Source organism: Coregonus clupeaformis, unplaced genomic scaffold, assembly GCF_020615455.1.
Source record: "Coregonus clupeaformis isolate EN_2021a unplaced genomic scaffold, ASM2061545v1 scaf0674, whole genome shotgun sequence".
Lineage (NCBI taxonomy): Eukaryota > Metazoa > Chordata > Actinopteri > Salmoniformes > Salmonidae > Coregonus > Coregonus clupeaformis.
In genome coordinates this window covers 93,158-237,336 of record NW_025534129.1, presented here as the reverse complement: position 1 = coordinate 237,336, position 144,179 = coordinate 93,158, and the positions used below count along the sequence as shown (strand labels likewise).

At 44.3% G+C, this 144,179-nt stretch overlaps 2 protein-coding genes across 3 annotated transcripts; both read left to right on the top strand.

Annotated features, from left to right (window-relative positions):
* Positions 1-35,758: 35,758 nt before the first annotated feature.
* On the top strand, positions 35,759-99,201 carry LOC121559827 (protein FAM189A1). 2 transcript variants are annotated; one of them, XM_045216311.1, is made up of 11 exons: positions 35,759-35,820; positions 75,863-75,973; positions 81,476-81,607; positions 86,492-86,599; positions 88,402-88,562; positions 93,003-93,150; positions 96,561-96,639; positions 96,812-97,168; positions 97,753-97,824; positions 98,066-98,385; positions 98,536-99,201. In XM_045216311.1, exons 2-11 carry the CDS (start codon positions 75,875-75,877, stop codon positions 98,749-98,751), a joined length of 1,692 nt encoding a protein of 563 aa, XP_045072246.1. In that variant the 5' UTR covers positions 35,759-35,820; positions 75,863-75,874; the 3' UTR covers positions 98,752-99,201. The 2 variants fall into 2 exon arrangements, with proteins under 2 accessions (XP_045072246.1, XP_045072245.1); XM_045216310.1 differs by having other exon boundaries at positions 96,812-97,504.
* Positions 99,202-109,075: 9,874 nt separating this feature from the next.
* On the top strand, positions 109,076-126,597 carry LOC121582901 (protein GOLM2). The gene is given in 10 exon segments (XM_045216309.1): positions 109,076-110,536; positions 120,567-120,621; positions 120,949-121,051; positions 121,231-121,321; positions 121,558-121,608; positions 121,610-121,667; positions 121,905-121,985; positions 122,107-122,415; positions 123,028-123,174; positions 125,020-126,597. Coding segments are annotated over 10 exon segments (1,299 nt in total). The 5' UTR covers positions 109,076-110,209; the 3' UTR covers positions 125,097-126,597.
* Positions 126,598-144,179: the final 17,582 nt, after the last annotated feature.

Genomic DNA, 144,179 nt, shown 5'->3' with positions numbered 1-144,179 from the left:
TATCTTAATTTAAATTTATGGGCGGAGCACCCCAAGTATACGCTTCCTGGATCTATGTATCCCTTTCTGCTTATAGCCATTTAGAATCAGTGCAATTTAGGAAACCAAATGAGTTACCGATTCAGCTGGAGAGTCAAATGAGGAAAGAGAGAAATGGTTCCATTGATGGCTCTGTGCCCTGAAGACAAATTCTACCGGTCAAGGGGTCAAGGGGGTCAAACTCCTTACAGCACTTAAGAGGTCACCGTGACAAAGGGACAATAATGGGCCTGTCACACAACATACACTCCCATAGTATCCCTCAGTCTACTGACACACTCAAGTAAGTGTATAGCCCCCTTCACATTACACCCAACAACATATGTGTATATCCTCATCTGTGACTGTGAGAATCACAATGTCATCATTAGATGTTAACAAGAGCATAAGTTGACAAGGTTAAGCCTACATCCATTTTCTTGATCAATCTAGAGGGTTTAACAGGAATGTGAGCAGAGCTCTACCATTAGTCTTTGGGCTGTAGTGGTAGTTTTCCTTGTGTTGTCAGTAGCAGTAGCAGGGAGGAGTGAGCAGAACTGATTGATTTGACAGTCCATAACAGATGACCATTAGAGGGGCTGGCTGACAGTTTAATGAGAGAGAAGCTTCCAGCAACAGGCAGCTTATTGCTTCTATAGGATGAAAGGTCAGGACAGATTGTTCTCTGTCCGTATGTCCGTCTGCACGTTGAAGTTTCCTTCAAGAACAAAAGCTATTTTCTGTCCTCTTCCCTTTAAGTTATTATTCTCCGGTATATAGGTAGCCTACTCCCCATAATGACATCCTGGATATTAGCGTCAGTTGTCAGATTGTGTGTTTCATTACAGAGTTGTGTGACACTGTTATTATTCAGATTGGCTTGGTGTTTAAGTAGCTTTTATTGAGGTTGGCCTTTTAAGTTCCATGTAGATTTCAAGCTTTACCGTACTTCAAAGATGTGTTATACTGTAACAAATATCATTCATATTCTATGTTCTCGCAATACTTCTATGTTCTCGCAATACTCCTGAAATTGTAGTATTAAGTACTAAGCAAAAACTAGAAGAAAAAACAAACATATTTTATTTTTGTCCTACTCAAGATATGTCTGGTGAAATCATTTTTAGCTCAGAAGTGGATTAAAGGCCTTTAAGGGTAATTTCCTTAAATCTGCAGAGTTTAAGTATGTTTGTAGCTTTGAAATGCACTTTATGCCCATGAGTCAGGAGCCATTACTGTCAATACAACCCAGAGTCCTGATTATATGGTCTTTACTGTGGGAGGGACAGAAAGAGAGGAAGACAGAGAGAGGTAACTAGAGAAAGAGGGAGAGAGAGGAGAGAGACAGAAAGAGAGGGAGAGAGTGAAGGAGAGAGAGAGAGAGATGCTGCTGCACTGCGGAGGGAGGCACTGACTGCACTGGGTTGGCAGAGACATTGTCTGGCTGGTCACTGCTGACTGGACTGCAGGGTATTGGCTGGTTCATGTTGGGTCCCTGGCCTTGGCCACGAGGTCTGGTTTCAATCAGTCTGCCAGGTAGCGGAGAAAGGGGAGGGGAGGGCATTTCTTTTATCATACATTTTTAAAATAATATTTTATTAATAATATTTTTTCATTTTTTCCCTCCACTCCAGATTCAGACTTATATATAGGAACAACAACTTACAGACGAACACAAATAACGACTACATCTCCTCTGCCCAGACCTGCATGTTCACACCTCCATCCCTAGTGCCTGCATTATTGTTTACCACATGGCCTTACATTTTACTAATTTGTTTTTCTTGGTCGCCCATGTTATTTCAATACTTCAATAATAAATCATTAGATTTTCCATTGTGTTAATGATGGCAGATTGATTAATTTTGAGTATACGTTTTTTTAAGATGAGTGATGAGAAGAGAATCATTCAGCCCATTGGGTATCTCACTACACCCCCATATGCCATGTCTTGAAATATGCAGACAGACGGATTGAAAGTAAGTTTACATTCTAATACTTATGACAGCAAACTTTCTTGCTCCGCCCATAACTTTTGGACTTTATAGCATTCCCAGAAGGCATGAATTATTGAGTCATTATTAGTTTTACACTTAAGACATGATTCTGCCATTGTGCTGTAGAATTTGTGAATTTTGTCTCTTTTGTATAATAAATTCTATACATTAGTTTATACTGGATTAAGCGTACATTTTCGTTAACTGTAATTTTGTTAGTTATACTCCAACTTTCCCTCCATCTTGTGCCAACATCAGTTCTTTTTAAGTCTTGGTTCCAATAGTTTCTATTTTTTTCTAAGAGGTTGTCAGTTGGATATGGTCTCTGCAAGGTTTTGTATATCTTCCCAATCATATGAACATCCTTTTCTGACTCAAATAAAGTTCCCTCAAGGTCCAAAAGATTTCAAATCGAAATTTTATGATATGTAACTTTTAAGTTGCATGTATTTGACACTATCTACATTGGTCAGTCCAAAATTACTTTTTAATACTGTCATGGAAATAACTGTATTTGCTGTTACCAAGTCATTTACGGTTTCTCTGCCTTTAGTTTTCCATGTGGACCAATTTATTGGTGAGTTCCGAAAAGCTATCCAAGGATTGTTCCATAAGGTTGGGTTTTTAGGGAGTGATATTGGTTCTTGTAGAATATGTTTCATTTTCCTCCATATTGTTATAGTGTTCTTAACTATGAAGTTGTTAATGTTCTTAGCTTTATCCTTTGAAAATAGACACGTAAAAATATTCTGGAGATGAGCATGCGCATCTTCAATATGTACCAATTGTTCCTCTTTAGTGCATTTAACTATATGTCTCAAGTAAAAGCCTTGGGTGGCGAGTTGATACAGTTCCAAGTCTGGAAGGTTAAAACCACCCTCAGATTTAGGAAGATGTAAAACTTTATTTTTTATTCTATGAGATTTATTTGCCCATACTGTATAAAGTCGATTATGACCGAGTATACTTTTTTAAAGAATGTCTTCGGTGGTGTAATTGGTATAGAGAGAGAAGGAGGAGAGAAGATCACAGGGCTTTGTGGGCAGGCAGGCGGTATAGAAATGGTTCTGGCATTAATGCAACAAGTCACAGTCCATCCCTGTTTGCTCCTCTGGTTGGCAGGCTGTCCCACAGCCCTCAGATCCTCTCCACATGGTGTGAATGACTTTTATATTTCACCCCAGTCCAGGCTGTTTCACTTGGCTGAAGTTCAGCTCCGTTATGTCTCTCTCCCGGAGACCATGCTGCAGTATAATCCAGACTCTGTTTGATACAGTGTTTGTGTGTGTGTGCGTGTGCGTGTGTATGTGTCTTGGCTTCTGGGTCTTGTGGTCTCCCAGAACATATTCTCACTGATGTCCTCCCTCTCCCTGACCAACACCCTGACAACATCAAACATCTAACCCACTGCTCAGAGAACAAGCTTATTCAATTATAGTTTCCATGTCTTTCCTGATGGGATGGCTGCTATTACTGGCTAAGTTGATTTTCTCCTTCATTCTAGGCTTCCCCTTTTGATATTTGAGATGGTTTGGTTTTCTAGGATGCTGCATTAGAAATATTATGCCTTCAAGGTGACTTGTTTAATTTCAGAATGAATCATGTATTGAATGATATATGGGCTTTTTTCACTCACCTCTGCTTTGTTATGCTTCAGGGGCGTTCTATTACACTATTCACTCCTATTGTCACGATCGTTACATGAAGTGGACCAAGGCGCACCGTGGTAAGCGTACATACTTTATTAAATTAACGTACTAAACACACGATCAAAACAAAACAATAAACGATACGTGAAGTCCTAGGTTAAATACACAAACCTTCCGGAACAAGATCCCACAAAACAAAAGTGCCAACAGGCTGCCTAAGTATGGTTCCCAATCAGAGACAACAAGCAACAGCTGCCTCTGATTGGGAACCACCCTGGCCAACATAGAAATATGTGAACTAGAACACCCATTGACAACTAAACATAACAAGTCCACACCCTGGCTCAACATTTAAGAGTCCCCAGAGCCAGGGCGTGACACCTATGAATGGTAGAATTGATCATAAGTGTTCTTCAAAGGGTCTGATCAATAATCACACAATTCGTTTAGTCTGAGAACACAGCAAATATTGGAGCCACGGAGGCCTCTGCATAAAAAACAGTAGTCAGCATGATGGTAACAAAAAACAAGTCTGTGTGTGTTTTGCAGATGTCATATATCTTGAAGTTCTCTTTAAAGAGGACCTTTTAAGAGCTTAGAGATTGTCAATGCTTCCTTAGTATCCAGATTCCTGGGCTGCTCAATCTGTCATAACAGGGCTCCCTCCCTCACAACAATAAAATGAATGTTGCCATTAAGGAGCACAGCCATGTGTGAATGTTTCAGTGCATCCCACATTAATAGCTTGTCAAATGTGTTTTTCTTCTTATAGGAGGCATTTAAAATGAGCTGCCAGGCAGATACTGTATGTTGTTGGGCTTGGTTTGTGGAATATGGAGGCACAATATGGTTGGCACTGTGGGGATTACTTTTCATTCCAAAAGACCAGTGAGATGTATCATGTCACAATATGAACAATAATTGTTTGTTCACCAAAGGTTTTTCCTCCTCCAGCTGAGATGTACTGACTGCATTATACTGTCATCATCCACGAAGGCATTCAGTACGTCAAACTATGTTCCTAGAAGAAAGTGATCCCACAGTAAAAATAGAAACACCATTGTTGAGCCACTTCATTGTTTGGCTTGATTGACTGCCTGTCAAGGCAGTTACTGTAGCAACCATATACTATACTGTGCATTCTCCTAGTACAGTCACACAGCAGCCTCTACTTCCTTATACCCTCTCAACTCTATTGTCACTCACACTGTACGTGTCCTCTTGGCTTCCTGCTGATGTTCATTTGAAGATGGAAAGTGTTGAAATCCCTGAATAACATGGCTTTCTGTGGCTGAGGAGGGGAGGGGAGAGGAGAGAACAAAGCCCTGGGGGGAAGGAAGGCTACCGCTGCTGCTGCCATTTCCTAAACTAGCTGGGGAGCGATGCTGAGTGAAAGAGATTGCAGGGAGGAGAAGTGTGAGATAGAGAGGAGGGGAAGAGCTGTGCCACACAGGGAGCAGGTGAAGCAGACAGGGAGGTGCACTAGATGAAGTCAATTACACACACACAGCTGCTTCCTACTATACTGGTAATGAGTTTCTCCTTTCCACACGCCACCACTACTCTCTTATTAGCTGGGATGTGGCGACCAAAACGTTGTTAGGACAAAAGGTTTTTCTTTGGCCCTGTTGCAATCTGTCGACAGCAAGCGTTTTATTGAATTTTTATTCGACCCCCCCAACCCACCCTCACATTTCAGTGAGATTAAGTTTCATTATGACAGCTGGGAGACATTCCTGAGAAGTAGAGGAAAGAAAGTACAGGCATGTGTTTGAGACTTGATTGTGGGTAAATGGAGGGAAAAGCTAATATGACGCATTGTTCTCTCTCTCTCTCTCTCTCTCTCTCTCTCTCTCTCTCTCTCTCTCTCTCTCTCTCTCTCTCTCTCTCTCTCTCTCTCTCTCTCTCTGTGTCCTTGTCATAGCTAATTCACAAATGTTGTAGGGGAGTAGGGCGGCCATGATGGTTGTCTCGAGCAAGGTTGTGCTGATGATCAAATATACAGTGGTATTTCTTTTGAGTTGAAACACAGCATCAAAACACATCAAAGGGGACCTTGAAGCGTATTTTGATGGAACGAAAGACGGACGGATGGATGGATGGACAGACAGCCAGCCAGACCTGGGGATGAGCAGGGAGGGCTGTGTTTGAAGGGGTCACCTAAAGCAATTTACACAACCAGTCAAAGGTTTGGACACACCTACTCATTCAAGGGTTTTTCTTTATTTTTACTATTTTCTACATTGTAGAATAATAGTGAAGACATCTAAACTATGAAATAACACATATGGAATCATGTACAGTCGTGGTCAAAAGTTTTGAGAATGACACAAGTATTGGTCTTCACAAAGTTTGCTGCTTCAGTGTTTTTAGATATTTTTGTCAGATGTTACTATGGTATACTGAAGTATAATTACAAGCATTCCATAAGTGTCAAAGGCTTTTATTGACAATTACATTAAGTTTATGCAAAGAGTCAATATTTGCAGTGTTGACCCTTCTTTTTCAAGACCTCTGCAATCCGCCCTGGCATGCTGTCAATTAACTTCTGGGCCACATCCTGACTAATGGCAGCCCATTCTTGCATAATCAATGCTTGGAGTTTGTCAGAATATGTGGGGTTTTGTTTGTCCACCCGCCTCTTGAGAATTGACCACAAGTTCTCAATGGGATTAAGGTATGGGGAGTTTCCTAGCCATGGACCCAACATTTCGATGTTTTGTTCCCCGAGCCACTTAGTTATCACTTTTGCCTTATGGCAAGGTGCTCCATCATGCTGGAAAAGGCATTGTTCATCACCAAACTGTTCTTGGTTGGTTGGGAGAAGTTTCTCTCGGATGTGTTGGTACCATTCTTTATTCATGGCTGTGTTCTTAGGCAGAATTGTGAGTGAGCCCACTTCCTTGGCTGAGAAGCAACCCCACATATGAATGGTCTCAGGATGCTTTACTGTTGGCATGACACAGGACTGATGGTAGCGCTCACCTTGTCTTCTCCAGACAAGCTTTTTTCTGGATGTCCCAAACAATCGGAAAGGGGATTCATCAGAGAAAATGACTTTACCCCAGTCCTCAGCAGTCCAATCCCTGTACCTTTTGCAGAATATCAGTCTGTCCTTGATGTTTTTCCTGGAGAGAAGTGGCTTCTTTGCTGCCCTTCTTGACACCAGGCCATCCTCCAAAAGTCTTTGTCTCACTGTGCGTGCAGATGCACTCACACCTGCCTGCTGCCATTCCTGAGCAATCTCTGCACTGGTGGTGCAGCGCTTGCTGGACTTTCTTGGGCGCCCTGAAGCCTTCTTCACAACAATTGAACCTCTCTCCTTGAAGTTCTTGATGATCCGATAAATGGTTGATTTAGGTGCAATCTTACTAGCAGCAATATCCTTGCCTGTGAAGCCCTTTTTGTGCAAAGCAATGATGACGGCACGTGTTTCCTTGGAGGTAACCATGGTTAACAGAGGAAGAACAATGATTTCAAGTACCACCCTCCTTTTAAAGCGTCTGTTGTTCTAACTCAATCAGCATGACAGAGTGATCTCCAGCCTTGTCCTCGTCAACACTCTCACCTGTGTTAACGAGAGAATCACTGACATGATGTCAGCTGGTCCTTTTGTGGCAGGGCTAAAATGCAGTGGAAATTTTGGGGGGGATTAAGTTAATTTTCATGGCAAATAGGGACTTTGCAATTAATTGCAATTCATCTGATCACTCTTCATAACATTCTGGAGTATATGCAAATTGCCATCATAAAAACTGAGGCAGCAGACTTTGTGAAAATTAATATTTGTGTCATTCTCAAAACTTTTGACCACGACTGTAGTAACCAAAAAAGTGTTAAACAAATCAAAATATATTTTATATTTGCGATTCTTCAAATAGCCACCTTGATGACAGCTTTGCAAACTCTTGGCATTCTCTCAACCAGCTTCATGAGGTAGTCACCTGGAATGCATTTCAATTAACAGGTGTGCCTTCTTAAAAGTTAATTTGTGGAATTTCTTTCCTTCTTAATGTGTTTGAGCCAATCAGTTGTGTTGTGACAAGGTAGGGGGGGGGGGGGTATACAGAAGATAACCCTATTTGGTAAAATACCAAGTCCATATTATGGCAAGAACAGCTCAAATAAAGAAAGACAAACGACAGTCCATCATTACTTTAAGACATGAAGGTCAGTCAATACAGAAAATGTAAAGAACTTTGAAAGTTTCTTCAAGTGCAGTCGCAAAACCATCAAGCGCTATGATTAAACTGGCTCTCATGAGGACCGCCACAGGAATGGAAGACCCAGAGTTACCTCTGCTGCAGAGGATACGTTCATTAGAGTTACCAGCCTCAGAAATTGCAGCCCAAATAAATGCTTCACAGAGGTCAAGTCTGTAGTAACTTGACAAGGAATGCCTACACGCATTTCAATATTACTTTCCTTTACTTTCAACCTAAGAAATAAAAGGTGTACAGCCATGTACAAACGGTACAAATACAGCAAAACGATACAGCCCACTCAACCTGTGGTAGAGTCGCATTGAACGGATCTGACTCTGGGTGATGACATCATCAAAGGGGAAAGGTCACGGTCAATGCCAATAATAACCATGCACACATGAATAGTAATCATACTATACTGCAGGTAAGTACAACACATATTCAATGTAATTATTTATATACTGTCCACACTATAACAAAGTCACAGACACATCTCAATATCAACTGTTCAGAGGGGACTGTGTGAATCAGGCCTTCATGCTCGAATTGCTGCAAAGAAACCACTACTAAAGGACACCAATAAGAAGAAGAGACCTGCTTGGGCCAAGAAACACGAGCAATGGACATTAGACCGGTGGAAATGTGTTATTTTGGTCTGGAGTCCAAATTGGAGATTTCTGGTTCCAACCGCCTTGTCTTTGTGAGACGCGGTGTGGGTGAACGGATGATCTCTGCATGTGTGGTTCCCACCGTAAAGCATGGAGGAGGAGGTGTTATGGTGTGGGGGTGCTTTGCTGGTGACACTGTCTGTGATATATTTAGAATTCAAGGCACACTTAATCAGCATGGCTACCACAGCATTCTGCAGTGATACACCATCCCATCTGGTTTGGCCTTAGTGGGAGTATCATTTGTTTTTCAACAGGACAATGACACAACACACCTCCAGGCTGTGTAAGGGCTATTTTACCAAGAAGGAGAGTGATGGAGTGCTGCATCAGATGACCTGGCCTCCACAATCCCCCGACCTCAACCCAATTGAGATGGTTTGGGAGGATTCGGACGGCAGAGTGAAGGAAAAGCAGCCAACAAGTGCTCAGCATATGTGGGAACTCCTTCAAGACTTTTGGAAAAGCTTTCCAGGTGAAGCTGGTTGAGAGAATGCCAAGAGTGTGCAAAGCTGTCATAAAGGCAAAGTGGGTCTATTTGAAGAATCTGAAATATAAAATATATTTTGATTTGTTTAACACTTTTTTGGTTACTACATGATTCCATATGTGTTATTTCATAGTTTTGATGTCTTCACTATTATTCTACAATGTAGAAAATAGTAAAAATAAAGAAAAACCCTTGAATGAGTAGGTATGTCCAAACTTTTGACTGGTACTGTACGTCTACGGCTGGAGATGCAGAGATCTTATTTGTTGTGTGCTGCGAAGAGGAATTTCAAAACCTGGGAGCAAAAAATCTATGACAATATGGCATCTTGCCTTTGATGAGGTATTGTTGTGAGTATCTCATTCGTGTGCGTATTTCCGCTGTGTTTGAATTCAAACAGAGGCAGCTCTTGATATGGAGACTCATACGGTTCTCTATTTTCTGACATTTCTCGCTCTCTCCTGCCTCATTGTCTCTCTTTCTGCCCCTCCCTCCCTCCCTCTCTCCTGTGGATGCCTGTCTAGAATGATGGAATGAGCTGCTTCTGAACGGGCCCGTGGGGTGTGGCTTTTAGAAAGGCCAACCCCAGTGGGGCCAGAGACTGTGACCCACAGAGAAGTGACAGCAAGAGACAGACAGACAGACAGACAGACAGACACACACACAGGATTACAGACAGACAGCCCTGCTGAAGACCAGCGTAAAGCTTCCTCTTCCTTTGCCCCCCCCACTGCCGCCCCACTGACTTTGGCTACTGTATAGTAGGCCTACACACACTGCTGTAACACTTTGACCAGGTAACAGGCACTTTTACACATCAACCAGGTAAACATGATATTTATTGGTGGCGTATTTGATCTAAAAGGATCGTTTGAGAAGAGATAAGAGGTGATCTGTGATTTATATTACACCTGGTGTGATGTGATGTATGATTATGATTATGCTAGCATGTGGATCTCAGGTGGAGGAGAAGATAGAGTGGAGGTGATTGAGGGATAGTAGGGCCTCGCAGCTTGTCTCTGGGCCTGGCCCTGTGTTCTCCGCTGACAGAGAAGGATGGCTCCACACCTCCTGCCTCTCTCTCTCTGCCTGCAGGGATCAAGATCAGGGGGACACAGGCCTGCACACGCTGCATTTGTCACGGGTGAGTGTCAGCGTTTGGCCCTGCCCCCCTCACACGCCCACTGTGCTGCCATGGCCACCTCTCCGTAGGGCGGTGAGGAGGGTGGTGGAGGAGGCTTCTCTAGGGGAGTCCCTCAGGGCAGCAGACTGATTAATCTGTCACAATGGGGAAGGATGCTTCATATCACCCTCTCTCTCTCCCTCTCTCTGTCTCTCTCTCTCTCTCTCTCTCTCTCTCTCTCTCTCTCTCTATGTCTCTCTCTTTATCTCTCCCTCTCTCTCTCTTGCCCCCCCCCCCCTCTCTCTCTCTCCCTGCACTGTGGTGTATGTGCCCTCTCTTTGTTACAATGTGTTATTAAGCTATAGCTCTTGTTGTGTTCTTCAGAAAAAGAGGTAGAAGTACTTAGTGTTGAATTGTTTTGAGATCTTATCTTTGTGTTCCAAAAGAGTATGTTCCAAAAATTTTGACTTTAAAGATGGAACCAACCTATGGTTGAGGACAGGAAAACCAGGGACACAGTCAGGCATTAGCAGACCAATGGTAGAGACTGTTATTAGAGAGAGGAGGGATATGGTTTATTTTGGGCTGCAGGCATGGTGACTCATTGAGAGTGACACAACACAAGTATGTGTGAACTGTGTGAAGAGACGTGTTGACAGGGCTGTCATCATTAGCACCCTCTCACAATGTTTGCAGGGAATATGAAATCTTTACACCCACTGATGCTGCTGTCTCAGTAGCCAGCTGATATTTTAATCTAGAACAATGGTGGAAGCTATTGTGGACTCTATAGTGCCATCAGTGGACATTATTTGACCCCAGCCTGATAGATCACTCAACCTTTGTAACACCTTTATAGCAGTCAAATCAACTTTATTATGTGGTTGTATTGTAAAAACCCAAACATCATCACTGACTGTTTCACGGCTTTGTCAAGAATGGTTAACTCCTGTGCTGCTGGTAGCGTTCCTTAATGGCAAGGAGAATCTTAGGAAATAATTGTCAAATTATGACAGGAAAAGGGAGGCCACATCAGGGAGAACTGGATAAGAAATGGTTGATCACCCAACCAACTTCCTGCTCTTGCTTTGTAACTTTGCTGTTAGAACAGTAAAATATCACCTCTTGCCATTTTCACAAGGCTTTACTCTCTCTTTAAGAATCAAAGTCCAGTTGTAGGCTGTTCCCCAGCGCTGTGTGCAGACATATCATATACAAAACCCTGTGAAATTAGAGTTCGCCAAACTTGGCCCAGTCAAGTTGAAGAAGTCAAGGTTACCGAATGGAACCTGGAATTGTTACTGTATATGCAAGAAAAACTTTTTTTCCCCCAGACACTCAAACTACTTGGATATCTAGTACGTTTAATATTGGAAAACTAGCACTAGGATTATCTCAATCACCTAAGTAGTCACCTAAGTAAAAACTTGAAATTGCACAATGTGTCTCGACTGCAGTGCAAAAGATACATCAGATATTTGACCACTAAGTTGAGTTTTTATTGGATTTAAAGGGATAATCCATTTATCGTTTGACAATATGGAATGAATGTGTTGCCCAATGTCTGGTATGACCTCTGTGGATAATGTGATTGTGTATATTTGTGTGTGTGTGCATGCGTGTGTGTGTATGCTAGTAAGTGTGTGTCCTGTCTATGCACTTGTGTTTCTACAATATTGTATCTTGTCCCACGCCACTTCATACTATCCTAGTGAAGATGATATATTTGCTTTTTAAAGCTAAAGCAAGTTTGCAATATTTTGGTTACTGCTCAAACAGTGATTCATTGCAATAGATTAGTTCTGCTAGTGTTTGGATCAATAGATAAAATTACACAAGCTTCCCAAAAGGCCAATAGTATTCTCTTTTTTAATGGAAATGCGTAGGAACACCGATACTGTTTTCTCAAAAGCTGATGCACATTGATTTGTGGGGGCACTTTTATAAATTGAGCTCAGCACTGAGATCAGTATGTGTGTGTGTGTGTGTGTGTGTGTGTCTCAGTCTAACTCACTGAGCTGATAGAGATGGGTGGTAGGGGGAGGGGGTTTAGGCTTTGCACATGTCTGTTTATCACCTCACACCCAGCCATGTTTTCTCAAGATTATCATCCTGTCTCATAGTATCATTGTGTGGTTGCATGGGCTTCTCTTAAAGCATCTGGCTCATGTCAGTGGACTGCAGCTCAGCTCAGTTCGGCTCAACTCACCTTCTTAAATGGATCCTGGGCTGATGTCCTAGAGTTGTTCTGCCTTTGTGTGTACTGGCGTGTGTGTGTGTGTGAATGAGTGTGATGTCAGAGTGAACCATGAATGTTATTCCAGCAATAGCATTGCATGGTATCCAAGTTGTGTTTTTCACAAGACTTTAAAGGTTCATAAACACTATTTCAGCTGACACTGTTTCAGCTGACAGACACTATGTCTGTCAGTAACCTAGTTATTCTGTTTGTCTCGGAATATACAGTACTTAGCAGGAGGTGGCTGTTAAATGGGTTGTCAGTCAAAGATGTATTTTTATTTATGAATTCAGAAAATAATGATATTATTTGCACAGTGTATAATGTAGGCTAAGAGCTTGGAGAAATAAAACGAATAATAGAAAAGGACCTGAGAATCCTCATTTCTCCCCACAATATAATAGTGTTTGGTCACAAGACCCTCAATATTTGTTGGAAAGGAGCATCAAGATCATCATGCACTTTCACCACCCTGTGAAGTTCATCATAACTAATTTAATCTGTAGCCTAATAAACCGCATGTTTTCCCGAGTTGTAGTGGGAGGACCACACACCATGTCATTGCGTGACTCCAAGTTTTCTTCAATAAGATCGTTGTTATATCAATATTTGCTTATAAAGGCATTTCCACCGCCATTTCTCACATAATTAATTTTACCGACACGAAAAGATCCCACCATGTTGAATTAACAAATAATCTGTCTGCATTTCTAAAATTGTACCGAAACGTCCTGTTTCCATCACAGCTGTTGTGATTTATTTTTATACAGTATGACTTTACTCACATAACAACTGTGGATGGAAACTTGGCTATTGATACACAAAGATTGTGAACCAGTATTTAGCCAGTCAGACCACTATGGGCTCAATAGCAGTGAAAGCTAATGCTTTTTAAATGTTTTTTGGCAAGAGTTTATTGGTGGGACTTCAGTCATTATTGATTCTCATTACTTTAATTAATTACAATAAAATAGTTTTTAAGTAGTATGGCTAATAATGACTAGATAGTTGTTTGTTAAGATGTGAGTGACAATATGAGTGCCCTTGTATCTGTCCACACTACTGTGATGTTCTCTGAGTGAGAGAATCAGTGAAATGACTCGATGGAGACCTACTGTATTAATAGTGAAAAAATGTAATAAACCAATGGGAAAATGACAAATCACATCTTGCGTACCCTGTTGCCTGGTTGACATAGGTAGAGCATACACACACACAGGGACACACAGGGATACACACACTAACACACACACAGAGACACACAGGGATACACACACACACAGGGACACACAGGGATACACACACTAACGCACACACAGGGACACACAGGGATACACACACTAACACACACACAGGGACACACAGACTAACACACACACAGGGACACACAGGGATACACACACTAACACACACACAGGGACACACAGGGATACACACACTAACACACACACAGGGACACACAGGGATACACACACTAACACACACACAGAGACACACAGGGATACACACACACACAGGGACACACAGGGATACACACACTAACGCACACACAGGGACACACAGGGATACACACACTAACACACACACAGGGATACACACACTAACGCACACACAGGGACACACAGGGATACACACACTAACACACACACAGGGACACACAGACTAACACACACACAGGGACACACAGGGATACACACACTAACGCACACACAGGGACACACAGGGACACACAGGGACACACAGGGATACACACACTAACGGACACACACACAGGGACACACACACTAACGCACACACAGGGACACACAGGGATACACACACTAACGCACACACAGGGACACACAGGGACACACACACTAACACACACACAGGGACACACAGGGACACACAGGGACACACAGGGACACACACACTAACACACACACAGAGACACACAGGGATACACACACACACAGGGACACACAGGGATACACACACTAACACACACACAGAGACACACAGGGATACACACACACACAGGGACACACAGGGATACACACACTAACGCACACACAGGGACACACAGGGACACACACACTAACACACACACAGGGACACACAGGGACACACAGGGACACACAGGGACACACACACTAACACACACACAGAGACACACAGGGATACACACACACACAGGGACACACAGGGATACACACACTAACACACACACAGAGACACACAGGGATACACACACACACAGGGACACACAGGGATACACACACTAACGCACACACAGGGACACACAGGGATACACACACTAACACACACACAGGGACACACAGGGACACACAGGGATACACACACTAACGGACACACACACAGGGACACACACACTAACACACACACAGGGACACACAGGGACACACACTCATACAATGACTTTAGTTTGTTTGTTAAGATTTGTGTGCGGCAAGGAATGTGCTTATAACTTTAAGATTATGAAAAATATCTCCTTAGTTTAGCCCAGCCCACCCTTTAGGCTTTAATTGGCGATTCTGTTAGCTGGTTCTGTGAAAGGCTTTGCTTGTGGATAGTGATACACACTCAGGAAGGACAGAATCCCTGCTGTCTGTCTTTAACACAGCAGCCCTGCTTTTAGGAACACTACCTATAATTATAAAAAACTGTAATTAGTGTGGCTGTGAGAGCCCTTGCCGCAGCTACATTAGTGGCCTCTTCTGCGCTAGGTCACGTTGCTCTTTAGTGTTCTGTCTGGAGCGTGGTCAGTAATGAAATGATACCTATGTTGACAAGGATGCACACCACAGGCCGAAAGGGGTCATTAGTGAGTTTATAATCATTTTAAAGGATGTTAAATAAGGCCACTGTTAATGACAGCGCTGATGGGTCCTTTCCTGTTATTCTCTTCAGTTGACACAGTGAAAAACCAAGAGAATCGTATTTTTCAGTTTCTCCTGTCTCAATATATGTCCCTTGTTGTGCGGCCTGAGGCTCAGAGAGATAGTAGTTTGAGACCTCAGAGAGATAGTAGCTAGTTAAGACAGAGGCTCAGGGTGTGAGGCGAGGTGTTGTTGTGTTCTGTTCAGCAGAGTGTTTACCGGACACTTCAGGTGATCCAAATGAGATTACATTACTGTCAGATTACATTTTCATTGGTTAAACAGTGTAAAGCGATAGCAGCAGCAGCCTTAGTGAAATAACTAGAGACATCATATGTGACTTGGGATTTCCCAAGTTAAAAGAAAACCCTAAAACCAAAACCAAAATCTTTCTGAAATTCCCACACACCAAGCAAAACCACAGAGGCAAAAATTTGACCAAAACAATATTTTAAGTGTAGGTTTGCTTCTCTGCCACTATTGAAATTGGACAGCAATGGAAATATAAAGTTTAAAGAAATTCCCTGCAGTATCAGTGGTTTATGATTTCAGAGCTCTCCTCTATTTGGAACCATGTGAATTAATCACGAAAATAATCAATGATTTTCTTTCATCTTCAAATGTCAATGGTTGCATTTGATCACAACAGGCATGGTATTTTTAGTTTGTTACAGATCATAAGCTAGTTTGTTTCTAACACGTTTACATGATATGTAAATTATGGTTAGGTTTCCCACTACGGTTTGGAAGATTTCGATAACCTTATAGTTGGCCTGCCCTGTGGCAACAAACATGTGTACAGTGTACAGTATAGCAGTTTTAAGCCCTCTAATCTGCATACATTGACCATTTATTTACATTCACAGCGGAGTGTGTGTGTTAGTCACATGATCAGTCTTGCATATGATATTGAATGTTAATACCGTCCTGAGGCACCTTCTGCTGCTCCACTGGTAACAACTCTGTGTGCTCCATGCCATTATAGAAACTACAACTACATAGGTGCAAACAGGGCCATTATAAAGATGATGTATGTATGCACTCAGGTTGCAAGACCTTATAAGGAACCAGTCAATTTGTCCCTTTATGGAAATAGCTTTTTAAGTGGCGCGTAATCTTAACTTTAGTTGAATTTACTGATAGCATTATGTGATAGTTATGCTATTTAGTAGCTTCCTAATTCAAATCTAGTATATTTTCTTTCTATCAGCACATGTACTCTCACACACAAACATGTTGACATTTTTCATAAACACAGTAGACTATAAAAGGTATGCAGGTTGTAAATGGGGCTGGGAGAACTCTGTTCCACCTCGTAAACTTGATCCTGTACCCACAGCAGTAGCATTATACTACTTGGCTCTCGGGTAAAGCTGCAATTTTAGTGAAAACACCAGGGAAACTGCTCTGTTCAAATTGCTGCTCAACTTTCTGCAACAATGAGAGGCTCTTAAAACCAACTCCCTAGGAGAGGCTCACCGCAACAGTGTTTTACAGAACGCCTACAGTAATAGATCTGCATGGGTACCTATCTCAGACCTGTGTCCTCTCCTCAAAGCGCATCTAGCACTGCTTCCTGTTGTGTCTTATTCTGTACCACAGTTCACTTCTGGTAACCATTCTGTATCTCTGTCTGACTATACTACCCCATCCAGAGCGCAAACAGCCCAATTGTTGGATTCTGTAAACAAATGAAATCAGTTTCTCCTCCACTGCTTTTCCCTCTCCTGCGCTTCAGGCAGTTCTGTGTACCTGCTCTGCTGTGCATGCTGAGCTTCTGTGGCAGGCGGTACAGGTAGTGGCCTAGGGTCCACAGTGTGTGTGAGGACATGAAGGAGTGAGGGAGAGGTAGAGGAGAAGAGGGGAACAGAACAGAACAACAGCAGGCTTGACTGTGTCCTGTGGGTGAAGGAGCGAGGCAGGGAGAGGTAGAGGAGAGGAAAGGAGAGGAGATGAAAGGAGAGGAGAGGAACAGAACAACAGCAGGCCTGGCTGTGTCCTGTGGGTGCTGCCGCTTGTCGCTTCCCCTCTAATCTCCTCTTCACAGGGCCTGTCCCATCCCCTCAGCTCCTGCCCCCTGTGGAGGGTGATGTGTAAGTGAGAACATTACCCCACTCACTGACGGATCAGCCACTGGGCCTGTGTGTGTTTGTGTGTGTCTACAGAGGAACACAGCAGCTCTGTATGTCTCTTGTGTTATGTGGTTAGGTCTACCATGAGGCCTTGATTGGGCTCTGCGACTCACAGCATAACTCAGTGACTGACTGGCTTTCATCTCCGCGCCTCTGGATGCCAGCTGTGATGGTAGTCATTATTTAGATGTGTTAGATGTGTTCACTCTGTGATGAGAAAGACTGTCCCGCCCTTACAGAGTCAGAAATAAACAGCAGAAAAAGATATGTCCCCTTTTTACTGCAATCCATTATGGTAGCATACTGTATACTATAACGTAATAATCATGGACAGCTCATTGTTGCGTTGATTCCGCAGGTTAGTAATTCAGATGGATCAATCCAAACTTTGTGAGAGCGGATGGATGCAGTCATTAAATCATGGTAGGTGATGATGGCTTGGCTTGGCTGTTCACAGCTAATTGCATCTTGAAGCCATCAGTCAGCCACTTCCCTGGGTCCTATTATTTTTAGATGTTTGTTTAATGAATTACAAAATGTGTGTGTGTTCGTGCTGAGGAAAAACAGTGTGGTATCGCGTCGTGCTTGGTTGCAAACACTGTAATGAAGGATCAATAGAGATAGTGTTTCATCAGTGGAAGAGAAGATATATTATTTAGGGATTGATTCCTGGTGTTTTGGTCCAACTTGGCTAACCCATCATTTTAATCACACACTGCCTGTCCTCCACATCCACTTTGGGTGTTGAAGGGCGTGTTGTACTATATAGGCCCTGGGATGAGAGAGAGAAAGAGTGGCACTCCCCACTCCAACAATACGTCAATGCAGTTTCCTTAAAGCGTATATACATACATCAATCACAACACTTTCTACAGCACAGAGACTGTGTGAGATGGCCAAAATGTAAAGGAAGTAGACACATGGAGTCAGTAGTATCCATTTTACAGTGTGGCTCTGCCTGGGAGCTGCATTAACCTGTCAGAATGAAAGCCTGATTCAGCTCTTTTAAGATTAAGATCACTTTATTGGTCAATTACAAACAAGGTCCAACCGAAATTTGACTTGCCAGCTCACTTCCCGCCAGATTTTTCCCGTTGGACCCAGGATGCTGGCTCACCGCTCTAACCACTAGGCTACCTGCCGCCCGGTTGTCGTCTGCTCTACAGGCTGCTCCTGAGTCCTATATACTCTTCTGGAAACTTTAGCCAGTCCTTCAGAACTATGGTGTTCTGTGCATCGTTTAGTCTTGAAAGACACAGTGATTGAAAATGATTCAAACTCCTCCTCAGAGCATTTAAAATGAGGGTTAGGCCGGTCAGCACACACACACAACCACAAACAAGCACACACACACTCACACACACGTTTACACCTAAGTATAAGTGAGAAAAAGTAGGTGTCTCCCCTGGTGTGGAGTTAGTTACATCATATGCTGTCAGAGCAGTTACACTGATCACAAGACTATATAGCAGGGGTATTCAACTCTTACCATATGAGGTCCGGAGCCTGCTGGTTTTCTGTTCTACCTAACCATAATTGCACACACCTGGTGTCCCAGGTCTAAATCAGTCCCTGATTAGAGGAGAACAATGAAAAAAAGCAGTGGAACTGGCCACAACTTTAAAAGAGTATAGGAATGTAATTATATATTGAACCAAAATATAAACGCAACATGCAACAATTTCAAAATGTTTACTGAGTTATAGTTCATATAAGGATATCAGTCAATTGAAATAAATTAATTAGGCCCGAATCTATGGATTTCACATGACTGTGCAGGGGCGCAGCCATCGGTGGTCCTGGGAGGGCATAGGCCCACCCACTTGGGAGCCCACCCACGGGGCAGCCAGGCCCAGCCAATCAGAATGAGTTTTTCCTCACAAAAGCGCTTTATTACAGACAGAAATACTCCTCAGCCCTCCCCCCAACACTTGAGACATCTGTGGCATTGTGTTGTGTGACAAAACTGCACATTTTAGAGTCACCTTTTATTGTCCCCAGCACAAGGTGCACCTGTGTAATGATCGTGCTGTTTAATCATCTTCTTGATATGCCACACCTGTCAGGTGGATGGATTATCATGGCAAAGGAGAAATGCTCACTAACAGGGAAGTAAACAAATTTGTGCACAAAATTTGAGAAAAATAAGGTTTTTGTGCATATGGAAAATATTTTATTTCAGCTCATGAAACATGGGACCAACACTTTACATGTTGCGTTTATATTTTTCTTCAGTATAGTTAATCCTCACCATTTACTAACTATACATTCATACACTCTCTCTGTGATCTTGTTTATGGCGAATCAGTTGATTGGTCCATAGCTGTTTGTTTGTTCTTCCTCCATATGTTTTGTTTAATAGGACATTGACTTCTAGTCTGTTACACAAAGTATTCTGTTGTATGCAGAGTTTTAAAGCACAGAGGCTGTTGGATAATTGAATGGAAAACAGTAGTGGCATGTTTTGACGAATTCCACATATCCTCCCCCACATCAAAGCAAGGCCCTGTTCAAATGAGCCATCTCTCAGGCCCAGCTTTAGTTCTGTGGCTGACATGACAGGCTGCTCTAATGGTGCTGGCCACGGAGTAGTTTTGATCTTGGGAAAGAAGAGACAGAGAGATCATGGGAGTAATTGCGAGTGCCAGTGGCCAGCCCCTATCTAATCCAATCTGCCTTTCTCCTGGCCTGCAATTATCAAGGAGGACAGACTAGAGCAGTGCTCCCTGTGCTGTTTGTCTGTTGCCTGTGCTGTCTGTTGCCTGTGCTGTCTGTGCTGTCTGTAGGCCAGGCCAGCGACATCAGCAGTAATCTCATGCAGCAGGTCAGTGACATGCATGGAAAGGGCTGACAAAAGCAGACTCATTTTCTTATTTTATCACCAATCGCTTCTCTGTTGGAGTTGATTCAGCAGGGATACATCTGGTATTGGGAATTGGTGGATGGAGAGAATGATTTGATATGTGAGTAAACGACAGAGAGAGAGAGGAAGAAGAGGGATAAGACGAATAAAGGATGAGTGGGGTAGAGAGAGTGAGATGCCCAGCCCCCAGGCATTGCCTGACAACCTACTGTTGTCCCCCTGTTTCCATGGCAATGATGACAAGGTTTCCTAAAGTGGATGGATATGGGAAGGGGCTGGGGAAGGGGAGAAATGGAGGGAGAGAGAGAGAGAGAGAGAGAGAGAGAGAGAGAGAGAGAGAGAGAGAGAGAGAGAGAGAGAGAGAGAGAGAGAGAGAGAGAGAGAGAGAGAGAGAGAGAGAGAGAGAGAGAGAGAGAGAGAGAGAGAGAGAGAGAGAGAGAGAGAGAGAGAGAGAGAGAGAGAGAGAGAGAGAGAGAGAGAGAGAGAGAGAGAGAGAGAGAGAGAGAGAGAGAGAGAGAGAGAGAGAGAGAGAGAGAAAATCAGATCTCTTCAGGGAACCTCAGGGAATGTAACACATTAATTACAATGGCAGTTGTCTGTGATAGAAAATAAATAAAATGTGAATGCTTGTAGTAGAAGGATTGGAAGAGAGGTAAACCAAGCTCTGCCAAGCTATCTTTTAGAGCACCATTTTCAATAGCTTTTCTTTTGTCTTGGACAGTCCCATTCCCCATCACATAGACATGCGGTCTCAATAAAGAGTAGTGGCCTCCCTGGACAAAGGGTTGAGAGAGCTGTTCAGGGCTGTAGTTTACATGGATAGTAGCACTAATGTTCTTGTCGTATTCTCAAGATGCACTACAGAAGGATGGAGGACAGCGAGAGGGGTTGGAGCGAGAACACACACCTCTCACCCCCATTCATAAAACATCAGCAGAGAAGGACTTCTGAAGGTCAGAACAGAACTGCTCATGCTATCATCAGACTAAAGGTTTGCTATGATGGTAGAATTCACCTTCAATGTGCTTTATTAACGTTAACCTCTTCAATCTCATGGTGATGTCATGCTCCATTTTACAGCCTCATTACTCTCCTCTCAGATCCTGACTCTTGTGTGTGTGAATATTTGAGATTTTATGGCCAACATAATGCCCTGAGAAACGGTTAAAAGTGTATCCGGAATTTAGGGTTTCAAGATGTTTGCTCAAAATTGTGTCATCTGAGTTCATCTCTGAATTGGGATTAAAGTGCTCATTCTGGTTGACTAGATAGGGGCGTAAACTCTCCACATTCATGAGATCAAAGCAACTCCAGCCTCCACCCTGGCTGTGGGTTCTCCACTGATCACACAGAGAGGCAGTAGACGTCAAGAGTGTCACCCCTTTTAAAGCAGGGCTCCCTTAGACATCCATTTAATTACTAGATTGCTCCATTTAATTAAGGTGGGGCGGTGAGTTTCTCCTGACACATCCAATTCAGCCCTGGATATACATAGGCTCAGCAGATACTCTGTACAGGATTTACACACACACACACAAACGCACACACACACACACACACACAAACGCACACGCACACACACACACACACACACACACACACACACACACACAAACACACACACACAAACATGCACGCACGCACACTTACATACACATACACTGAATGACAGTTTGGCAAGGAAGGGAATGTTTTTAGTAAGCTTTTTCCTGGCCAAAGATAAATGAGGGGAGAGTGTGGATGAAATGTTATAGTAGGAGAGGCAGTAAGAGATGCACAAGTTCTTCAATGTCTGTGTGTGGCCAGCAAACTGAATGTTAGATGGAAACTGAATGTTAGATGGAAAGAATATCAGTTTGTGTTGAATATATGCTGAGTTTGTATGATGGTAGATTATGAAAATACAGTATCTGCTGCAGGGCTCTGTTCCTGGAGAGCTACCGTCCTGTAGGTTTTCGCTTCAACCCCAATCTAGCGCACCTGATTCTAATAATTAGCTGGTTGATAAGATGAATCAGGTCAGTTACAACTGGGCTTGGATTGAAAACCTACAGGAGGATAGCTTCCCAGGAACAGGCTTGGAGAGCCCTGATCTACCTTGTATAACCAGGGTTTTGCCTTGTAGGTTAAAGGAGAAACACTTAGCCAGGAAGCCCCAACCACTAGAGCTCAGTAGCTAAACATCATGACTATTGAATATGACAGTCTCAGGAGGAGGTAGGAAGTAGAGGTAGTGGAGAACATCATACTGTTATAAGATCTGATAGCCCAGGGTAGTCCTACTGCCACCTCTTCACCATGCTGGCATGGCCTCCTCCTTTTCAAGCAGCAGGTTTCTATTGGACAGGAGCCCACACTCCTGTCATCCAGTCCACTGCTCTTGACCACCTGCTGACCACCATGCTGCCCAGGGCTGGACCAGTGACCTTGACTTACCATGTGACCCAGAAGGCAGTAAGAGTAGTGTCAACAATCAGAGTGAGCAGCACTTTACCTGATGACATTATCAGCAGAAAAACATGATTTCACAGATGACAAAGACAATAACACAGAGTGCAATCTGTCTTGATGGAACAGAACATCATAACACAGGGGTCAGAGGTCAGGGAGCATCATGACACCAACCTCCGCTCGCTCCAGATGGACAGCTCAACCACAGGTGATGTGAGACTCTCAGTAAGCTTCACACTGAGAGGAGAGCATTCACATGCACCTCACTTTCTCCCTGCGACATGTCATGTCACAAAGCAGTGCCAGAATCACCCTATCACACTCAAATAGGTGTGGAAGCAATATAAGAGGCAATTGCTTCATTACATCCTGAATGTGATAGTTGTGTATGGAATCTGTAACAGGGCTGTGATGTTTGTGTGAGTGTGTATGTGTGTTTGTGTGCGTGTCTCTCTCTCTCTGTGATGAGTTTGGGTGCTTGCATCACATTGGATGTGAGTGAGATTCCGTGCACCCCACAGCTTTGAGGTTGATGGAAAATCATTATGGATCTTGGCAAGTGGACAGCGGGTGGTTGCCTAGGAAACCTGGGTGTCTGTCGGTGGCTCCCTTCTTCCCATTCGTCTTGGTGGCCTGATGTATGTGAAATGCCCAGATTTTAAGACCTTCACTCAGAGTAATGTGTACTTTGATGGGCAGCAGGGAGTATTGCATTAATTAATGAGATTAAATCAGTAGAATCCATGATGCACGTTGCTCTGTGTGATGTTTACCAGCACTGTAGAGGCTTTATTGTAGAAAACAACCACCTTCCACTGGTAGCCAGGGTGCCATTATCATGCAGGTGATTGCAGATGACATGATTTATCATTGTCGTATGCCTTGTTTTAGTGGGATTGGCTGAGCCCCGTTCACAGTGAGTGGCCGCAATGCTAAATGGGGGCAGGGTATTATGTGAGTCACAGAGAGGGTGGAGGGACAGTCAGGGGGGGTTGATAAGGTCCACTCTTATGTTGTTTTGCTGTAAACCATAACCACAGCCCACACAGCATTCCAACAGCCCTCTCCATCCCTACCCCTGCCGTCCCCATCCACAGTTCCACCATTACAGCCTCATCACCACCATCCACCTCCCACAGTCAGCTCAGGGTCAGTTATCATAACAGTGCTAATGGGAACGCCTGGGAGAATGCATCATTAGTAGTAGTGGGCTCTGGGCTGGAGGATGAGAATAGAGCTTTCACTGCTGTGGGGTCAGCTCTTTAAGAGGATCCAGAGTTCTGTCCTGCAATGTAACGGATATACGGAGGGTAGGGGTGTGTAGTAGGTATATAGGAGTGTGTAGGTGTATAGGAGTGTGTAGGGGTGTGTAGGAGAGGGGTAAACCAAGCTCTGCCAAGCTATCTTTTAGAGCAGTGGTTTCAAAACTGTGGGTCGGTCTGGGGGGCGAGGGGTCCCACCCCCCAAAACATAAAATATAAATAAATATACACTATATATACAAAAGTATGTGGACACCACTTCAAATTAGTGGATTTGGCTATTTCAGCCACACCCATTGTTGACAGGTGTATAAAATCAAGCACACCGCCATGCAATCTCCATAGACAAACATTGGCTGTAGAATGGTCTTACTGAAGAGCTCAGTGACTATCAACGTGGCACCGTAATAGGATGCCACCTATCCAACAAGTCAGTTCGTCAAATTTCTGCCCTGCTAGAGCTGCCCCGATCAACTGTAAGTGCTGTTATTGTGAAGTGGAAACGTCTAGGAACAACAGCGGCTCAGCCGCGGAGTGGTAGGCCACACAAGCTCACAGAACGGGACCGCCGAGTGCTGAAGTGTGTAAAAATCATCTGTCCTCTGTTGCAACATTCACTACCGAGTTCCAAACTGCAACATCAGCACAAGAACTGTTCGTCGGGAGCTTCATGAAATGGGTTTCCATGGCCGAGCAGCCGCACACAAGCCTAAGATCACCATGCGCAATGCCAAGCGTCGGCTGGAGTGGTGTAAAGCTCGCCACCATTGGACTCTGGAGCAGTGGAAACGCGTTCTCTGGAGTGATGAATCACGCTTCACCATCTGGCAGTCCGACGGACGAATCTGGGTTTGGTGGATGCCAGGAAAACGCTACCTACCTGAATGCATAGTGCCAACTGTAAAGTTTGGTGGAGGAGGAATAATGGTCTGTGGCTTTTTTTCATGGTTTGGGCTAGGCGCCTTAGTTCCAGTGAAGGGAAATCTTAACGCTACAGCATACATTGACATTCTAGACGATTCTGTGCTTCCAAATTTGTGGCAACAGTTTGGGGAAGGCCCTTTCCAGTTTCAGCATGACAATGCCCCCGTGCACAAAGTGAGGTCCATACAGAAATGGTTTGTCGAGATCGGTGTGGAAGAACTTGACTGGCCTGCACAGAGCCCTGACCTCAACCCCATCGAACACCTTTGGGATGAATTGGAACGCCAACTGCGAGCCAGGCCTAATCGCCCAACATCAGTGCCCGACCTCACTAATGCTCTTGTGGCTGTATGGAAGCAAGTCCCTGCAGCAATGTTCCAGCATCTAGTGTAAAGTCTTCCCAGAAGAGTGGAGGCTGTTATAGCAGCAAAGGGGGGACCAACTCCATATTAATGGCAATTATTTTTTAGATAGCTTTTTTAGCCCATAGATTTTGTTGTAATGTTTGAGTCACTCAAATATCACATGGCAAAATGTATAGAATTCCAAGGAAATTAGCTTTAATATGTCACATGCGCCGAATACAACAGGTGTAGACCTTGTCACGCCCCGGTGCGAGAAACAGTCACTAATAATTGTCAGAACCCAGAAGATGAGGCAGACACAGCTGTACTAGAGATGGTGGTTTAATTAAAGAACAAAATCTTCAGGCAAAGAAACTAAATCCACAATGTCCAAAAATAAAGCCAAGAGGCACAAAGAGGAAAACCTCCAAAAAACTAAAGAAACTCCACAAAGTGGTAAAAAACAGCAGGGAAAAACAAACCTCAAAAGACTACTCAAACAAAACACAAGAACTAAACCAGAGAACCTCTGGAAAATCCCACCAGAGAAATATCTATATAAAACAAGGCTTGGGCTGGGGCTGGGTGCTAACTTACAAACACTGAGCAAGGAACTGAGGAACACACAGGGTATAAATACTAACAAGGGAATGACCTACAGGTGCAAACAATAATTAGAGCAAGAAAAACAAAAAGGTACAAAAAAGGTGCAATGGGGACATCTAGTGACCAAAACCCGAACAGTCATGGCCAAAACCTGACAGAATCCCCCTCCTAGGAACGGCTCCTGACGTTCCTACCAGCCTTCTCAGGGTGGAGGGCCCTGAACTGACGAATGAGGTCAGGGTCCAGTATGTCCTTGGCAGGAACCCAGGAGCGCTCCTCGGGACCGTAGCCTTCCCAGTCCACCAGATACTGCCAGGACCGCTGCACCCGGCGGGAATCCAGTATCCGGTGGACGGTATAGCCGACTGGCCACCGATGACACGGGGCGGAGGGGGAGGTCTGCCTGCCGGGATAAGGGGAGAAAAAACAACAGGTTTTAATAAAGAAATGTGAAATGTAGGATTGATCTTAAGTGATCTGGGTAAGTGCAGGCGAAAAGTAACGGGATTGACTCTCCTGGCAATCTTAAAGGGACCGATGAACCTCTGGGACAGCTTGCGAGACTCCACCCGTAGTGGTAGGTTCTTAGTTGAGAGCCATACTCTCTGGCCGGGGTACAGGGTAGGACCGGGACGGCGACCTCTGTTGGCTTGTCGTTGGTACTGCTGAGAGGAACGCAGAAGATTAAGACGTGCCTTCTTCCACGTAGCCGACAGCGTCTGATGAACCTCGAGGCTGAAGGCACTCTGACTTCTGCCTCCTGGTCCGGGAACAATAGAGGCGCATAGCCAAACTGACACTCATGCGGGGACATACCAGTGGAGGAGGAGCACAAGGTGTTGTGCGCGTACTCGGCCCAAACAATGAAGGATGACCAAGTGGACGGGTTGTTGGAAACCATGCATCTGAGGGTGGTTTCCAGCTCCTGATTCATCCTCTCAGTTTGGCCATTGGACTCGGATGGTACCCTGAAGATAAACTGGCCGTGGCCCCTATGAGTTGGCAGAAGGCCTTCCAAAACCTTGAGGCGAACTGGGGGACCTCTGTCGGAAACCATATCTTGCGGAATCCCAAAGACTCGGAACACATGGTTAATCACCAACTCAGCTGTTTCCTTGGCAGAAGGTAATTTGGTCAAAGGAACAAACCTGGCCGCCTTAGAAAACCTGTCGATGATGACTAGGATCGTAGTATTACCATGGGACGGAGGAAGGCCAGTAATAAAGTCCAACGAGATATGGGACCAGGGTCGGTGGGGAATAGATAGAGGGTGAAGGAGTCCTTGAGGGCGGAGGTGAGAAGATTTGCCCTGGCAGCACACGGAACAGGCCTTGATGAAAGTGGCAACGTCTTCTTTTATGGTGGGCCACCAGAACTTACGCTGGATGAACTCCAAGGTGCGGCCTACGCCCGGGTGACAGGTGAGGCGAGAGGAGTGCCCCCACCGAAGGACTTGGGACCTTGCTGCCTTGGGAACAAACAACCGATTAGCAGGACCTCCTCCAGGGCCCGGTTCGATGGCTTGAGCTTGTTTCACGGTATCCTCCACTTGCCACGAGATCGGAGCCACGATCTTAGCGGCCGGAAGGACAGTCATGTCAGTATCTTCTCGAATGGCAGGAGAGTAGATTCGCGACAAGGCGTCCGGTTTGAGATTCTTCGACCCGGGTCTATAGGTGAGGATAAACTGAAATCGGCTGAAGAAAAGAGACCATCGAGCTTGTCTGGCGTTCAACCGCTTCGCCTGCTGGATATACTCCAGATTCTTGTGGTCCGTAAGCACTTGAAACGGTTGAGAAGCCCCCTCGAGCCAGTGTCTCCATTCCTTCAATGCCATCTTAACCGCTAGGAGTTCACGATCCCCCACATCGTAATTCCTCTCGGCCGGGTAAGCCGGTGAGAGAAGAAGGCGCAAGGATGAAGCTTCTTGTCTTCACCCCTCTGAGACAGGACAGCTCCAACCCCAACCTCTGATGCGTCTACCTCCACCACAAAAGGTTCATCCGCCGTTGGTAGTGTCAGGATGGGAGCAGAGAGGATGCGCTGCTTGAGTCCTTGGAAGGCCGTCTCAGCTTCTCTACCCCACAGAAACCTTGTGTTGCCACCCTTGGTTACCGCCGAGAGAGGGGCTGCCACCGAGCTGAAGTTCTTGATGAACTTGCGGTAAAATTGGTGAAGCCCAGGAAACGCTGAACTTCCTTAACGGACTTGGGGGTGGGCCAATCCGCTACCGCCTCTACCTTCTTGGGGTCCATCTGGACTTGTCCGGGTTCCACTATAAATCCCAGGAATTGTACTCGAGAGGAATGGAATTCACACTTCTCCGGCTTAACGTACAAATGGCTGTCTAGGAGGCGTTTGAGCACTTGTCTGACATGCTTAGTGTGTTCTTGAAGGGAGCTCGAAAAGATGAGGATGTCATCCAAGTAAACAAACACAAAGATGTTAAGCATATCCCTAAGCACATCGTTTATGAGCGCTTGGAACACAGCCGGAGCGTTGGTCAGGCCGAAGGGCATCACCGAGTATTCGTAGTGACCAGTAGGCGTGTTGAAAGCGGTCTTCCACTCGTCCCCGGGTTTGATCCGCACAAGATGGTATGCGTTCCGCAGGTCAAGCTTAGTGAAGACAACTGCTTCCTGGAGCAGCTCAAAGGCTGTGGCCATAAGGGGTAGCGGGTAGCGGTTACGGACGGTTATGGCATTGAGTCCCCGGTAGTCGATGCAAGGTCGTAATCCACCGTCTTTCTTGGCCACAAAGAAAACCCTGCTCCCGCCGGCGAGGTAGATGGACGCATGAGGCCTGCTGTCAGAGCGTCCTTGATGTAGGTATCCATAGCAGCTTGTTCGGGAGGAGAAAGGGAAAAGATCCGACCCCTGGGAGGGCAGGTCCCCGGCAACAGGTCGATGGTGCAATTGTAAGGTCTATGGGGTGGTAGTTTGGTGGCCCTCTGTTTGCTAAATACCAGTTTGAGGTCATGGTAACACTCGGGAACTCGGGACAAGTCGATGGATTCTAGAGACTCAGAAGGAGAACTCTGGGAACTCGGGAAGATACAAGTGGCTTGGCACGTAGGACCCCACTGCTTGATAGTGCCCACAGACCAGTCGATGTGAGGGTTATGGCTGTGAAGCCAGGGATAACCAAGGACGAGAGGAAACTCGGAACAGGAGATCAGATGAAAGTTCATCACTTCCTGGTGTTGGGAAACTGAAAGTCGTAAGGGGGTAGTGGCACGAGTGACAAGTCCAGATCCCAAAGGACTTCTATCCAACGTAGTAACCCTTATGGGGTCACTTAGAGGTTCAGAAGGAACGCCATTCTCCTTCGCCCAGATCCCATCCATGAAGTTACCTGCGGCTCCAGAGTCTACCAAGGCTTGAAGAGAAAACTCGTGGTCGTCCCAGGAAAGGGTAACTGGAATGAGCAGGCGGGAGTTGGATGGATGGGAGGAGGTTATGTTTCCCGTTACAGTCCTCCCAGGCCTGCACGGGAGAGTGCGTTTCCCTGGAGCCCGGGACACGTGGAGCGGAAATGGCCCGGTTTGCCGCAATATAGACAGCATCGCTCCCTCATCCGGCGGTCTCTCTCAGCCTGGGAGATGCGTCCAACCTGCATGGGTTCTGGTGGAGCCAGCGAGGATAAAGGTGGAGACTCGGAGCTGGAACCGATAGGAGCTAGGGTGAGCGGTCTATGGTTTTGTTCTCTCTCTCTCAGACGCTGGTCTATGCGTGAAGCCAACTTGATAAGGGACTCGAGGTTGTCCGGTGGTTCCCGAGTGGCCAGTTCATCTTGGATGGTGTCAGAAAGACCCTTCAAAAACACACTGTGAGCGCCTCGTCGTTCCAGCCACTTGCTGCTGCCACAGTGCGGAACTGGATGGCATAGTCCGTCACGCTGCGCCCGACCTTGGCGGAGAGTCAGGAGCTGTTTGGCTGAGTCAGGGCCGTTGGTAGGACCTTGAAACACTCGCTTGAATTCTTCAGCAAAGGTAGAGTAGCTGGCACAGCAGGGACTTTGGGCATCCCACACAGCAGTAGCCCAGGCTAGGGCCTTTTCCGACAGCAGGGTGATGATATATGCTATCTTGGACCGGTCGGTGGGAAACGACGATGGTTGCAGCTCAAAGGAGAGAGAACATTGGGTGAAAAACCCCTTACAAACACTCGGATCCCCTGAGAACCGTTGGGGAGGCGGCAGACGAGGTTCAGCCAGGGGATTAACTGCCAGGGGCCCTTGAATCGGATGAACTGGAGCAGAAGCGGTTGCCGGGGAAAGTCGATCCGAAATCTGCTTTATGGAAGTCAGCATCTCTGACAGAAGGCCTCTTGCTGAACCAGAGCAGCTTCGTGGCGTTGGACAGTCCCCTCATGGTGGGACAGCATGGAAAAAAGATCCTGGGTACTGGCTGCCTCTGGGTTCATAATAATGGCTCAGTGTTTCTGTCACGCCCCGGTGCGAGAAACAGTCACTAATAATTGTCAGAACCCAGAAGATGAGGCAGACACAGCTGTACTAGAGATGGTGGTTTAATTAAAGAACAAAATCTTCAGGCAAAGAAACTAAATCCACAATGTCCAAAAATAAAGCCAAGAGGCACAAAGAGGAAAACCTCCAAAAAACTAAAGAAACTCCACAAAGTGGTAAAAAACAGCAGGGAAAAACAAACCTCAAAAGACTACTCAAACAAAACACAAGAACTAAACCAGAGAACCTCTGGAAAATCCCACCAGAGAAATATCTATATAAAACAAGGCTTGGGCTGGGGCTGGGTGCTAACTTACAAACACTGAGCAAGGAACTGAGGAACACACAGGGTATAAATACTAACAAGGGAATGACCTACAGGTGCAAACAATAATTAGAGCAAGAAAAACAAAAGGTACAAAAAAGGTGCAATGGGGACATCTAGTGACCAAAACCCGAACAGTCATGGCCAAAACCTGACAGACCTTACTGTGAAATGCTTACTTACAAGCCCTTAACCAACAATGCAGTTTTAAGAAAAATAAGAGTTAAGAAAATAAAGTAAAAAATAAAAGAGCAACAATAAAATAACAATAACGAGGCTATATACAGGGGGTACCGGTACAGAGTCAATGTGGTTAGTCGAGGTAATTGGGGGGGGGTTCAATGCAAATATTCCAGGTAGCCATTTCATTAGCTGTTCAGCAGTCTTAGGGCTTGGGGGTAGAAGCTGTTAAGATACCTTTTGGACCTAGACTTGGCGCTCCAGGACCGCTTGCCGTGCGGTAGCAGAGAGAACAGTCTATGACTAGGGTGGCTGGAGTCTTTGGCAATTTTTAGGGCCTTCCTCTGACACCGCCTGGTATAGAGGTCCTGGATGGCAGGAAGCTTGGCCCCAGTGATGTACTGGGCCGTACGCACTACCCTCTGTAGCGCCTTGCGGTCGGAGGCCGAGCAATTGCCATACCAGGCGGTGATGCAACCAGTCAGGATGCTCTCGATGGTGCAGCTGTAGAACTTTTTGAGGATCTGAGGACCCATGCCAAATCTTTTCACTCTCCTGAGGGGGCATAAGCGTTGCCGTTCCCTCTTCACGACTGTCTTGGTGTGTTTGGACCATGATAGTTTGTTGGTGATGTGGACACCAAGGAACTTGAAGCTCTCAACATGCTCTACTACAGCCCTCTCGATGAGAATGGGGGAGTGCTCGGCCCTCCTTTTCCTGTAGTCCACAATCTACTTGTGTCTTGGACAGTCCCATTCCCCATCACATAGACATGCAGTCTCAATAAAGAGTAGTGGCCTCCCTGGACAAAGGGTTGAGAGAGCTGTTCAGGGCTGTAGTTTACATGGATAGTAGCACTAATGTTCTTGTCGTATTCTCAAGACGCACTAGAGAAGGATGGAGGACAGCGAGAGGGGTTGGAGCGAGAACACACACCTCTCACCCCCATTCATAAAACATCAGCAGAGAAGGACTTCTGAAGGTCAGAACAGAACTGCTCATGCTATCATCAGACTAAAGGTTTGCTGTGATGGTAGAATTCACCTTCAATGTGCTTATTAACGGTAACCTCTTCAATCTCATGGTGATGTCATGCTCCATTTTACAGCCTCATTACTCTCCTCTCAGATCCTGACTCTTGTGTGTGTGAATATTTGAGATGGATACCATTTTTTATGGCCAACATGATGCCCTGAGAAATGATTAAAAGTGTACCGAATTTAGGGTTTCAAGATGTTTGCTCAAAATTGTGTCATCTGAGCTCATCTCTGAATTGGGATTAAAGTGCTCATTCTGGTTGACTAGATAGGGGCGTAAACTCTCCACATTCATGAGATCAAAGCAACTCCAGCCTCCACCCTGGCTGTGGGTTCTCCACAGCCAGGTATAGGAGTGTGTAGGAGTAGGGGTGTGTAGGAGTGTGTATGGGTGTGTAAGTGTGTAGGAGTGTGTACAGGCTGCAGTGTGCATAAACGCTCCGGACTGGAATGTGGCCTGGGGGGCAGCCAGACAGGAGAGGGGGCTTTGGGGTCAATGACATTCCGATCAAGGGATTTAGGAGGGCTTATTCGTTTTTGTCTTCCAAAAAGCATAGTTTTACTTTTCTGTTCAGTTGTTGGACTGCAAAAAATACATTGTTGAGATATGATTGATCACGATGTGTCCTGTTCAGGATGTCAGGGTTATTATGCTGCCTGTCTGTCTGTCTGTGTGTGTGTGTGTGTGTGTGTGTGTGTGTGCGTGTGTGCGCGTGTGTGTGGCTGTCAGAGTGTAGTGCATTCTTTCATGTCTCTGTGTGACACAACCTGTGATGAGTTGCTTTGAAAGCTTAGACCCCTCTTTCATCCCATTTCAGTAGCCAATTTTTTGTGTATGCGTATGTGTGTGTTCTACATGACAGAGTTGTTTGCTCAGTTGATGGTCATGAGTGTGGCCAGTGTGTCTGTTGGTGCTATGTGTAAATGCTGTGATTTGTTTTATGTGGGTAAGGGGGTTGTCGTGTATCTCTGGATGGTAAGCTATACACTGTAGGGACTATGTAGTGAAGCCAGATGTGGGAGAGAGCAAAGAGAGAGGGTATTCTTCCCTGATGATAGGCAGCACTAAACAACAGGAGTCTGATTGGAGTCTGATTGGAAGCCATCTCAATCCAGAAACCTTTAATGGTAGGATGCAGGAAACGATGGCCCTGATATTGTGTAGCTAATGAGAGCAGATTTGGGTATTTCATGGATAATTTACTCCTTTTAGAGAATACGTTGGTTTGTATTGATAACAATCAGTTGAGAATGAAATTGATTGATTAGCTAATGTGTGTGTCCCATTTTGAACACAAAGCCCACAGTGTGTGTAAATTGCAGCAGGGCAGAAGTGAAAGAAGGGGAGCTTTTCCAAACTGGTGAGTTGAGCTGAATAGGTGGCCAGGCCTCAGTGACTAAAGTGGTAAAGTGTCGTGTCTTAATCCTTGTCCCAGTGCAGCAGAGAGAGAAATCCCTGCATGATTGACACAAAGCTATCACAGGCAGCCCTCTCCATATCACCTCTCAGACAGCCACAACTCTGCTCCAGCCAGCCTCAGCCCAGGGTTTAGCAGCTTCACTAGTCCCTAAAGCCTGCCTGACTCCTTCCCCCTGTCTCCTTCTCCAGGGGACCAGAGTTGTTTCACTCTCAGACATCCAACTTCCTGAAGTTTCCCCTTATGACCAGCTGTCAGTGGAGACAAGGCTGAGTGGATTCCCTGCTCTACCGTTGATATCACACCAGTTAACAGTGTTAGCTAATGAATGTTCCCTTCGTCCCCTGGAGGAGGGCTGGTGCAGGGCTTAACGCAGCCAGCCTGTCCTTCCTCTCCTCCACCATCTGAGATGTAAGAATGAAACAGGGAGATAAGAGGGGGGAGGAGTCCCCTGGGTGCCATGACAACTAAGGAATGAAAAGTGAAACTTAACTGTGTTGCCGTGGTAATAGCTATCCATTCATGTGCTCCCAGGTTCTTTATGTGGTATCAGAGGTTGACAGGGGCTGTTTGGAGATCAGGTGTGTGAGACGGTTACAGTGTGGCTCTGGACCAGAGGTGTCTGTGTTAAAGACAGGAGCAGAGGAGAGGAGCTGATCTATGTGTGTCTGCTGTCTGGCACAGACCTGGGCTGCTTTTACTGCTGAACAGATTTATTACCAGACTGCATTTACAGGGATACAGCCGTTATCTATCTCTATATCTCTATCTCTATCTCTATCTCTCTCTCTCTCTCTCTCTCTCTCTCTCTCTCTCTCTCTCTCTCTCTCTCTCTCTCTCTCTCTCTCTCTCTCTCTCTCTCTCTCTTCCTCTCTCTTCCTCTGTTGCAACAGAATGTGTGATCTATAATTCATAAGAGCAAATAGATAGTGAAGCGTTCACGTCTTGCTAGAAATCTGCCTTTGAAATGATCATCTCTCTCCCAGCTTCCCAAACATATTTATGTCACTTGCAGGACGTTTAATGATGCCATCAAATTATAATTTCAGAATTAAAATGACTGAGTATGTAAAATCATCTTGCCTTCGACCAAAACTCTTACTGTGTAGGCATTAACATGCATAATTATGTAGACCGTAGGCATGTAACAGTGATAAGATGTGTACATTTTGGCAGACAATAGGTATTGTCTCATGCACGCTATATATCATTTATAACTCTTATGTTCATTTCGGGTGTTCTACTTTTTCCTCATTGCTAATCTGCAGTCAGGGAGTCACTCAGCACATTTTGATTAGACAAGATAAATAATCCTCCTGATCTAAAGCAGTAATGATCTGCTAATCTCACTGATCTTCAGCCCTCATCTAAAATGGGTAAAATATGAAAAATTGTGTGCAAATTTAACATCTCCCAAATGCTCTTATTGTACATCCATTGGGGCTCTGTAAGATAGTAGGCTAGATCCCAGGCAGTTTTGTCAACGGGCGCAATGCCTCAGTAGTCAGACGGACTCAGGTGCAAAATTGTGGTATTTATGTAAAGGTGCAGAAGGTGAGCTGGAACTAAGAAATATGGACAATGGCCATTACATAATACATGTCACAAATACTAGGACAGAATATCACATAAACATTTAAAGAATAACGATATTAGGAAAATACCCCTCAACATAGAAAACTCAAATTATTGAATATGCAGATGTGACCCGGACTCACTCTCCAAAGCAGTTCAGGTCAGCGATACAAAGTAACTTTAAACTCTAATAATAAACAATGTACAATGTTTTACTCGCGTGGGATTTTTATGTAACAACTGCAATGCATGTTAGAAAGATTTTAGCAAGAGGAATATGCCTGAAAAAGTTAGCAACAAACAAACATTAGCATTTGCAATCTGTGTTTGGCGCGAAATGAGGGGACAGCATTAGAGTGGGTGCTCTCCAGTGCGCATCATCACTCACCATCTGGTTCAGTGTGTTTTCAGTATTTTTTCTCTTTTTGAGTATCAGCCAAAGACTTAAACAAGGAAAGACGGCTACAACAATAGAGGGTATTGGTTTGCTCTTGGTAGTTAAAGGCTGCCTGTAGGTCTGATATCTTTCCAGCTGAACTCAGGGATTCAGAGAGAGGCTAGCGTGTAAGAGAGTGCGGATGGAGAGGGGGGGAGAGAGAGACAGAGAGAGAAGCTGGGTAGGTGGGGGAGTGTTTTTGGTTAATGGTGGGTGAAGGAGGGTGAAGGAGAGAGAATGTAGAGCAACATTAGCTGGAGGCTAATAGAACACCAGATATGAAGTAAATAAAAACAAGGAGATATGATCACAATCCAAGATCACACCACAGTGGACCATATGGAAAAGCCTAGGACCCATGTCTGTCTTTCCCCTTCTCTCACATGCCGGGACAGTTCATGACCATGTTGGTTATCCTAACTGTTGTACCGTGTTCTCTTCCTGTCCACTGACTAATGGTGTTGTTCTCTTTCAGGTGCTGCTGTCTGGACTGATAGGAGTGGTGTCATGGAAGAGGCCTCTCTCTCTGGTGGTGAGTGATAGTCTAACTCTAACTTCCTGATCTGACCTTCTCAGGGGGGATATTTGCCTCTCTCCAAGCCCTCTCCAGGGCAACGGGTTTTGGCACCCAGGGTAACAGCACGCGATGGTGTTGTCTATGTGATCCTCTACTGTGAGAAGGCCTGGATTTCTGCTAGCTGGGATAAAAGACGGTTAAAACAGATCACAGCTCCAATGCCTTTGAGGAAGGATACTCTCAACTCAACCACTGACCTGGAAATGGTCAGACTACACTAAACTAGGGACAGTTTGACGTTTCTATAGCTTGTAGTTCTGTAATAGGGACAATCTTTCCACTGTGTCGTCAGTACAGTCGCCCACAGTGTCAGGAATCAAAATGGGCTGAAATGCTTCAGCAGCAAAGAAATGACAGATCATCTTTACAATGAGTTTTTCTTCCTCGTAAGTAGTTGTTTTTCTTTGTTTGTAAAGGGTTGTATCATAAACACTACACTGTCTTCAGGAACAGCTATGTTGTAGGTGTTTATAGTATGCAATGATCAAAGGGCCAGTGTCACTCCTACTCAGTCCTCACTATCATCACCATTCTCCTCAGGACATCAGAGAGAAGAGAAACTCTCCCTCTCACTGTCATGCTCCTCATGTGGATCATTCTCTAATTTGACATTTTTGCCATGTTAGACACCATCATCATATAATGTTTTCTCAGAGTTGCTCAGCTGTGGAATGGATTTCTCTTTCCAGAAGGCTTATGACAGAAATCCCTATCAGAGTCTCTGAGATGAGCCTGAGAGGGGGATCTGCAGTGTTCTGTAATTAGTGTTAGTGGTGTGGTGCCTGCAGTGTGCTGTAATTAGTGTTAGTGGTGTGTGGTGCCTGCAGTGTGCTGTAATTAGTGCTAGTGGTGTGTGGTGCCTGCAGTGTGCTGTAATTAGTGTTAGTGGTGTGTGGTGCCTGCAGTGTGCTGTAATTAGTGTTAGTGGTGTGGTGCCTGCAGTGTGCTGTAATTAGTGTTAGTGGTGTGGTGCCTGCAGTGTGCTGTAATTAGTGTTAGTGGTGTGGTGTCTGCAGTGTGCTGTAATTAGTGTTAGTGGTGTGTGGTGCCTCGTGTGTGCTGTAATTAGTGTTAGTGGTGTGTGGTGCCTGCAGTGTGCTGTAATTAGTGTTAGTGGTGTGTGGTGCCTGCAGTGTGCTGTAATTAGTGTTAGTGGTGTGGTGCCTGCAGTGTGCTGTAATTAGTGTTAGTGGTGTGGTGCCTGCAGTGTGCTGTAATTAGTGTTAGTGGTGTGTGGTGCCTGCAGTGTGCTGTAATTAGTGTTAGTGGTGTGGTGCCTGCTGTGTGCTGTAATTAGTGTTAGTGAGGTGTGGTGCCTGCAGTGTGCTGTAATTAGTGTTAGTGGTGTGTGGTGCCTGCAGTGTGCTGTAATTAGTGTTAGTGGTGTGTGGTGCCTGCAGTGTGCTGTAATTAGTGTGTGTGGTGCCTGCAGTGTGCTGTAATTAGTGTTAGTGGTGTGTGGTGCCTGCAGTGTGCTGTAATTAGTGTTAGTGGTGTGGTGCCTGCAGTGTGCTGTAATTAGTGTTAGTGGTGTGTGGTGCCTGCAGTGTGCTGTAATTAGTGTTAGTGGTGTGGTGCCTGCTGTGTGCTGTAATTAGTGTTAGTGGTGTGTGGTGCCTGCAGTGTGCTGTAATTAGTGTTAGTGGTGTGTGGTGCCTGCAGTGTGCTGTAATTAGTGTTAGTGGTGTGTGGTGCCTGCAGTGTGCTGTAATTAGTGTTAGTGGTGTGTGGTGCCTGCAGTGTGCTGTAATTAGTGTGTGTGGTGCCTGCAGTGTGCTGTAATTAGTGTTAGTGGTGTGTGGTGCCTGCAGTGTGCTGTAATTAGGGTTAGTGGTGTGGTGCCTGCTGTGTGCTGTAATTAGTGTTAGTGGTGTGTGGTGCCTGCAGTGTGCTGTAATTAGTGTTAGTGGTGTGTGGTGCCTGCAGTGTGCTGTAATTAGTGTTAGTGGTGTGTGGTGTCTGCAGTGTGCTGTAATTAGTGTTAGTGGTGTGTGGTGCCTGCGGTGTGCTGTAATTAGTGTTAGTGGTGTGTGGTGCCTGCAGTGTGCTGTAATTAGTGTTAGTGGTGTGTGGTGCCTGCAGTGTGCTGTAATTAGTGTTAGTGGTGTGGTGCCTGCAGTGTGCTGTAATTAGTGTTAGTGGTGTGGTGCCTGCAGTGTGCTGTAATTAGTGTTAGTGGTGTGTGGTGCCTGCAGTGTGCTGTAATTAGTGTTAGTGGTGTGGTGCCTGCTGTGTGCTGTAATTAGTGTTAGTGAGGTGTGGTGCCTGCAGTGTGCTGTAATTAGTGTTAGTGGTGTGTGGTGCCTGCAGTGTGCTGTAATTAGTGTTAGTGGTGTGTGGTGCCTGCAGTGTGCTGTAATTAGTGTGTGTGGTGCCTGCAGTGTGCTGTAATTAGTGTTAGTGGTGTGTGGTGCCTGCAGTGTGCTGTAATTAGTGTTAGTGGTGTGGTGCCTGCAGTGTGCTGTAATTAGTGTTAGTGGTGTGGTGCCTGCAGTGTGCTGTAATTAGTGTTAGTGGTGTGTGGTGCCTGCAGTGTGCTGTAATTAGTGTTAGTGGTGTGGTGCCTGCTGTGTGCTGTAATTAGTGTTAGTGGTGTGTGGTGCCTGCAGTGTGCTGTAATTAGTGTTAGTGGTGTGTGGTGCCTGCAGTGTGCTGTAATTAGTGTTAGTGGTGTGTGGTGCCTGCAGTGTGCTGTAATTAGTGTGTGTGGTGCCTGCAGTGTGCTGTAATTAGTGTTAGTGGTGTGTGGTGCCTGCAGTGTGCTGTAATTAGGGTTAGTGGTGTGGTGCCTGCTGTGTGCTGTAATTAGTGTTAGTGGTGTGTGGTGCCTGCAGTGTGCTGTAATTAGTGTTAGTGGTGTGTGGTGCCTGCAGTGTGCTGTAATTAGTGTTAGTGGTGTGTGGTGTCTGCAGTGTGCTGTAATTAGTGTTAGTGGTGTGTGGTGCCTGCAGTGTGCTGTAGTTAGTGTGTGTGGTGCCTGCAGTGTGCTGTAATTAGTGTTAGTGGTGTGGTGCCTGCAGTGTGCTGTAATTAGTGTTAGTGGTGTGGTGCCTGCAGTGTGCTGTAATTAGTGTTAGTGGTGTGGTGTCTGCAGTGTGCTGTAATTAGTGTTAGTGGTGTGTGGTGTCTGCAGTGTACTGTAATTAGTGTTAGTGGTGTGGTGTCTGCAGTGTGCTGTAATTAGTGTTAGTGGTGTGTGGATGTAGCTCAGTTGGTAGAGCATGGCGTTTGCAACGCCAAGGTTGTGGGTTCGCATCCCATGGGGGGCCAGTATGAAAAAATAAAAATAATAATGTATGCACTCACTAACTGTAAGTAGCTCTGGATAAGAGCGTCTGCTAAATGACTAAAATGTAAAAAAATTGTGTCTGCAGTGTGCTGTAATTAGTGTTAGTGGTGTGTGGTGCCTGCAGTGTGCTGTAATTAGTGGTGTGATGTCTGCAGTGTGCTGTAATTAGTGTTAGTGGTGTGTGGTGCCTGCAGTGTGCTGTAATTAGTGTTAGTAGTGTGGTGCCTGCAGTGTGCTGTAATTAGTGTTAGTGGTGTGTGGTGTCTGCAGTGTGCTGTAATTAGTGTTAGTGGTGTGTGGTGCCTGCAGTGTGCTGTAATTAGTGTTAGTGGTGTGGTGCCTGCAGTGTGCTGTAATTAGTGTTAGTTGTGTCTGCAGTGTGCTGTAATTAGTGTGTGTGGTGCCTGCAGTGTGCTGTAATTAGTGTTAGTGGTGTGGTGCCTGCAGTGTGCTGTAATTAGTGTTAGTGGTGTGGTGCCTGCAGTGTGCTGTAATTAGTGTTAGTTGTCTGGTGCCTGCTGTGTGCTGTAATTAGTGTTAGTGGTGTGGTGCCTGCAGTGTGCTGTAATTAGTGTTAGTGGTGTGGTGCCTGCAGTGTGCTGTAATTAGTGTTAGTGGTGTGGTGCCTGCAGTGTGCTGTAATTAGTGTTAGTGGTGTGTGGTGTCTGCAGTGTGCTGTAATTAGTGTTAGTTGTGTGGTGCCTGCAGTGTGCTGTAATTAGTGTTAGTGGTGTGGTGCCTGCAGTGTGCTGTAATTAGTGTTAGTGGTGTGGTGCCTGCAGTGTGCTGTAATTAGTGTTAGTGGTGTGGTGCCTGCAGTGTGCTGTAATTAGTGTTAGTGGTGTGGTGCCTGCAGTGTGCTGTAATTAGTGTTAGTTGTGTGGTGCCTGCAGTGTGCTGTAATTAGTGGTGTGGTGCCTGCAGTGTGCTGTAATTAGTGTTAGTGGTGTGGTGCCTGCAGTGTGCTGTAATTAGTGTTAGTGGTGTGGTGCCTGCAGTGTGCTGTAATTAGTGTTAGTGGTGTGGTGCCTGCAGTGTGCTGTAATTAGTGTTAGTGGTGTGGTGTCTGCAGTGTGCTGTAATTAGTGTTAGTGGTGTGTGGTGCCTGCAGTGTGCTGTAATTAGTGTTAGTGGTGTGTGGTGCCTGCAGTGTGCTGTAATTAGTGTTAGTGGTGTGATGTCTGCAGTGTGCTGTAATTAGTGTTAGTGGTGTGGTGTCTGCAGTGTGCTGTAATTAGTGTTAATGGTGTGGTGTCTGCAGTGTGCTGTAATTAGTGTTAGTGGTGTGTGGTGCCTGCAGTGTGCTGTAATTAGTGTTAGTGGTGTGTGGTGCCTGCAGTGTGCTGTAATTAGTGTTAGTGGTGTGGTGCCTGCAGTGTGCTGTAATTAGTGTTAGTGGTGTGTGGTGCCTGCAGTGTGCTGTAATTAGTGTTAGTGGTGTGTGGTGCCTGCAGTGTGCTGTAATTAGTGTTAGTGGTGTGATGTCTGCAGTGTGCTGTAATTAGTGTTAGTGGTGTGGTGTCTGCAGTGTGCTGTAATTAGTGTTAATGGTGTGGTGTCTGCAGTGTGCTGTAATTAGTGTTAGTGGTGTGTGGTGCCTGCAGTGTGCTGTAATTAGTGTTAGTGGTGTGTAGTGCCTGCAGTGTGCTGTAATTAGTGTTAGTGGTGTGATGTCTGCAGTGTGCTGTAATTAGTGTTAGTGGTGTGGTGTCTGCAGTGTGCTGTAATTAGTGTTAATGGTGTGGTGTCTGCAGTGTGCTGTAATTAGTGTTAGTGGTGTGGTGCCTGCAGTGTGCTGTAATTAGTGTTAGTGGTGTGTGGTGCCTGCAGTGTGCTGTAATTAGTGTTAGTGGTGTGTGGTGTCTGCTGTGTGCTGCAATTAGTGTTAGTGGTGTGGTGCCTGCAGTGTGCTGTAATTAGTGTTAGTGGTGTGGTGCCTGCAGTGTGCTGTAATTAGTGATAGTGGTGTGGTGTCTGCTGTGTGCTGTAATTAGTGTGTGTGGTGCCTGCAGTGTGCTGTAATTAGTGATAGTGGTGTGGTGTCTGCTGTGTGCTGTAATTAGTGTGTGTGGTGCCTGCAGTGTGCTGTAATTAGTGTTAGTGGTGTGGTGCCTGCAGTGTGCTGTAATTAGTGATAGTGGTGTGGTGTCTGCTGTGTGCTGTAATTAGTGTGTGTGGTGCCTGCAGTGTGCTGTAATTAGTGATAGTGGTGTGGTGTCTGCTGTGTGCTGTAATTAGTGTGTGTGGTGCCTACAGTGTGCTGTAATTAGTGTTAGTGGTGTGGTGCCTGCAGTGTGCTGTAATTAGTGTTAGTGGTGTGGTGTCTGAAGTGTGCTGTAATTAGTGTTAGTGGTGTGTGGTGTCTGCTGTGTGCTGCAATTAGTGTTAGTGGTGTGGTGCCTGCACTGTGCTCTAATTAGTGTTAGTGGTGTGGTGCCTGCAGTGTGCTGTAATTAGTGATAGTGGTGTGGTGCCTGCAGTGTGCTGTAATTAGTGTTAGTGGTGTGTGGTGCCTGCAGTGTGCTGTAATTAGTGTTAGTGGTGTGGTGCCTGCAGTGTGCTCTAATTAGTGTTAGTGGTGTGGTGCCTGCAGTGTGCTGTAATTAGTGATAGTGGTGTGGTGTCTGCTGTGTGCTGTAATTAGTGTTAGTGGTGTGGTGCCTGCAGTGTGCTGTAATTAGTGATAGTGGTGTGGTGTCTGCTGTGTGCTGTAATTAGTGTGTGTGGTGCCTGCAGTGTGCTGTAATTAGTGTTAGTGGTGTGGTGCCTGCAGTGTGCTGTAATTAGTGTTAGTGGTGTGGTGTCTGAAGTGTGCTGTAATTAGTGTTAGTGGTGTGTGGTGTCTGCTGTGTGCTGCAATTAGTGTTAGTGGTGTGGTGCCTGCAGTGTGCTCTAATTAGTGTTAGTGGTGTGGTGCCTGCAGTGTGCTGTAATTAGTGATAGTGGTGTGGTGTCTGCTGTGTGCTGTAATTAGTGTTAGTGGTGTGGTGCCTGCAGTGTGCTGTAATTAGTGTTAGTGGTGTGTGATGCCTGCAGTGTGCTGTAATTAGTGTTAGTGGTGTGTGGTGTCTGCAGTGTGCTGTAATTAGTGTTAGTGGTGTGGTGCCTGCGGTGTGCTGTAATTAGTGCCTGCAGTGTGCTGTAATTAGTGTTAGTGGTGTGTGGTGTCTGCAGTGTGCTGTAATTAGTGTTAGTTGTGTGTGGTGCCTGCAGTGTGCTGTAATTAGTGTTAGTGGTGTGGTGTCTGCAGTGTGCTGTAATTAGTGTTAGTGGTGTGGTGCCTGCAGTGTGCTGTAGTTAGTGTTAGTGGTGTGGTGTCTGCAGTGTGCTGTAATTAGTGTTAGTGGTGTGTGGAGGAGGATAGGAAGGATTTAGACTTGGGGTGTCTGATACAGGACAGTTCAATCGAGGCTTAACTGAATGAACAACAGAGGCAGAATGCAATAAGGAATATTATTAAATAGTTTAGGGTATGGCCTCGTCTCCGAGGATGCTGATGACAAGGAAAGAAGAAAGCCTGTACAGAATACAAATATGACAAAACATGCATCCTTTTTTGCACTAAAGTAATACATGTGGCAAAGAAATGAACTTTTTGTCCTGAATACAAAGCATAATGTTTGGGGCAAATCCAACACAACACATCACTGAGTACTACTCTTAATATTTTCAAGCATGGTGGTGGCTGCGTCATGTTATGGGTATGCTTGTCATCGGCAAGGACCAGGGAGTTTTTTTAGGATAAAAATAAATGGAATAGAGCTAAGCACAGGCAAAATGCTAGAGGAAAACTTGGTTCAGTCTGCTTTCCAACTGACACTGGGAGACAAATTCACCTTTCAGCAGGACAATTACCTAAAACGAAAGGCCAAATATACACTGGAGTTGATTACCAAGATGACATTGAATGTTCCTGAGTGGCTTAGTTACAGTTTTGACTTAAATCGACTTGAAAGTCTATGGCAAGACTTGAAAATGGTTGTCTAGAAATGATTGTACAATCCAAGTGTACAAAGCGCTTAGAGACTTATCCAGAAAGACTCACAGCTGTAATCGCTGCCAAAAAGGTGATTCTAACATGTATTGACTCAGGGAATTGAATAATTATCTAATCAAGATATATTAGTGTTTTATTTTTCCATAAGAAATGTTAGAATTTTTCTTCCACTTTGACATTACAGAGACATTTGTTTAGAGCGTTGATTTTTTTTACACCTCTCTCACAATGTTAACATTAATGTGATACTTGTCTATGGAACAGCAAACAGGAATGAGGCTATAGCTGTATTAGTCTGTAACAGGAGAGAGGCCTGAAGCTAGTGTTGGAGTCAGTCAGTGTGTGATGGTACTGTAGGGAAGGCTGGAGGTAGTGTTAGATAAGGTCTTGCCCACTGCCCAGTGGCCTGTCACAGAGGGGCAGGGGAGACAGAGGGAGGAGACAAGGATGCCTCACCCAGTAATGACCCATGACAGGGGATCAGCCAGGCCTCATGAGTTGCACACAGAGCCTGTGTTCTCTATGCTCCGCTAGCCTGGTCTGTCTAGAGAGGCCGGTGCTGTGCTGCTGTCCTCTGAATAGTAACTCACCACCTCTCCACTCTGCAGTACCTAGGTACGAGTACAGACTGTACAGCTCTGTTCCACTCACACACAGGCTCCATATTGATGATCCGCTGATTGATTGGGCTGCTTTAATATGATCACGGGATACGTGGAAGTATTCGTCAGTAGTAAGCTGTTATAGGTAGATGGCGGTAGATGAATGATGAGGACTGTCCATCACTCCTTCTCCCTTCCATGGGGGCAGGTGGGGTGGGGGGCTGCAGGTGCCTGTGGGCTGGGAGGGCTGGGGTTGTGGTGGACCAGGAGAGTGGTTTAATCAGAGTCCCGTGGGGCGTGGGAAGGAAGGTGGGGCGGCTATATTAATGCACTCTGGGAATGGAACAGACATCTCAACAGCAGCCCCACTCTACCCGCTGTTCAATCATCTTCCCCTTCATCTCTCTCCCTCTGTCCACCCAAAGATTGGGTGGGGGAGGGATGGATGGGCCCACCACCACTGGGTAACAGGAAAGGTTTCTGTGAATGATGTGACCAGCAGAACTGTCACATGGTTTAATAAAAAAACTATTTGAGATCTATTTGACACTTTTTTGTCCTGCTTCTTCTGGCTATAAATGAATAGGGAGAGATTAAATGAACACACCTGAATTATATACATCTGAGTCTAAAGAGTCTTAAATACCTTTTAAGAAAGATATAGCTTTTTCTCTCTGGGTGCTGGTCTATGACTATAACACTAGCATGGTCTTTATACTCTGTCCAGTAGCAGTTCTAGCTGTTGCCATACCCCAGCCTCATCTCTCCATCTCTCTAGTAGAAAGTGGCATGTGACTATTATGCCAACTTGGACACTCTCTCTCTCAGCCCTGGCATCTCTGTGCTATCTGTGGGTGGTCTGGCTACTGTACCAAATAGCCATATGGAGGTATAAGACTTCAACATAAATAATTCAACAATGAAAAGGGAATATTTGTTTGTATTGCTGTATAAGTAATAATAAATAGCTGCTGTGTATGGCTCTCTCTGGGTGTGTGAGTGGAATAGGAGCAGCCGAGGCCCACTTAAAATGCTGGGCTGTAAACGTGATTAAATTCAACCAAACTGTGCTTATAAAATATTTAGCTAGCAGTTGGACCAATACTTTTAATTGATCTAAAAAGATGCTCTGCATTGGAAGCAGTGAGGAGCTCACTGAGGTTGAGAGCATGTAGAGATGCTTGTAGGCTACTCACTGACTGCAATCAATGGACAGGTTTCTATCTGTGAGAATATTTTATAGCAACTGTTCAATGCCATTTCTTCATTCACTTCTTGTTTCTTGAGTCATTTCTTCAGTCTGTTCCCATTACTATATGTTAGGTTAGCTCAGCGTTTCCCAAACTCGGTCCTCGGGACCCCAAGGGGTGCACGTTTTGGGTTTTGCCCTAACACTACACAGCTGATTCAAATAATAAACTAATCATCAAGCTTTGAATCAGTTGTGTAATGTTAGGGCAAAACCCAAAACGTGCACCCCTTGGGGTCCCGAGGACCGAGTTTGGGAAACCCTGGGTTAGCTCCTCTTATCAATACTGATACTGATGTGAATCTGACATGTTTTGACTGTTGCTGTGGAGAGCTGCAGACAGTGTTTTTCTCTGTTGACTGTGATGGATTATAATGTTAGTCTCCAGTGGAAGATAGCAGCTCATAGTTGATTTATCAGCACAAACTCGATGTCTCAAGTGGCTGTTGCTTTTGCAAAGGACTGTAAATGAAGAAGTCCTTTCAAACTAGCTTTGCATCAATTGCAGAACTCCACACATTTATTCAGGATATGAGACGAGTACATTCTTTATTAAATTGCCTGGATGCTTACTGTATGTTGGTTTATTTAATTATTTAACTTGTTAATGATAAATCTGTGTGTCTCCTATGTTCGTCCAGTCCTCAAAACTCACTAGGCCTACACTTGTATTGACACTTTAATGTATAGAGGCATTGAGTGGGATGGCTACAATACCCATAATTATTATCAATGATAGCCTGCTACAGATGTATACTCTTAGAAAAAAAAGGTGCTATCTAGAACCTAAAAGCGTTCTTCGGCTGAAGAAGAACCCTTTTTAGTTCCAGGTAGAACCCTTTTGGGTTCCATGTAGGACCCTTTCTATAGAGGGTTCTACATGGAACCCAAAAGGATTCTAAGTGGAACCAAAAAGGGTTCTTCCTGGAACCAAACAGGTTTCTCCTATGGGGACAGCCGAAGAACCCTTTAGGAATCCTTTTTTCTAAGAGTGTAGGATCTTAATTTGATCACCCTGTTGCAGGAGAACTTTCCTGTAGGAAATGTAAAACTTGTAGTGTATTTGAGGTTTAAAAAGGCTTCTGGAGTTTGTAATTTCCACTTTTGAGATTTTAGACTTGATTTTCCCTTACGAAAAACGTATCAACCCGCAAAAAAAATCCATTAATTATAATCCACATAATAATTCACATTTCCTGTTGCTGTAGGATTATTTTCCTGCTGAAGCAAACTGGCTCAAATTAAGATCCTACATCTGTAGGGTGTATATGGAGAAGACCTAAAGAAAACATAGGAGCCCTGGCCTGAAATTACAGAATGGCCTTTTTCCATCTGTCGTCTCTACTGTTGCATTCATTAACCTTTCAGGAGACAGAGAGAGCAGAGCAGAGCAGAGCTCCATGCGTGTCTCATCTGTGATCGGAGGGGATTCTCCTTGCTCCACTGCTCTGCTCTGCTCTCTCAGGGGTTGGAGAGTCATGTCCCATCAGGATATTAACACACCCACCACTCATCTCCCCACAGCCACCTTTACCTTCACCTCCACCCCAATATCCCATTCACCTCACTGGTGCCAGAGCCACATCTATAGCTACAACCTTTGGTTATGGATACACACATCTGGTTTTCACTCCTGCACAAATAGAGGATGGCGTCCTTATGGTCCGATAACTCCCGTCTCACCCTATGGAAATCACTGATTTCATTTATCATTTCAAAATATTTAAAGGCATTTTTTGACTTTTGGCCAAGGCTGTCTCAGGACCTGGATGAATCTTTAATGGTGTTGAGAGTGTACAGACAGAGGAGTTAACAGTAGTGTGTAGTAGTACAACCACTGTGTGTTAGGCAGCGTGTGGAGAGAGCCATCCCAGGAGTGGTGTCTCTGTACTGCATGGTGCAGCTCACTCACACAGTTCCAGGGCCTGGATATACTCTACTCTGTTCTGCTGGACTGGGCTCCATCTCTGCATCCCTGTCTCTCTGACTCACTCTCAGCCTGTCGAATATGAGGAGGCAGTCAGTCAGTATATACCACTGGCTCTCTCTCTGGTCTGTCTGTGGGTCTGCCTGGGGTTTTCCCTGGGCTGTTTACTCAATGGAAAGTCAAGTTTAATGTCTCTTTCACTGACATGAATACAGAGGGAGAATGTTTAAAAGTGACATCTGAATACACCAGCGGCAACCACTTCACAATCGCCCCCAGTCGCCAAGGCAACCCAGAGGCATGAAGTCGAGAGTGTTCACAATGCAGATTCTCGATCCAGACGGCCATTCCGATATCTCTCGCAAGCTCTTAACTGGTCAAATCAAGTAGTCTACTTGGTGAAACAACTACATTATTGAAGTATAGTGCTGTTTATGCAAACAGTCAAATCCAGTCTTGGTACGACACTAACAGTATTGACTCCTCCAGTCCTAGCCCTACCCTTGTTGACTGGAGGCTTAGAGAGGAGCACAGTGTATGTGGTGTGATTTATAGAGGTGCTGTCTGTAGAGACCCCTAATAGAGGCTGGGTGGGTATAAATCTCTGAGCCCCAGCTAAGGGCATAGCAGGCCTGCCTTCTCCTGTTTATTGCTGTATGCTGATGTCCCCTTATCAAACCCTGACAGAGCTGGCTGTATGATCATGGGAGGAGCAGCTGGCCCTTTTAACTGGCACCCCCCTTCCCCACCCTGCCCCTAAAATCCTGCACCACACAGCATGCATCACACCCCAGGGCTTTCTATTACTGATCACATCATCTAATAACCATAGCAACAGGACGGCAGCAAAATGGAAGTCATTTATAAGACGTGCTACAGTATGTAGCAGCCCACTGACCCTCCCTATTCATACATACTGGTAAGACCAGTGATGGAAAGAAGATATAGGGGTGTTTCTGATGAAGGCTTGAATACCACATCTAAAAGATGTCAATATGATTTTTTACAAAAAATAAAATAAAACATGGCCCCCAAATAAGTCATGCTGGAAATAAGGTGCTGCTTTTCTGTGTTTTATTTGACTTTGGAGTGTATGTTCCTTGTTGACCAGATTTGGGATATTTAATTACTTGACTTGATTTCAGGTGACTAATTCCCATCATTATACTAAAGAGTCAGTGAGTGTGCCCTGGCACTGTTCCCACTGAGCCACAGAGTTGAGGAGGCCAAGGCCCTGGCTGCAAGGACCCACATTAATCTACTAATTATGGTTAAAATTAGCCAATTAGAGGCTTGAGCTTTCAGCTCTGTCACCAGCCACCATCACCACCACCACCACTCTCAAAACCATCCTCACAGGATGAAATCATGAAATAATCTAGTTCAAACGGGATGAAAAATCGTATCAGGAAGATGTTAGTCTTAAACATTCCGCCAGTGTGAACACTGTGGTTTTGATCTGGAATTTTCCCCAGTGGATTGTTTATAGTAGGCTACTCTAATGTGGCTGTGTTGTGCAGGGTGGGGTGGTGACACTAGGCTCCAGGCTAAAGGGGGGCTATACAGTTACAGCACTATACCCCTCCACAGGGACGGCTTGTTCAATAGGGCGATATGGGCGACGCACTGCCAAACGGGAAAAGGAAGGGATTTTTTTTCTAATCAATTATTAAAAAAAAAAAAAAAAAAAAAATTATAATTTTTTTTTATAAATTTATAAAAAATTATATCACGGCAACAGCAGTTATCAGTGTTCACGTCTGATCTGCCAGCCACTAAATGTCAAATCAGGCTAAAGTAGTGCTTCAAATGGCCCCGCCCGTTTTTTGGGCGATTTCAGTCAGGTTGAAAATCGCCCAGAAGTCTCTCATAGCCTGTCATGTAAAATCTATTTTTTTCACATTTCAAAGCTTTCAATACATTCTCTATGGGTGTCTGTGTGCATGCACTTACGCGCTTTCGTCATACGTGACGTAACGTTGAACGTAACTAAGACAATGGCGGCTATCAGCGTCTATGTTGCGACCTGCAGTGTGGCGTTATTTTATGTTTTTAATTTGTAGACTTAGTTTACAAACATTCTGCAAACATTCTGCTTTGGACTGATCTTCGGTTTTGGACTGATCTTGTTGATCGTGTACATACCCGCTACGAACGGACTAAATAATGAAAACGCTGCTGGCAGAGAGGTGGAGCCGGCCACCTTCACCCTGGTCAGAGCGGACCGCGATCCTGGTAAGAGAGCGACTGTACCCCGACATTGAACTGCTTTCTGTGTCATTGAACCTTACTATTGTTGATAAAACAAGTTTACTGGAGAACGGAGAAAAAGTAGAGACTTTTGGACAAGGTGGATAATTGTATAATATAAGGCAGTTTATTCAGAGGTAAAGATATCTGCAATCGCGTTCACGGACCCGTTCGTCAAACTCTTAGGGAGCTATAAATCAAGCCCCATTACTTACCATATCAGATAAGAGAAATTGCTGCAGCTACATATATTTTACATCCTGGCCCTACATAGTTCACTATTTGCATCACTTACCAAAATATTACATGTGGTCATATATGCTTGGAAAGTGGAGATGCCATAGAACGTCAAAAAAGTAAACATTGCTGGAGACACATTGCGTTTGCTAGCGAAGAGATTTGTTGTGGCAAATGAACTTGGGCTGGGAATTGCCAGGAACCTCACGATAAGATATATGCATCAGCATTGCGAGTCTCATGATTCTATACGTATTGCGATTCGATACTGTGATTTTATTGCGCACCATATGTCTGTTGCAGAGGGATCAGAAAGCCATGAGAACGAGTTTTGATCAGTCATGGAAATAAAAGTGCTGAAAACAAATTGGCTCCCAATGTGAAAAGATTGAGAACAAGCTATGAAGGAACAATAATGGTGTTTTGGTGCAGGTACAGCCAACTAGCGCTAAAATATTGCGATATTGTCAATACAGTATATCGTAAAGTATCACTATGTAACTCGATTTCTTTCACCCCAATCCCTCAAATTAACGGTAAATAACTGAATTGTTTGCCCCACATTTAGCTAAGATGATTAGCTAGCCAGCTAAAATGTTTTATTTAGTTAGCAGTCGCATCTACAATAGTTTACTGTCAATAACATGTCTCCAAAAATGACGTGGTGTCTCCAATTGTGTTGACATTTTACAATTGCAATGCGCATCCATGAGTATCCACTTTCTGTAGCTCAGCTGGTAGAGCATGGTGCTTGTAACGCCAAGGTAGTGGGTTCGATCCCCGGGACCACCCATACACAAAAATGTATGCACGCATGACTGTAAGTCGCTTTGGATAAAAGCGTCTGCTAAATGGCATATTATTATTATTATTATTATCTGAAGAGAGCCCCGAAACATTGTGTGCAGACATTTTATGCAATAAATGAAGTAGGTTCAATCTAGTAGTTCTGATCTTCTGATTGGTCCTGATGAGTTGGGCGAGGTCCCCTCCAGGCTACTGTCACTGTTGCATTGGCTCTGAGTCGGGTTCTCTGTCTTCAAATGTTCAGCCTAAGAGAGGGGATTTTTGTGTGTGTGTGTGTGTGTGTTTAACAGTGATGATGTGTGTGTGTGTGTGTGTTTAACAGTGATGATGTGTGTGTGTGTGTGTGTTTGTGTGTGTGTGTGTCCTCAGAGCAAGAACTCGTGAGTTGGAAGAACTGAGAGGCCTATGGCGTGGGTGTTGTCCTTGGCCACCTGCTGACAAGGCTGACAAGATAGGACCCTTTTGTCCATTGTTATTGGATAGGAACATAACTTATAACCAGCTCCTGACCTAAATAGATCTTAGCACAACATTTTACTCAACATATCATATTCCATATTCACTATAACAAATATATTTACTACGACATTAGCAAGAACCGCCACATCCTCAGCCGGCTAATCCAGTGTGTGAAGTTTTGCGGAGTGTTTGAGTTAGCTTTGCGAGGCAAAGATGAAACTGAGGGCTCCACCAACCCTGGTAAGCCAACACTTTTGAGATCAGTCAATAAATGCTTCTGGTATTGACTTATATGCTGCCCCTGTCTTCATGTTGTTGCTGGACATATCTTTTTTTAAATGTGTGTAGGTCACCTAAATCATCAGAAAAATTGCCCCTCCTGAGAATTTTTTCAGGAGCCGCCACTGCCCCTCCATGTGGCTTATCATGAACAGTAAGGAGGCATCACAGTGGGGTGGCCTTGTTTTCCTGTCTGTCTGCAGTCTGTCTTTCTGGACGGATGTTTTCAGGCTACACCACGTTATCCCTAGTGGGCCACTGCCAGTCAGTTGGAATATTTTGAAGAAGTTCTCAAACCGAGACACAGCACTGATTCATCACAAATCATTTTGATTAACACCAATACACAGGTCAACACAACTGGTGGATCAAACACTTCCAATCTCAGTATTAGTGACATCAGTGTACTTCTCCATCCTTATTCCATGAAGTGAGTACAGTACCATTTTCAGTTTGAAACGGTGCGACAGGCGTGGGTGTCCAGTAATCTGCTCCACCCGTGTGTATGAAGCAGAAAGCCAGTGCTTTGATTTGTCTTCAGTGAAGTGTGCTTGGATGGATGCATGCAGGATGCGTGTCGTCAGGAACAAAGTCTTTATCTTAGTGAGAACTGACTTCTAACACTAACAAACAGCAACTCCCTGAGATAATCATTTACATTTTAGTCATTTAGCAGATGCTCTTATCCAGAGCGACTTACAGTTAGTGAATGCATACGTATTTTTTTTTTTTTCATACTGGCCCCCCGTGGGAAACGAACCCACATCCCTACCGGCCAAACCCTCCCCTACCTTGGACGACGCTGGACCAGTTGTGCGCCGCCCATGGGTCTCCCGGTTGCGGCCGGCTGCGACAGAGCCTGGACTCGAACCAGGATCTCTATTGGCACAGCTAGCACTGCGATGCAGTGCCTTAGACCACTGCGCCACTCGGGAGTCACCCAGACACCCACACACTGAACCACTGCCATCTGGGAGCCCAGCACTGCTCTCAGTTAGAGTTCTCATTACATACACACAGCACATGCACACGCACACACGCACACACACACACACACACTGATATGGATACACACCCCTTTATCATGCGCCTGCTGTAGTCCTCATCAAATAATAATTATGTAAATTTGACAAACAGTCTGCCAGATTGCCAGTTTATTGTTATATTTATTTATTATGAGTAAATAAATCTTTCCTATGCATGTTTACAGCAGATCAGTTCCAGCCTTAGTGATCAGTCAGTCTGGTGTTATTGTGTTGTGGTTGAGAGAAGGCTTAGCTCCTCCTGTGTTACTCCCAGTGAGAGCTCAGATGATAGCCAGCCAGGGAGAGAGTGCAGATAAATACAATGAGGGGAAATCTGCTGACAGATCTGTCCCTCTGGTGGGTTTTGAGGGAGCCCGTGTTGAGGGCCAGGATATTACCCACAAAAATAAAGGACCGGCGGCAGGATCCCACCATTCACACCACTGAATACAGATTCATCAGTGGATTCTGGTTCTGCAGCCAGGAGTTGTATTATTCACCCATCACCTGGCTTCCTGGACAGAAGTGTCCCATCATCATTCAGCCCTGCAGACCTCCTCAACTCTCCTGTCTTTCTGCCTGCTGCTGTGTCACCTGTCATAGCCCTGGCAGCGTGATGACAGGATGTTAGCTTCTTACTCTGCAGCAGACATGGTTTTCCTCTGAGTAACCTAGGCCTTAAGGCATCCGCATACTTGGTTTGATTTGCTCGTCATAATATATGCATAAACTGTTTCGACTGGGAAGCATACGGTAAGCTTTACACACACACACACACACACACACACACACACACACACACACACACACACACACACACACACACCATTAGACCCCCCACTGTAGTCCGGCTCTTACCAAACAGTGTTATGTGTTGACATCCATGTCCTGTCACTGAACCATCCATCGTGTAGAAAACCTACCAAAGAAAATGACTCCCATTTAAACAGCAAAGCTTCTTCAGGAGTAAATAAAGTTTTGGTCAATACATTGACACAGTAGCCCAAACCAAGGAGATTGTTGTGGGAAAAGAAAACACATTTACTTGCATTTCTACCCTCAACATTTTCAATTCCTTATCAAGTTTAAAGCCATGTGGGAATGTTCCCTCTTTAGCCAATCTCTGTGTGTAAAGAACCGATTTCTTCAGAAATTCTCCTTTAGTAAATATTGTATCGCAACTATGTAAAATTCATCATCAAAGAATACAATGAAAATGTGATGGAATAGGAGTCTTCTCACCCACACAGTACAGGAGGGATAGACGACTATATTCTCAGCAGCACTCTCATCTTTTAAGCACCCATACAATTCATTGGAGAGTGGAATGAAACTCCAGGGTCTATGGATCCTCAACTCTTTCTACTTGAAACACTGTCCGTCAATTAGCAGGAGAGCCCTACAGTACAGTACCATACATGTTGAACTGTCTGCTTCACATTGGATGGAGGAGGCATTGGATTAACTATAGTCCTAAATCCTTGCTCTGTGATAATGATGCATTGCTGTTTGGTGTGGAGTCACCTGCTCTCTCTCTTTTTCCTTCCTTCCTTCCTTCCTTCCTTCCTTCCTTCCTTCCTTCCTTCCTTCCTTCCTTCCTTCCTTCCTTCCTTCCTTCCTTCCTTCCTTCCTTCCTTCCTTCCTTCCTTCCTTCCTTCCTTCCTTCCCTCTCTCCCTCCCTCTCTCTCTCTCTCTCTCTCTCTCTCTCTCTCTCTCTCTCTCTCTCTCTCTCTCTCTCTCTCTCTCTCTCTCTCTCTCTCTCTCTCTCTCTCTCTCTCTCTCTCTCTCTCTCTCTCTCTCTCTCTCTCTCATTCTCTCTCTCTCTTTATGTGTCTGTTCTCGCTATCTGTATGTGTGTGTGCATGTGAGCGTGTCTGTGTGTGCATGCATGCTTCTGTGTGTGGGTGTGTCTGGATGGAGGTGCTGAGCCCCGGAGCTGGGAGGTCTAACAGGACAGGACCTGATGGTGATCTGACTAATCTAGTCTGGATGCTACTGATTAGAGGGGCTATAGCTGAGGCTAGCTGAGGGAAGAGGTGGGAAGGGGAGGCTGACAGCTCTGATTGCTGCCCAGCCGTTTAAGGCATCTAATCACCGCCACGGCAAGACAGTTCACAGTCGACAGCCAAGTGGTCACTCAGAAGGCAGCGCAGCACGTCGTTCTTGATTAGCCTCCATTTTGTTTTGTGAAGGGCAGGCAAATTCAGGAAGCTGCGGAAGTGATTCACGCTGGAGTCAATCTCTAGATCGCCCTTGTAATTTAGCAAAATGTTCTACACAGCTGTCTTTGAAATCCTCACGAATAAAGAGGAAAAACACATTTCACTCTCAGGACACACTGTTATCTTGCTAGGGACTGAAATTGCGTTTGGGTAGAATGATTTCACTGCTTTCCTTTTTAGTAGGGTTTAAAAAAGGATAACTTAAAGCTTGTGTAGGTGGGACATATGGATGCTCATGAATTCAAACCACTTATAATGGAGTTGTACATTTCACTAGCATGGCATGTCAGTTATTATTATTGACTATGGCTGATATATGATTGAATTGAATATCTTGATATTTAACATTGACGATATATTGTGATGTACAAGACTATACTCTATTTGAACTTTACAAATCAAAACTGTGCAGTTTTATCAATTAGGCTGCAACAATATGTTGAAAATGAAGTCTAAATGAATGAATTAAGACTATTTTTTTTGCCACATAAAGATTATTTAATAAGAATGTGACTATAATATCGTAAATAAGCACAGTCTGGAATGATCTAGTCATTAACGGCTCAAAATGATTCGATCGGATATGGCGATATTTGGAGTAACATATCGTAGAAGAGGTCTCCCCAATTTTGCCCAACCCTATTATCGACAACAAAACATCCTCCCACTTACTGTTCATATTTGTGCCATTTCAAGATAAAGTCCTGATCTTCACCAAACCGTGGGACAGTTTTTGTCAACAACATAATTGTGTGTTTTGGGAAAAGAGAGGTATTTCATGCGGAGTTCACAAGCGCATGTTGTTTAGTTGAATGAACAAACCATGCTAGCAGGGTGCAGTCAGGGAGTTCGCTAGGCTACAGATGTAGGATCTTAATTTGATCACCCTGTTGCAGGAGACATTATTTTAGGTTTAAAAAGGCTTCTGAAGTTTGTAATTTCCACTTTGAAATTACAGACTTGATTTTCCCTTACGAAAAATATATCAACCCCTACAAATATGTCCATTAATTATATTCCACATAATAATTCAAATTTCCTGTTGCTGCAGGATTCTTTTCCTGCTGCAGCAAACTGGCTCAAATTAAGATCCTGCGTCTGTAGCTGCAATAGTGGTTAGCACAGATCCAACATTTCACACATGACTGGACTGAGGCTGTAGGTTGTTTACTGTCACTGGCTGGACAAGTAGGGATGAATAAACAGTGTATCAGCCTGCCGATAAGGGAGTTTTCGAATTAATTAATTTACTTCAGTAGCCAACTTTTGCTTGACTCCCAGACCCAGACTCTTCTCTGTTATGGCAGAGCTGAGATGACAATGTTGTGAGGAGTTAGCTGCCCAGGGAATCTACTTTCCCTATTATTGGTTATAGAGGACTGGAGGTTTGGGAGTGGACTCAGTGGAGTCTTAACTAAAGAAAGTCCTGTATTGATTAGACTGGCACCAAATTATGTGCATCGATTACTGTAGGGAGGGAGCCCCAGTTTCAGCCTCTCACCCAGATGTTTAGTACATCTCCTCCAATAAAAAGTAATGAAAGCTGGCTTGTCTCTGGAGATGGGCTTAGGAGCAGACAGACGTGGGTACAGTGGCTGCTGCTGGTGGAATCCATCACGCCAATCACATGATGAACCATCCTGGCTTTCACTTGGTACTGTAATATGGATATGAATTACATTTACATTTACATCATTTAGCAGACGCTCTTATCCAGAGCGACTTACAAATTGGTCCATTCAACTTATGATAGCCAGTGGGACAACCATTTTTATTTTTTATTTTTTTGGGGGTGGGGGCAGAAGGATTATTCCTTAAAGAGGTAGGGTTTCAAGTGTCTCCGGAAGGTGGTCAGTGACTCCGCTGTTCTGGCGTCGTGGGGGAGCTTGTTCCACCATTGGGGTGCCAGAGCAGCGAATAGCTTTGACTGGGCTGAGCGGGAACTGTGCTTCCGTAGAGGTAGAGGAGCTAGCAGGCCAGAGGTGGATGAACGTGGTGCCCTCGTTTGAGTGTAGGGTCTGATCAGAGCCTGAAGGTAAGGAGGTGCCGTTCCCCTCACAGCTCCGTAGGCAAGCACCATGGTCTTGTAGTAGATGCGAGCCTCAACTGGAAGCCAGTGGAGTGTGCGGAGGAGCGGGGTGACATGAGAGAACTTGGGAAGGTTGAACACCAGACAGCTGCAGCGTTCTGGATAAGTTGTAGGGGTTTAATGGCACAAGCAGGGAGCCCAGCCAACAGCGAGTTACAGTAATCCAGAAGGGAGATGACAAGTGCCTGGATTAGGACCTGTGCCGCTTTCTGTGTAAGATAGGGTTGTACTCTGCGAATGTTGTAGAGCATGAACCTGCAGGATCGGGTCACTGCTTTGATGTTAGCGGAGAACGACAGGGTGTTGTCCAGGGTCACACCAAGGTTCTTTGCACTCTGGGAGGAGGACACAATGAAGTTGTCAACCGTGATGGCAAGATCATGGAGCGGGCAGTCCTTCCCGGGAGGAAGAGCAGCTCCGTCTTGCCGAGGTTCAGCTTGAGGTGGTGATCCAACATCCACACTGATATGTCTGCCAGACATGCAGAGATGCGATTCGCCACCTGGTTATCAGAAGGGGGAAAGGAGAAAATTAATTGAGTGTCGTCTGCGTAGCAATGATAGGAGAGACCATGTGAGGATATGACAGAGCCAAGTGACCTTGGTGTATAGAGAGAATAGGAGAGGGCCTAGAACTGAGCCCTGGGGGACACCAGTGGTGAGAGCACGTGGTGCGGAGACAGATTCTCGCCACGCCACCTGGTAGGAGCGACCTGTTAGGTAGGACGCATTCAATGCCCTCAGGATGATCGGGCCCATGCTTGTTGTCTTGAATGTGTTATCAATAGACCTTACAATGCTATTGAGCAGTAAGAGAGTACAATACAACACACCCCATGAGGACGGGATACTACTAGCTGGGAGCACCCAAAGCAATCAGGTTTTGCTGTTGCCCTTTTTCTCTTGGGCCTGCTACTGTACAAATGCAGTCAAATTAATGCCATGCTCACTTTGACCTTTCTCAACATTCATTCTGGCTGTGAATTATTGTTAGGGCCAGGAGATTTTCCTGACCATGTGACCTGACCAGGACTAGGGCCTAGAGTTTTTCCTGATCAAGTCACATAGTCCGGAAAAAACTCCTAGTCCCTCTTATTTAATGGGTCTGATTTCACATAATTCTTTGCCTTACCATCCATCCCTATTACCGTTGCTAAGCTGCGTAAAACGGATCACTATTTAGTTTAGCGAGTTGGTTGTCAGCTGAACTCTACAGTAGATACCCTCAGCTCCATGCCCAAAATATTGCTTTCTCACTAGTATCCCGTGTCAGAGGAGTGAACTGAGGCCTGTGCATAAATTACCCAGACCTAAACATTTACCTTCATGTCAAAGGCTCTGTGTACACTGGTTGGAAACAGAGAAGCCCTTCACTTATACATGCTATAATCTGCCTCCGTGGCTCAGCTATGTGGCTCGCTTTGTAGGTATTTATTTTATCCCCAGATCATTTTAAATAAACCAAGGTGCCTTTAAAGGGTATCATTACAGAACATCCATTTAACTTTCACTAATGGCTGATCCAGTGGTTCCATATGAAACCTCCATGTGAAACCTCTGCGGAGAAACATTTGATTGGCAGATGGCAACTCTCTGGAACACGTGGAGGGGTTCTTTCTTTGTGTTAGAAAGCCCTTAGGGTTCCCATGTAAATGTGTTTATTAAAACAAGACTTATTTATAGACAACTGGTTGGATCAACTTGACAGCTACTTGACAACAACTTGTGGCAGTTTGATTCTTGATGGCTATGTGAGTGAACTGGTTGTGGTGGGTGGGTATATCGCCGTATTCTGGTCTTTTAAACACTTTTAGTTTAGTAGGAAATGGTAAATCTATCATGTGGGACATTTAGAAGATGAATAGTTTCCCAAGAGCAGCTATTTCTGGCTGTGTGAGGCATTTGTATTCTGTCAACTTGGCAGAAGATATATATCATACTTCTTTCACACACTCTCACACACTCTCTTCTGTTTACCCACAGAGGCTCTTTCTGCTGATCTTCATTGTCCATATAATGAGAGAGCTTGCCTATTTACCACCAGGGTACACATTTGCATTCTCCCACGTTGTGCATTAGTACAGTCAGTTCTATTCATTGAAGCTAACAAAGTCAATTGGACAAGCCTAGAGGAGCAGTGCATTTCAAGGGAATCATTGAGTGTATTAGAATGGTGTTAATGATGCTGCTGCTGTCTGTCATTTCCAGTAATTAGGGCACTGTGGGCTCTCTGGGTTTTATATAGCCCTGCCCGCCTGGCTGGCTGTCAGGAAAAAGGCACACACACAAACATACACACACCTCTCTCTCTGCATCCTCCTCAGAGTACTGTTATTTTTTGCCTTGACCCAGATGTGTAGACTTTAGCAGGAGATGTAGCTGTGCGTCATGGAGATGGGCCCCAGAGGACTGCCTGTCAGGATCTGCTAAAGGAACAGAGAGAGAGGTGGTCTGTCCTGATCAATAGAGCATCAGGTTGAAGGCACAAGGCTAAGGGCAATGATGAATTGCTTTACAGAGAGAAGAAGTGGAGAAGATGTATCAAAATGTAGCCATGGGAGAGAACTCCTTCCTAATATTGAGTTGCACCCCCTTTTGCCCTCAGAACAGACTCAATTCGTCGGGGCATGGACTCTACGAGGTGTCCAAAGCGTTCCACAGGGATGCTGGACCTTGTTGACTCCAATGCTCCCCACAGTTGTGTCAAGTTGGCTGAATGTCCTTTGGGTAGTGGACCATTCTTGGTACACAGGGGAAACTGTTGAGTGTGAAAAACCCAGCAGCGTTGCAGTTCTTGACACACTCAAACCAGTGCACCTGGCACCTACTACCATACCAGTTCAAAGACACTTAAATATTCTGTCTTGCCCATTCACCCTCTGAATGGCACACATACACAATCCATGTCTCAAAATCCTTCTTTAACCTGTTTCCTCCCCTTCATCTACACTGATTGAAGTGGATTTAACAAGTGACATCAATAAGGGATCATAGCTTTCACCTGGTCAGTCTATGTTATGGAAAGAACAGGTGTTCCTAATGTTTTGTACACTCAGTGTATACTCCCATTTGGGTCTCTTTCCTCTTTTTGTCTCGGAAATCTCAGTTAATGTAATGGATCATTTTTCCTATCTATTATATCTACTTCATCTTGATTATGTTCTGAAGTATTCTACTGGCGGTTGGTGTTAAATGTGGAATAGAGGTCCATAGAGAAGCGGCTTATGTAGAATCTGATATGTAACACTATTCTGTGTGACCAGCCTGAGCCAATGACACGCTCCGTACCTCAGTTGTGTGTTAACGCACCATAGCCTCAGATGTCAGTTCACTCTCACTCAAAAACCACAAAGCTTCCCAGATCCTTAAAAACCTCCCATTCAGAGTCAATGGGCTCAGGACAGGCTCTGATTCCATTGTGATAAGCATGTCCCCACAGATGCGTCATGGGCCAGGCAGAATATTGATGTCCCCCCCAGTGAAGCAGCAGGTTACCAGAGACAGGAGAGATGGGGGGAAGGAAGGTGGGAGGCAGTAGAAGTGAGTAATTAGTTTGTGGCTGTGTGATCATTGGCCTGGAACTGACACTGTGGAACTCTTCACCTCTCCCTGACCCCCACAGAGAGCATGCAGCTGCAGACTGAGCCCACAGGAAGTGACATCATATCACTGCCCGAGCAGCCTGCCTGGCTCTCTCAGCCCAGCCCTAGCCCACTGGGCCTGTAGCCCATCAAACTCCCCCGCGGTATAACTGCCATTTCCAATGTTTGGGGAGAATAAACCATAAAAGCCAGTAGCGGCTGATGTAAGTGGTGTTGTCGTTGTGTCAGTGTTGGTGGACATGATGCTTTATAAGCTCGGGCTGTACCCAGTCTGCTTTGATGAGGCCAACAGATGAGACCAAGTGCCTATTAGTTCAGATAGAGTGTGTGTGTGTGTGTGTGTGCTCATTCGTGCCTGTCTGTATCTGTGTCTGTGTGTGTGTGATCTGCTTCCTCCCAACAGTTCATCTGCAGCCTCGTAGCAGAGGGGAGAAGTCAAAATCCCTTACAGTTTGCCTACACTGAATAAATTAAGGTTCTTAAATGGTTCTTCCTCAGCTCTTAAGATTCCTTGGTGAACTCTTGCCCGATAAAGAAAATGTGAGTTAAGTGGAGGGTTATTTACGGTTCTTCAGAATTCTAAAAGGTTCTTGAAATGTATGGAAGCCTGCAGATGTGTCCCTTTCATAGCGCACAGAAAATTGGCCAGTGTTATCTAGTGTTGATTTTTCAGTGTAACATTTCTAGTGTTGATTCAGGAGTTAAATTAACACTTGAAAATAGTTAAATTAACACTCATTGGTGTAAAATAATCCCAGTTTTGGTGTTACCAGAGATTAATCAAAACCACGCCCATCATTATCATATTTCCCAGCATTCTCTATTGCAGGTAGATTTTTAGAATGGTTTGTTTCAATATCTATGTTTTTGCATGTACATTGATTAATGAATCTTATGCTACTCAAATTATTGCATCCACTTATTGCATCCATTACTGAAATGGTTGTTCCAGGGTCTAAACATTTCTGGGGGGGGTTCTACCTTGATTTTTGAATGGTTCTTCAAGGAAACATCGCATTTAAGGTTCTTCAGAGAACCTAAAATGGTTCCCCTATGGCAGGGGTGTCAAACACATTCCAAGGAGGGCCTAGTGTCTGCTGGTTCTGGGTTTTTCCTTTCAATGATGACCTAGACAACCAGGTGAGAGGAGTTCCTTACTAATTAGTGACCTTAATTCATCAATCAAGTACAATGGAGGAGCGAAAACCCGCAGACACTCGACCCTGGAATGAGTTTGACACGTACCCTATGGCATCGCTCTGAATAACCTTTATTTTGAAGAGTGTACCACCTCCAGCAAGGCTACATTATCAGTCACTGCTTGGAGTAGGTGACACCAGGGGAACAGGCTCTTGCTCTTCAGACTCTGACAAGCAGCTTTGCACACAGATTCCATCTCTGTTAGTTTTCTGAGTCAGAGTCCCAGGCAGGAGAGTGGGGTAACTCAGCTGAGACAATTGAAAGGACTGCAGTTTCTGTTTCGCCTGCCTGCTATCCCTGGCCCTCAACCAAACTGCCATCACAGGGCCTCCCCCTCTCTCTCTCTCTCTGTCTGTCCCCCCTCCCTCTCTCTCTCTCTCTCTCTCACCCTTGACTGGATATTACTAATGAACTGTTCTCCCAGTAGAATATGCTACAGCTGACCTCCAAAAACAAAGGCCTGTGTAAACAACGTGGATCTTGCTGTTGTTGCAGAGAGAGAGAGAGAGAGAGAGAGAGAGAGAGAGAGAGAGAGAGAGAGAGAGAGAGAGAGAGAGAGAGAGAGAGAGAGAGAGAGAGAGAGAGAGAGAGAGAGAGAGAGAGAGAGAGAGAGAGAGATACTTGGTAATTGACCAGAGAAATGTAGACGAGGAGGCAGGATGGGAATAAGAACTAAGCTTTACAGCTGAGTGAGTTTAGGAGAGATTATCCTGTTGCTTCTCTCAGACAGACTCAATGACATCTCTCCCACACTCTATCGCTCTCTCAATTCAATTCAAAGGGCTTTATTGGCAGGGAAAACATGTTTACATTGCCAAAGCAAGTGGAGTAGATAATAAACAATCAGAAAACCCTCTCTCTCTCCTCCCAGTCACTCAAACACCTCGCCCTCCTCCAATGTCTCTCTATCTCTTTCTTTTTTTCTTTCACATACACACGGTGCATCAGAAACACAGGGACGAGAGAGAGAACAAAAGATGAGGGCACATGGTGCAGGATAATGTATGGAGCTGTTTCTCCAGCTCTCTCTCTCTCTCTCTCTCTCTCTCTCTCTCTCTCTCTCTCTCTCTCTCTCTCTCTCTCTCTCTCTCTCTCTCTCTCTCTCTCTCTCTCTCTCTCTCTCTGAGATAGATAAGGCTGATGAATGATGTCCTCCCCTAGAGCCCTCCAGAGCAGGATATGTGGATCCATATTAATTAGAAAATGAATTAGACTCCTTATCTGATGGTTTATTGGCGAGACTGTGATGATCCGTGCTGCCATAGCAATTCTCAGCGACCGTCATAGAATATTACCCTGCTATTGTTACCCGCCAGTGTTTTTGTGATGGTGCTCTCCAAAGAGGGAAACTGATCTGTTCCCTGACATCGTCTGACTGTGCCCTTCAGACTGAAGCAGAGATGTCTCTGACTGGAGGAGATGGTATGAACACCAACACGACTAGTAACACTAATAGGCCTCTCGCTGTCTTTCTCTGTACTGATGCAGCAGTTGGAAATAGTCAACCCTTTTTACTGGTGCATTGCGATTACACCCTATGTCTTACAAGGACATGACTTCTGGCTCTCCTCTTGAGTTTCTTGCAGTCTCTCTCTCTCATGCTCTCTCTCCCCCGCTCTCTCTCTTTCCCCTGTCACCAGAGGTTTGTACCTGCAGGGAGACGGAGCCATTACAGCCCAAACTCATTACGTCCTCCTCAGCGGGGGCCTGGGCTGGGCCTCCTTGTTTTAGCTGGTAGAGGTCAGGAACTGATTAAATGTTGAAAAGTGGAGGCTAATCACATGGAGACCCCCCCTGGGCTGTATTGTGGCCCTCATTCCACTTCAATCAATGAATCTTTAGGGTGGCTCGGACGATGTGCTCCTCCTATGGACCAGTTACCCTGGGCAGTCAACATAGCACACTACTCTACTACCCTGTCTCCACTGCTGTATGTCTGTCTGTGGCCTCATCACCTCGGCTGCTCCTCTCTGGCCCTACCTTCATTATCTCTCTAATGCTTCTCAGTTAGCTCTGTTCCATTCTATTCTATTCTATGATTCATTGGACATTTGGGGATATGGATTGATAGAAGAAGTGTTGATTAATGCCGCAATTGACCTCAATTCTGCTGTGACCTCTGGTTCACCCCTGCATACTGTGTGGTAGCAGGGAACAGTATTACTGTTAGATAGATACTGTGGGAGGGGAACATATGAGAGGGGTGAAATGTGCAGCCTTGTCTGGTGCCATTATAGCTCAGTGACGTCTGATCCTATAGAGGGTGTTTTGCTGATGTATTTCTCCACATACTGTCCTCCCTGAGGCATCTTATCAGCCCTAGCTGATATGCAGACTGGCAGACGGGTCACTCTGAATTCACGCTGCCTACATGATGGACGCGGTCGCCGTTTCACAACAGAGAAAGTGTTTTCACTCCCAGTCGACTCTGATACATCTCAGTTACTGGGACCCTCATCAGGATCCACAGCCTCTCCAGGTAATGAAGGAATGTGTAAGTGATCTCATATTCACATGGTTTAAACATTTGCCCCTGAGGGATGAGGGTCTGTGGAATCCATTATGCCTAGTTCAGATTGACTCCCAGTCAGTCAGTTCTCCCTGCTTAGCCTCCCTGCCTGCCTGTTGAGGGTTTGTAACAACACCTCCAGGGTTTGTTTGGATGAGATGGACTGACTACGCCTGAACCCACGGCAGGCTCTGATCATATTCATGGTGATGGAGTACAAACATGCGCTGTGGTGCACGGCCACCCGGGGTAACTCAATACGGCCGTGAGCATGCATATCTTACAGCCAGGGGAGGGCTAGGAGGTGGGGGGCTGGGAGGGGAGGCAGGACGGAAAGGGTTACTCCCTCCCTGTTCTGCCCTGTGATATTGTAACCAGCTGCCGTCGCCCTGGGCTTCCTGCTAACCGGTCTGCAATAAATCCACCCTTAACCCTCAGACTCTACTATTTATCAAGTCAACAAGGGTGATAGTGCAGAAACGGTGGAAAGAAAATATGAAAAATACACTATGTTTTCTTTGCCTGATTAAAGACTCTATAGTGCATGCTGCGAATGTTGCTTTTCTTACCCTCTGTGGTTATTGTAATACAAACCCACTATACTCTATTATGTTCCAAGTTGTTCTCTAAACAGACAATCGTAAAAATAACAAAATAAAGTGTGTGAAGTTAGTTATCTACAGAGCGAGTTGGGAAATCAATGTGTGTCTGGCTGAGAGGTGAAAGCACTGCTGGATAGAGTTTAGCAGCCCTGCAGAGACACACAGAATGGATGTGTTGGCAGCAAACACAATCACAAGGCTTGTTAGAGAAAGAGGAAAAACACAACAACATTTCTCCAATCTCTCTCTCAGCTGAGATAATTGAAAATAAATGATGTCTTGTCGCAGCGGTGCTGCAGACTAAATACTAATTTGTGCTGCAGAGCAGAGGACTCAGAGAGCTGTGCTCCTATTCCTCCACCTCGGTCTAACAGGGCTCCGTTCGGCTCCGACAAAACTCCCCAGCACCCCCACCTCATCTCTCCAGTCCCCAGGCTCCCCAGTCCCCAGGCTCCCCAGTCCCCAGGCTCTCCAGTCCCCAGGCTCCCCAGTCCCCAGGCATCCCACCCTAACAGGCCCTGGCACAGGCATATGTCAACAGGTTGTTATTCTAGAGGTTAACCCCCAGTTAGAGGCCATTGTTTTTACAATGTGTGCCCTTTCTGGTTTATTTACCTTCCCATAAACCCCCCCCCCCCCCTCAGGTCAAGGGTCAGGGGGAAGGACATCCCAGGCCATCTGTACGACCGTCTGTAGGGGAGCAGGGCTCTGTTTAGACTGGGCCTCTCTGCCTGTCCCACAGCCTGGCTCTACGCTCATACACACAGAGGAACACAAGCAGCTGTCTTTGGGTAGACTAGAGTATGCTCACTACATCTACTACACATGCATATTTCTCATTTTCCAAGATGGCATCTTTCAAGGGTAATGTTCTGCATTATATAGCTGGTAGCAGCAGTGCCCCTGTGCGTGTATGGCAATCTAGCAACATAGCTAGTTGTTGTGACAAAGCTACTTTTTGTTGTTGCGTCAACACTAGTTTTTGGGGACTTCATAGGATCTGTCTGTCTGCCATTGTGGTTAATGAGCCTGTCGGTCTGCAGTGCAGTGGGGACAGGGACAGACGGGCCTGGTGGGCTGCAGTGTAACTGGGGTCAGAGACAGACGTGTCACCCATGGAATGCTAATGCTCCATCAACACTGCAATTATCATGTTACATTTGACTGAGCTGGACACTGCTATAGGGTGAGGGGGGCTGCATGGGGCCGCATGGCTTTCAACACCATTCAGGGGATGACAACAACAGCAATCTAGACCAAAGAGCCCCAATACGACTCATTATTCTGCAAATAAACAGATTATAAACCAGAATTATGGTTTTGTTTTTCGGTTTGTGACATAGACAGATGAGGAGAGTCGTAAAGTGGAAAGATATTAACGATCTTTGTTAAAATTAGAACCATTCTACATGCAGCTTTACCAGCGGCATGCATTTCCTAGCCAGTGAAGTCAAAGCTGTTCTACCTAAGCACCCTTCAGTTTTCAAAAGCTCTTCAAACACATCCAAGTTCTACTGTCTGACTGCTCTCCTCAATCCTCTACACACTAGCTGTCTATTAGTTCATTAGGGAAGTGTAGGCACACTGCATCTTTGTACAAAACTAATAATTTAGTATTATACAGATTATTTTAGTGTCACGAGTTACAAAGCCAGAACCCAGAAGCAGACCAGGACAAGGTAAGTTGAAACGAAGGTGAGTGTTTATTTACAAATTCAAGAGTGATGCTGAATAATCCAGGGAACAGAGCGGGCGGCGTTGATTAGTTGTTGGGGGTGCAGTGGTTGATCCCATCATGGCTCGGCAGCCGCCGACCACCAGGCAGAGGTTGGATGAAGGTTCCGGACGAGTGACTGCAGATGGAACAAAACGGAGGTAAGTAAACAACAAACCAACAAGGTGCAAAAACAACAAAACTAACGCTAGAAGCTCTAAGACTGATACTCTGGTAAACCTACTGTTCATGGCTAACGATCCGGCAGGGAATGGATGTTAGGCCAGAGCCTAAGAAGGGTGATGATCAGGACCAGGTGTGCAGATTGCTGATGGGATGCAGGTGCGGAAATCAAGAGAGCTCCCCGGAGCGTTCCAGAACCCTCGGGAAACTGGAGATCACGAGCAGAAAAACTAGTCCACAGACAGGACCCGACTCAGACTGCCGGGATCGTTACAGTACCCCCCCTCCGACGAACGCCACCGGGCGGACTCCCGGAGCGCCAGGATGGAGGCGGTAGAAGTCACGAATGAGGTCAGCATCTAGGATCTGTCGCCGCGGAATCCAACTCCTCTCTTCAGGACCATACCCCTCCCAGTCCACGAGATACTGGAAACCCCGGCCCCGCCGTCTGGAATCCATGATGCGTCGCACCGTGTAGGCAGGACCACCTCCGATCATCCGAGGAGGAGGAGGAGGAGGCGGAGGAGGCAACAGAGGACTGAGGAAAACAGGCTTGAGGCAGGAGACATGAAAGGTGGGATGGACTCTGAGCGTCCTCGGTAGTTTGAGTCGAACTGCCACTGGATTGATCACCTTCTCCACCACAAACGGACCAATGAACTTCGGTAACAACTTCCTAGACTCAGTCCGTAAAGGAAGATCCCGTGTGGCCAACCAGACCCTATCTCCGATGGTATAGGTGGGAGCGGGGATCCGGCGACGATTCGCCTGGAGCTGATACCGGTCCGAAACTCTCAGGAGTGCCTTTCTGGCCCGATGCCAGGTCCGGTGGCAACGACGAATATGGGCCTGAACAGAGGGCACTGAGAGCTCCTTCTCCTGAGAAGGGAACAAGGGAGGTTGGTAGCCATACAGGCACTGGAAGGGAGACATCCCAGTGGCAGATGTAGGGAGAGTATTGTGGGCATACTCAACCCAAGGCAACTGAGAGACCCAGGAGGTGGGGTTGGAAGAGACCAGGCAGCGTAGCGTGGATTCCATCTTCTGGTTGGCTCTCTCCGCCTGACCATTGGATTGGGGGTGAAAACCAGATGTGAGACTGACTGTAGCTCCAATGGCCAAACAGAAGGACTTCCAGACAGCAGAGGTAAACTGAGGGCCACGGTCGGAAACGATATCACTGGGCAAACCGTGGACCCTGAAAACCTCCCTAACCAGGATCTCGGACGTCTCCGAGGCAGAGGGAAGCTTGGCAATTGGCACAAAGTGGGCGAACTTGCTGAATCTGTCCACGATAGTCAGAACGACCGTGTTCCCCTCAGAAGCGGGCAACCCAGTGACGAAGTCCAGGGCCAGATGCGACCATGGTCGCCGGGGAATAGGAAGGGGGTGAAGTAGTCCAGAGCTGGGCCGATTGGTACTCTTATTCTGCGCACACACTGGACAGGCAGCAACAAAACCCCGAGTATCCTCGGCCATGGCAGGCCACCAAAAACGTCTGCGAAGAAACGCCATCGTCCGAGCCACGCCAGGGTGACAAGCCATCTTGCTGGCGTGGGACCATTTGAGGACAGCAGGACGAACCGACTCAGGCACAAACAACCGACCGGGTGGACCGTTACCGGGACCGGGCTGCGTCCGAAGGGCCGCCATCACCTCCTCCTCAATCTTCCACATAACTGCTCCCACGACGCAGTTCCGGGGAGAATTGTCTCGGTCTTGGACCCACTCTCCTCCGTCTTGGAGAACATCCGGGACAAGGCGTCCCGCCTTGCCGTTCTTAGATCCAGGTCGGAACGTCAGGGAAAACTTGAATCGTCCGAAAAACAACGCCCACCTGGCCTGACGGGAGTTGAGACGTCTAGCCGATTGCACGTAAGCAAGATTCTTGTGGTCAGTCCAGACAATAAACGGTTGCTCCGCCCCCTCCCAACCAGTGGCGCCACTCCTCCAAGGCAAGTTTCACCGCGAGAAGCTCCCGGTTACCCACATCGTAATTCCTCTCCGCAGGCGAAAGGCGACGAGGTAGTAGGCGCAGGGATGGAGTTTACTGTCCGTGGAGCATCGCTGCGACAGGATGGCGCCAACTCCCACATCAGACGCGTCCCACTTCAACGACGAACTGACGGGCCGTGTCCGGTTGAGAGAGAATCGGTGCGTTGGTGAATCGCCTCTTCAAATCCAGAAACGCTCGATCCGCCTCCGGATTCCACTTGAAGGTCCTGATACTGGAAGTCAAGGCAGTTAACGGAGCGGCCACACGGCTGTAATCCCGGATGAATCTGCGGTAGAAATTCGCAAACCCCAAAAATCTCTGGAGCTGCAATCTCGTACCGGGCTGGGCCCATTCCAGAACCGCTCTAACCTTCTCCTGGTCCATCCTAATCTCTCCCCTGGAGATGATGTACCCGAGAAAGGATGTCGTGTGGGCGTGAAACTCGCACTTCTCGGCCCTTCACGAACAGGCGATTCTCCAACAATCGCTGCAGAACCTGCCGGACATGCTGGACGTGGTCGGAAGGTTCCTTCGAGAAGATCAGAATGTCATCCAGGTAAACAAACACAAAGAGACCGATCATATCTCTCAGGACGTCGTTCACCATACTCTGGAATACCGCTGGAGCATTGGTCAGTCCAAACGGCATCACCTGATACCAAGTGACCCATCGGTGTATTGAAACCCGTCAACCACTCGTCCCCCTCTCTGATCCGGACCATGTGATACGCATTGCGTGGGTCTAGCTTGGTGAACACCGTAGCACCCTGTAAGGAGTCGAAGGCAGAACTCATCAAGGGCAGGGGATACTTGTTCTTGACCGTGATGTCATTCAACCCCCGATAATCAATACACGGTCGAAGAGAGCCATCCTTCTTACCCACAAAGAAGAATCCTGCCCCCAGGGGTGATGACGAGGGACGAACGAGACCAGCAGCTAGGGACTCCTTGATGTAGGTCTCCAAAGCCTCACGTTCAGGTCGGGAGATACTGTATAACCTTCCCTTGGGGTAGACAGCTCCAGGGAACAGGTTGATGGCACAATCATATGGTCGGTGGGGAGGGAGTGACAGAGCCTTCTGCTTACTGAAAACTTCCCCCAAATCGTGATATGTCTCGGGAACCAGGGACAAATCTGGGGGTTTAGCCTCAATCACCTGACTGGGAACCGAATGGGGACAGGCAGTCTTGAGACAGTTAGCATGACAATCAAGGCTCCAACTCGTTACCTTGCCCGTCACCCAATCGAACGTGGGATTGTGTTCCTTCAGCCAGGGGTATCCAAGGACCAGAGGAACATGGGAAGACGGCAGAATGAAGAATGAAATCATCTCAGAATGATTCCCCGACAACAGCATCTTAACCGGTTCAGTCCTCATCGTGATACGTGCCAGACTACTGCCGTCCAGAGTGGTAGCTTCAATGGCTTCCGGCAATTGCTCCTTGGAAAGCCCCAGCTGTTCCACCAACTCGGCATCTAGAAAGCTTCCATCGGCACCTGAATCGATAAAAGCGTTAATCGCTAAGCTCTGATTCCTGTTCATAAGGGTAGCCGGGAAACGGGGTCTGACAGAGGTATTGAGAGGTCGAAACTGGCTCGCTAAAAGTCCTCCCAACTTTAGCGAGCCGCGCAGTTTGACGACCGCCGGGAACCAGTGGCGAGGTAATGTCCCGAACCACCACAGTAGAGGCAACAGTTAGTCCTACGTCTGTGTTGGCGCTCCTCCTTGGTTAACCCGTGCCGCCCCACTTGCATGGGTTCAGAATCGGGAGACAGAACCTCTCCACTAATCCTGTGTGGTGGCCGATGATCGACGTATTCTGATCCAATCCCCGACCCGACTGGAACCTGAGAAGCTGATCGGTTGGACGGAACCCATTGCTTCTCCCTCCTTCGCTCTCGGACTCGATTATCCACCCGAATAGACAAGGCTACCAAGCTGTCCAGGTCACTAGGCTCCGGATAGGAGATCAACTCATCCTTGAGCTGCTCCGACAGACCCTGGTAAAAGGCCGCTTGCAGAGACTCCTCATTCCACCCACTCTCCACAGCCAACGTCTTGAACTCGATCACGAAGTCGGCCACGCTGCGAGTTCCTTGGCGAAGCGAAAACAGGCGCCTAGCTGCGTCCCTCCCTCGGACGGAATGGTCGAAGAGCTTCCTCATCTCGGCCGTGAACCCCTGGTATGAAGCCATGCAGGGATCCTGTCGTTCCCAAACGGCTGAAGCCCACTCCAGCGCTCGACCACGCAGCAACTCAATCACAAAGGCTATCCTAGCCTTGTCTGTGGCATAAGAGTAGGGCTGTAGATCGAACACTAATCCACACTGCATAAGGAAGGAACGGCATCTTCCCAGCTCCCCCTCATATTTATCCGGCGTCGGAACCTTGGGCTCACGGAAGGACACAGCTCCAGAAGCGGCAGGCGAGATGGGTGAAACCGGTAGTGGATCCTCCACCGGAAACTTGCGTTGGTTCTGGACCTCCGTCAGACCGGTAGAAAGGTTCCGAACTGACAACGCGATCTCCTGTAGTACCGTGCTATGATGGCCCAACATCTTCTCCTGATGGGTAATGGCATGGCGAACAGAGTCCAGGTCCGCTGGGTTCATTACTGGCCGGATCGTTCTGTCACGAGTTACAAAGCCAGAACCCAGAAGCAGACCAGGACAAGGTAAGTTGAAACGAAGGTGAGTGTTTATTTACAAATTCAAGAGTGATGCTGAATAATCCAGGGAACAGAGCGGGCGGCGTTGATTAGTTGTTGGGGGTGCAGTGGTTGATCCCATCATGGCTCGGCAGCCGCCGACCACCAGGCAGAGGTTGGATGAAGGTTCCGGACGAGTGACTGCAGATGGAACAAAACGGAGGTAAGTAAACAACAAACCAACAAGGTGCAAAAACAACAAAACTAACGCTAGAAGCTCTAAGACTGATACTCTGGTAAACCTACTGTTCATGGCTAACGATCCGGCAGGGAATGGATGTTAGGCCAGAGCCTAAGAAGGGTGATGATCAGGACCAGGTGTGCAGATTGCTGATGGGATGCAGGTGCGGAAATCAAGAGAGCTCCCCGGAGCGTTCCAGAACCCTCGGGAAACTGGAGATCACGAGCAGAAAAACTAGTCCACAGACAGGACCCGACTCAGACTGCCGGGATCGTTACATTTAGGTATTTTATTAAGTTATTGTTTAATGGTTAAAGTTGGTTAGACCTGCAGCCCGTTGCATGTCTCTGCAGCTTGCAGACAGTCCTCTCATCGTTCCCTCATTCTGCCTCTGTGTGACTAGTCTGACTGACTCAAACTTCCTGTCATATTTCAACTGCACACGTCCCTGTGGGTGGTCATACCATACTACACATGGGTCCTCATACAGTACCATACTACACATGGGTCCTCATACAGTACCATACTACACATGGGTCCTCATACAGTACCATACTACACATGGGTCCTCATACAGTACCATACTACACATGGGTCCTCATACAGTACCATACTACACATGGGTCCTCATACAGTACCATACTACACATGGGTCCTCATACAGTACCGTACTACACATGGGTCCTCATACAGTACCGTACTACACATGGGTCCTCATACAGTACCGTACTACACATGGGTCCTCATACAGTACCATACTACACATGGGTCCTCATACAGTACCATACTACACATGGGTCCTCATACAGTACCATACTACACATGGGTCCTCATACAGTACCATACTACACATGGGTCCTCATACAGTACCATACTACACATGGGTCCTCATACAGTACCATACTACACATGGGTCCTCATACAGTACCATACTACACATGGGTCCTCATACAGTACCATACTACACATGAGGGAAATGACTGTATGTATGAATGATTAGCGCCCTGATGGGAAAAGTCCATGCCTGGGCCTTTCCATCCCCTTTCCACTGATATCAGAAAACAAAATGGTGGTGATATATTGGTGTCCTGGCGAGTGTTAAATGGTGACTGTGACACACGGTGTAAATCTCCTCAGTCCCTCAGTGGCATGCAGAGTTGGGGTCCAGGAAGTAAACTGAATTGGAATTTCAGTGTACTTCCTGAATTGTCTGAATTAAAAATGGAATTGACCCCAACTCTGATGGAATGCCCTAGCAGTGTCTGTCAGTTTGTCAGTCAGTCTGTTTGTCATGCTGGGGGCATGGTGGCGGACGGTAATTAATGAGTGTCTGTTAAACAGTGCAATGTGATCCCACATGGTAATTAGAACACAGAGCCAGTGTGGAGCCACACATTTTCATTAGCCCAGGAGACAGGTATGTGTGGTGAAATATGGCATCCTCTAAAAGGACAGCCATTCAGTCAGGTTAGCTATAAGGCACAGACGATAAACTCAGCTATTCATTAGATTTACTGCAGACACTTACCTGCCTGCCTTCTCATTGGTGCTGAATCAAATTAATGGAAAGCAATAAAAAGGAAGATAATGGAAAAAATATGGAAAATAAATGAATAGAAATAAATAGAAACAAATAGAATATAATGCTGGTTTTGCTCCTCTCAGATTTGACCTGTGATGTCTTGTCAGAGCATCCTTGGTGAGTCTGATTTCATATTTAGAGGAAATGTGTGAGTTCCACCACAATCTAAACAGTAAACACTCATTGTAACAACATATTTAGTATGATTGTGTAAATATATGATTGTTTTACGGAAATGTACCTCAAACTATTGGGCATTTTCTCCCAAGTGTGAATTGCCACAGAGATAGCAGCAGAAAACCTGGTGAGATAGAGCAGTTAATTTGATTGGCTGTGCTCAGCTGGCAATGAGGCGAACACTCAAGAGGTTCTCATTAAAAGGCATTTTAGGACTAATGTTGGAGGAACGATCTCTCTGCTCAATCTCTGCCTTACAAAATGGTCATTGTCATAGCCACGTTCTATTCTCAGTCAAGCGATAATAATGTTTTTACACAAAGTAATAAAAATGTAAGTTCTCAGTTTGCTGCTTGTTTCCTTTAATGTCAGTGATGAGGCATTTGAAGCATGGGAAGTAGCACTCTGAAGATGTTGACCGTCACTGTCTCTCTGAAGGTGAACGTCTTTTCTTACCATATGGCAGTTTAGTTTAGTAACACACACACACACACATTCAGTGATGTGACAATCCCAGGTTAATTAACATATCAACATGGAAATACAGGTCCACTTTATGATCTGTGTTTAAACACCCTCATGCTCATTTCAAGCGAGAAATGAAAAGCGCGTAAGAGTACACATATACAAAAGGGGCAGTTTCCAAATTAAGCCTAGTCCTGGACCAAAAAACAGCTCAATGGACATTCTCTATTGAAAATGCTTTTCCAGGATTTGGCTTAATCTTTGTCTGGGAAACCGCCCCATAGACACACAAATATTCAATACATTTTCTTTCTCTGATCTTCTGATCTAACTCTTCCTTTCAAACTGTTTCTCTCCCTCCCTCCTCATGTTTTAGTTTAAATTAATAGATTTGTAGCAGCTGAATTGAGTCTTAAAGACCTGAGTCTTAAAGTCATTTTACATTTTACATTTTAGTCATTTAGCAGACGCTCTTAACCAGAGCGACTTACAGGAGCAATTAGGGTTAAGTGCCTTGCTCAAGGGCACATTAACGTCATTTAGCAGACGCTCTTAGCCAGAGCGACTCACAAATTGGTGCGTTCACCCCTATAGCCGGTGGGATAACCACTTTACAATTTGGGGGGTTAGAAGGAATACTTTAGCCTATCCCAGGTATTCCTTAAAGAGGTGGGGTTTCAAATGTCTCCGGAAGGTGGTGAGTGACTCCGCTGTCCTGGCGTCGTGAGGGAGCTTGTTCCACCATTGGGGTGCCAGAGCAGCGAACAGTTTTGACTGGGCTGAGCGGGAGCTGTGCTTCCGCAGAGGAAGGGGAGCCAGCAGGCCAGAGGTGGATGAACGCAATGTCCTCGTTTGGGTGTAGGGACTGATCAGAGCCTGAAGGTACAGTCCAACTGAAACCACCATCTCTCTAGCTGTCTCACCCCCTTATTGGCTATTATGCCATGGTTCCCATTGAGAAGACATGGAGTTAGTTGGATGTAGTCATATTTCTACTGACAACCAGTTACTGTCAGTGTCATGCCAGTGTCATCCTGTGTGTTATTGTACCCCTGGCATTTCCTCCAAGGGCACACAGCCAGGGAATAATGCCTGGGGTAGTGTGTTTCTCCTCTGATATAGTGGTCTACCTCCATCGAACCGTACCGATCAACCTTTCAATCCTTCAATTTTCTGTCATGGTGAAAAGCACTTAAACGTATCGCTCCATCTGTTTACCCCATCTCTCCCTCTGTCCCTCCTTCGTTCCCTCGCTCCCTCTCCTCCTCTCCATCTGTACGTGTGTCTGTTTTGTCTTTCTCAGTAAATGTGTCTTGTCCTCCCTCCCACCCCCAGGCTGGGCTGGCGTCCCCTGTGTCCCTCCCCCTCCTCCTGGCCCTCCCGTCTGGGTTAATGTTCCATCAGGTGCAGCCCCAGCACCAGGACCAGGACCAGGGCTATAAATCAAACAGGCTATGTGTGGACGAAGGCCTGATATACAGGACCCGGCTCTGCCTTGTAATCTACTGGTGGAGGCCTCTGAAAGCTTTAAACCCATTCTATTACACTTGAACTGTGATTTAAAGGAGCCCAAATGTTCACTCTATTTCTCCTCACAGGATGGATTTCCTGGGACTGTCAGCTATGAAATAAAGATCATTGTTTTTAATGGGGGACTAGAGGGGGAACATTGAGGTAGCTACTCTGGTGACAGTGCAGAGAGGGGGAACATGGAGGTAGCTACTCTGGTGACAGTGCAGAGAGGGGGAACATGGAGGTAGCTACTCTGGTGACAGTGCAGAGAGGGGGAACATGGAGGTAGCTACTCTGGTGACAGTGCAGAGAGGGGGAACATGGAGGTAGCTACTCTGGTGACAGTGCAGAGAGGGGGAACATGGAGGTAGCTACTCTGGTGACAGTGCAGAGAGGGGGAACATGGAGGTAGCTACTCTGGTGACAGTGCAGAGAGGGGGAACATGGAGGTAGCTACTCTGGTGACAGTGCAGAGAGGGGGAACATGGAGGTAGCTACTCTGGTGACAGTGCAGAGAGGGGGAAGATTGCCACAGAAGAGATCTATCAGGCTGTAGGGAAGCAGTAGTGTTGATTGGAGTTGGGCTGAGGAATAAGGAGCAGATTGGTGCCTCTGCCTGACCATCCATCATCAGGGCTTTAGGTCTTCAGGTGACACTAGATAGGAACGGTATTGGGAGAAAATATATAGGGGTCAAGGACAGTCCTGTAACTATAAGGGACAATGTTACTAGTAGCAATGTAAAGAGTTGGTCTGTCAAATCTCAATATGTCTGTGTGTTTGTTCTCTTAACCTCTGAGTAGATGGGTTAGCCATGGGTTAGATTAAGTTTATCTTAGATGGATTTAATTAGTTTGAGAAAAAGGGTTATTGATTTCTGTGATCATCTGCTGCCTTTTCCTGCCCCTGATGACTCAATGTAATCAGTCAATCAGTCAATATTGATTGGTGAAGCCTTCACTCTCACTGTAATCATGCATTACAAACACATTACTGCCTACCACAAGAAAAAATGAAAATTAAATCAACTAGTGAATGCCTGTACATTTCCTAGAGGACATGATGTTATGGCTGTATTGTGTTGGTCTACTGTTGCTCTATAAATCTCATCATCTCTATTCTGTCTCTCCACAGATCACCTTCTTCATGCTGCTGTCGGCGGTGTGTGTGATGCTCAACCTGGCTGGTTCCATCCTGTCCTGCCAGAACGCCCAGTTGGTCAACTCTCTGGAGGACTGTCAGCTGGTGAGAGACCAGTGCCCTGCCCCTCTACCCCCTCTGTTCCCCATGCATGTGCCCTATCTCTCCCATCTACAGGGGCCAATACTGGTGCCCTATCTCTTCCATCTTAACAGGGGCCGGTGGATGTGGTGGGGCCCCTGTTCATATGAAGGAGGTCTATAGGGAGAAGTGTGGCACCTGATGCTGAAAGGCCCTAGCCTGTCTGGGATCTGTCAGTCTCATACACCAGTTTAATCAGTCTGCAGAGCACCGCCCCACCCGCCCAGCTCACAGTAAAAATAAATATTAACGTCAGCCACTCCACGTCCTTCTTAATATTAGGGCTCAGTGCCGTCTGTCTGTCTGATTACCCACTGGAGCGCATACTTTAATTATTAAGAAAAACATAATCATCCGCCGTCTGGGGAAAGAGAGCGCTTTCAATTTGTCTGCTGTCTGCGGCAGGTTTCATTTCTGTTCCTGTGTCAAATTCACAGAGCTGCCCGATTTCAGATGGCGTGGCAGAACGTATGTGTTAGGATCAGTCTGGTGAAGGAGTTGCGTGCGTCATATTTGCATAGATTACATTACAGTATCATGACAAGACTCAAGTTCCGAGATCAACTATGATGTTAGGGGTATAGAAAATCACATTTCTCAAAGTCCTCTAAAAGGGCTTTCTCTGTAAAAGAAAAGACTGAACATTTAATTAGTATTTAATAAGCTATAAAAAATTAATAGCTTTTAGGAGATAAAAAATGGAAGCAAATATTTGAATACCGTACTTCTCTACATGGCTCCAGCTCTGAATAGTGCAGTGTGCTTGTATACTGTGTATTGTGTGTGCTGAATGGATGGCCATGAAGGGGTTATTTATAGCAGAACAACAGCTCAAGCCCCTAGCCTGCCTATTCTTTTCTGTGACCGCTGTTGTGTGGGGTTGTATCAGCACTGCAGTCAGCGGCGGCTCCACAGGACATCCTGCATTCCCTTATCCAGAATACGGCCCGATGTACCATCTCTCTCCCCGGCTTCAGTCTGCCCCAGCACCAAGCACAGACAGACCCAGTAGCACAGACAGACCCAGTAGCACAGACAGACCCAGTAGCACAGACAGACCCAGTAGCACAGAAAGACCCAGTAGCACAGACAGACCTAGAAGCACAGACAGACCCAGTAGCACAGACAGACCCAGTAGCACAGACAGACCCAGTAGCACAGACAGACCTAGAAGCACAGACAGACCCAGTAGCACAGACAGACCCAGTAGCACAGACAGACCCAGTAGCACAGACAGACCTAGAAGCACAGACAGGCCTAGAAGCACAGACAGACCCAGTAGCACAGACAGACCCAGTAGCACAGACAGACCCAATAGCACAGACAGATCCAATAGCACAGACAGACCCAGTAGCACAGACAGACCTAGAAGCACAGACAGACCTAGTAGAACAGACAGACCTAGTAGAACAGACAGACCCAATAGCACAGACAGACCCAATGCACAGACATACCTAGAAGCACAGACATACCTAGAAGCACAGACAGACCCAATAGCACAGACATACCTTAATAGCACAGACAGACCCAGTAGCACAGACAGACCTAGAAGCACAGACAGACCTAGAAGCACAGACAGACCCAGTAGCACAGACAGACCCAGTAGCACAGACAGACCCAGTAGCACAGACAGACCTAGAAGCACAGACAGACCTAGAAGCACAGACAGACCCAGAAGCACAGACAGACCCAGTAGCACAGACAGACCCAGTAGCACATACAGACTTGAAGCACAGACAGACCTAGAAGCACAGACAGACCTAGAAGCACAGACAGACCTAGAAGCACAGACAGACCTAGAAGCACAGACATACCTAGAAGCACAGACAGACCCAGTAGCACAGACAGACCCAGTAGCACAGACAGACCTAGAAACACAGACAGACCTAGAAGCACAGACAGACCTAGAAGCACAGACAGACCTAGAAACGCAGACAGACCTAGAAGCACAGACAGACCTAGAAACACAGACAGACCTAAAAGCACAGACAGACCTAGTAGCACAGACAGACCTAGAAGCACAGACAGACCTAGAAGCACAGACAGACCCAGTAGCACAGACAGACCTAGAAGCACAGACAGACCTAGAAACACAGACAGACCTAAAAGCACAGACAGACCTAGTAGCACAGACAGACCTAGTAGCACAGACAGACCTAGTAGCAGGGGAGGCAAAGACAACTAGGCTCTAGTTATATTGAGTCAAACCATCTCTTTGCAAAAAAAGAATGTTTTATTCTTATAATTTTAGAACATTGGAAATAACACATCTGTCAAGCAGAAAGCATAAGAGGAAAACGGATCATCATAATAGTTATACTGAGGATGATTCTCCTCACATGACTGATGTTGATAATTACACTGAGGATCCGCTATTCTAGCCACATTAATCACATGGGAATTCTAATTTAGTTGGTCTAATCAATTAAACACTCTGGCATTGTTTGCAGGCTTTGCAGTGGAGACATAAACACCGCTAGGCTTTATTGAATTCATTTCCATTCCAAGTAAGGATTATCTATTATTCCATCCAGGCTCCTGAGGTGACCTTTCTCCAGTTAGCTGTAATTCACCTGTATAGTCCAACCGACTGGAGTATTTCATCACCATGAACAACCAATGTTGCATTTGAAATGCATAGTGAATAAATCAAAATAATGTATACATTAGAAATCCATAAATGTCCTATTGAGCTGTTGACTCAACTTGAAACCTAGCTTTGTAAATTGTATTCTTGCCGGAGTGACGTAATAGTTTACTGGACCTGGTCACACAGAGAGTGTGCTATCAGTTGGTTATGGGCTTGTAAGTAAGCATTTCACGGTAAGGTCTACACCTGTTGTATTCGGCGCATGTGACAAATAAACGTTTTAGCATGGCACCACTCCCCTCCCTGTGACTCTCTGCTTAAGCCCTCTCCTTGAATCACTTCCAGGAAGTTGACATTAAAGCCACTGTTTGACGCTGCCCAATGTAGCTTGGCATGGCATTACATCTCAAGACGTTTGTCAAGATGTTTTACGCCCGTCATCAACACTAGGGACGGGTGACACGAGTTGTGATGTAACGTGTTTGGGCCCGTAGAAGGGAGGTTCTGTGAAGAGGAATGATCTGCAGAGCGGAGGAGAACCAGACTTCTTTCTCAGGGAGCCTGTCTATCCTGCCAACCTCCTTGTAAATATCCTTTGCTATTCTGATTATATTGTTTTTAAATATGTGATTTAACCTGTATGTATTGTGATTGCTGCAAAATGAATTGCATCATTTAGGACATTTCTGAGTCTGTATGTGATGGAGGGATGAGGGATGAGGGAGGAGGGAGGAGGGAGGAGGGAGGAGGGAGGAGGGAGGAGGGAGGAGGGAGGAGGGAGGAGGTGACAGGTATCACTAGTGCCCTGCACATGATGTACACTAAAATCCCCATCAGGACTGCTGGCCTACCTGATAGAGCCCCAGGGTTTGCCGAGGACAAACGGTAGCATTCCCTGGGCATGCTTTGGGCTTAGGTGAGGTGCATAATGTGTTCAGAAGGCATAACTAGTTCAGAGGTTATCCCATGTTTTAGGAAAGGATCAACCACTTTTATGCAGTTTTTGTCTGAGTAGAAATAGATTTTTCACTGCTTCTGGAATTGAAAGCAGGAACCAGAGCAGAGCAGGAGGTGTTCTCTTTTTTGTATGTGAACTGAAAGGCTTGCTCCATTGGTGAACTGAAAGGCTTGCTCCATTGGTGAACTGAAAGGCTTGCTCCATTGGTGAACTGAAAGGCTTGCTCCATTGGTGAACTGAAAGGCTTGCTCCATTGGTGAACTGAAAGGCTTGCTCCATTGGTGAACTGAAAGGCTTGCTCCATTGATGGCGGTGATTCTCTGGGCTAATGAAAAACCACTTGTCTCATCAAGCCTGTTTTGGATGGTCTGGTGAAATGCATGATGGGTCCTATGTGAAGTGCTCATGTGGCTAAGGCTGATAGATTACCACTCCGGTTGTGTCTAGTGACTCACGCGCCGTTTCACATTCAAAACGTAGAAATCTGCAGAAATATAGAGCTTCCTTATCTAAGGTATCTTACATTGTATCAAAACCCTTATCACTTGTAGTATGCAATAAATCTGTCATACACTGTACCATTAAATAAAAACAACACCACTGCAATGGTTGTGCTGCTCTGCAGACTTAGATATTCTAATGTAATTGTTCATTCATATGGCACTGACATACTGCAAGACCCCCTGTGTGTCGTCTAGTCTGCTGGGGCATGAGGAACACGCAAACATCTACACCACATCATGCATCAACACACATGAGCCTACTTCCTCCAAGGATCTCCACAGTATGAAAGAGAGTGAGAGAGAGAGAGCGAGAGAGAGAGTGAGAGCGAGAACATAGAGAGAGAGAGCATAGAGAGAGAGAGAGAGAGAGAGAGCAGGAGAGAGAGAGAGAGAGAGAGAGAGAGAGAGAGAGAGAGAGAGAGAGAGAGAGAGAGAGAGAGAGAGAGCAGGAGAGAGAGAGAGAGAGAGAGAGAGAGAGCAGGAGAGAGAGAGAGAGGTAGTCACATTTTGCCCTGTAGAGCTTGCATTCTTCATAGTGTGTTGAGTATAGAGCCAGGCTAGAACAACGTCCCAGAGATCTGTCATTGTCACCAGCAGCACATCACTACTGCTGACTGAGTGATTAGCATACGAGACTAAATGCCTCTCCCCAGTTCCCCTTGCTACTGTACACGACTCCTTGGAGACCATACATTCCCCACTATGACTGAAATATTAATGGACTTCACTCCCCCATGCAATTAACCTGTGATGGGTAGGTTCATATCCCACCTCCTTACAATCTGGGTCACATAGTTAGTAGTTGTAGCAGCACCTCAAGATCCTGCCCCTGTTAATTCTGCCTTACAACTCACTGTGTTATGTAATCCTCCTGCACTGTAGATCCCGCTGTTGTCATGTTAGAGACCTACACTCTTAGAAAAAGGGTTATTCGGCTGTCCCCATAAGAGAACCCTTTTTGGTCCAGGGAGAACTCTTTATGGTTCCTTGTAGAACCCGTTTGGGTTCCATGTAGAACCCTCTGTGGAAAGGGTCCTACATGGAACCCAAAAGGGTTCTACCTGGAACCAAAAAGGATTATTCAAAGGGTTCTCCTATGGGGACAGCCGAAGAACCATTTTAGGTTCAAGATAGCACCTTTTTTTTCTAAGAGTGTATTCTGGCAGGGAAAGTATCTGAGCGGGCAGAGACAGAGGTGCAAGTCTGATCTCCATCATAGAGAAGCCTTAAGATTCTGCTTTATGCAAAGGGAGGAAGAGAAGACACAGGGCTAGGGTGTGTTGTAACATTATCAAGTGTGGGAAAGAGTACAGTGAGGTCTCATTGGTATCCAAAGCCCCTTTACTTACCCCATGTCCTTTCTGTCCCCCGATAAAGTTTGACAGTCATGGTGTGTGTGTCCTTTCTGTCCCCAGATAAAGTTTGACAGTGACGGTGTGTGTGTGTGCTGTGAGCTGCAGCACCAGAGCTCCAGCTGCAACAACCTGGGAGAGACGCTCAAACTGAATCCACTGAGCGACTGCAATACCATACGCCGACACCTCAAGGTGGGTGGAAGTGTGAGAGTGTGTGTGTGCGTGTGCATGTGTGTGAATAGACAGGTATGTGTATGTTACACCATTTCTTCTTTGATGTGTACTCTATAGCCTCGTTCTAAGGAAATGATTCCTATTATGTTATGTTGTTCATATAACTTGATCCTCTTCAAGCTGAAATATTATCCTACTCTGTACTTCCTCTGTGTAATGAATAACAAATCATGGGAGCTTAGCTGATACACAGACAATGTAAAACACAAGTTGAAACGTATAGGCTCATAAAAGAATAGGAAACTGAGAATGGCATACGCATTTGTCTCCTGCTCCACACATAGCTCTTAGTCATTAATTGCATGGTCTGTCGGCTTGGCTTTGCTAGTTCGCTCAGTTCATGATCTCTGGAGATTATATGAACTGAAAAGCCTTCTGTCGGCATGGTGATCTATATGCTGCTACATCTTAATTGGATTACAGTGTTCACATGCTTTCATTTCATGCCATTGATGGATTATAAAACATTGATAACTAAATAAAAGTCCCTTTAAAATGAAGCATGGGTATGAAAGAGGAAAGATCAAACCCTGTTAGTCATCATGATCATAGCCCATTAAAAATATGTCCGAATGGACGCTATAAAACTGTATTACGTGCTAAGGAAGTCAGATAGGGTGAGTTATGTCAGATGTCACATAAGGCAATGGCCATCACAGCTCTCCATTATCCTCTGTCTAGATATGAATGGTGATAAGTAAAACTGCTGCTGTCTGCCTAGAAACTTCCCTCCAATACACAGCCTAGCCAGTTAGATGCATTGCATGTATGTCACCACTTTGACGTATCAATGTAGTTCACAGTTAACTACCCATTTCAAACCAGAACCTGTAAAAAACAGAACCAGTTTTTTCTGTAAAAAAGAGAATAGGTTCATATCCCCATATATATTTTAATACTTATACCCCAAAGTATTGGTTTCATTCACACATGTTCCTCTTCCTGAATTTTCTCCCGTCACTGCCTAAAGCCATGAGTAATGAGTGTGGAGCGAGGATTCAGTTAATTTGTGGATTCCTGAGTGAAGGCAGGGTGTGTAACCTTGGCAATGGAGCTCCTGACCCCAGCCTGGCTCCAGGTAGGCAGGCAGGGCTGTTGTGTTCAGGGAGGTTAAACTCTGTATGAACAGCCTATTAACAGCTTCCTTCAAGGTATTATTACAGTTGCTACCCTGACATGATTTACCATGTCAATATGCAATTGTTAGTCGCCAGGGAAAACACACACAAGTAATATTTCTTCTCACATCTGCAAGGCAGATGTATACAACACAGCTAGAACACAAATGTGCTGTCTGTGTTTTAGGATCGCCCAAAACCCATGAAAATGGAACAATAATATGTAGTTGTATTTTTAGTTTATAAAGATGTGATTTATAGTGTGTTGCCATGGACCACATGCGTGTGTTCATTTCTTTCACAGGGAATACATGTATGTAGCACTTAGAAACACTTACAAGTCATTATGTTCAATATAGCCCATGACTCATGAAGGGTATTTTAAGTATTCGCTTTATGAATGTACGATTTAGTGTAAATGTACAGTACCAGTCAAAAGTTTGGACACACCTACTCATTCAAGGGATTTTCTTTATTTTTACTATTTTCTACATTGTAGAATAATAGTGAAGACATCAAAACTATGAAATAACACATATGGAATCATGTCGTAACCAAAAAAGTGTTAAATAAATCTAAATATATTTTATATTTAAGATTCTTCAAATAGCGCCTTGATAGTTTTGATTTACATTTTACATTTACGTCATTTAGCAGACACTCTTATCCAGAGCGACTTACAATAGTGATGTCTTCACTATTATTCTACAATGTATAAAGAAAAACCCTTGAATGAGTAGGTGTGTCCAAACTTTTGACTGGTAGTGTATATGCTATGCATACTAATCTTCCTTCACAAAGCAACAGCATGATTTCGCAAAGCAACAAAACAGCAATAACATTATACCAGAAACTGCACAAAACATACCATTGGGATTTTCAAAACTTGAATTCCAATCTATTCTTTTTATTTCACATTATGCTTTTGATGCGACTGGACAATGACATGTACAGTACATATTCAATGCCTAGATCTCTGGAATATCAGTCTATTTTTCTCTCTCTCCTTGAAATTGTAAGTGAAGCTCAATAATCATTCATTTTGCGTCCTCCTCTCTCTATTCCTTTCCCCCAGAGTGAGCCATTGAACTTACCATTGATGCCGGTTTGTTTGGTAGATTTGATGCACAAGGTGATGCAACACCTCAAAAACAACTAAATAATAAAATAGGCTACAGTACACTGAATGAGGACATGTGTCTCCTGATACTCCCAGTATCTGGATTGGGTTTGTGTGACTAACAAGGCATGGAATAGGAACATATCCCAAAAAGATGAGGAGAAATCATCTCTGTCAACACCTCAAACAAGATATAATGCAAAGGAAAATAAACTAAATGTCTCCTTTTTGAAAAGAGTAAATCCATTACAATGCATGTTTATACTCAAGGACCAATCTACATGTATTATTCATCTCTCTAAGTACACAGGAGTGTCTCTGCCAAGCTAGCACTTTGTTCCCATGTGTCAAATAAAGTGACTGAGTCAGAACTAATAACATTATCCTGTTTGCATGTTAAGGTTTGATCATATTAGGCCAGACAGGGAAGTGATAGAACATTGTTGAAGGCCAGAAGTGACAGATCTGCCTCTTGTTTGACCTATAGGTCTGTCTACTCTTGTCAGAGTGTGCTGATGTGGATGCGGTGGTAGAGTCAAGCGCAGGACACAGAGGATAAGTCAAGACGACTTTACTAACACTTGAAATAGACACAAAATAAACGGCCTCAAAACACTGGAGGCGAACAAATACGCGCAGTGCGTAAAACAACAAGAAAAGTCAAAATACGCGGAGTGCTTAAAACAACTATGTAGAGCCAAGGCCCCGAACCTATCAAAACACGACAGGTGGAACAATAACACACAAGATACAAACATAACATAGGGGAACTTATAGGTGACACAATCAATACAGAATACGAAACAGGTGCACTAACTAGACATGACAAAACAAACATCGAAAACATAAAACGGTAGTAGCTAGTACTCCGGGGACGACGAACGCGAAGCCTGCCCGAGCAAGGAGGAGGAGCAGCCTCGGCGGCATCCGTGACAACTCTCCTTGTCAAATATCTCTCCACAGCTACTCTGACACTATGCCATACAGTGGTACTTCTATGTGCAGTGAATATCCCTATGAAAATAATACTGTGTTCCAAACAAACATTGTTCACCCATAATAGCCCTCTATTGTCTGTTTGAAAATGTAAACACAGTATTTAGTATGAGAGTCAAATACCATGGCAATTTGTGGTCCTCACTGTGTTTAGCTCAGGCTGTGCATTTCTCCCTATTCAGTATCTACATGATCAGAATGCTAGAAGATAGCTATTAGAAAAATAACAGAACTGTATGGGTGAGGACACTTACCGGCTTATTATTTCACCTTTATGTCTAGCCAAGTAACAAAGAAAAGCAACATGGGGTGAAATCAAGAGTCTATTTTCAGGTTGCATGGGGTTCAATTTCACTAGCATGCATATTAATTATTGCTGAGAATTCAATAAATCAGCTTATGTCAATGCATAACCTTGGAACACAGATGCCTCTTCAGGGGTCTATTATCACCTTACCTACAGAGACTAGGAAGAGAGATGGTTCCATGTTGATCCATGCTCGTTTACAATGGAGCTGTTATTGTAAAGCTGTGTTGAAGTACTCCACATACCAACCTTATAGGAGATTGTTTTCAGGACAGGAGTTTTTCTTGACCATGCAACCTGAACAGAAAAACTCTGGGCCTTAAACCACTGTTCATGGTCTTGGTTGGTTACCATGGTCCATGGTGGTGATGAGATGTCCGATTTCACAGTGTTTCTGTAAGGCCCCTCCTCATTCCCATCTCCTGTCGGTCTCCAGAGAGGCAGGCGTTAGCTTTAAGCTGCCTGCTCATCACACAATGTGTTTCTCAAAGGGACTGACTGAGAAAGGATCTGTTTCATAGACTCGGGACCTCACCTGCCAAATGTAGGCTGTATCTGTGAAAGGCTGTGTGAGTCTTGAGCTCTCTGGTCACAACAATACCAAGGTTATCAGCGATTTCACCTGTCATATCAATGGGAATCCATTGCATAACCTCAACAACTTTCAACATTGGTTGCCTCCCAATGGTGAACACAAGTCAAAATAAAAAGAGAGCTTGGGCAAATGTCAAACTCACACAATTTTTTTACTGGCCAGTGTGGGTGTTTCATTTCTTTCAAGACTGTTCCTGTGGTTGTAAGCAATGCAGCTGACAGGGGGTTCAAAGCAGCCAGTCTGGGCTGCAGTTAGCTAGCTGTCTGTAAACAGGCTTTTATGACCTGAAGTGTCAGGGCCGGCAGGGATTCATATTGCTTCATTCCCACATGGTTTAATGAGTGGAAGAGGATGGCACTGCAGGAAATGCAGTGCTGAGCTATGAGGGTGACTGTGTTCTTGGTTGGATCATTCTCAGATTTAAGGGGCGATTTGCTGCTGTTATGATGTACTGTATCCTTCCTCTGCATTGCGCCCCTGCTAGCTAGTCCCCGCTGTGCTGTGTCGCCTTGGTAATGACATCACCATTGTCTGTGTCACCTTCAGTCCGTCTCTCATTAATTTGTTCCCTCTATATTGCTCTCCTCTCTTGTGTTCTCATGCTGTAATATTTGCTCATCTTTCCTCACTGTGGCTCAAATGTGACTCCCTCTCCCTTCTCTCTCCCTCTCCCCCTTCCCTCTCTCCCTCTGCCTGGGTCCTGTAGGAGCTCCTGTTTAGTGTGTGTGCCCTGAATGTCATCTCCACCATCGTCTGTGCCCTGGCCACTGCTATGTGCTGCATGCAGATGGTCTCCACTGATGTGCTACAGATCGTAAGTAGTGTGACAGAGAACACAATGGCCACTGTCTCTGACTCTGTCTGACCTGGACTCAATGAGGCTGATATATAGCCTTATGGAGAGCAGCTCTGAACCATCATGAAAGGTAAACACGCCTGGCCTTCTAATGCTGGCTTCATAATTCTCCCCCTCAGATGGTGGTAGTAGTACCAGTAGTACTGTAGTACCACACAGATTTGGAATGAATTGTCTTCGGTCTGACCAGCTTAGATAATGTCAACACACATCACGAAGGGCACCCATCCCAGAACAATTCAGAATCTCCACATCACGCTAAAAACCACAGAGGATTTGAAGAAAACAATGTAGTTGGTAATATGTTCACCTTAAAAGGCATGCTATCCTTAAAATGACCCCCTCGCATTACAAGGGAAACAATGACTGTGCCCAAAACCTAAATGCTTTGCTGTCATCAGGGAAATCAATATGGCGGGATGGTCCCTGTGCCCTTCAGAGCAATGCTCTCAGCCCATTAAGAATGACTTTCCCAGATGATTGGTGTGCTGTAGCGCCCTCATAGCCACCATTAAAACAAAGCAATATCAGCGGACACAGAGTTTGTCTGCACCCCTTTAATATCTCTGGAGCATAAAGTTTAACATTGTATACGAGAAGGATTTGTACAGTTTATGAGCTGAGCTGTAAATTGTGTGGCCTCCTGGATGGGTATATGGCAGATAAACCCAGGGTGGGAGATTGATAGAGCTGAATGATATTAGTGAGGCAGGAGTTTGGGGCTGGAGCTGGGGCAGATGTAGGGACTAGCAATGGGACTGGTGCAGGGGCTAGAGCGGAGGCTGCAGCCAACTGGAGCAGTAGGGGATTAGTTTCATCTCAGAGCACAGGGTGGCAATACAAGACATCACTAGTGATCCCAGCTACACAGTCAATGCACAGACATAATGAGCTACAGGACCATAAGCTTAAGGGCAGGGCATTGACTTTGCACCTGGTTCAGTTTCTTGATCTTTTGTGGCTAAAAGAAAATGCAAAACAATACTTTTTGTAACCTAAAATTATACAGATTATACAGATTTGGTTGGTAAGGGCAAGGTTTTACTATTCAGTCAGAATTTCAATGAGAGGTTTTCATATCTTTGTCCTTGACTGATAATGAATATATCTATGTAAACGTTCTATGCTGTTCTTATATGACACATGATTGATGGCAGACGCAAAGCGACAGATGGGCACATTTCTCAAAGTCAGATTTGAACTTCAAAGTAGACAGGCTGAACTGCAGTGCGTCCTGAATGGGCACTTCTCAATGGCACGTCGTCGTCTGGTTGTGAGCAGGAGGAATGTGAGACACGCCACTGTTTTAAAAACACAGACCAGGAGAGATTAAACTGGCCTGTACAGCCGTTAGGTCACAGGAGGTTGAATGACAAAGGGCCTGTCTCCTCCTATTCCCAGTACACACAATCTGGCTTAATTCCCATTTCACAAGGAAAGATTTCAGCTCCCAGGAATAAAGCTAGCTGCCTACTAAAGCCTGCTCCATTGTGTCTGTCTTTATTAGTCTTGCCCTTAACGACTTTGCCACCGAAAATGACGCTTGCTACTGCATATAGTTCCTTTGTCCAAGTCTCCAAAAATAAACAGAATTGTGTTTGCTAGATAACCTTATTCTGGATGCCGTTTTTCTATAGAATGTTGTTGAAATTAACACATACAATGGTCCCAGTATAAAGCTTTCAGAATGAGACAAATAGACAACGGTTTACTGTCTCTGAAATAAAAGCCTGGTTTGTGTCTCTCTCTGTCTGTTTCAGTTCATGCCACACAGAGCACGAGCCCTGAGCGCTGACTGCATGACCCCCCACGGCACCATCCTGCACCAGACCCTTGACTTTGACGAGTTCATCCCACCCATCCCTCCACCACCCTACTACCCCCCAGAGTACACCTGCACCCCGGTGATGGACGGACAGAGGTATCGCAACACAACATCACATAACAAAACAGAACAAACACAACATACCACAACACAACACCTGGACCCCGGTGATGGGCGAACAGAGGTACCACAGCAAAGCAACAAAACGCAACACCTGCACCTCGGTGATAGACGTACAGATGTACTGGCTGCAGCACAACACTCTGACCTCCTAACAACCTCCCACCAGACAGAGTGTTGGCTGACCAACATAGCCCTCTCCTCTACAGCTGGTTTACAACATTACAGTGATGCCTGTTTGAATGACTGGCTGTAGCATCTCCTTTGGCACCTGTCACATTGGGTTTGATATAGACTCGCGTTGCCATACCGCCAAAATCATGTCATTGTCATGCCTGGAGAATTTTGTATTGCAAAAACGGTTAGATTTTGATTGGCTGTTACATTTCAAGAACCCTCCCCCCACACACCCGTAGTGCACTTTTTCAAATGATCAAGTGTGGCCGACAGGCTGCGATTTATATTTGTTGAAATTGAAAGTGGAGTACGCTGGTTAAGTCAAACGTCACAACACGTTCTAAACTGCTCTGTCGACAAACACACTTTTTACCTTGTCTCCATTCGTCCATATGGCTGCTGGCTGCGCTTTGCTACAACCGAAAAATCTTGCCCATTATTATTAAAGATAAGGGCTGAAAAAACGGAGGCAGTGGGAGAACCTATTGAAGTAAGTAAATATATTTTTAAATGTTAAAAAACTATGTATTACACTACTAGTAGGCCACTGTAGGCTAACTCAACTGAGCTGCTAGGTAGCAAGCTAACTTTACACACTGTTTAGCTAAGTGAATTCAATGTCATCATCTAGCTAACTTTCTATTAGCTAACTACAGTATCTTGATGTAATCATTGTAAATTAAAAACAGTCTCCAAATGCATTTGTAGATAACAGCCATGGAAGAGGCTGAAATTGCAGCTCCAGCTTTCAGTAAAGGGAGAGTATAGGCTACTGGACAGGACAGGTAACCTTGTGGGAGAACATTATGAAAAGATTATCCAGTTCCAGTCCAAAGAGGGAAAAACTTTGAGGACAGAGAGATAATAGCAACATAATGTTCAGTGCTGACTAATTTCAGTATAAAGAAGCCTGTTTCTTTGTGATGTTTTCTGTCCTCAGATATGGAAAGCTGTGAAAGCCTGTCTGCAGATGAAGAGAGAGGTCTAATGAATGTCCCAAGAGACTAATCGTGCATTTCCATACAGGATTTATCCCAGTGTTTTACCTAAAAGGCTCAGACTTTTCTGTTTCCATCCACGTGGGCCGGCACCTGTGTCTGGGCCATGGCTCTGGTGGACCTGCTCTCACTTGGGGCCAAAGCCAGGCCACTGGTACTTTTCAGCCTACATTTACAAAACAATGGCTAACGTTAACACCTTCTCACACAGCAATTGTGTATACCAGCGGTATTTTTGTAAACAACATGTGCTAACATAGGTAGGCCTACCTATATCACATGGGTTATTTATGTGTAGGCCTACCTATGTTAGCACATGTATACAAAAACACAGTTAAACATCACACACAATGTATAAACCTATTACAATTGGACCAGGCCAGCCCTGCTGGAGGTCTGCTAGGTGTGCAGGGTTCTGTTTCAGTCCAGCAAAAACACACCTGATTCAACTTATCAAACCTAATGAGTTTATAATCAAGTGTGCTATTGCTGGGCTGGAACAGAAGTCTGCTCACCCAGTAGATCAGGGATCAGTGGAGCAAGGTTGGTCACCGCTGGTATGGAGTATTTTGTTCACCTGAAATTGTGATTTAGTAATAATAGCCTACTTGTTACTACCACTCAATGTTCTATTGTTGTTTAGACTAAGATGTCTAATCTTTACATACGAGTTAGCTTATTTGTATATTTTTGTAGTGATGAACATTGACATTGACACTAGTTCATTTTGAATAATAGTTTAACAATTTAAACAAGTTGATGTTTAAATTGTTAAACTATTATTCAAAATGAACTAGTGTCAGTGTTGATTAATCACAATCCTGCAATAAAGAAGAGAAGGGGTTCTGTCTCTAATGTGTCTGTTTCTGTGTTGTATTCTCAAATGAACATTTCCTTTTTGTCTAGTTGTAAGATCTCCAATCTATTTTATTTTATTGTCTCAGTATATCAGCTATCTGAATCCATTTTGCAGCTTATCATATGGCATGCATCACTGGCCTTATGGGGATCTGTCATCTGAAGCAGAGAATAGCTAAACTCTCACATTGTTTACATGTTGAGCTATACAGTGCATTCGGAAAGTATTCAGAAAGTATTCAGACCCCTTCTCTTTTTCCACATTTTGTTACGTTACAGCCTTATTCTAAAATGGACTAAATAAATTGTTTTCCTCATCAATCTACACACAATACCCCATAATGACAAAGCAAAGCAGGTTTTTAGAATTATTTGCAAATGTATTAAAAATAAAAAACAGAAATACATTATATACATAAGTATTCAGACCCTTTGCTATGAGACTCGAAATTGAGCTCAGGTGCATCCTATTTCCATTGATCATCCTTGAGATGTTCCTATAACTTGGAGTCTACCTGTGGTAAATTCAATTGATTGGACATGATTTGGAAAGGCACACACCTGGGGAAGGGTACCAACAAATTTCTGCATCATTGAAGGTCCCCAAGAACACAGTGGCCTCATCATTCTTAAATGGAAGGAGTTTGGAACCACCAAGACTCTTCCTAGAGCTGGCTGCCCGGCCAAACTGAGCAATCGAGGGTGAAGGGCCTTGGTCAGGGAGGTGACCAAGAACCCAATGGTAACTCTGACAGAGCTCTAGAGTTCCTCTGTGGAGATGGGAGAACCTTCCAGAAGGACAACGATCTCTGCAGCACTCCACCAATCAGGCCTTTATGGTAGAGTGGCCAGACGGAAGACACTCCTCAGTGAAAGGCCCATGACAGCCCACTTTGAGTTTGCCAAAAGGCACTTAAAGGACTCTCAGACCATGAGAAACAAGATTCTCTGGTCTTATGAAACCAAGATTGAACTCTTTGGCCTGAATGCCAAGCGTCATGTCTGGAGGAAACCTGGCACCATCCCTACGGTGAAGACTAGCCAGGATCGAGGGAAAGATTAACGGAGCAAAGTACAGAGAAATCCTTGATGAAAACCTGCTCCAGAGCGCTCAGGACCTCAGACTGGGGCAAAGGTTCACCTTCCAACAGGACAACGATCCTAAGCACACAGCCAAGACAATGCAGGAGTGGCTTTGGGACAAATCTCTGAATGTCCTTGAGTGGCGCTCCGGTACCGCTTGGCGTGCGGTAACAGAGAGAACAGTCTATGATTTGGGTGACTGGAGTCTTTGACAATTTTTTGGGCCTTCCTCTGACACCGCCTAGTATATGGGTCCTGGATGGCAGGAAGCTTGGACCCAGTGATGTACTGGGCCATACACACTACCCTCGGTAGCGCCTTACGGTCAGATGCCAAGCAGTTGCCATACCAAGCGGTGATGCAACTGGTCAGGATGCTCTCGATGGTGCAGCTGTATAACTTTTTGAGGATCTGGGGACCCATGCCAAATCTTTTCAATGTCCTGAGGGGGAAAAGGTGTTGTCGTGCCCTCTTCACGACTGTCTTGGTGTGTTTGGACCATGATAGTTTGTTGGTGATGTGGACACCAAGGAACTTGAAACTCTCGACCGCTCCACTGCAGCCCCGTCGATGTTAATGGGGGCCTGGTTGGCCCTCCTTTTCCTGTAGTCCACGATCAGCTCCTTTGTCTTGCTCTCATTGAGGGAGAGGTTGTTGTCCTGGCACCACACTGCCAGGTCTCTGACCTCCTCCCTATAGGCTGTCTCATCGTTGTCGGTGATCAGGCCTAAATATGTATTCTGTGGAGCCCTTGGTCCAAGCCACTCACAATGCTCAGTACAGATGTTGTAGTGCTTTGTTAAGGAGCACTGGTAACATCCATGGCCTTGTGCAAATGTGCCATTGATCTCCTTCCCCTTGGTATAAGAGAGTCAGTCCTATTCCCACATCTTATAAAGCATGCTGATCCAGCTGCTTGGCTAGATGCCATGTGTTGTTGTCAATTAGGCTGTAAATAGAAACATGTAGAGGAAGCCATTATTGAGTCCCCTAGCTGAGGGCAGAAACATGTCATGACATCATCATGTGCTGGATGATTGATTCCGACACTCAAGTTGTATTTTATACTTTGCCACTTCACAGGAGAATGGGTTTTAATTAAAAAAAGATGTCTCTTGCATGGGTGAAATATCTTTAATTAACGACACATGAAAAGCAATAAACAGTTTTGTTAGTGTTTCTCAACCAATTGAATGTGTGTGTTCACTCTAAATTGAAGTGTTGCTGGATTGAGGAATAAGAGGATATTTGTATTCTTTCTCTCCTCACACCTTTCCTCCCTCCTGTTTCTCTCATTCAGAAGTCTACATCTGGACTTCCCACACTCCCCGTTCAGTGCCATCTATGGAGTGCCCATCAACAGCCCTGGGACCCTCTACCCCTCTGAGTTGCCCCCATCATATGAGTCTGTGGTGGGGCTGGGGATGGGGCAGACCCCTGCCAGTCAGGTGAGTACCACTACCATCCTTCCCTCATAAAAGACCAGTGTACTAGCCAGCCTCTTCTAACATTATACATTCCCTATTCACAGTCTGAGAATAGTTTAGAACCCCTCTCACTGTTGAATACTTTCCTGTTTACATGCACATTGTAAGAACACAACTACAAAGGAGAGTGCTAAGAAAGGCATTTTGACTTCAGAAGAAGTTGTTGTATGAGATCACAAAGAGAGAAGGAGAAGTACATAGAGAGAAGCTAGCTAGTTAGAGACTAGCTAGTTTCTATTTGGGTTGATGATTAGTGAGGTGAGAGGATGTTATGCTCCTCTCGCTCTGTGTGTAAATGACTGCCACAGGCTCTAATAAGGGATAAATAATAGAGATTTGTGACATTTCCTTCTGCAGATCACCCAATTCACTGCTGACTTCATAAGGCCTCCTGTAAGACAGCAGCACACACATACAGTGCATTCGGAAAGTATTCAGACCCCTTGACTTTTTCCACATTTTGTTACGTTACAGCATTATTCTAAAATTGATGAAATCGTTTTTTTCCCTCATCAATCTAAACACAATACCCCAAAGCAAAAACAGGTTTTTAGATATTTTAGCTGAAAACTGAAATATCACATTTACATAAGTATTCAGACCCTTTACTCAGTACTTTGTTGAAGCACCTTTGGCAGCGATTACAGCCTCGAGTCTGCTTGGGTATGACGCTACAAGCTTTGCACACCTATATTTGGGGTGTTTCTCCCATTCTTCTCTGCAGATCCTCTCAAGCTCTGTCAGGTTGGATGGGGAGCGTCGCTGCACAGCTATTTTCAGGTCTCTCCAGAGATGTTCAATCGGGTTCAAGTCCGGGCTCTGGCTGGGCCACTCAAAGACATTCAGAGACTTGTCCCGAAGCCACTCCTGCGTTGTCTTGGCTGTGTATTTAGGGTCGTTGTCCTGTTGGAAGGTGAACCTTCGCCCCAGTCTGAGGTCCTGAGCGCTCTGGAGCAGGTTTTCATCAAGGATCTCTCTGTACTTTGCTCCGTTCATCTTTCCCTCGATCCTGACTAGTCTCCCAGTCTCTGCCACTGAAAAACATCCCCACAGCATGATGCTGCCACCACCATGCTTCACCGTAGGGATGGTGCCAGGTTTCCTCCAGACGTGACGCTTGGCATTCAGGCCAAAGAGTTCAATCTTGGTTTTATCAGACCAGAGAATCTTGTTTCTCATGGTCTGAGAGTCCTTTAGGTGCCTTTTGGCAAACTCCAAGTGGGCAGTCATGTGCCTTTTACTGAGGAGTGGCTTCCGTCAGGCCACTCTACCATAAAGGCCTGATTGGTGGAGTGCTGCAGAGATGGTTGTCCTTCTGGAAGGTTCTCCCATCTCCACAGAGGAACTCTGGAGCTCTGTCAGAGTGACCATTGGGTTCTTGGTCACCTCCCTGACCAAGGCCCTTCTCTCCCGATTGCTTAGTTTGGCCGGGCCACCAGCTCTAGGAAGAGTCTTGGTGGTTCCAAACTTCTTCCATTTAAGAATGATGGAGGCCACTGTTGTTCTTGGGGACCTTCAATGCTGCAGAAATGTTTTGGTACCCTTCCCCAGATCTGTGCCTCGACACAATCCTGTCTCTGACCTTTACGGACAATTCCTTTGACCTCATGGCTTGGTTTTTGCTCTGACATGCACTGTCAAATGTTGGACCTTATATAGACAGGTGTATGCCTTTCCAAATCATGACCAATCAATTGAATTTACAACAGGTGGACTCTAATCAAGTTGAAAAAACATCTCAAGGATGATCAATGGAAACAGGATGCACCTGAGCTCAATTTGAGTCTCATAGCAAAGGGTCGGAATACTTATGTAAATAAGGTATTTTTGTTTTTATTTTTAATACATTTGCTAAAATTTCTAAAAACCTGTTGTCACTTTGTCATTATGGGGTATTGTGTGTAGATTGATGAGCAAAACAATTTATTTAGTCCATTTTAGAATAAGGCTGTAACCTAACAAAATGTGGAAAAAGTCAAGGGGTCTGAATACTTTCCGAATGCACTATAGGTGTGATGGAAAAAGTATATTTTAGATGAGATACAGAAGGCACATCTTGTCTGCTAGAACATCAGAGCAGGTATAGATTTCAGTTTGATGAGTTTAATGTAACATCCTGTTTTTCCTGAACTCAGTCTTGGAGGTACTATTGTTGTCCACCTGGAGAAAATGGGAGTTGTCACTTCTTCAAGGAATATAGTTGGTTTCCTGTTTTAATGCAGCTGGGTCGTTCCACCAATTCGGTGCATTCGAGAAGTGTAACTTGGTAAAAAAACTAACATTTGATTTCATCTCATTTTAATATTGTCATAAAGAGCACATATTCAACTTTTCCCATCTCTTGAGGTACATTTTTTAAAAAGACTATAGTAATTGCCTATTAAGTGCCTAATAAAGTAACAGGGTTGACTGTAACAGGGTTGACGATTTCATCTTAAATCAGCCATACATCCCCTTGTGACAGGGGGAATGGAAGCTTGTTGTGTGCAACAGGGAGTGGCAATTGAATGCAAGCTTAACAAAAAAATTCTAAATATATTATTTGCTCTAAAATATAATACCAAAAGGCTTCCCCCCATCTTTTAGAGCTCTTCACACAGATCTTCTGAAAATGATCTTCTAACAAAGAATCTGTGAATGAGGTCAAATCAATATAGCGTTTTCTCACCTGAAGTACATGCCTTTGAAGTGTTGATGCAGGGAGAGCACCTGAGGGGACTGGTTGCTGTTAGATGTATGCCTCATAGGGGAGCAGCTGCAATCGGAGGGATCTAGATTCCACTCTCGTCGCTCACCTAGCAGGTTGACTAGAATAGAGGCATGGACCCGAAATGATCAGTTTGTACAGGTGACTGCAGCTTATGAACGGTAAGACTGAGGCTTTGTATTGGAACATACTGTATATTACATGCTTCTAAGACCCTGATTATCCTTTTTCATATTCACTGCTATGATTTAGAAATACTCATCATGATGGGATGAGAAAGCAAGCACACATAACACATAACATAATAAGCATACAATTATCTAAGAAAACCACATTATAGTGACAGTTCACCACCTCTAAAATCCCAATGGAATTCCTGATGTAGAGTGGATGATGTGTGCTTGGAGAGCCCTCTACTGGCCATAGTGTGGTAATGAGCACATGGTTGCCAGATGTGTCGGGAAGAAGCAGAGGCCTCTAACAGATGTCCTCCAAAAGGATTCTCCGCCTCTCCCACCTGTTCCTCATCTTTAATATGGGTTTCACTAATGGCAGAATTATTTGGTTCCCTCACTCACTATCCCTTTGGAAATGTGTCTCCTTTGTTAACTGTAAGAACTAATAATGTATGTGTGTGTGTGTGTCCATTTGCTCCTCTCTGCAGGTCACTACCAGCATTGATCAGCAGGCCACTGAGTCCAGCCTCTGTGAGAGAAACACCACAGCTGGTCTCAGTACTCAGGGTAAGGAAGGCTTAATCACTATCACTACAGCCATCCCTCACACCACATTGACTGTGTGTGTGAACAGGCTGGTGTATCTCATCCATAAGGTTGAGCCATGTTTGATATCTATGCCTGTACTGTAGTTTGGTCTGTGCAGCTGATGCTTGTGCTCTCCTGTGTCCTGTCCTAGCCTCTGTGGACAGTGCCTCTCTAATGGTATCAGAGGAGGTGGCAGAAATTCCAGACCACAGTTGCTCCTCAGAGGATCTCTGTTCCCTGGAGGTGCAGGGCTCTGACTCCTCTCCCCACGGCACGCTGCACACCGCCCCGACTGATGGCAGCTGTATCAGTCTAGAGCTCAGTGCCCGCTTCTCCCACCGCCACCATGGCCCGGCCCGGCTCGACGACACTGGCTACAGCGATTCCTCCCACAACCAGGACTCCATTCCCCGCTCTCCAAACTGGTCCATAGAGAACATCAACACACTGGAGCATGAGGAGCCCAAGGGAGGAGCAACGCTACACACACACCTCAGAGAACGAGCCAGTAGGAAGCAGCTGATTCTTCATGTTCCTCCAACTCCTCCCTCCCTGCCCTCTGCCTCCACCTCTGCATCCACAGCCTCCGTAGAGGCAGCCTCAGCAGCCCAGAGCCTCCCTGCCTGCCCCTCCCCGTCCCCCCCTGCCCGGCCCCGTGGCTCCCGGCTGTGCTTCAGTGTGTGGTCCCCATCCTCCTCTTCCTCCTCCCCGGCCTCACAGCCCCCTTCTACCTCTGCGCCCGCAGAGCGACCCCGCATGCTCCGGTCTGGCAGGCGGTATCTCAAGCTGGCTCGCATCGTACGCTCCACCAGTGACCCTATCTCCTGTACCTCCATATCTGGAAGTACGTTAGTTGCTCCTGTGTCGGCACGGCACTGCTCCTCATGGGTTGTTGCACTAACATGTTGGTTAGGAAAGATTATGTCATTACTGTTGAGATGAACAGGGTTAATCAGACCACACTTGCCACTGTGACTGTAGTGATAAGTGATACAATTATAGGTAACTAGCATCACTTAATTTAGTGAAATGCAAATAATATACTTTAGCATGAGTACTTGTTCACCATAAAGTTAACATCTCCCTCTGCAGGTGACAGCTGTGGCTGCCCCTCTGCAAGCAACCCTCCTCCTGAAGATTCTCCTCAGACTTCACCAGAGCAAGGTAACGCCCACCACACCAGAGCCTTTACCACCTCTCAACGATGTATGCCTTTCACATTTCCCCACCAGATCACTCCCCACCTAACCTGGCAGTCTACACGTACCTCTGGCGAAAACACCCATTTAGAACAGCAACTCGTAGGAGAAAATAGCGTTCACCTACAGAATGTGCAAATGTGTTGAATGTGTTGAGTCCCGCCTGATTGGATGTTGTTGTCTGTTTGTGTCTTCGGTATGTTCAGAGTCTACAGAGGTGTCAGCTCCTCTCCACACCGCTGCCAAAGTCAGCACCTGCAGTGGCAGGAAGCAGAAGGAGGGGAAGAAAGTGGACATCCGCCTCAAACCGCGAGCCCTGCACACGGTCTCCAATGAGCGCCCGCACTCTCTGGCTGACCTCAAGACGTATAAAGACACCAAAATCCTGGTGGCCAAATTCCTGGAGCACTCCAACTGTAGTTTACCTCCAGAAGTCCAGCAGGTGGTCAACAGCATCAAGTATGTCATCAAGTCTGACGAGAGACACATGGAGGAAGCTATATTCAGTGCCAATGTTATAGATCAGGTACGTCTATCGATGGGCATGAGTATGAATGCATATAGAAAAATAAGCTGGTCTGATAACTTAATGAAACCATTGTTGGATCATTCTGGTCTAAATTGTTGGTCAGTTATATTTATGGATTTGTTTGTTTGTGTCTGTTACTTTGCACAGGTGATGACACAGTCACAGCGCATCATCGGCAGCCCAAGGAAGCGTGCCCATGAAGACCTGCACCTCCAAAGCTGTGGGGCCTTGAGTTCCCCTTCCTCATCCCTGCGCCGTCCACCTACAGCACCAGGGCCTCCCAACCCCCCTGCTCCCCTGGACTCCTCTCCCTCACCCTCTGAACGCACTCAAAGCCTTTTGTGTAGAGAGACCATCCTTTGACCGCCTTCCCTCCCCACCAAGGACTCAACCCCTATCTCTATCTCATAGTGCCCTGTGAGACCGTGCCAAGACATCAGCAGAAACAGACTTAGCAAGTCATGTCTGGAGTGGATTGGCTTCTGTTCTCTCTCATATCAAAAACACCAGAATGTTCTCTTCTCCCTCAGGGGATTTTTTAACAGTCTAAACCCTGTAAAAGACACTTGTAAGCCAACTAAATGGAGATGTCATGATGAAAAACCAGTGCTCTACTTTATCAAAAGGAAAAAAACAACTTTGTATTAAAACTGTGAACTGGACAGACTTGGGATGGTACTAGCTCCTGCAGACTTTGTGGATTCTAACTCTGATTGGCTGTGTGCCACTGTGTGCCACTGCAGGACAGAGAACTTTACAGAAGTGGATTATTTAACTTACCTCAATGTGTTACCATTCTTATCAGTGTTACAATAAAATATGACTTTCTATGTTGTAGTCGACCTCCTTCTTTCAACAATGGTATATCATTTGAACATAACATACTTTTTTAGGAGGCGCGAGAGGCACAGAAGGCCATGCTTACAGAAGATACATGACGCAACTGAATAGTTTTAAAGAATAATAAAATACTGTATCTATGTACAAAACACACAAATTGTGTAATATTTAGAAGACCTTGGCCATTGTAACTTACGAAATATAAAGAGCTTGTGGTTTTACAAACTATTCTGGATCAGCTAGGTTGACATCCAATTGGCGATAGATTTTCAGGTGAATAGAAAATGAGCATAGAAACAATATGCACATTCTCCCAACAGAAGTGTTTCCATCAAACAGACTTATTAGCGGATAAAATGCTGTGCGTGATGACGTAGTGTATATAAAATGACTTTTGCACTTAAGTTTTCATGTACTGAATAAATCAATTGAAGTTTAAAGGGATAGTTCACCCAAATTACAAAATGACATATTGGTTTCCTTACCCTGTAAGCAGTCTATGGACAAGGTATGACAGCAATCCCTGGCACTGTTTCCATATGCTAATGTTTTAAGATTAAGTCCAAATCATGAGAAATATCTAAAATTGATTGTGAACCTCAAGAAAGTCACTTATATATGTTTTGAACATTTTCTCTCATTGATCGAGACAGGTGAGTGTCATCGTGACATGCGGCACTTTGGGGTGGACCCAGCGGTGAAAGTAGATTACATTTTCTCCCGGTATGGGACTATGTGTGCACGCACCCAAAAACATTATGGTCCTAATCATAAAATTACATATAGAATCCCTATTGATTCAAAAGGATCTCTGTGGGCCTAAAATGTCAGTGTTCTCATTGAACCACATCGCATTTTGGAGAGTATAGGCTGCTATACCACCCGTTTTCAAGTCCAATCGCTAATTTTTCATGCCTCTGATATGCGGTAATGATAAATAATGGTGTAATAGCCTACAGTTTTTTTGACATTTTGTTTTAATTATTGTGATAGGCTCATGTTTTACCGGTATGGTGTACCCCCACTATTTATTTTGCTGGGACTCTGTACCGGACAGTACCACCTTACTTTCACCCCTGGATGGTCCCAACTGTCTCAATCAATGAGAGAAGATTTGAAATAGACAAAATGGCGGCGTACACATTGTTGCATTACTTCATGGAGCATAACATTTATTTATTTTAATAACGGAGCATTTTACAAATTCTAACGAACCACCTGCAACTGGACACGGACATTTTAGAAGATACACGTTTGGCTGAATCAAGAACGAAGATAGTTAATGTTGATCGAAAATTCACTGCTACGCCAAACAGTATCTATCCTGTAATGGCTAATGGAGCATCACATCAGCCCATTGCAATCTGCTAGCTACAGCATCATTCAAATTATAGCCTACTCTCGATATTTATTAGAACATTTGGATGAAGCTCATCACCGTGCATATAACCACCATAAGTTATGAAGTTATGAAGTTCATCATAACTTATTCCATCTGCCTATAAACTCTACATGCTTTTATATGTCGTGGTGTTAGTAGGCTACAACATCATCGCTTACGATATTATGGTTTTTCTATCAATATTTGTGCATAAAAGCGTTTCCATCGCAATTGTCGCATAATCTATTTCACCGACCCAAAAAATATCTGACCTTCTTCTTCTTCTTTAAATTTGTATTTTCACAGCCTCCCTATTTAATCTATTTGTCTTATCTTATCTAGCCCTGTGTTTCCGCCTACTGTTCTGGAGTGGGAATTAATTACACTTTGTGAGACAAAAAGGGATGGGACAAAGGATGGGGAAAAGGGAGAAAAACTGCCCTACCAACTATCCCTAGAGCCTTTAAAACCTCACCACTATCTGATCCTACACCAGGCCAGCAGCCTGGGAGGACGGGACACTATCGTTCAACACACTGTGTAACTCTTCTGCAGTAAAATCACTTACACCCAAGTACTTTTCTGCAGCTGCCAGCACAACATCTATTTTCTGTGATTGACGTTCCATTTCTGCGGTACAGTTGATAACGATGGCTTGGACGCTAAGAAACACACTTACTGAAGCACATGTTATTCCTATCAATCTCTACTGGCCTTATCCTACTCACAGGGATCCTCTTAGGATCCTTCGCCCTGGACCCATCTTCCTCTACTACTCTCTTCACTCCCTCAGCATATGACACCTTCTGCACTACTCTGATCCTAGCAACCTCAACATGCCTTTCTCTCACCGGACACTTCTGATCTCCAGCACTATGGGTACCCCTAGAGTTAACACACACAACTTTTTCCACCGGTACTACACATTCCTTTGTCTCATTCCCTCCTGTACACTTCTCACATCTAGGAATCTTCCTCCTACGCACTGCTGCAATATGACCATACACTTGGCACCTGAAACACTACAGCGGGTTCGGCACAAAACCTCGTACTGGATAACTGATATATCCTAACATTACTTTGTCAAGTAAAGACTCAACATCAAAACTAAAAAAAACAGACAGTGACTCTTCTATTTCACCCCACTCTCCACCGGGTCTCTGTTGCACCAAATAGCGGGCATCACAAACACTAGAAATTTAGTTTTGTCAACATTAAAGAGCCAATGAACACGCCGATTGGCACGTGTGTTTTTCTGTTGCTCATTATAAAAACAAGATTTCAGTCTTGGCGATGTGTTTCCTGACCGATTCTGCATTTGGTTAATGATGTTTGTCCCCCACGAGACACTGTAGACGCAGAAGCATGTATCACTTCCTCAAAATCCCCAGAATGAATCTAATATAACTCAAGAAATCTGTAATTATAGGTGTTTGGTGCAGTATTTCTCAAGTAAAAAAATGCGTGATGTGTTGTCTTATGTAAACAGTCAGAGCTGCTGAGCAGGTCTGTCACACTGTCTATGCTATTGGATAGAGAGCAATCACCACAGCTGCTCACCCCATGTTAGTGGGCAAATTAACATGTCAAATCAAAACCCAACCTTCATTTACCCGTTGTGATGCATGGATGTTCCAATCTCAGTTTTAGACGAGATTCACTTATGACCAAAATGATCCTATTTACACTTTGTAGTCAATTTTCACCAGGGGGGCAACTTTGGTTTTAGAAGTGGGGGGACATTTATTTTTATTAGCCTACCCGACTGCTCGGAGGCGTCCGCATGGTCCTAAAGCACGCCGATTGCCTCGTTTTGTATCACATTCCAATGATAAAACTGGGGGGGACAAAAATGTAATTTCATAATGTGGGGAGGGACATGTCCTCCCATCCTCAGTGAAAGATTTTGACACTAGAATTACTGTTTCTGGCTCATAATGATGCCACAAAGGTTGTTTCAAAGGGATTCGTTGCTTTTTAAAGGCAGTCGCTCTTTAACCACGTTTACATACTATGGAAGCAATTAGCTGCCGAAGCTCAATTAGACATGCAAATGGTCCCATTCACAGTTTTTATGCGAGTAAAGTCATACCATATAAAAAATAATAATCATGACAGCTGTGATGGAAACAGGAAGTTTCGGTACAATTTTATAAATGCAGACAGATCATTTGTTCATTGGACATGGTGGGATCTTTTTGTGTCCATAAAATGAATGATGTGGTGGAAACGCCTTTATGCAAATATTGATATAATAATAACTTGGAGTCGTAATGCCATGCAGTTTATTAGGCTACATATTAAATAAATTATGATGAACTTCACAGTGTGGTGAAAGTGCAAGGTGATGAGCTTGATGCTCCTTTCCAATAAATATCGAGGGTCTTATTCTGGTGACATGATGACTGCCATTTGACAAATCTAAAAAATCATGACAGCTGTGATGGAAACAGGAAGTTTTGAAACAATTTTAGATCATTTGTTTGTTCGACATGGTGGGATATTTTTGTGTCATTAAAATTAATTATGCGAGAAATGGCAGTGGAAACGCCTTTGCAAATATTGATATAATAACCAGTAAACTTGGAGTCACACGATGATATGCATATGTTGTGTCCTCCCACTACAACTCGGGAAAAGGGTGGTGAAAGTGCACTGTGATCTTTTTTTTTTTATGCTCCTTTATGCTCCTTTCCAATAAATATCGAGGATCTTATTCTGGTGACATGATGATCGATGCTTGAATGCCGTTTGACAAATAAAAACATTCTCCATAATAATCTCATCATGTAGACTAGCCTACCGCACATCCTATCTGCACTGTAGGCTATCTGCAAACTGTTGGCTAGAGGGCACGTGCCTAGACCAGAGTAGGCTATTTAACGCAAAAGTTTTTGTGACAAAACTATCGGTAGAGTTCAAAATGTGATGGAAACACATTGAACATTTGATTTTTATTCGGTAAATGAAAATGTAAGCGAAAAAGTACATTTTGTATGCACTACGTCATCACGCAATGATTTATTTTATATCTTCAACGTGTCCGTTTGGTGGAAACACAACTGGTGGGGAAATTCACTTTTTTAAAATGCCGATTCTAGAATATTCGGATGAAATTCTGTCGCCAATTGGTTGGAAATTTAGCTACAGTGAAATTTTACATATAAATGTGCTGTTTCCATAAGGCCTGTCGTGACTTATTTTTATGCATTCCATCCGCATGAAATGGTTGGATGGAAACAGAGAGGAAGAGGCGAAGCGAGAGGTTTCACTCTCGAAAGAATCTGTCCAAAATAAGCCCAATGCATTTCTATGGGCTTATTTTGGACCTAAGTTTATCCCATTGTTAGGGTGGAGACATGAGCATGTCGTCATTATATACAGATAATGGATGGAAACCTGGTTATTGTAGCCTACATCAACGTGACGCTATCAAGTTGCTTATTTTCTGTCAATTGCCACCCTGACACCTTCAGTGTAGTGTCTGTTCTGATTCTTGATTGGTTCTCATTCTTTGAGGTTGTAGATACAATGAGAAATTACACACACATACACACACACATACACCGGGAAGGCTCTAGCCTTTAGGGGACCCTAAGCGAGACTTGGTTGGGGGGCCCCCACCGCTCTGCAAAATATTTTAGTGGCCCCCCTCTTGACAGTGGAGAGAAAAATTTATGTTTTAAAGTTAATTTACTGCAATTCTACACATTTTGCCATAAGGCGTAGAGAAAACGCTGCAGTTTTAAAGGTCCAGTACAGTCAAAAACGTGATTTTCCTGTGTTTTATGTTCCCACACTATGAGGTTGAAATAATACTGTGGAATTGTGAACATGATAATGCCATTTTAGTGCAAGAGCTGTTTTTGTAATGACTTATGCCATGTTTATATGATATCTGAGTGACAGTGACTAACAAAATCAATGGGGTCCCCCTGGAGGTCAGGGCCCCTGGGCACGTGCACGGTCGGTATTCGGCCATGATTACTACAAGTTTAGATAGCTGGCTAGACTAAATACCAATCTAAAAATTGTTCGCTGACATGGCTAATTGAGTGACTGTCAGTGACTGACATAATAAGACAAAAATTGCTAATGCACAACCAAATTTCGAAATTTCACCTGGTGCATTCTACTATTCTTATTCTTAAAGCTGCAATATGTAACTTTTTGGGTGACTCGACCAAATTCACATAGAAATGTGAGTTATAGATCTGTCATTCACATCGAAAGCAAGACTAATAAGTGATAGATATGTTCTATGTGCGCTATTTCTATGCGTCCCATGCTTAAGTTTGGTATTTGCTTCGTTTACCTTCGGTTTTGTACACCAGCTTCAAACAGCTGAAAATCTAATATTTGTGGTTACTGAAAAGATATTGCACAGCGAGATCAGAAATGTCCTGTGCGTGAGAGGCAGGATGAGGTTTCCAGGGTTAGAGTAGTACAGAAGTTGTCATATGCTGAGGCAGTGAAGAAAGTAGAGGAATATGGGTCAAGGGGAGGGATGCTGAGAGGAGTGGTGTGAGTAGTAGATCTATACCAGTACAGAGGTATAGGCCAACAAGTGATATATGTTTCAGTAAGATTGGATTTTTAGCATTTATAGCAATGGTTATCAACTGTACTGCAGGGATGAAATGTAAGTCGCAGAAAATTGAGGTTGTGGGGGCAGCTGCAGAGAGGTATTTGGGTGTGCGAGACTTAACATCAGAAGAGTTACAGGCTGTGTTAAGTGGTGGTGTCCCATCTTTTCATGTTGTTGGCCTGAGGTAGGACTAAATAGATTTAAATAGTGGAGTAGAGTGGTGTTATTATTATTGTGAGTGTAGTGTTAGATGGTAGGGTATTTGTTTATTTATTTTTTCAAGCAAAGTATAAGGGAGTTGTACTCAAGTCTAGTAAGTGGCGGTAATGCAACATTTATTGGATGCCAACCGCCGTTAAACCTAATCGAAGAAGAAGAAGATACAGTGCCTTGCAAAAGTATTCATCCCCCATGGCATTTTTCCTATTTTGTTGCATTACAACCTGTAATTTAAATCGATTTTTATTTGGATTTCATGTAATGGACATACACAAAATAGTCCAAATTGGTGAAGTGAAATGAAATAAATAACGGAAAAGTGGTGCGTGCATACTGTATGTATTCACCCCCTTTGCTATGAAGCCCCTAAATAAGATCTGGTGCAACCAATTACCTTCAGAGGTCACATAATTAATTAAATAAAGTCCACCTGTGTGCAATCTAAGTGTCACATGATCTGTCACATGATCTCAGTATATACCTGTTCTGAAAGGCTCCAGAGTGCAACAACACTAAGCAAGGGTCACCACCAAGCAAGTGGCACCATGAAGACCAAGGAGCTCTCCAAACAGGTCAGGGACAAAGTTGTGGAAATTTACAGATCAGGGTTGGGTTATAAAAAAAGATCAGAAACTTTGAACATCCCACGGAGCACCATTAAATACATTATTAAAAAATTGAAAGAATATGGCACCACAACAAACCTGCCAAGATAGGGCCACCCACCAAAACTCACGGACCAGGCAAGGAGGGCATTAATCAGAGAGGCAACAAAGAGACCAAAGATAACCCTGAAGGTGCTGCAAAGCTACACAGCGGAGATTGGATTTTCTGTCTATAGGAACACTTTAAGCCATACACTCCACAGAGCTGGGCTTTATGGAAGAGTGGCTAGAAAAAAGCCATTGCTTAAAGAAAAAAATAAGCAAACACGTTTGGTGTTCGCCAAAAGCCATGTGGGAGACTCCTCAAACATATGGAAGAAGGTACTCTGGTCAGATGAGACTAAAATTGAGCTTTTTGGCCATCAAGGAAAACACCTCTCATCACCCCAGAACATCATCCCCACAGTGAAGCATGGTGGTGGCAGCATCATGCTGTGGGGATGTTTTTCATCGGCAGGTACTGGGAAACTGGTCAGAATTGAAGGAATGATGGATGGCGCTAAATACAGGGAAATTCTTGAGGGAAACCTGTCTCAGTCTTCCAGAGATTTGAGACTGGATTTGAGACTGAATAGTTATGCACGCTCAAGTTTTCTGTTTTTTTTGGTCTTATTTCTTGTTTGTTTCACAATAAAAAACATTTTGCATCTTCAAAGTGGTAGGCATGTTGTGTAAATCAAATGATACAAACCCCCAAAAAATCAATTTTAATTCCAGGTTGTAAGGCAACAAAAAAGGAAAAATGCCAAGGGGGGTGAATACTTTCGCAAGCCACTGTATTGCACAGCGGTTTAGAAGGTACAATGATTCGCTACACAAGACATTGATTGTTTTGTCACATAAACTGAAATTAGGCAAACTATTAGAATTTTAGCAACCAGGAAATGGCGGAGTGATTTCTGCGTATTGCACCTTTAATAGTAAGTTGAGACCCTAACTGAGTTTAAAAAATATATATATATATATATATATATATATATATATATATATATATATATATATATATATATATATATGTGTATATACACTACTGGTCAAAAGTTTTAGAACACCTACTCATTCAAGGGTTTTTCATTATTTTTACTATTTTCTACATTGTAGAATAATAGTGAAGACATCAAAACTATGAAATAACACATATGGAATCATGTAGTAACCAAAAAAGTGTTAAACAAATCAAAATATATTTTATATTTGAGATTCTTCAAATAGCCACTCTTTACCTTGATGACAGCTTTGCACACTCTTGGCATTCTCTCAACCAGCTTCATGAGGTAGTCATCTGGAATGCATTTCAATTAACAGGTGTGCTTTCTTAAAAGTTAATATGTGGAATGTCTTTCCTTCTTAATGTGTTTGAGCCAATCAGTTGTGTTGTGACAAGGTAGGGGGGGGGGTATACAGAAGATAACCCTATTTGGTAAAAGACCAAGTCCATATTATGTCAAGAACAGCTCAAATAAGCAAAGAGAAACGACAGTCCATCATTACTTTAAGACATGAAGGTCAGTCAATACAGAACATTTCAATAACTTTTCAAGTTTCTTTAAGTGCAGTCGCAAAAACCATCAAGCGCTATGATTAAACTGGCTCTCATGAGGACCACCACAGGAATGGAAGACCCAGAGTTACCTCTGCTGCATAGGATAAGTTCATTAGAGTTACCAGCCTCAGAAATTGCAGCCCAAATAAATGCTTCACAGAGTTCAAGTAACAGACACATCTCAACATCAACTGTTCAGAGGAGACTGTGTGAATCAGGCCTTCATGGTCGAATTGCTGCAAAGAAACCACTATTAAAGGACACCAATAATAAGAAGAGACTTGCTTGGGCCAACAAACATGAGAAATGGACATTAGGCCAGTGGAAATTTGTCCTTTGGTCTGGAGTCCAAATTAGAGATTTTTGGTTCCAACCACCTTGTCTCTGTGAGATGCGATGTGGGTGAACGGATAATCTCAGCATGTGTAGTTCCCACCGTAAAGCATGGAGGAGGAGGTGTTATGGTTTGGGTTGCTTTGCTGGTGACACTGTCTGTGATTTCTTTTGAATTCAAGGCACACTTAACCAGCATGGCTACCACAGCATTCTGCAGCGATATGCCATCCCATCTGGTTTGGGCTTAGTGGGACTATCATTTGTTTTTCAACAGGACAATGACCCAACACAACACCAGGCTGTGTAAGGGCTATTTTACCAAGGAGGAGAGTGATGGAGTGCTGCATCAGATGACCTGGCCTCCACAATCACCGACCTCAACCAAATTGAGATGGTTTGGGATGAGTTGGAAGGCAGAGTGAAGGAAAAGTAGCCAACAAGTGCTCAGCATATGTGGGAACTCATTCAAGACTGTTGGAAAAGCATTCCAGGTGAAGCTGGTTGAGAAAATGCCAAAAGTGTGCAAAGCTGTCATCAAGGCAAAGGGTGGCTGTTTGAAGAATCTCAAATATAAAATATATTTTGATCTGTTTAACACTTTTTTTGGTTACGACATGATTCCATATATATAATTTCATAGTTTTGAGTCTTCCCTATTATTCTACAATGTAGAAAATAGTACAAATAAGAAAAACCCTTGAATGAGTAGGCGTTCTAAAACTTTTGACCGGTAGTGTATATATAAATAATAAGACTAATTGGTTGGTGCCCCTTAAGCGACCACTTATTTCACTTATGCCTGGAACCGGCCCTGCACACAGACACACACACGTTTCCACCCGAGTCAGACACCAACATTTTTGGTAAATTTGACTTGATGATCCTGAATCATATCATATTTCTGTCCACTGTGTGGTGCCTTGCCTACGAACACGGAACTTCAGCGCATTAGACATCCGAAACCAGCCCCCCATGATCTTTATAAACCCTGCCTATGTCATTTTTCTGTCATCCAATGTGCTTCCAAACTTGCAAAAGGTATCCAATAGAATGTGGTCTTTATTGCAAGACGTATGTCATGATTGGATAATTGTACTGTCACTTTAACCCAACCATGCACCTTGCACGCCTTGGCAACGCTTCAGAAATCAATGGTTTGATAAACTAGCTTTTTCTACATTAGCTAGTCGTTTGTCAATGTAACGTTAACTGTCTAACCTTTATAACGATATAGCTAACCACTGTATTCAACGTCGCTTGCGTTTGGCGTCCACGAGTCAAGAGGCACCAACAACAGACGATATGCCAGCCAAGCAAGGTGGAAGTAGCTAAAGTAACCATATCAACAGACAAGACAGTCTCGAAGCTGGGGACAGGGGTAAAACAAAACTGAAAGGATTAGGAATCTGACAGCAAACTAGCCAGCTAGTAAGCGACATTGTTATCTATCGGTAAAATAAGCGTTTACCACGTGTTAACTTATTTCAATGAGTCTAGTAGCTAGCTACAAAGAGAACGTATTGCTACCCTATTGCTATCTCGCGTAGTAGCTCCTAGGATTAGCAGTTAACGCGTAGCGACTTCGTTGAATTGCATTGGATAGCGCTAGAAAGGTTAGCTAGCTAGCTAGATTAACGTTTGAATACAGTATTTTCTATATACCTAATTAAAATGCATAATCAAGATGTATCATGAGGGTGACAATAGTTGTTTTCAATTGTGTCTGACTAGCTCGTTCAGTGCAAGCAGCTAGCCAAACCAGTTTGGTAAATCTGTGTTAGCGCAATCAGGATGCTAAAGTGTTAGCTAGCAACTGTAGGTTTACGATTTGGTGGATAAATACAGTTTTTCTAGCTGTCTTGAAACGATTCACGGCCCACCAGAATCGTTCAGATAATTTGACTCTGGACTCGTTAGATAGTTAAATAATTTGGCACTTGCATGCTTGGCTAGTGTTTGTCCACGTTTGCTATTGCATTTAGGCCACGTCGCTGACAGTGTCATTGGACGAATGCAAACAAGAAAGGCGACAACTGTGCGGAAGAGGGAAGGCGCGTGAATAACTATTCCCCACACTCCCTGCAGCTAACTAATGCAATTAACTCGATTGGGGTTTGATACAAATGCTTTCTTTATTGACTATGTCAGTGGCTGTATGTTTGCCGTAATTGAACGGCATGTCAGCTACCCAATTTGTTTACCAGTGGAAGTATAGGCTTTTCTAGATCAATTATAGAACACATTCTGAAATGGTTGGCTTTGGCGCAAACCGACGGGGAGGCCGTCTGCCGTCCTTCATCCTGATCGCATTGATGGTGATCATTGCCATACTGTCTTTCAACTACTGGACTGTGTCCAACAAGCAAGGGCGCCTATTGGACGAGTTGGCTGAGGTGCAGACACAGGTGAAGCGGACCGACGCGGCGCGCAGTCGACTGGAGAAGCGCAACTCTGAGTTGATGGTGCAGGTAGACACGCACAGGAAACAGATCGATCAGAAGGAAGGAGATAACAGCATGCTGGAGGGCAAGCTGCACACTCGTGAAGCACTCATCAAAAAGTGTACAGATGAAAAGGTGGGTAGGACTAGATCACTTCATCCATCTGTAGTAACTATGCTTCCTAGTTCATGCAGATCTCAGGCATATTAACTAACTGTGCCAGAGGTTTGACAGGTGGAAAACAGCCTTGCACCTGCATCCTATTGTTGTATTACAGTAGAGGGCAAAACCTAGTGTCACCTACCAACATGGGTAAAGACTGAGCAGTCTCCAGCAATGTTTTGAATGCCCAAAACACACACGCAAGCAAGCCAAAGTTGAAAGTGGGTTGTCCCAGTGCATTGTCGTTATCTAAGCCTCAGAGATGAGTTTGAGGTACACGTCAGTACAACCTAAGTGACACCTTTTTTATCTACTTCCTAATTCAATGAATGAGTCTTGATGTCATTTTTAAATTTAGGTTAAACTCATAAAATAACCACTTAAACTAAAATATTGTTTATCTACTTCAGCTGTGATAGCCATCAGATCCTTTGAATCTCAAAGGTGATTTCAAAGCCATATCGTGTAACAGCTAAACTCATTTTTCCCATCACAATAGCACCTGCTAACCTGGCATTGCATTGCAGTTTGCACATTGTTTATTGGTGTGTATTTGTGCTCTTATATTAGTCATTTGACAGGAGGTATAGTCTCCCTCCCTGCAGACATGGGGGTTATTAGTCCCAGCTGGGGCCCCTCTGCAAGGGCCTGTCTGTGTGCCCAGTGCTGGGGACCAGCCTCTTTTTACCCTTACTACATTGTCTGCCCCCCCTCTTGTCCCAACCGCCTCAATGTATGCTTATGTGCCGCATCAGATTGCATAGGAGGTGTGGCAGAACAGCTGAAGGGGAGGGCCTACCTTTCATTAGCATTATGCCGTACCCACACGGATGTTTGCTCTTCGGATTGTGTGGGCTAGCCATGCCCAAACCGGATTGTATATTTTAATTACAGCTCATCTCCTGAATGTTAATGGTGTCCAACAGTGCAAATCTTCTGTTCAACATGAGGGATGGTGTAGTGTAATACCAATCCCAGATTTTCCCCAGCGTTAATCTGCTCGTTGTCCTGTATCAGGATCTTATTTTCTGATGTTACCAGTGATAGGGTTGGGCGATGTCAACCTTAGTCCTATTGTGATTATGTACCCATAAAACACACCCCTATTGTACCCTCCATAAAAAAAAACAAAAAAAACGACAGTTGGCCTATAGTGTGAAATTGAATGCAACTGGACGAATCATGACGAAAGATGATTTTTAAAAGCCTGGACAGAGGCTAAGTGCAGGCAATGGCAAATATTTTCTAATATTCCTTTCTGGTGGAGGAGCAGAACAGGTTTGTTTGTGTGTGTGTGTCAGTGTGGCGCACACATGATAGAGCAGTGACTGTCTGAGGAAATGGCTGTCTTACCATAGTGCGCTAGGTTATAGGCCTACATCATGGGCTGGATAGAAGCAGTCTTTCCCCTCATTAAATAATAGAAAAATGAACTAGATGGACATTCTCCATGAAGGAAAATTGGTGGGACTTTAACTCTTTACAAGTGTCTTTGTAGTAGGGGAAGAAGTTTTAAATGTTTTACTAAAACCAAGCAGTTAAATATATTCAAAGTTACATTTAGTAAAATAATTGGTCTGATTGCTTTGACTACACTATCAACTTTATTAGTTTGGGTTGTGGGGCAGTTACAGTGGGGAGAACAAGTATTTGATACACTGCCGATTTTGCAGGTTTTCCTACTTACAAAGCATGTAGAGGTCTGTAGTTTTTGTCATAGGTACACTTCAACTGTGAGAGACTGAATTTTAAAAAGAAATCCAGAAAATCATATTGTATGATTTTTAAGTAATTAATTTGCATTTTATTGCATGACATAAGTATTTGATACATCAGAAAAGCAGAACTTAATATTTGGTACAGAAACCTTTGTTTGCAATTACAGAGATCATACGTTTCCTGTAGGTCTTGACCAGGTTTGCACACACTGCAGCAGGGATTTTGGCCCACTCCTCCATACAGACCTTCAGGTTTCGGGGCTGTCGCTGGGCAATACGGACTTTCAGCTCCCTCCAAAGATTTTCTATTGGGTTCAGGTCTGGAGACTGGCTAGGCCACTCCAGGATCTTGAGATGCTTCTTATGGAGCCACTCCTTAGTTGCCCTGGCTATGTGTTTCTGGTCGTTGTCATGCTGGAAGACCCAGCCACGACCCATCTTCAATGCTCTTACTGAGGGAAGGAGGTTGTTGGCCAAGATCTCACGATACATGGCCCCATCCATCCTCCCCTCAATACGGTGCAGTCCTCCTGTCCCCTTTGCAGAAAAGCATCCCCAAAGAATGATGTTTCCACCTCCATGCTTCATGGTTGGGATGGTGTTCTTGGGGTTGTACTCATCCTTCTTCTTCCTCCAGACACGGCGAGTGGAGTTTAGACCAAAAAGCTCTATTTTTGTCTCATCAGACCACATGACCTTCTCCCATTCCTCCTCTGGATCATCCAGATGGTCATTGGCAAACTTCAGACGGGCCTGGACATGTGCTGGCTTGAGCAGGGGGACCTTGCGTGAGCTGCAGGATTTTAATCCATGACGGCGTAGTGTGTTACTAATGGTTTTCTTTGAGACTGTGGTCCCAGCTCTCTTCAGGTCATTGACCAGGTCCTGCCGTGTAGTTCTGGGCTGATCCCTCACCTTCCTCATGATCATTGATGCCGCACGAGGTGAGATCTTGCATGGAGCCCCAGACCGAGGGTGATTGACCGTCATCTTGAACTTCTTCCATTTTCTAATAATTGCGCCAACAGTTGTTGCCTTCTCACCAAGCTGCTTGCCTATTGTCCTGTAGCCCATCCCAGCCTTGTGCAGGTCTACAATTTTATCCCTGATGTCCTTACACAGCTCTCTGGTCTTGGCCATTGTGGAGAGGTTGGAGTCTGTTTGATTGAGTGTGTGGCAGGTGTCTTTTATACAGGTAACGAGTTCAAACAGGTGCAGTTAATACAGGTAATAGGTGGAGAACAGGAGGGCTTCTTAAAGAAAAACTAACAGGTCTGTGAGAGCCGGAATTCTTACTGGTTGGTAAGTGATCAAATACTTATGTCATGCAATAAAATGCAAATTAATTACTTAAAAATCATACAACGTGATTTTCTGGATTTTTTTTAAATTGCAGACCTCTACATGCTTAGTAAGTAGGAAAACCTGCCAATTTTGCAGGTTATCAAATACTTGTTCTCCCCACTGTAGATCACATTTTATCACAAATAACTACACTCAGACTAGCCTACTACACTGTTATCCACTCTCTTACTACAATACCACAGTGTATATGCAAACTGTAATAATAGAGTACAGAAGACATAGAAATATGAGTTATAGATTTGTCATTAAAAGCAAGTTTAAGAAGCGGTAGATCGGTTCTATGTGCACTATTTCTATGCTTCCCGTTCTTTAGTTTTTGGCGTCTTTACTTTCAGTTTTGTACACCAGCTGAAAATACAATATTTTTGGTTATGAAAAATATATTTCACAGTGGTTTAGATGGTACAATGATTCTCTACACTATACTGGCTTATTTTGTGATTGGTTGTAATTATTGCTGTTTTGATTTCAGATTTGAATATCAGAGAAGTAGACCAAGGTGTCATACCCTTTTAATTTTTTATCTATGATGCGTTGTTGGGGAAAGTGGTCAAGGTAGCTGATTTGTGTTAAAAGTCACATTTGCTCATTTGGTGTTTCTCAAAATGCATACCACCGTGCTCCGAGTACGGGAGGGTCGGAGTATGAGTCCAAATCAATGTATGCGACAGAGGGCACTTCTCGAACGCGTACTCTGTTTGCACATATTTTGAAGCATGCGTCGACGCAAGCTTCAATATAAAGTATGCACAGAAATGTGATGCAACCACGTAAAAAGTGGCGGTCATTATTTGAGCTGAAGCGAGAGAAAATACACTCCGACTTCGGAATGAAATGTTGCTTATTCACATCTTATATGTTGCCTGACTATGTTTTATCTTGATACGTTAATAAATACATGCTGTGTTAATTTTGGTATGTTTACTTGCCTACAATACCCACTGTAGTGTGCATAGATTGCAAGCCCATAGTAAGTAAATAGGGCTAACTGGCTAGCTACTACTGTTAGCTAGCCAGATAGTCACTAATAATTGTTAGCTAGCTAGCTACCTACAAAGATTTGACATCTACCTTGCATAACATTTGAGGTCATTTTTGCCTGTTGAACTAGCTGGCTAGTAAAACGTTTGCTTTGTGTATATCTTGTTTCGTTTCTATTGTTGCCATTGTCCTGGCTGGAAGAAGGTTCAGTGGAGGTGCAGCGTAAGGTAATAAAGTACTGCGAGTGCTTCTCAAATGTAATGTTTTATGCGTTCTCCACACTCGTCCTCACAATAATGTACTCAAGAGAACGTCCTCAGAGAATGCACTCGGCGCTTGAGAGTGTGGAGCGCGGTAGCATGCATATTGAGAAACATCAATTTTCTCATGCTTAGACTGTGCTCCCCCATTGTTATAATTTGAAAGTTCTGAAAAGTTCCATGGCAGTTAATTCAACAGTGGAAAGTTGGCTAAATTAGTTTGTTACTAAAACGGCTGTACTATAGGTAGTAGATATTTCTGTTCTTATTTCCAGATTTGAATAGTAGAGGAAGATTTCATACCCTCTAACTTTTTGTCTGTTGTTCGGAAAGTGGTCAAATTGACAAAAATGTATACAACAAGTTATTGATGTGGATACTAAAACAGCTGTATCGTTAGATATGTACAATATATTTTTGTTCTGATTCCATATTTGAATAGCAGAGAGGTTGATCAAGATGTCATATCCTATAACATTTTGTCTAACTTGTTGGGAAAGTGGTCAAAGTAGCTGATTTGTGTCAAAAGTTACATTGTTTACAGTGAATGTGAAGTAATGATATCACAATGGGGTGCTTTAGCCCATACAATGACTTCAGAAAATATTCACACCTGTTGACTTTTTCCACATTTTGTTATAATGTGGGATTAAAATGGATTTAATTATTATTTTTTGTTAACGATCTACACAAAATACTCTGTCAAAGTGGAAGAAAAATTCTAACATTTGTAGAACATTAATGAAAAATAAAAGTATCTTTATTAGATAACTATTCAACCCCCTGAGTCAATACATGTTAGAATCACCTTTGGCAGTGACTACAGCAGTGAGTCTTTCTGGGTAAGTCTCTAAGAGCTTTGCACACCTGGATTGTACTATATTTGCCCATTTAAAACATTACAAAATACAACAAATATATATTCTTCAAGCTCTGTCAAGTTGGTTGTTGATCATTGCTGGACAGCCATTTTCAAGTCTATTCAGTTTATTTTTATACAAAAAAAACTCCCTAGTCGTTGCCGATGACAAACATACCCATAACATGATGCAGCCACCACCATGCTTGAAAATATGAAGTGGCACTCGGTGATGTGTTGGATTTGACCCAAACATAATGCTTTGTATTCTGTACATAAAGTTAATTTCTTTGCCACATTTTTTTAGCAGTTTTACTTTAGTTTTGGAATATTTTTATTCTGTACAGGCTTCCTTCTTTTCACTCTGTCATTTAGGTAAGTATTGTGGAGTAACTACAATGTTGATGATCCATCCTCAGTTTTCTGCAATCACAGCCATTAAACTCTAACAGTTTTTTAAAGCATTTAGAAGCATTTCACTACACCTGCAATAACATGTGTATGTGACCAATAACATTTGATTTGAAGTCACCATTGGCCTCATGGTGAAATCTCTGAGCGGTTTCCTTCCTCTCCGGCAACTGAGTTAGGAAGGATGCCTGTATCTTTGTAGTGACTGAGTGTATTGATACACCATCCAAAGTGTAATTAATCACTTCACCATGCTCAAAGGGATATTCAATGTCTGCTTTATTTGTATTTTTTACCCATCTACCAATGGGTGCCCTTCTTTGAATCTGTTTTGAAATTCACTACTCGACTGAGGGACCTTACAATTATCTGTATGTGTGGGGTACATGGATGAGGTAGTTATTCCAAAATCATGCCTGGGGCGGCAGGTAGCTTAGTGGTTAAGAGCGTTGTGCTAGTAACCGAAAGGTTGCTGGTTCTAATCCCCGAGCCGACTAGGTGAAAAATCTGTCTGTGCCCTTGAGCAAGGCACTTAACCCTAATTGCGCCTAGAAGTCGCTCTGGATAAGAGCGTCTGCTAAATGACAAAAAAATAAAATAATAGTGTACATGCCAGTTATTATGTGACTTGTGAGCACATTTTTACTCCTGAATTTAGTTAGGCTTGCCATAACAAAGGGGTTGAAATCTTATTGACTCAAGACATTTCAGCTTTTCATTTTTTATTTAAAAAAATGTCTAGAAACTGTCCACTGACATGGGGTATTGTGTGTAGGCCAGTGACACACAATCTCAATTTAATCCATTTAAAAATCAGGCTGTAACACAACAAAAGGTGGAAAAAGTCAACGGGTGTGAATACTTTCTGAAGGCACTGTAACATATTTATTGAAATAGGCAAATATTGTCTCATTCACATTTTTATTAACCTCCACTGTTGTAGCTCAGCGCATAAGAATTTCACTGTACCCTGTGGTTACATCAGCGACCCTGTGCATGTGACTAATAGACTATCTAGGCTAAACTCTCACATCATGTCGTCGCCATCGACGATGGTTGTCAATCGTCGTCGATAGACGATGCTATCGTAATATCGCCCAACCCTAACCAGCATCCTGTTCTACTCTGTTCCTCCTGTGCAGGTGTTCCACTCCACTACCAAGGACAGGGGTGTGTTAGTAACTGTCAGTCACACACCATATCAGGAATGGGATTTGAGTTGTGGTGGTAGTAGTAATCAAGGTGTATTAGCATAGCCTAGTTATGCCAATAGTCCTCTCCTAGTACTGCTGAAAGGGCTGAAGGATAGAGAAGCAACACAATGTAAAAGTCTTTGAGGTGCTTTGCTTTAATGTTTCTGTCTCCACATCCGCAGTGTGCTTTGTGGGTGCCTAGAAAGAGCACTGTTATTTTCCACACAGCAGATTTGGTGGAGAGACTGAACCACTCAGTGTCTCTTTTCAGGGAAGGTGACAGCATGAAGCTTTTATCTCCACAATGGCTGACATTGATGCTGTAATTACTGACACTCCTCTTCTGTGCATTCTGTCTCATTAAAGTCCTGAGCCCCTCTTTCTCTCTCTCTCTCTCTCTCTGTGGATTTGATTCAAGCCCTTTGTTCTCCCTGGAGAATCCACCCGTGTGATTTGATTGGTGGCTAGTGGCTACTGATGGAGACGTGAATCTCATTTGTGGGGAGGTGTTTGTCTGTGGGACAGTCATATAGGGGTGCCCGAATGGATACTATTCCCTCCTTAGCCTATAAAGAACGGTTTCTTTACTCATTGAGCGGTTCCTTCGCTTTCACTCCCTTCAATGAACAAACAGGACCACATAAATAAGGAATATCAGACATGATGGCAGCCTAACACACTGTTTAGTGACTGGGCCAATGGAGCTATCAGAGAGAGAATCTGCTTTGGGAGAGACTAGTATTGGATTGCATGTATGGGACAGGCAAATAAAGTAGTGATCTCTTTTGACCTGTGGTTACTTCCACCTTGAAAGGGTAATCCCAGCCAGCAAGGCATCCCCTTGGTGTCTGCACCATGCTCAAATCGATTTGGTTTCTCCGGGCTGGGTTTGACGCTTACTTTTGTCTTAGTTTATTTCATGCATTGATGGTGTAGAATACAGTAGGTGTATGAAGCTCCTAGGTTTGATGGTCCTATGCTTGTGGTTTTCGCAGTTAATCTCCTGTCCTTACACTGATGACAGTTTTGCTCATTCTGACTGGTTATATGTTTGGCTGGTCTTTAGAGACATAGTCAGACCCCAGATAAGGGAGATGGTATAATTGAGTGGAAGGCAGAAAGGGGCCTGTCTGGATCAGTCAGGGGCTCAGGAGGACAGAACTCTCTCGTCTGACAGATTCTCACTCCGTCTGCCATCTGTGGTCTCTCAGCCACTGACCTGAGTGGACATATATGGCCTGTGTTGGATTTTGGACAGCTTGAGCGCTTTCAATTAGATATGGTTTGGTATATTCAAAAAGATGGGTATTGCATCTACTAATTTGTTCTACCAAGTGAATGCATTTACTTTGTACATGGTAGAGGAGAGGATACCAAGTATATTTGGCAGTGCATGTGCAGTAGCTCCCGCTGTGACTGATTGTACTGCCAATGAGGAGGGCTGCGACAATGGCTCCCTCTTTAGGTCACTGGATAACACTGGGCGCTGAGCCGTCTTTTTTATTGTGGTCAAGGTAGGGGAGGGAAATCCGGACAAAGGAAAGCAAACTGGATAAATTAGGATTTCGTCTCCTTTTGAAATAGGTGTAGCCTACATCTGGCAACGGTGTATAACCATTGCACAAATATGAAACTGAACACAGGATGTATGCATAAATTAATCTCATAATGCCTTTGTAACAAATCCACAGATACAACATGCTTGATTTATGTTGAGCACAGAACGCAAATACCTACTCTTATTTGATGTAGCCTAATGTTGCCACACACTCAGCCTCACCTCTTTTACGGTGTTATATTATGTTCAATACAAAGGTAACTGTATACATGAATAGATGTTAATACAGCTCAGGTGTTGGTGTGGCCACGTAGGCTAATGTCTGTCAAACTTGCGCATATGGACACAGAAATGTGCAGACACCAGACATGTAGACACTTCACGTTCTCTGTCCCTCTAAGCATGCACAAATAGAGCCCTGGGGATGGCCTTCCATCCTCCTCTGTTTCTCTCCCAGCTGCATTTCACATTCACCTCCTCCCCTCAGTCCCCTGAGATCAATACTTGCACCCCTCCTGCTGCTCCTGAAATCTACCTCAAAGCCACAGCCGCTCTCCTCTCGTTGAGGCAACAAAAACACTTGCAATTGAATTTTGTCTTTGTACATGTATGAAAAGAAGTGGAATAACTCCTTAGGCGGTCAGTGTGTCATGTGTAATGGGTCAATAGCACATTGTTCTGACTATAAGCTGGTTTCACTCTAAGCGGTCTGGGGATGTAATAGGAATTTCCAGGTGAACAAAAGAGCAGTCACAGAAAGTCAATCGCAAATCAATTCTGTTTTACAAGTTGCAACAGGGAGACACCTCCAACACAGAAGCAGAGAAAATGTCTAACTGGTCTTCTCTGAGAAGGCCCTTATATTCTAAACAGCAGACAATGGTTCTGTAAACCCGAGAGGCTATTGGGAAGTCAAAACAAAAGGCATGGACTTTGTAAGTTGCTACAGAATCAGTGTTTCACAGAATACAATCGCAATCACTGTGTCCTTGTATCTCCAGTCTGGCGTCAATCACTATCAACAGATATGTTTAACCCATAACATACAGCATCCAGTTTAGTGACATCAACCCAAGTGTCACAAACAGAACACTAGAAACCATTTCTGTATTACAGAAAGGGAAAACGTATAAAAATGCTAAACATTGTTAATCACTCTAAACTGAATGTGAACTTTATTCATCTTAAATATTCCTATTACAGTGAGCCATAGATGTGTTCAGCTTAGATAGGTCTCCCTCTCTCCCGCCATCAGGCTTCATTATGAAGGGGAGAGGAGATCTAATGAAAGCTGCTGCTCTGTGGTCTGTTCTGACTGCCTCAGCCTGGCTGTCCCTAGGATCTCTCTTCCATCTAATCTGACTCTATCTGGCTGCAGATGGTCTTCTAGTCACTCGGCTGGTCAGACACAATGAATCAGATGGAGCATTTTGCAAGCAGAGTTTTCACTCAGCAGAACCTTTATTCAGCTAGATATCTCGGTTGCTGAGCTGACATTAAAGTGCTATTGCACCTGGCCTTAGTATAAAAATGTCATCCTTCCAGTTAGGCTAGTTCAGCCACTTTATATTTCCAGTTAAACCGGTTGTATTTTGTATTACGATGATAACAAAGTGTTCTGGTGACCTTTCCTCAGACTGATGTTCTTTTCTTCCCAGATGAAGGTGCAGGGTGATGTCACAGCACAGATGTCGGAGATTGTGAGGCTGAAAGGTAAGAGCAGACACTGGCCAGCAGAGGGCACACTTCTGTTGGGGTCTTATGGCTAGCAGAAGGCAGTATGGGCTTGTATTACCATAGATGGAGCCTGGAGCAGTAACAACAGTTTGCATAATGCTGTTAGTGCTGTTAAGATGTTTTATCTCAAGTCCCAAGTGGACTCTAATGCATACAGATTTGCAATGTTGTCATTCCTAGTTTCTTTATTGAATGATTGTCCAACACTAAAGCTGTAGCCTAATATCACTGCATGGTTGAAATTGCATTTGTGCATAGAATATGAACCCTAAGGTTATATTGTGTGTTTTTGGGGGGGTGTAGAGCAGCTGAAGGAGCTGAAACAGGAGTTTATGAGGCAGGAGATCCAGCTGAGGGAGGTGAAGAAGAACAGCACCAATCTGGAGAGGAAGCTGGAGTATGAGAGGTACAGAGAATGAACTCTTTCAATAAATCTTTCATGTTCTTGCTCTAGGCTCACAAAATCACAGCAAAGTTGAGGTTATAATGACTATCGCACCAATATAGCCATTGGTGTGAATTCTAACACGAGCTTCATTGCTTTTCTCTCTGATTTGTCTAACCAATTGTTTGTGTGTATGTTAGTTTGCAGTGTGGGCGTCAAATCACACAACTAATGGACGAGTATAAAGAAGCTAAAAAGACCCTGGAGGAGGAGGCGGTGGAGCTGAGAAAGGTGAGGCCCTCTATCAGAGCACCTAGTCATGATGTCCCTACCTTTCCTTTCCCTGTAATGTAAGTGGTTGTCTACCACCCCCTGCTGGTGTTCATAGATCATACACTGTGGAATATCCTTTGTCCTGGATGTCAGCAGCTCTGCACTTAGTCATTGTGACTTTTTTGCTTACCCAGCAATAGTGATTATATTCATCCCTCTCCTCTCTGTTTCTTCTCCCTCCCCACCCTCTGCAGAGTGTGCTGGATAGCAGGAAGGTCGGAGCTGCAGAAGGAGGGACTGAGGTGGGAGACAGCAGAAGAGCACCACACTGTGGCCACACACCAACGAGACACTGACCTCAAAGGTAACATTACAACCAGCTCATATTGCCACATTCTGCCTGTGTAATATGTTTCAGAGCTAACCCACCCTCTCTCCCTCCACCCCATCCACTCTTCTCTCCCTCCACCCCATCCACTCTTCTCTCCCTACACCCCATCCACTCTTCTCTCCCTCCACCCCATCCACTCTTCTCTCCCTCCACCCCATCCACTCTTTTCTCTCCCCAATCTCTCTCTCGCCCTCCCTCCTGGCACAGAAGATTTGGGCAAGCCTGGCAATGATGCTGGCATGCCTGGTATTGAGGACAGTGAAGTGGGAAAAATAGATGATGTGCAATTTGGTGAGTATTTATTCTCTCTGGTTATTCTACTTTTGATGATGACCCTGGCAGTAAGATTTGTGTCAAATATCATTGTCAAATATCAAGTGGAACTGTCCTCCTCCCCTCTCATTGTCTCTAGCTCTGAAGAAGCCAGCCATCACCCAGAACCACATAGAGATACCTGATACTGGGTTAAGAGAGGTGGGGGCCGGTATGGGAGCAGAGGCGGGTGCAGGGGCAGGTGAGGGGGCTGGTCGAGACCTCTCTCTGGACCGGCCTGTGCTCCAGATTCAGGACAAGGTCCTAGGGTTGGGGATGGAGGGGCGAGCGGGGGCCCTCCAGCAGCAGCCCCCCCAGGCGGTGGCAGACAGACCCATCCTCTTTGACGAGGACAACAAGGCAGCCATCCAGGCAGATGAGTTCGGAGAGCAGCACAGACCGCTTAGAGGTATGTCAACTCAACTCATGCTCCACACACTACATATTTGCATTTTCAATTTACTTTATTAGTTTTGCTGCACAGAGACAAAACCACTTATTTAGAACAGTAATGCTTTAGTGGTGACATGCTATCATGTGTCTGCCATTGAGTTTGAGACTTGAGGCCATGGCCTGGGTACTGCTCTGACTGGGCTCTTAATGGCTGTGTGCAGCAGAGGCTCCGCTGCTCTTGGCCTCTCTTCAACTCCACACTAGCTGCCATAAAACGTGAGCCATGCTGGCTTCCTGTTTTTAGTTCAGATTTTTTTTCATGGAATGTTTGTGTAGAAAATGGAGGAAAAGTATTGTTGGCGCAGTGCTCTGCTCTCTGTTTGGCAACCTCTGTCTTTTTAAAGGTGATTAATCCTTTTCTCCCGGAGATTGAAAACATGCTCCTTCAAACTGTAGGCTAGCTCTCTGTGAAGGAGCACATTCAGTACTACAGGACAGAGTTCACCCTAAACCTCTCTACTGTACATTTGAAATGAAAAGCCCAAAAAGGATGACCAAATTTCTGGTGAAATATTTCTAACAGAAAAGTCATTATTGATGCTACCTCTGTTTCGCTGTCTCCTTGAAGCTCCTGACAATGTGATGAAAGCAGATGGTGTACAGAGGAAAGGGGCAGGACTGCCTCTGCCTCCTAACCCCGCCCAGGTGCCCAACCCTATAGAACCTCGGCATGCCAGAGACCCCAAGCCTGCTGAGCCCCTGCGTCACAGACAGAGTGAGTGCCTCCCAAAGGCTGGTGGGGATGGGAGGGGGGGAGACTGAGGACCTCTCAGTACACAGGAGATGTGACACATGGAGACTTATGCTGTGGTTGTGTCTTTACTCTGAAATGTAACTGCAGCGTCCCAGTAAGAAGAGGCTTCTCTCACTTGCAGATGTGTCAAGGTTACAACATAACCTTTACAATTACATAAGCTATTTTTGAACGCACTCTGCAGTCCGAGCCCTATCTAGAGTTTTCTTTCTCAAGGTTGCGTTAGGGTCTACTATAAGTGGTTGCCTTCCCTAGCTATCAGGGTTTTAACAAACCTTCCTCAACACTGCTCATAAAGTCATTCATATTAGAGGTGCTGTCGCCACAGACTGAATTGAGAGATGGCCAGATGCCATAGAGTACGCACAGTGAGAGAGGCCCCTGACTTCAAGGGTCTCAAGGGGTGTTCCTTCCTGCTGCCTGCCTGGCTTCAGCTCTGCTCCCTCCCTCCCTCCCTTCGCTGCCTACTCTCCAAACAATACCCCAACCAGCTGCCCTGCCAGCTACCCTTCTCCTTGCTTCATCTTCACACACTGCACCACACATACACACACTCATGTTTTCCTCCCAAGTTCCTTTACACTGACCTCACTTCATTGCCAATTACTTTTTTTTTCTCCCCCCAAAAAACCTTAAACATGTATACTATGCCTGCCTCCCATACCTTTACTGTCCAACCCATCACCTCCTCCTTCAGTCCATCTCATACCCTCCGTTTCTTAGTTTCATCATCCTCTCTTTCATTCACTCTCTCCCTCCTTTCTCTTCTGACTCTGTCACAATCTCTTTGCTTCCCTCCCTTCCTGATGGGGCCCTTCTCTGCCTCTACAGGCCGTTTCTTTGATGAGAACGAGTCCCCTGTAGATCCGCAGCACGGCTCTAAGCTGGCGGACTACAATGGGGACGATGGGAACGTGGGTGAGTACGAGGCGGACAAGCAGGCCGAGCTGGCCTACAATGAGGAAGAGGATGGTGATGGTGGGGAGGAAGACGTCCAAGGTGAGCCAGGCCAGGGGTCTTCAAGTCCAGCTGTATCACCATTTCTCCCTCCTCCACTCCTGCTGCCCCTGCATTAGATTGAGTACCACCAGCTCGGCCATAGCTCACAGCACCCTGAGTTACCCACCATTCCTGTCTCAGGAACATCCATAACCAACCACCCCTCAGGGTCTAAGCCTGAGGACTGTTCAGTGGATCATTTAGGCTGAGGCAAGCCTCCCATCATTGTATACCACAATAAAGCCTTACCTCTACATGTGGATAGGGCACTTCTCTCCCCTCAGTGACTTATGGTTCTGTGTGACTCCACTCCAATGTCTGCATGCCCCATCCAGCTGTGCGCTTCCCCACTGTCTGTGCTCCGCCACCTGTCTGTGCCCACTGGACATCTGTGTACACCTGCAGTAGATGAATAGATGCTGTGTTTGAGTAGTACTTGAAGTTTCAAATGCATGTGCGTTCTGGTCTTATCATTATTATACGGCTGTCATTCATTTCTCCACGACAGGTTAGATTGTGAAGTGTTTTGTGTGTTAACCTTTAATGTAAATCACGCCATTTATAACAGCTGTTGTTGTTCCTGCCATTGAAAGTGCCATTTTCGAATAGGCTACTGTGATAACAAAGTAGTGTTAAGGAATTCTATGGCCGACATGGGACAAGACTAATACATACAATATGTTGCTCTTCTATTGAGCATTCCTAATGATAATCTTTAGGGATTTCCTTTTAATCTATCTAGCAGCTGTTATTTACGGATGAGAGAGATGACTACTCCCTGATGTTCTGTCCTCAATCTCCTTTCAGATGATGAAGACCGAGACATGCAGGGAGACCGGGCAGTGGACTATGGAAAGAGACGTCAAGCCATCGACATTTTGTAAACCTTATCAACTCGCTCTAGGATCTTACTGAAATGGAGTGGGATAGCAAATTCTAGCAAAAGGGTTTATTCCTCCGCATTTTGTTTCACTGTTGCTTCGGATGTCATTCTTAGGACTGGGTTGGAATCATGAAGACGTTTTAGGTGCATCTCTTATGGCGATGGACTATTCTGAAGACACGGTACAGATTATTATTCCATGAAGCAGTTTGACCTAAAACCATGTATCATTGAATCTATAAAACAATTCATGATAATATGGTTCTGTGCAGCCGTTGACTTGCAAATAATGATTTTATAATTTATTTGGTATTAGAATTCCTTAGCGATTACAATGATATAATGTACAAGAGTGCTATACAGTGTACATTTGTAATGTTTTTTTCATGACAGATTATGAAGGCTTTTGTTTTGTTTACTACTTTGAATGAACTGTCAGCTGCAAGAATAGACTGTAGTGGTCTGAAAGAGCCAGTTTGGCCCAGAACCTCGCTGGCTTAGATGACTCTGTTGCTGACCTGGTCACCTAGACTGGCAGGCATAGCATATTGCTTGAAATGGGGAACTTTAATTTTACTTGTCTTTACCTAAAAAGGAATATGTTTCCCTTCTGATTTGGGACAGCTGTTGCTTGACAAAGAAAAAAAACCTGAAAACTGCTGCTCCGAACTGTGTCAATGAATTTGACTTTTGTTGGACTCTTGTATGGACGGCCACACTTCAAACACAGCCGCGCCAACCAACGCAGCCGCGCCAACCAACGCAGCCGCGCCAACCAACGCAGCCGCGCCAACCAACGCAGCGCTTATGCCAAGGACTTCTCATGGCTTCTTAAACCTCTTTGTTCATATTATTTCTGTCACAGACATAACACTCTAAAGTGCATGCAATCTTTATTAATCAACCTGAAGAACGTCTTGAAGCTGGATACAATACTTAGACCAGTTTAGAATTAGGAATCCTGTGGAGGACTAAAAGCTCAATGCACACCTGTCCTGCTAATAAGAATGGACTACAGTAGGCATAGATGTACATATTTGAACTGTTTCTATTTTAACTGTAGGACTCGAGACTATTCTTCCTTGAAATAATAAGCATAAAATCAGTTTTGTTTGTCTAAAAGTTGGTGATTTCATATGGAAGGTCGGCATATTGAATGTACGCTGCTGATGTTTTGGTTTTTCAAGATCATAATGTAATTAAGATATTTGGGTAGTTAATTGTTACAACTGTACAATTTAGATGCTAATGGATATAACTGTGAACCAGTCAGCCAGTCCCCAGCTAAGTTTTCCCTCAAATTCCAACGTGTTACTTATCTGCTGGGGATTATTAAAAGCTGTTGGTATCACTGATCTTGGGGGCAATTAATTTATCATTTCATACTGAAGAATAATAAATAATTCTTAAGTGGTCATTATTGATACAAGTAATTCAACAATTGTTTCCCCCTGAATTCCTTTTGATCCATGATTTATAAATAATAAAAAAATAAATTGTAACCTCTTGTGAATGTGCATGTGAACTGTACTTCACCTGAAAATGTGACTGACTGACAATGGGAAAACTGCATGTGCTTGTGGCAGGGATGCTGGCCCATGTTGACTCCAATGTTTCCCACAGTTGTGTCAAGTTGGTTGGATGTCCTTTGGGTGTTGGACCATTGTTGATACACACTGGAATCTGTTGAGCGTGAAAAATCCATCAGCGTTGCAGTTCTTGACACAAACCGGTGCGCCTGGCACCTACTACCATACCCCGTTCAAAGGCACTTAAATGTTTTGCCTTGCCCATTCACCCACTGAATGGCACACACACAATCCATGTCTCAAGGCTTAAAAATCCTTCTTTAACCTGTCTCCTCCCCTTCATCTACACTGATTGAAGTGGATTTAACAAGTGACATCAATAAGGGATCATAGCTTTCACCTGAATTCACTTGGTCAGTCTATGTCATGGAAAGAGCAGGTGTTCTTCACGTTTTGTATACTGAGTGTATACTATGTCAGTGTTACCAGAATCCTCTCTGTTGTAATCAAATCCACATCACCAGATGATCTTGATTCAGTTCAAATGCCCATAAAGCCACCATAACATTTATAGTATTTTCAATGAATAAATTACATTTTACTCGCTATTTCTTTCAACATTTGTAAGCATTATTAGTCTTTATAGAAGACCCCCAAAGATCAAGCAATTGCAAGTAAAACCACAAGCTGTATGGAAGAAAAAAACTACTAAATACCCCGGAAGGAAGAAACCTCGAGAGGAACCACACTCATGGGTGCTCGGGATTCAGGGCCAGGTAACGGTATGTACTGGCAGAGAGTATCTCTGGTACTGTACTGTTATTCAAATGAAAGGGGTGTGAGTTCGTGTGCCAACGCAAAGGAAAAATAGAGTTATATTACGCTGGCCGGGTCGAACCGGCCAATGGCCCGGCACGTCATCCGGCGAAAGCGGGGAGGGAGGAGCGCCCTTCTCAAATCAAACAGTAAACTGCGCCGCTTGGTCATGTCAGCACGGTGCATCGTCCAGAAACATACATCTCTTTCCATAAAATAAATTTTTGAATTTTCAAACTAGTTTTCATTGGGAAGGCAGGTAAAGCGTTTTTATCCAAAGCAATAACTTTTGCATGTGAAAACACAGAAACCTATCTATAACTACAGAGTGGTCCTCTGTAGCTCAGCTGGTAGAGCACGGCGCTTGTAACGCCAAGGTAGTGGGTTCGATACCGTGTATGCACGCACAACTGTAAGTCGCTTTGGATAAAAGCGTCTGCTAAATGGCATATTATAACTCGTGCTTAATTACATCACTTTTGTTTTGAGCCGACTTTGCCGTCGGCCGGGAGCAGCCCGGTTCCAAAACGAATGCAATCACTTAACCCGGTCTAAACTCCTCGCACCGGGGTAACCCGGGACAGATAAACGAACCACCTCATTGACGCCTCTGGCTCAAGCGGTCCTCTGTCATCCGGGTATCTGCCACCGAAAGAGTGTGGGTGAGGAGGCGGGAAATGGCGTCTGGGAGCACATCGCAGTATCAGCTACTAGACGGTTCGTAAAAACAGCAAAGGCAGAGAGGTACCAATAATAAGAAGAAGCTGCTGTCCGCACCGTGGCAGCCAGCAGTGCTTGATCAGTCAACTCGTTTTCGAGATACTGTGAGTACTGTAAAGTAAGTAGGGATTATTTCAAGCGTCTTTCAGCATGTGTAGTGACGTACAAATAAATATTTTTCCTTTCTCGCCCCCATGGCATGGACAACAGCAATCTACAGTAGCTAGCCAGCCAACTTGATCTCTGTCTTGCTAGAATCTCGGCCTCCTGGTAACCCTTTTGCAGCGGAAAATTACTGAATGGTTTTGTAAATGTTGGTTTGATTTCTTGTACATTTGCAATAGTCTTGGCTAACTAACTATTGGCTAAATAGCTAGCTAATTGGCTAGATCCATGTTGCCAAGCTAGGTAGCTAACTAACTAGCGAAGTTTGGGTAGTGGTAGTTAAGTTTTGCTAAGCTAACGGTACACTAGCTAGCTAGTCAAATGTGTCTTTGGACAGAACAAGGAACTAAAATGTTATGTCCAGCCTCTCGCAATCTAAGTTTAATTTCATTAGCTAAATATTCTAACAGCTAAATGCATAACTAAACCGCTAACATTTCTCAGTTGAAAATGGACAGTGAGAAATGTCAGGTAGCTAGTTATCTAGGTACTGTATTTTTGCTAGCTGGCGGAGCTAGCCGCCACGGCTAGCTAACGTTAACTAACCTACCGCGCTGCATTCGAACGATATTTGTTACTTGTTAGCAGCTTGGGAACTCGCGTAGGTTTAGCTAGCTATTTAGGTATTATTCGTGTCCTGTTTTCAGGCCTTCTACCTGGACACGAGTGGTCGGTAGCAAGCTTTAATTTCCCGCCCACTTTGTGTATGCAAGCCTGGATAGGGTTGCCGTCCATGGACATATGAAAAGTTAGTTGGTAACTATAGCTGTGGAACAAGTGCAAAAGCTTTCCATGTTTTCTTTTGAATTGCAACCAGCATTGACCCATTACACGAAGGAATCAGAAACATGTTGCACAGTGACAAGTCGTTTAACTTGCCAGAAGACATGAACAAACTTAGTTAGCTAACTAGCTATTTCAAGGAAGTGTGAGTGGTGTTCCCACTTGCCACTCATGTTGAACGGCCATCCCCTCATCTAACCATACCTCCCACATGTTAACATGTTATGTAACGATGCACTGCCACCACCAAACAATTAGTAGTGAGGTCGAATGAATGGGCTGTTGCAGTTACTGCATGGGAACTCTTTCTAGAGCCCCCGATTAAAGTAATTTAGCAGAAGCTCTTATCCAGAGCGATTTACAGGAGCAATTAGGGTTAAGTGCCTTGCTCAAGGGCAACATCAACCAATTTTTCACCTAGTCGGCACGGGATTAGAACCAGCGACCTTTTGGTTACTGGCGAAGCAACGCTCTTAACCACTAAGCTACCTGCCGCCTATAATGGACATAAACAGATATTTATGAAGTTGGTGCTGTATATTTCAGCAGTAGGCCCGGAGAGTGTGGAATTGGCCAATATACCACGGCTAAGGGCTGTTCTTAGGACACAGCCCTTAGCCCGTATATTGGCCATATATTACAAACCCGCGAGTGCCTTATTGCTATTATAAACTGTTACCAACGTAATTAGAGCAACAGTAAAAATAAATGTTTTATCATACCAGTGGTATATCATCTGATATACTGCACGGCTTTCACCAATAAGCATTCAGGGGCAACCGCCCAGTTTATAAAAGTTAATAGTTAGTTTTATAATTTATCTTTATAATAATAGTTTAATGGTTCCAGCTGTGGGATATCAGACCGTGTACCACGGGCATGACAACATTTATTTTTACTGCTCTCTAATTATATTGGTAACCGGTTTATAATACAATAAGGCACCTCAGGGGTTTGTGGTATATGGCCAATATACCACAGCTAAGGGCTGGATCCAGGCACTCCACGTTTGCGTCCTGCATAAGAACAGCCCTTAGCCATGGCATATTGGCCAGTATACCACACCCCCTTGTGCCTTACTGCTTAAATATTCATGGGTTTTAACTTGAAAAAATCTTTGTTAGTTTACAATTGTACAATTTATGCACCCCGCATATAAGGAAAGCCCTGAACGTAAGATCGTAATTTCTGACTCACTTGTGGAGGGAAACATATTGCCTGTAGCCTAATGTTACATGGTAAGCTGTAGGTGGCACTTTCACTTTTTAATATAGAAAACGGCTGTGAGGATTTTAAGAATATTCACAACATATTGACACAATTACAATATTTATAGAATAAAAATGTAATTTCATCAATTATATGTGGAAATATGTATCTCGTGAACATTATCAAGCCACCAGCAGATGAAGCAAAGTGAATTCTCTTCTCCTTCTCTCTCCCAGTTTTAGCTTGCAGTCTACAGTAGCTGGCTAGGTTTAGGATATTTACTAGCCCACACCAGTGACAAACTTAGCTATGTTATTGACATATGGCAGTACACAAACAAAATCGAGATCACTTATTTTGCTTCCTAGAAATGGCCACAAATTCATTCAGATATGGAGGAAGAGGATAGCTAGCTATAGCAAGCTAATGTTATCAGCTGCCTCTTCAACAATAAGTAACTGTGACAACATTGATCCTGTGGTCCTCTGTAGCTCAGCTGGTAGAGCACGGCGCTTGTAACGCCAAGGTTGTTCATCCCACCACCCACACAAAATGTATGCACGCATGACTGTAAGTCCTTTGGATAAAAGCGTCTGCTAAATGGCATATTATTATTATCCTAAGCTAAAATAAACGTTCCTATCGAGCAAAATCCACAATCAACCTCTCCAAAGAAAACATGTATCTGGGGCTTCTCTGAAATGCCACCAGATCCGCGATCAGATCCATGGCCGACGTTTCACTCGGCAGGCTGTGTAGAAACTCCCCCTTGGCCACAGAATGGCGGAATTACTTCAACGCTCAGCCCCCACAAACACCTTAAACTTGCTCTGTATAGTAAAAGTGACCTCCGTCGTAGACAAAACTACTCTTTCCCATAGGCTTGTACTATCTACTAGTATGACAGCATCAGCAGTTAGCTACCAACTACTGGCAGACTGTTTACTTTGGTTAGTTTTATCAGTGTTATTTAGATGGAAGACGTGAGCTAAATGCGTTATAGCTATCTAATGTTAGCATAGCTCTTTCCTTACCCGGTTCACTTCATGCTCACTGAAGCATATGATAATGCTTGGGCTCGGCTGGTGCCGCTGGCTGTTTTGAGATGCTTTAAAGCCACATTGGTGGTAGGGACTTTGGGAAGCAACTTCTTGCTGAAAGCACTCCTTCCATTATATCCGTGGAAGTTCTCAGGGATGAAATGTGACCTGCAGATTGATGAGTAGATGCCCAATTCGCCCACCTTATTCCCTCTCCATTAATCCCACTTTTGACAAAGTTTTTCATTCATCGTGCTGACGCTGACCGCGGGCATTGTGGGATTTTTCCGAAGTTAGTGTTGATTTGGAGAACCTCAAACCCAACTTTTAGAACAACATAATATAACAATTGATTTAACCGTTTTGTAATTTGGGAACGTTTTCTTTGGGAGCTCTTAGTCACTATTATGTGTTTCTGGCATTGACAAATAAATGCTTCACGACCTTTAAATTGTGCATCTGTGAGTTTGCATCATCCTTCATTAAAATATTGAATTTGCCATATTTCATTAATTTAGGTTGCGCTACCTTCCTTGATGTGGACAATGTGTTAATACGTTACTCAAGCTCACATTTTTAACAGATTGGGGGAATTACCCATCTTTTTTACCTCTGATTGGTGATGTTAGCATCAAAGTTTAGTCATCACGATGACATAAGATTTATTGCTTAAAACAGATAATTATCTTTGTTTTTGTACCGTTGATTTTGTCACACGCTCTGGGGTTTTTAGGACTTCAGTTTCTAAATCAAATCCTGACACGGCAAATTCGGGTGGTCTCTCTATAAAAGTCGCTGGCCACATCAGGTACGATTTGACAGTCAAACTATCACTTAAATAGCAGCCAACCGATGTCACTTGATATCCTATGCCGGGTCATGATTCGTTGAAGTTAACAGAAAAGGTGTTTTGGTCACCACAGAAAAGGTGTTTTGGTCACTTTTCTGTGATGGCAGCCTCCTGAAATCAACATCCGCCATTCCAAAATGTAGATGGAAGCCTTCTACAATTTCTCATCTAACCAATCATATATCATTTAGATTATTCCAAGTGGTCTTTGTATAATGTACGTTTTCTAACAGTGCTTACAACCCAACGTTTTGCCCCAGTTCAATTGATTTAAACGTGTAATCGAGTATGAGTGATTAACAAAAAAGTGTTGTGTTACACTTCAATGGCGACCCATTTCAATCAAAATGCAACACTTCACAATGTAGCTGGCTGTCTTCAAGTTGTCTTCTACCAGTCATATACAAATTATTCCCAGATTCCCTGTGGTTTTTGAGAGCTGTGCTAGTTTTAACCGGACGTGCAACCTGATTTCCCCCCAATCGAGATATGCGGAGTGATTTATTACTTTTCAAACCAACAGGGTTTTTGGTTCATACTGCCATTTATAAGGTGCTCATTTAATAAAATTGGGTTATTGTCAACGGAAGCAGCCACAACATCTTTTTTCAAACTATGTTTAAGGAATATTAATAGAACTTTCAACATTAATTTCCAATAGTATTCTACTTAATCAGGTAAAACTTGATTGGTCCAAAAACATGCTGTGATTTATTTATTTTGATTATATAGCCCAGTGGATCCCAACCTTTTCGGTTACTGTACCACCAACTGAATTTTGCTCTGCCGGAGTACCCGCCCATGTGCATTTTACCAGTAGGCCCATGAGTCTTCTCAGAAGTACTCCCAGTGGGTAGCGAGTTGGGAACCACTGATATAACCTACAAATCGTGAAAACAGGTTTGTCTTGCCTAGCAATTAGGCATACCGTGTTGTATGTATTTTGGGAGTAAAGTGGAGTGTTAGCGATTAATCCAAACTGAATTTGATATTCAGTTTGGATACCAGGCCAACTCAAGATTGGTCTTGATGCAAACAATTTAACTGAACTTTTCATGCACTCCTTGGAAAATTATAAATGTGGTCATCCTAGGGCAGGGCTATTCAACTGGGACGTTTATCAATTGATGGCCCACTTTGATTAATTACGTTCATATAAAAAAAGCAAAAATGAGATTTTTTTGTGCCAAACGGAGCCCTCGTTCAATATTCTCCAATGGGAGAATCTGTTTTCCTGTAGTCCCGCCCATTAAGTGCTGTCAATTAATATCACCCAACATACCAGTTACAGCCAATCAGTGTTGCTAACAGGGTACAGGGTCTGTCTGCCCGTCTATCGGCCCCTTTAACCGCGGGATGAGATTACTACACTGCACTGATCACGAGCGTGCTTTGTGCTTAACTCTGGACTATCATAAACTTTATCCCATCAACATCCTAGCCTGCAGAACATCGCTTATTTTGTAGTCTGCTGAGAATCATGATCTACGTTTACATAATGATGTTCGGTGGCTAACAGAATAATGCTCTGGGCAGCCTATGTGGAGCTTATGGAGGAGATGGTTGCTTTTTCCGTGATTGCTGCCACGAAATCAACATATCTAGAAGTGAAAATGCTTGAGGAGCTTGTATCAGGTTATTTTTTATTTTTGTGACATCTTCAATCAATTGAATTGACTTAATTTGGGACTACAGGGGAGTCTGTGACATGACTGGAAAAACTGACTTTTCAAAATGTTTTTTCTCCTGATTTAAGCTCAAACAAAACCTTCAATTTCCCCTACACTGTGCAACTATATTCAGTCATCGGTACAGATCACTCCCGTGATGTCTGAGTTTTTAGATAAACTGAAAGCAAACTCATAAAATGTTGTTGCAAAGTTAGTCCCCACAGGGTGTGCAGTTTTTGTTATAGGAACCCGTTCTCTACTGATGCGGTGGGAGAGAGACTTCTCCGTAAAAGCTAGAATCAACTGAGATATGCCATGCATAAAAGGTTTCTGTGAATAAACGACAACAAAAGGAGAAAAAGAGAAAATAATGAAGAAAATGGACAGAATTTGATGCTGGTCAACTGAGAGATGCCATGCATAAAAGGTTTTCTATGTATAAATAAAAACAAAAGATGAGGCTATGCATGTAAAACAGACAGGAAAGTAGAAGTTAATTAATGTGATGCAGGTCAACTGTGTTAGCAAGTCAAATGTGTTCTGTTGTTTAAACCATTTGATGCACTGAACTAGGCTGATCTTAAAGCACTCCAAAATGAACTTTATCAACATTTAATTTGAATGAAAGCTCTTTATAAGATTATAATATAAATACAGTGGGGGAAAAGTATTTAGTCAGCCACCAATTGTGCAAGTTCTCCCACTTAAGATGAGAGGGCCTGTAATTTTCATCATAGGTACACGTCAACTATGACAGACAAATTGAGGGGAAAAATCCAGAAAATCACATTGTAGAATTTATTTGCAAATTATGGCGGAAAATAATTATTTGGTCACCTACAAACAAGCAAAGATTTCTGGCTCTCACAGACCTGTAACTTCTTCTTTAAGAGGCTCCTCTGTTCTCCACTGAATTACCTGTAATTAGACGGCACCTGTTTGAACTTGTTATCAGTATAAAAGACAACTGTCCACAACCTCAAACAGTCACACTCCAAACTCCACTATGGCCAAGACCAAAGAGCTGTCAAAGGACACCAGAAACAAATTGTCAGAGCCTGCACCGGGCTGGGAAGACTGAATCTGCAATAGGTAAGCAGCTTGGTTTGAAGAAATCAACTGTGGGGAGCAATTATTGAGGAAATGGAAGACATACAAGACCACTGATAATGCTCCCCTCGATCTGGGGCTCCACGCAAGATCTCACCCCCCGTGGGGGTCAAAATGATCCACAAGAACGGTGGGCAAGGAAATCCCAGAACCACACGGGGGACCTAGTGAATGACCTTCAGAGAGCTGGGACCAAAGTAACAAAGCCTACCATCAGTAATGCACTCACGCCGCCAGGGACTCAAATCCTGCAGTGCCAGACGTGTCCCCCTGCTTAGGCTCAGTACACTGTCCAGGCCCGTCTGAAGTTTGCTAGAGTGCATGATGATCAGAAGAGGATTGGGAGAATGTCCATATGGTCAGATGAAACCAAAATATAACTTTTTGGTAAAAACTCAACTCAGTCGTGTTTGGAGGACAAAGAATGCTGAGTTGCATCCAAAAGAACACCATACCTACTGTGAAGCATGGGGGTGGAAACATCATTCTTTGGGGCTGTTTTTCTGCAAAGGGACCAGGACTGACTGATCCGTGTAAAGGAAAGAATGAATGGGGCCATGTACTCGTGAGATTTTGGTGAAAACCTCCTTCCATCAGCAAGGGCATTGAAGATGAACGTGGCTGGGTCTTTCAGCATAACAATGATCCCAAACACACCGCCGGCAACGAAGGAGTGGCTTTCGTAAGAAGCATTTCAAGGTCCTGGAGTGGCCTAGCCAGTCTCCAGATCTCAAGCCCATAGAAAATCTTTGGGAGGGAGTTGAAGTCCCGTGTTTTGCCCAGCGACATCCCCAAAACATCACTGCTCTAGAGGAGATCTGCATGGAGGAATGGGCCAAAATACCAACAGTGTGTGAAAACCTTGTGAAGACTTACAGAAAACGTTTGACCTGTGTCATTGCCAACAAAGGGTACATAACAAAGTATTGAGAAACTTTTGTTATTGACTAAATACTTATTTTCCACCATAATTTGCTAATAAATTCATTAAAAAAACTACAATGTGATTTTCTGGGAAAGAAATTCTCATTTTGTCTGTCATAGTTGATGTGTACCTATGATGAAAATTACAGGCCTCTCATCTTTTTAAGTGGGAGAACTTGCACAATTGGTGGCTGACTAAATACTTTTTTCCCCCGCTGTAACCTTTTTCAAATCTGTCCCCCGTAAGAATTTAGTTGAATAACCCTGCTGTAGGGTAAACTGAGCCACGATAAAATGAGGTAATACCCTGTTTACATTTTTAACAACTTTAAATCACTGTCACACTGCTTCAAACATTTTTTTTTTAAGCTTTTTTTTTTTTAAAGTGCTCTGGTATAATGGTGTGCAAGTCGTGTGTATGCGGGAGTAGCTAGCATCTAGCTACTATAGATGTCATTTTCTTTGTAGCATGTGTAACAGCTTGTTGTAATTTCAGAAAAACAAGTCTGGGGGCAGTGAAAATGGATAGTCTGTACTGTAGTTTTTAGAAATTTAGCTTTATCCACTACCTTACTTGATTTGTGTATTATATATCCATAGATTTCCTTTTTTGTTCTTAGAAAGAAAGAGAAAAAAGGAAATCCTCTTCCCCAGTATAGTGTTTCTGGTGCTGCTGGCAGCAGCCTTGGTTTGTTGGAAACTGTGAATGAGTCATGCTTTGAGATGGTAAAAAATAGGCATGCTGTGACTAGAGGAACTGTGTGTGTGATTCATGTTCATTGGCTCTTGCATCCATGCTGAGTTCTGCAGGCAAAATTGAGGCATGCCGTTTCTGCTGCATTGGAAGATCTGCTGGCTCCTTGGATGGTTTAGCCCAGGGGCGTTAAACTCAAACAGCACACAGGCCATATTGAAAAAAACAAAACAAATTTGCGGCCCAGACATAGCCTATTGTTTGTTTTTACAAAAAAAACGTGCATACAACCGCGACCCAAACGGGCCATTTTTTTATTGCCAAGAATATGGCCCTTTATAATATCCACTTATGTACATAAGATGCTGTATATAGCATTTTAACATATTAAAACAAAAGAGATTAAGTCATGTTTGTCCAGCCTTTGCTGCTATGCTTGCAAATGTGCATAAAATGCTGCGACCCTAATCAAAAAGTATTTCATAACTCCCAAATAACAAAAACATAACTAGGTAGTTGTAACATTTAAACATGTTTTTCATTTTTTTGCACTGCATGGATCACCAGTGCAGTTGAATGCAGTATTTCTGTATGGTGCACTCAAAATGTATTGTAGTTGAGTAGCAAGCCTAGGTTACTGCTCATGTTGTCATAGGCCTACATTTCTCCTTTGCATGGTGTTTTATTGTAAGGTTTTGTTTTTCGGTTATTCATTGTTAAGCTTTAAAAATCAAACTCAGACTTCAACATTTTTTGTAGCCTAGGGAGGACTGTGCGGTACACTTTCCCTTTGCTGCGTGCTGTAAGGGACACGAAAGCAGAGCAATTGACATTGAATTCACAGATGCAAGCGCTGTAATTTCATAAAGCAGAGGACTCAACTGTTGACTCATTTATACTCGCTTGTGTGTCCTATTGTCCTTTAGTAGTAATTTATACCCGCGTGTGAATCCTTTATCTTATAACTTTTTGACAACAAAGATGACATTTTCTGTAGGCTACAGCAATGACCAGTTGGAACTGAAACTTGGCTTGGACATTTAGACTACAACACCTTAAACTTTTGGTCTGGTAGAAGATTCGGTCAGTACCATTAGTGATATGATGCAGCACGCTGGTGTGTGTGGCAATGCACTGCTGTTTGCCGTGCAGCACGTTGGCAGTGCTTGCTGTGACTTGTAGTGCATGGGCGGCATGGAAGCGGGCCAAAATGAATTGACACCCCAAATCATTGTGCCTTTCAGATAGAAATGTGTCATGGGCCGGATTCGTTCCGCGGGCCTTGTTTGATGCGTGGCTTAGCCTAACAGAGAGCTAGGTTGTTCCTTCATTCATAAATGTTATTTACTGGCTATATTGTTTTTTGTGTCTCTGGATTTGAAGCTATTTTTAATCCATGACTTGTTGCAAACCTTCATGCTCCCCCTCTCCATTAGCGGCATTGGATTGCTCACACTGACTGACACCCCTGTGCCCATGGGGCTTGCAGGCATTACAATTACACTAATGCTGTCATATTACATCAATAGTACCACGTAACATCCCAGTTATGCTAGTTCAACATCACAGCTATTGCTTCGTCACGGTGAAGACTAGTGTTCATTTGTAAATAATCCTCCCTCTGGCATGTATTGAATAAGTCTGGCTACTTGTCTTGTATCTATGGAAATATTGTACAAGGCACATACGCTCCCCGAATCCCTGTCCTGTAATCAACTGCTAATTTCATTTGGGTAATACATTTATTTTTTGTCCACCACACGTTTTGACAAGGGATGGAAACTTTACAGTAGTGACTGAAAAAAGGGATGGTGTGTTCACATTCCTCAAGGTTTATCTGAAGTAAATGGACTTTGTTATATTAGGATCTGTTGAGAAAGTGTGTTCACTGTTTAGGCCCCATGGTAATGTAATGCAGAAGCAGTGGGTTTCTCTGCAGTGCAATGGGAGTGGTGGATAGAGAGGGCTGTGTGTCTGCACTGTCTGGCATGGTGCCTGATAGGTCCTGGACATGTCTGAACACATTTCCATCCAATTGTTGTTATGTAATGTAACATGCTGACCAAACTTGTGTCACAAAATAAATGTACACGTTATTTAATAATTTCATCCAAACTGCTTGCGCGCGTCAACGAGTGTCTGCGTAGCCAGGCGCGAAATAGAACTTGGTTCTATTTTAGACGCGTGAAGCGCTGCAAGTACCGCCTCTCCCATCTACTCATTGGTTATTAGGAGCATACTAACCCACGTGGATGATTTGAAAGATGAACGAGGTCCACTTTCCCCTTTTTATCTGTGGATTAATAGTCGGAGAAGAGAACACACGATTGTGTGTGACTCAAAATGGGTCAGAATTCTACAAAGATCCAGCCAAAAAATACCATATGCATGTCAGGTAAATGTTAATGAAAACAATAGGTCCATCTCATCCCATCAGGAGAACATTGATCAACTCTCATCAAGAAAATGTAATTGTATTCATAATCCCTAATGTCCTCAGATACTTTTGGTGATCAATTTGTCCCATCAGTTGGTCAGTTGTTAGATAAACACATTCACTGGTAAGTAGTCTTGAGTACTCGTTTACCACCGATGGGTCTTTGGCTCACTTGAGGCAGCAATGTTTTTTAATTTTTTTTTCCTTTTTTATTTATTTGTTTATGTTTTTTTTTTTTTTTTTTTTTTTTTTTTGTTTATTTAGCAGACGCTCTTATCCAGAGCGACTTACAGAACAATTAGGGTTAAGTGCCTTGCTCAAGGGGCACACATCGACAGATTTTTTCACCTAGTCGCTCGGGATTAGAACCAGCGACCTTTCGAGTTACTGGCACAACGCTCTTACCCACTAAGCTACCTGCCGTGTGATGTACTGTGATGCAAAGGAAAGGTGTCTTGAATGCAACCAGATGTTAGCAGCAGCACTTTTTCTGCTGGTGTTTTTTTGGTTCACTGCAGGTTTTCAAATCACCAGCTTATCCACACCTTTTAGCTGTTAGGCTGTATATTATGTGAATGTATGAAGAGGGGAAAAATCAGGTCTTTCACTAACACTGTTTTTTTCTCCTTTCCCACCTCTTCGTCCGCTTTTGCCATCAAGCCGCTTTGCTCTGTCTGTCCTCAGTCTTACATGCTTGACCTCTTAAAACAATGAGGCTGAGAATGCGGAAGGCATCTCAGCAGTCGAAGCCCTGCCCATGCGCCCCGCCATCCCGGACCAAGCGGAGGCATTCAGAAGTGGAGGGAGTGCACCCCGACAGGTGGAGGGAGAGGCCTGCTGTCCACCATTAAGAAATTAATCAGAGGAAATGCTGTCAGTGAGCCGTCTCTCCGTTATCTTCTCTGAAATGGCACTCTGTTCCCTGTAGTGGACACTACTTCCAGAGCCTATGAGTCCTGGTCAAAGTAGGACACTATATAGTGAATAGGGTGCCATCTCTGGGATGGATTTGAGTGTCCTGCGCTAACTGGCACTCTAGATAACATTTCCCCTCCAACATTCCACAGCTGTTTGATCACTAAAGTTACATGCAGTCCTTAGTTAAACATTTTAGCAACATGTTATGTAAGCTGCTCCTTTTGCACCCCTCCCTAGACCTTTATTTAGCACCTGTCCAGTTTAAGGAAGTAAAGTCTGTTTCAGTACCCAGTGTTATGTTTCCCTAGAAATGCATGGTGGAATGCAGCGGCTTGTCTGAGAACTCCAGCAGTGTTCTAATTTTAGCGGTGGCTCTCGAGATTGTAGAAGGATAGTAGGTAGTGGGCCGACGATTAGGGGAAAAAATAATTTAATTTCAATATTTTTGGACTAGATATTGCAGATTGCGATTTTTCCAACACATGGGTGAAAACTTGGTAATTCCATCAGACCTGTTTAAAACATGTGTCCGGGTAGAGAACACCATTTCTAAAATGAGATCATTAGTTAATACATACTGTGCTAACTAATACAAAACCAAATTAAACAAATATTTTCCAACATTGTTATACATATGATAATAGATAGGATTACTACACTTACATATGAACAAACATAATTTAACATCAAAATAAGCAGGGTTCCCCAACTGGCGGGCCAGATTTGGCTTGCAGGTGGTTTCATTTGGCCCCCCAAGTTTTCTGAGCAAAAATAAAGTGTACATTTGTGTTGTTGGACATAAGACTGTAAAAACACCAGGAAATCAGCTCCAAGTGATTTTAATTTAGGAAATCTTTCCCAAGTATTCCCATGTATAATAGAGAGACGGATCGTAAACACCATGTTTGAAATTATTATGTTTATGATGTTATCTTTTTTGAGCTTCTTGCGGTCAATATGCAGTCTACAAATTATTTGTAATTTATGTTCTGGCCCCCTGACCATCCACTCGAAGAAAGAATCATCCCACGGCTGAATCTAGTTGATGATCCTTGAAATATATAGTGTGCTAAAGCGTAGCATGTTATTCATTAATCAATTAATAACATGAGTTCCTGTTTTACCATTGAGTTCTTCGTTAATTATTTACAAGTTAAGTTCATTATTTATTCAGCCGGCCATAGGCTGCACGATGGAATAGGAGTTATGATTGTAGTTTATGTATAAGTAGGCTGAATCATTATTATAATTGAAATTATAAGTCAAAGTTCCTTTAAAAACATGTAACCTACCAATTTGCAAACAGCCTAGTCCAAAACATTGGAGTCTGGTCCAGTCATTCAACGCGATGGCCTTCACCATGTTTGCGTAAACTGCTATCGTTATACACATCTTAATGCCCGCTCAGGGCCCAGGCGGCTAAAGCTTTCATAGGCCCCAGAGCCAAGCTTCTCAGCTTGTAGATCTCTGGGGAAGGAGCCCATGGTGTTTGCAAGCACGGACCTTTCAGTTGAAACTCTTCATCAATAAAATGTAGCCTACTGTCAAACCAATGTAGGCTCGCTTGTTATATTAGTGATATGGGGGATTTATAACTTACATATCGGGTTATTGTTTGTAACGATAATCGAATTGTTTTGACTATCACATTATTCTTTTTCTTAGTTAAAGACTGTACCTGCACCAAAAACTCAGTATTTTCCCAGCTTGTTCGATCTGTTTAAATAGGGAGCCAAGTTTTGTTTTCTGCACTTTTATTTCCATGGACTGCTCAACTCGCTTTCTCATGGCTCTCTTTCCTTGCAGCAACGCCATGTCAAAAGTTTGGACACAGCTACTCATTCAAGGGTTTTTTTTTTTGATTCTTACTATTTTCTATCATTGTAGAATAATAGTGAAGACATCAAAACATGAAATAACACATATGGAATCATGTAAAACTAAAAGGAGAAGTAGTTAAACAAATCAAAGTATATTTTATATTTGAGATTCTCCAAATAACCACCCTTTTGCCTTGATGGGACAGCTTTGCACACTCTTGGCATTCTCCCCAACCAGACTACATCACCCTGAATGCTTTTCCAACAGTCTTGAAGCAGTTCCCACATATGCGGGAGCACTTGTTGGGCCTGCTTTTCCTTCACTCTGCTGTCCGACTCATCCCAAACCATCTTTACTAGGTTGAGGTTGGGTGATTGGGGAGGCCGAGATCATCTGATGCAGCACTCCATCACTCTCCGTGGTCCACCAGCGCCTTGCACAGCCTGAGGTGAGTTGGGTCATGGTTGTCCTGTTGAAAACAAATGATTGATCACAAGCCGCAAACCAGATGGGGTGGCTTATCGCTGCAGAATGCTGGGTTGCAGCTGCTGATTAGCAAGTTGCCTTGAATTCTAAATAAATGATCCACTGAGTGTCACCAGAAAAGCACCCCCCTCAGCATAACACCCTCCTCCGATGGCTGCGGAAATGACGGAACACACATGCGGAGATCGTCCGCTCGCCCACACACTGCGCCTCCCACACAGACACGCAAGCGAAGCTGGAACCAAAAATCTCAAATTTGACTCCAGGCCAAAGGGACAAATTTCCACCGGTCTAGAATGGCCATTGCTCGTGTTTCTTGAGCCCAAGCAGGTCTCTTCTTCTTAATTGGTGTTCTTTAGTAGTGGTTTCTTTGCAGAAATGTCCGACCTTGAAGGTAACTCACACAGTCCCTTGAACAGTTAATGTTGAGATGTGTCTGTGACCTGAACTCTGTAAGCATTTTATTTTGGGCTGTACTTTCGAGGATGGTAACTCTAATGAACCTATCCTCTGCACAGATAACTCTTTTCCATTCTGAGGCGGTTCTCATGAGGCCAGTTTCCATCATAGCGCTTGATGGTTTAATTGACTGCACTTGAAAAACTTCAAAGTTCTTAATTTTCCGTATTGACTGTCCTTTCATGTTTTCAGAAGCAGGACTCCCAACCCCTGTTCCTGGAGAGCTACATCGCCCCGGGTAGTTTTTTTGCTCCAACCCTAATCTAGCGCACCTGATTCTAATAATTAGCAGGTTGATAAGATTAATCGTGGTTAGTAACACCTGGGGTAATTTGGCAACCCAGTTTTAAAGTAATGGACTGTCGCTTTCTTTTGCTTTATTTGAGCTGCTCTTGCCATAAAATGGACTTGGTATTTTACCAACTAGGGCTATCTTCTGTAATACCACCCCAACCTTGTCACACTGTACAACTGATTGGCTCAAACGCATACAGAAGGAGAAAGAAATTCTACAAATTAACATAAGAAGTACACCGAAAAATTGAAATGGGACTCCAGGTGACTACACGAAGCTGGTTGAGAGAAGCCATAGAGTGTGCAAGTGCCATCACAAAGGCAAAGGGTAGCTATTTGAAGTGATCTCAAATATAAAATATATTTTGATTTGTTTAACACTTTTTGGAGTTACTACAGTAATCCATATGTGTTATTTCATGGTTTATGTAGTTTTGATGTCACAATATTATTTACAATAACAAGAAAAAGCCCTTGGAATGAGTAGAAGGTCAGCCTTTGACTGGTAGGTGGTGATTATGCTTGGAACATTGGAATCACAATAAAAATCAGTGTCAAACCACAACACATATGAACCCCAATACATCTCGTAGGCAACCAAGTTTTGTGATATCGTGACGTGAGGACCCTGGTAATTCCCATCTCTACGTTAGCCTATCTTTTGGTTTATAAACGTAGGTAATAATACGAGCTTTGTTTCAACTTCTCCGTTAACTTTGTTATACGAGCGCTGGGATGGTGACTTGAGAGATGGACTCTTGCATCCCGTCCAGCTTGTTTATCGCTCTTTAAGCTTTGCTGACTGTAAATGTGGCATCCATGTTTTGGCTATGTGATGATGGGTGATAGCCTTTATGATTTATATGGTTTCGCGGATGTTTTTTTGAAGGGCGCTACACTTGTCAAATGCCTGTTTTAAAGTAGGTGGCTAGCTGTGGCTGAGGGACTTTGCTCTGCCTGGGCACTTTTTTTCACCATTGAAGTAGGGGATGAGTGGTCCTCAAATGATTGAATGTATTTGTTGTAGTTGCCTCTTGTTGTCGCTACAACTCTGAGGCACTTTTTGCACAACACATGGTATTTGGTTAACATCGGTTTGCCTGTACCGAAATACTGCCATACCACTGAAGATGGGCCCCTTGCCACCAAATCGCCCCCC

Excerpts from the sequence above, each read along its gene's own strand:
- LOC121559827 (XM_045216310.1), top strand. The coding sequence starts at position 75,875 with ATGCTGCTGTCGGCGGTGTGTGTGATGCTCAACCTGGCTGGTTCCATC. Across the intron at positions 81,608-86,491 it reads CCATACGCCGACACCTCAAG|GAGCTCCTGTTTAGTGTGTG; the intron begins GTGGGTGGAAGT and ends TGGGTCCTGTAG. Across the intron at positions 97,505-97,752 it reads CTGTACCTCCATATCTGGAA|GTGACAGCTGTGGCTGCCCC; the intron begins GTACGTTAGTTG and ends CTCCCTCTGCAG.